Source organism: Lasioglossum baleicum, chromosome 10 (assembly GCF_051020765.1).
Source record: "Lasioglossum baleicum chromosome 10, iyLasBale1, whole genome shotgun sequence".
NCBI lineage: Eukaryota > Metazoa > Arthropoda > Insecta > Hymenoptera > Halictidae > Lasioglossum > Lasioglossum baleicum.
Genome location: NC_134938.1, coordinates 17808774 through 17927230, shown reverse-complemented (window position 1 = coordinate 17927230; position 118457 = coordinate 17808774). Strand labels below are relative to the sequence as shown.

Genomic DNA, 118457 nt, shown 5'->3' with positions numbered 1-118457 from the left:
ATTTAGAAGTAATTAGTAAAATATCGCCAGACTGATACCGAAGATAATAGTGCGGTCAACTAACAGCTGTATAATAACAACGGAAGTACATAAGCACTCCCGCAGCTTTCAATTACGAATAATTTTGGTAAATATGTACATTGTACATACATATATCTGTAGTTGTCAAGAAAAACGCCGCATGTCACAATTTCAAAAAACTTGAGGCTTTAGAGTATAGGATTTACGTATTTACCAGGAAAAAGGGCATGAGAACAAATTTGAAAGGCTAAAAAAATCATGCAATTTAACCGATCTCCTACGTTCAATTCACACATAAGGCAAAAAAACATATTCCTTAATATTTTAAGAAGACAATATTACTCATATCTTTCCGTCGCGATTGCTGTTCTTTTTGTATTTTTATTGTAACAGACCTGTACGGTGCAGGCCTGTTACTAATCGACACACGCCGAACACCGCCGACCGACACCGAGAACCGCCGAACACGCCGTATACACACGCCGCGTCACGAGGTACAGTCCCGCGCTCCGAGACACATTTGGCGGGAAACGGACGTCCAGGTTCGGCCATCTTACCGGACACGGAAACACGACGTCACACGTCCGTTTTCCCCCGCACCAGTTCCCCCACCACCAACCTAGGCCTATAAAAGGCGAGGCAAACGAGGCACGGGCCTCTTTTCCATCCTGGCCAGCCGCTAGGAATCTTCTCCAGAATAGTGGTACGTATCGCTATTCACTCTTCCTAGTTCCCACGCTCTCGACGTCGAGTTGCCGACAGCATCGGTCCTCTCGACATCGGCAGTTCCCACCGGCGGGTACAGCATACTCGCCGAACAGAAAAGACAGCATCTTTTCTGCCGTTCGGCCAGCCGCCGAGCACGATCTCTCAGGGCAGCACCCTGAGAACTCCGTCTCCGAACAGAAAAGACAGCATCTTTTCTGCCATTCGGCCAGCCGCCGAGCACGGTCTCTCAGGGCAGCACCTTGAGAACTCCGTCAGCCATGGGGACGTCTAAATGAAGGGGACAGCATCCTCTTCGTTTATCGTAGAACCACCACGAGGTCGTCCCGACTCGTGGTAGGGTTTCCTAGACCACTATCGCCTGTATCCTGAGTCGTTACCCGCACCAGATTGCCGGGCACGCGTCGCGACGCCCCGATCTCACGACGCCGGTAAATTCACGCACCAGTCACGCGGATGAACAATCACGCGCCGCGATTCGGGATCCGCGTTAGAGTCATGCACCAGTCATACCCGGTTCCGCGAAAGTACGTGTAGTGAGGCCCGAAAATATATATGCACGCCGTCGTTATTTCTCGCCCCGCGCACCTAGTCATTTTCAGCTTCCGTCGATTCTCTCGCCAGTAAACGAACCTGGCTCGGCGAGCTATTCAGCACGAGAGGACACGACCATCATTGGCGACCACATCTCGCCGGAAGCAGAACCGTTACATTATTAATCTGCTTACACTAACTTTGTTTTGTATGAAACAATACGACAAGAATTAAGTATATTCTATATTTTTATTTTACCAAGAATAGCACAGTATTTCGTACAAGTGATTCGACAAAGAAACAAAGAAAAGAGAGAAAATCATTTTTCTTTCTTTATTTGTAACGTTTTCTTAAATCTTTTGGATCCTATTACATACTTCGTTGGCGCTATTTTCATCGATCTTCGATAAATATATGTTGGTAGATTTTTTGCAATTAGTAGGTTGCTGTAATATGATCTAACATCAGGATCAATAAGTAATTTTCTCATATATTCCCCAGATATATATAGTACAAAGACGTCTTAAAGACGTTTTAAAGACGTCTGCAGTTGAACATTCAGACGTCTTAAAGATGCCCCGAATGTCCTACGAACGTCTCCTGAACGTCTGCTGAACGTCTTGTGTTAGAAAACGGTACGTGTCTAAGACGTCTGTTACACGTCTGTTTGACGTCTAGAAGACGTTTATTAGACGGTCTTACGACATTCGGGAGGTCTTCAAGACGTCCCTAAGAAGTCTTAAAGGTCCATAAATGTTAATTAAATTAAAAGAAGGGAAGAGTAAAAATAGATTTCGACAGAAACGAGTTTAAACTTAAACTTTATCAGAAACTAGCTTTATCAGAAGAACGCATGTGGAATTGATATAAAAAGTGTAATAAAAATAACAATTGCAATTAAATCGCTATAAAAGTATTAAAAATTGAAGTTGAAATTGACGAGTTCAAGTTGAAATCGAAGAAGTTGAAATTGGAATTGAAGTTGAAATGCAAATTCAAGTTGGAATTGGAAAAATTGAAGAGTTGAAATTGAAGTTGAAATCGAAGTAGTTGAAATTGAAGTTGAAGTCAAAATGGAAAAATTGAAGTTGAAATCGAAGAGTTGAAATTAAAATTGAAGTCGAAGTTGAAATTCTAGAGTTGAAGTTGAAATAGAAGACTAGAAATTGAACTTGAAATTGATGTTGTAATCGAAATTTGAAAAATTGATGAGTTGAAATTGAAAAATTGAAATTGAAGCAGAAACACTAACTCGAACAAATAATACCAATGCTATTACTGCTAGATTATGGGTATATAAAAACCACACTGTTTATGGTCTTAAAGACGTAAACGTTAAAGAGTCTTCTTAGGACGCAAGACTTTCAGGCTTGAAATGGACGTAAAATGGACATCTTTAAGACGTCGTGTGCTATCTGGGTCTGTGTTATCACTATACAATTGTATAGTATTGGTTATTAAACTTTTGTATAATCAATACTCGTGCACTGTTCGGGTGAATTTATCACAAATCAAACTTCCAGTTGACGCATTATAAAAATTTATAAATAAATGTTACATATGCAGTTCATACATGTTACTATACACTTACCAAATAATATATCTGCTTAATTCAATCTTAACGTTACTTGTAAAATAGATGAGTTAACGAAGCTTCGTTTCATTTCCTTCGTATATGTATGTTAAGGGGGCCGGCGCGGCCGTGCAAGAGTGTGTGGGCACACGCACACATCGCTAAATTCGCATATACGTATATGCAATTACAAGGTTTACGACTTTTCGAAATTACGCTTCAGCATTGCAAGGAGTAGTTCAGAATTGGTCAATTATGATTCCTAAAAGTCAGATACAGGTCGGTACGGTGCCCAAAATGCATATTTTTACGTTATAGAGGAATAATTTGTAATATTCGGCGGAGACAAATAACAATTCGACCTGTCACAAACGACAATACAGCACCTCGAAGTTCCGAAATTTTGCACTAGTAGCATGACAATCTGGTTCCGAAATTTGACGGCTGGACGTTACAAATGTTCCAATAGAATGCAGGTCGATATTATATTGTCCATCGATAATACAGTGTCCATCGTCCATGCAAACACTAAATTTATTGAACAAAAACACTGGTACGCGAAGCGGCTATCTTCTGACGTCTTGCTTACTTCGGTTGCCTCGTGACAGGCCAATACCAGTGGTGTTGGACAGGCAATATATCTGCCGAATATTATAAATTATTCTAATAACGGTATAACGGTATAACGTACGACCTGCATTATCAGCCATATTCTATTGGAACATTTGTATCGTCCAGCCGTCAAATTTCGGAACCAGATTGTCATGCTACTAGTGCAAAATTTCGGAACTTCGAGGTGCTGTATTGTCGTTTGTGACAGGCCGTATTGTTATTTGTCTCCGCCGAATATTACAAATTATTCCTCTATAACGTAAAAATATGCATTTTGGGCACCGTACCGACCTGTATCTGACTTTTAGGAATCATAATTGACCAATTCTGAACTACTCCTTGCAATGCTGAAGCGTAATTTCGAAAAGTCGTAAACCTTGTAATTGCATATACGTATATGCGAATTTAGCGATGTGTGCGTGTGCCCACACACTCTTGCACGGCCGCGCCGCACAGTGGGCTGGATCGAGAAATTTAGTGACATTTCACGAAAGAATCGACTTTCTCATATCGATTTCTAATAAATTCGTATTGCTTCCTAAATGTCCATCCACATCGAAGCGGAAAACATTAATGTTTGTTCACAAAAACTGTAGTTAATATAAATTCACAAAGATAGACATTTGGGATGCAGTATTTTTCAGCGAAAAATTGCTTCTTTTCATCGAGGTGTCCTGATTACCCTATTTAATATTTCTTCTGGGTCTTTTGTGTAAATGAAAAACAATCCTTTGCGGTAACAATTAACGCTGTTAGTTGAGGATGGTTACTCGCAATCTATTAAAAATTAATATTTAATGAAATGAATAAAATCTATATACTTTCTTAGAATTTGCAAGGTGTATCTTTTAGAGGACCTAACGGCACCTAATCGGATAAGTCAGATCATTTTCATTGGACCTTCCTCTACATATCCCCACAAAAATCATATCCGAACCGATCCGATATTGGAAATTATGATTGTTTAAAGTTATCGGGACGTGCCACCTGACGCATAGCAACTCACATATAGTACTTAAATACCATTCAAATATGAATATTTTTGCAATTGCATTCAAAGTTCGTACCTACCTAAAACAAGTATGTAATTTTTAACAATTAATTAAATAAAAAAAAAATTTATTGTTAAAAATATAATGAACGGTAATAATATAACTAGACTAAGAGTTTCTTAGTTTTTCTTAGTGAGTATCACTGTTTTTGGGTAAGTACATCTATCATTGAATCATAGTTAACAATTGAGAAACTCTTTTAGCGAACTGTTTAGATTATCGAGTTGCGAGATGTTTATGCTATGCTGCAGATAAGGTTTTGACTAAGATCCACCGTTCTATCTACGTTTGGTTGAAACAAAATCTTTGGAGAGACCACAGTGATCCATATTGACAAAATAAACAAATTATTATTATTATTATTATTATTATTATTACTACTAAACAAATTGACCAAAAGTTTACCAGTTAACATCAATTTAAAAACGTTTTGGTAAGATAATTGGCTTATCTTTTATATTTGTTATCTTTTTGTTGATATTTTCATCTTTTATAAACACATTACACATACATGAAATAATACGAAATAACAAACGTCGTAATATATAGAATAGACATGATTTTAAAACAATTAAATTGAAAAATTATTTATAATTATTATAAATTATTATAAAAAATATCTTTTTACACGCTTGTGAGACGTTTTTACCTCCTCAGTACATTTTGTATGCGTTGATTATAAAAAGATTTCTTGAATTTATATTTTACGTATTCTATAAAACATTACGTGTATGAAATGTAAATATAAAATACATATTTAGTAAGAGAGAGTAAAAAATAGTTTGGAAGATTCTACTTAAACAATTTTATTTTAATAGAAAAATTCAATGAAAATTAATTAACAATTATTGTTTAACAAAATAGAAAAAAATTTATTTGTTTACAGTTAAAATTCACTATTTTTTAAATGAATTTTAGTGCAAATTTCATCCCGATATCTCTTATGGTTCAAGAGTTATAACAAGATGTCACTAAATTTCTCGATCCAGCCCACTGTGCGCCGGCCCCCTTAAGAAAGGCACACTGAATATATCTGTATAAAAAAGATTGCGTTTCTGATGTTTAACAAACAGAAATTACATTAATTTTAAAGCGTGCTATCTTTTTGTCCCGGAGTGTAGACTGCAGATTTTATGCATTTATAACAAAAATTGGTACGTAAAGTTGAAATCAGTGGACATACTTGAAAAATTTAAGAACGTCGACGTGTTAGTTTCAGTTTAATGAAATAATTAAAAGAAGAAAGAAATTTTTATTTAGCCTCTGCTTCTTGGAATCGTCGCAGACATTTTTTTATTTTTGCATAAAGATCCGCAGTCTAGTTATATCACAAGCGGGCCAGAGTATTGTCGTTTCTTTCTAGACGATTTGCTTTTGCATTGCACCGTCTTTCCGTGGGAATGCTTCTTGCCTTTTTGATCATGCTCGTTCTGACATCCACTAGAGACGAACTCAATGCTGACGCCATGTTCTTTGTCGTTCTCGTTGTCATTCTCGTTGTCGACGATGTTTCGAACGTTCACACTGTACATACACGCCCTTCGAAGATGTATATCGAGATGCGGTGTCTGGAAATAATTGAATAATTCAATTTTATTTTTGCATCGATTTATTGTACTTCGATCAACGTTAAAATACTGCTTTACTATGATACATGTATATTGGTATTAATCGTTTTATCAGTGGTTTATAGGTACAGTAAAGTCCCATTCTAAGTCAACTCCCGGATCTGCGTTGTGACAGATCGAATCGAAATAGGACACTATTTTTTTGTGACTTCATCCATCGCGCCGAATATAAAAAAGCAGACCAAATAGATAGTGTGTTCAATTTTCCGTTTTTTAAATAAATTTCAACCTTTTGCAAGTCAAATTGAACCTTCGCAAATCAATTTCACCCTTTTGCTAATCACTTTCACACTTTTGCAAATCCGATTGAACCTTTTGCATTCAATTTCAATCTTTTTATATGTTCTGCAAATCAATTTCAACCTTTTTCAAATCTCTTTCAACCTTTTGCAAATCCATTTCAATCGTTTAATAGGCTCTGCAAATCGATTTCAACCTTTCATTGTTTTTGTAAATCAATTTCACCCATTTGAGAAACTATTTCAACCTACTGAAGATCAATTTCAACCTATTACAAGGTTTCCACTCGAAATTCTCCCTTTTGCAAAACCTTTTTGTGAAATTGATTTGCAAAAGGTTCAATTTGACTTGCAAAAGGGTCAATTTGATGTGTAAAAGGTACAGTTTGACTTGCAAAAGGTTAAATTTTACTAACAAAATGCTCACTTTGATTTGGAAAAGGATCAATTTCACTTGCATGCGGGTCAATTTGAACTGGAAAGGGTCTGTTTGACTTGGAAAGGTTCACATTGATTCGCAAAAGGGTGAATTTGGAGAGCAAAACTTGAAAAAGGTTGAAATCGATTTGCAAAAGGGTGAAATTGACTTTCAAAAGGGTGAATCTGACTTAGAAAAGGAACAATTTGACTTCCAAAAGGTTGAAATGATCTGCAAAAAGTTCAATTTGATTTGCAAAAAGTTGCAATTGATTTGCAAAAGGGTGAATGGAAGGGTGTGTGTCGTAAAGTTACTCCGTACCGTCAAGTAAACCACTAAACACAGTTGAAATGATATCGTGTTTAGCGTGATTTTAATCAGAAAAATGCCACAAATAAGTTGGTGCAAGTCCCATAAAAAATAATGTAAAATAACGAAGTTTTGTAATTGGATTAGTAGTGGTTTACACCGGTATATCCGACCCGGTATCGGATTACAATGACTATGCCCCCTAGTGGAATGAGTAGGCGAAGAGACTTTACTGTATATCGTGTTTAGTGTCATTTTGATAAGAAAAATGCCACAATCTAGAACAGGCGTGGCCAGACATAGCATGCGTGCTAGGGATTCTCAAGGAATACTCCCACTTCTCCCGGCCGCGCGTGTCAATCCCCTTGGCGGCTGTAGTTGCACCGAGCACTATGGCCGCTACGGGGAGCGAGACGCGCGGCCGGGAGAAGTGGGGGTATTCCTTGAGAATCCCTAGCACGCATGCTATTTCTGGCCATGCCTGATCTAGAATTAGAAACTGAAATTTTGTAATTAATATATTTTTTAGTTTACTTATACATATATTAAGTATATTAATATGCACACTAATAGCATAATATGCTATAGCATATGTATGATATGTACAGTACAACATGTTAATATCATTACCATTAATTATTTAATATCAGTACCATTGTTACCACCACTTTCCAAATACATATTTTTGACGATCTGACAAAAGAATGTTACCAATAAAAGTTGATCGGTATTTACTTTCCTACAAATATCGTTATAGAAACTTAAAAACAAATTTTTTTTCATGTAAAAAATGAAGGTCACGTTAATTTTTTAAATGTTAACATACATCCTTTACTTCCTAATATTCTAACTGGTATCAAAACAAATTCAAGTATCAAAAATTAAGTATTCGTAGTGCGTCCTCGAATGGCTGACCTTTTCCTTGCGTAAACAGTAATTTTTGCTTTTCTCCTATAAATTTTTACCTTTCTTCTATGTTATCCAGTAGATTTGAGCCAGGAGATTATAAGTGTTTAAAGTTCAACGATTTACAACGTTTTTAAGGGTGACGGTCCGAATTTGATCTTGGTCGAGCGAGAGTGTGGTGGCCCCCTTACACACCGCTAGATACATATACAGTGGGTGTACAAAGTGTTCGTACACCTTTTAAAAACTAATAACTTTTTTATAATTGTATCAAACAACCTCATGTTTTATAATCAATTAGGAGCATTGGTTTACGAAGTGATATGCAAAAAAGATTTTCCAAAAATTATAATTTACAAGGTTACATACAAAAATAAAAAAAGCATTTTCTGAAACTCTTTTATTTGGGTCCCTAATGAAAATTTAAAATATATGTTTCGTAGATCTATAATAGTTATACACATGCTGAAAATTTCAACGAAATCGGTTGACGTAGGAAAAAATGACACGCATCGAAAGATGTACGATTCTGTGGATTTGAAGCAGAAATTGATCAAAAGTCGTATAAAACTACGATTTTCACCATTTTTAACCGCTTGTAGCTCACGTGTATGTTAATCGATTTCGATGAAATTTTCAGCATGTGTGTAACTATTTTAGATCTACTAAACATACATTTTAAATTTTTTTTAAGGGCCCCAATAAAAAAGTTTTAAAAATCCATTTTTTATTTTTGCATGTAACCTTGTAAATTAAAAATTTCTGGAAAATTTTTTTTTGCATATCATTTCGTAAACCAATGCTTCTAATTGATTATAAAAAATCAGGTCCTTTGGTACAAGTATAAAAAAGTTATTAGTTTTTAAAAGGTGTACGAATACTTTGTACACCCACTGTACGTACACGAGTTTGCAAGGGTCCCGTACTTTTCAAACCACGTCTGGCTGATGCACATTTGGGGCCCCTACGTAGTCACAATCGCTAGATAAAAGACCCACCAAGTGCGCTTGGTGTCTAAAATGGCCTACTTTTGCCTTTTCGAGGCGTAATTTTCACTATTCGGCAGCATGTAGCGGAGTTCGAGAAGCATTAGGCTTCAGTCACTGTATCGGTAAAATGTCGGTAAAACAGTGACTGAATATTGAGAAACAGACACTGGATCGGTAAAATATCGGTAAAACAGTGACTGAATATTGAGAAACAGACACTAGCGCTACTTGTGCCGAAACCCACCGTTTAGGGGTATACTTCGTACTTTTCAAACTGTGTGTTTAAACACGTATAGTTTAACATAATAGAGGTTGCATTGACATTGTATGTGTCCCTGCAAGCGCGCTTGGTGTATGCATTTTCTATAAAAACTCTAAATCTCTCGAAATTTAAGAAAATGTATGTGTCTTGACAGTGGCAGCACTGTCGCGCCGTCCAATGCTTCTCGAACTCCGCTACATGCTGCCGAATAATGAAAATTACGCCTCGAAAACGCAAAAGTAAGCCATTTTAGACACCAAGCGCACTTGGTGGGTCTTTTATCTAGCGATTGTGACCAGCGTTACCATATTCACCGGCCGCCAGGCCCCTTACGTTTCTGTCCCTCGCCAGGATGCTCCGTCAAGCCAGCCTTTGCTTCCCCCACTCTTACCACTACCGCTGCCGCGTACCGCGTGGAGCATGCTACCGAGTGGCGCAGAAAACACCGTACGCTTATACAAGCTGATTTGCTTCGGAAAGGTAGGCTATACTGCTATAATGAAATAAATTTATTCGTGTATTGTTAAATAAATACAAATTAAGGTTTGAAAAATGTATATTTACGCCCTGGTAATTACAATCACTGCTATTGCTTTCGCTAGTATTCTATTCTACCTAAAGGTAGGCTATACTGCAATAACGAAATAAATTTATTCGTGCATATTGTTAAATAAACACAAATTAAGGTTTGAAAAATGTATATTTAAGCTCTGGTAATTACAATCATCGCTTTCGCTGGTAAATTCGCTTTCGCTTTCTATAATTAAATTTGCAAATTCTTGCGGTATACTTCCTTTTTTGTACATACCGCTATTAAAATTTTGTACAAAATCGTCGCTTATAATATAATCGCTACATTGCATACGAGTATTCCTAAATTCTAATTTAATTCTACCGAGTGCAGCAACCATTTGAGGCTGCAGTCGATTGCGATCTGGCGGTTTCATTTCACTTACTAAAGAGAAAAATCGTTCAATTTCAGCGTTTGAGTGTGATAACGATAAACATGCCAGTGCCAAACTTGAAATATTTCTAAATGGCTTTGTACCGTTGGGCTCACACATCTTATTAATTTCGTCCCAAAATTGAACGATTTCTAATCGCAGTAAACGCTCTGTCATATCATCCTTACGAACAATTAAAAAACCTAGGGCGTGCCATTCATCCCTACATGCTGTTCCATCGAATTTGGATTCAAATTGATTTAGGTAGAATAGAATACTAGCGAAAGCAATAGCAGTGATTGTAATTACCAGGGCGTAAATATACATTTTTCAAACCTTAATTTGTGTTTATTTAACAATACACGAATAAATTTATTTCATTATAGCAGTATAGCCTACCTTTCCGAAGCAAATCAGCTTGTATAAGCGTACGGTGTTTTCTGCGCCACTCGGTAGCATGCTCCACGCGGTACGCGGCAGCGGTAGTGGTAAGAGTGGGGGAAGCGAAGGCTGGCTTGAGGCTTGACGGATCATCTAGGCGAGAGAAGGAAACGTAAGGGGCCTGGCGACCGGTGAATATGGTAACGCTGATTGTGACTACGTAGGGGCCCCAAATGTGCATTAGCCAGACGTGGTTTGAAATGTACGGGACCCTTGCAACCTCGTGTACGTATACAGTATCTAGCGGTGTGTGAGGGCGCCACCATACTCTCGCTCGACCAAGGTCAACTAACGACCCACCCTTAAGGGTGTAGATCCGTTTATGACCTCGAAATTAGTTTGAGCTCCGTCCTGTAGGGGAGCTGGGTACATGTTCTCCCGTTGAATCGTTGAGACTGTCGAGAGCACGGTGCTCCGTGGTCGAGAGGCACAGCAGCGCTAACGAGATACCATCTCGGCGGTGACAGCAGTCACTGCATCAATAAATGTTGCCGGTAAGTCAGGCTTCATCAGCAAGCGTGACGCTTGGGCAGCGTGAATGTGTGCCTAGGCGGATTGCAACTTTGCAAGGGTCCGGCTCCGGACGTTATTTGTCTCGCTAATGCACATTTGAGACCCCTACGTAGTCACAATCGCTAGATAAAAGATCAATCTAGCGCGTGAGCTCGCCCAAGTGGCCTACTTTTGCGTTTTTCGAGGCGTAATTTACATTATTCTGCCTATTATGTCTGCCCGGGAGGCTCTGTAAGCAGGCCTCGCGGGCAGACATTGCGCTGCCGAATAATGTAAATTACGTCTCGAAAACGCAAAAGTAGGCCATTTGGGCGAGCTCACGCACTAGATTGATCTTTTATCTAGCGATTGTGACTACGTAGGGGTCTCAAATGTGCATTAGCGAGACGAATAACGTCGGGAGCTGAACCCTTGCAATCCGCCTAGGCACACGTACACGCTGCCCGAGCGATGAGTGTGAGTGCGCCGCGCGGTTCGGCTTTCACGCCTGCCTACAGTGCTTACAGAGCCTCCCGGGCAGACATCGCGCTGCCGAATAATGTACATTACGCCTCGAAAACGCAAAAGTAGACCACTTGGGCGAGCTCACGCATTAGATTGATCTTTTATCTAGCGATTGTGACTACGTAGGGACCCCAAATGTGCATTAGCGAGACGGATACCATCTAGAGCCGGACCCTTGCAATCTCGTGTACGTATACAGTCTCTAGCGGTGTGTGAGTGTGCCACCACACTCTCGCTCGAGCCGAGTCTATACCCTTAACAGGTTAGCGCCACCATGTTGTGTTGCCACCATGCGGTGGCGGTCGCGCACCGCTTACCGACCGGAGCCGTTAGGTGGCACCATAAGCACGTGCTGATGTCTTTCCTCGGAAAAGGAAAAACTTTATAGGAGAGGGGCAAAAATTTCTGGTTACGCAAGGAAAAGTTTACCTCAATTAATTAACGTTCCAGTGGAATAATACCTGAACAACTTTCCAGAGCGTTTGCTTCTGTTCGAGGCTTTTCTCGTGAGATGATGGACAGGACACCTCGCGCCAAGAAACGTTGTATGCCTTGACCTGGTGGTGCATCGGCCAAACCAATCGTGCTCTGACTTCGCCGCACTGACAAATAATACGTCGCAGCTGAAGGCTGGTCTGATTCGGTTCGCACCTGCGAGAACGTCTCTCTCGGTCGGCTTCAATGAAAGGGCACTTCTTCGTTTGTTATCCTGATTACGAAGCTCGATAGAGATGTTTACCAAAGTATTGGGGAACAATCGCACGAGTTTCCTACTGGGTCATTCCATGCGAAATCGATCAATTTTTCACGTCACCCTGGTTTTGTTTATTCTAAATGAAATATGTTGTAGTCCATGCGAAATTAGGGGGGATTTAAATCATCATTTTGCCGGTTTCGAATTTTTTGTAGAAATGACAGGCTTTCACCCAGATAGCACAAACACATCTCAAAGATATCTGCAAGAAGTCTGTCGCAAGACGTAAGTACATCTGACAGATGTCTTTCACGTCTTCAACACGTCGTTGTCACGTCGCTGTCACATCTTTGTACGTCTTTAACACATCTTTGTTAGTAAACTGGGAGACTTAAAGATATCTCTCACAGGTCTTTCTGACATCTTAAAGATGTCTTGTAAAGAGGTCTAAAAAATCGCCTGAAAGAGGTATCTTTAAGACGTCTTTTTAGGCTTCTTTTATGCATCTTTTCGGAGAACTAAAGCCGATCGCTAAAAAGTCTAAAGAGAAATGTTGTTCAGAATAATGATCTTGACCACATATCCAAAGCTCATTGAAATCGGAGAGCATTCACATAATCGAGAAACTCTTGTTGGTTGCGATGTCACGGCGTACCACCGACACTCGCTTGCCGGCGCGGCGCGGCGCGGCGGCCCAGGGCGCGCTCTGATTGGTCCGTGTTGTTCGTTAATAACTCCTAAACAAAGCCGCAGTTGACATTGGTGCAAAGGAAAATGTCTCTTAGAATGGTCTCAGGAACCACCCCCTTTCGGGATTTTCACGAATTTTGGGACACTCTGTAGAGAATAATGAGGTGGGGATGATTTTATCAGATCAGTATCCAGGGATAAATTCAAAAGAATTTAAAAGATTTTTAGAGGAGAAGAATGTACCGATAATCTTCACTGCAGTAAATTCACCTTTTTCTAATGGACTGAATGAAAGAACAAATCAAACATTAATAAATAAGATAAGATGTGGAGTAAACGAAAGTAAAAAGAAAACAGCGTGGACAACAATAGCTCACAAATGTGTGGAAAAATATAATGAAACAGAACATACAGTGACGGGTGTTGCACCAAAATACTTATTAGACGGTATAGATATCAGCTTAGTACCAAAGGAATTAAAAGAAAGAAAAACAGAAGATGATTTAAAAAAAGATAGAGAAATAGCATTAAAAAATACGAGAAAGTCGCATGATTACAATAAGAAATTATTTGATAAAAATCGAAAGGATTGGGAGTTTAAGGTAGGAGACATGGTATACGTGGAAAATGGAAATAAATTGAATAGAAAAAAATTGGACGAGTTGATGGTAGGACCATACAAAATTACAGAGAAGATGTCTGATTCGATATATAGGATTGACACGGGACATAGAAAGACAGAATCGAATTTATTCCATATTACGAAGCTAGTTCCGATATCTGGCTTGGAAGAGTAAAAGAATAATGAAGATCCCATGATTTTAGGGAACCATTTAATGAATATTCTTTCCCAAAGCGGGGAGATGTAAAGAAGATATATCTCTTTAATTTGAATTTGGCGGCATGACGCCGGGTCTAGTAAGATCGGTATGGTAGAGAACATGCGGACGAACAAATGTAGAATATTCGAGAAGGTGACCACGTGTGCACAACGAATAGAAGAAGATTAGAGAAGACAACAGAGACAGATAAAAAGGGATTATTAAAAGAAGTGATAGTAGGAAATAGACGATTAGAAATAACTTAAATGTCGTTTCTCTTTTGACAGGTGAATAAAACAAAATATAAATAATGTAAATAATGTATATAACTTGTCATAATAAATTTAACCTCTATTGACAGGGCAACGATCAGTGGTTATTTTTTAAAGAGATCTCCTGTAGGATTTAGAAGAATCTTATATATATAAAATACAATATAAAACATATACATATACAATTCCAAATTTGAAGTGCGAAAGGGTGAAATTGATTTGCATGGTTCAATTCAATTCAATTGCATGGTTGCAAATACAAATTACAAATACAGACATTATAAAATCAATTATCGAGGTTGAACAAATTATGGCTGTGTTTTTAGGTCCATCATCTGAATTGGATGAAATTTTGCAAATAGGTTCTTTTTTTATTACAATGATGATTGTCAGAAGGATTTTTGGCGACTCGAAAAAAAATTTGTATCATTTCTATGTCGGTCTCTACCTTACCGACTTACCGACTTTCTTTCTATCTTATGTCCGTCACAGACTTAAGGGGGCCGTCTCCTAGCAGATGACGGTCGCGCGTGAACACTCACACATCGCTAGAGTACACTCACACACCGCTAGACCACGTATACGTACGCGAGAATTGCTAGGATCAGGGAAATGCGTTCTGATTTCTCGATAATGCAAAGACGGGGGTTTTTATTAGTCAAAATCGCTAGATAAAAGATCAATCTAGTGCGCTGTTTGCTTCAAAAGTCGTTCTTTTACGTTTCCGAGCAATGATTTTGCAATATTCGGCTGCATGTTGTCCGTCGCATGTTGCCCGTTAGATGGCGCTGCAGTCACGCCGGCGTACTAGCCTCTCCGACGGGCAACATGCAGCCGAATATTGCAAAATCATTGCTCGGAAACGTAAAAGAACGACTTTTGAAGCAAACAGCGCACTAGATTGATCTTTTATCTAGCGATTTTGACTAATAAAAACCCCCGTCTTTGCATTATCGAGAAATCAGAACGCATTTCCCTGATCCTAGCAATTCTCGCGTACGTATACGTGGTCTAGCGGTGTGTGAGTGTACTCTAGCGGTGTGTGAGTGTTCACGCGCGGCCGTCATCTGCTAGGAGACGGCCCCCTTAAGATTTGTACAGACTGTGCATGCTATTGTTCAATCGCGCCGGGATCCTGTATTACCGACCCTGTAGAAAATGCCCTAGCACGACAGCGGACTCTATCGAAATGGAACGGTCAGCTAGTGAACTACATGACGTTACAACGCGAAAGGTGTTTGGCTCAGGACGCTAGATTTTACAGCGTTGTCAGCTTTAAAAGTGCAATGTTGCCGGATTATATTCGTACAGTAACCATCGATGCCCGCCTGCCCGCATCGAAAGCGTTTCAGCGGTTTCTTGTCTGCTTTCCGGAGCTGTCGAAATTCAGAGTCATATTGCTCCTTAATTTAAAGTATAGAATTTTCATTCGTTAATAATTTTATTAAACGATTATCTAAATATTCGTTGACTTGTTAAAAAATCTTTTTAATGTTTTTAATTGTTTATATAAATATAAAATTTTTTAATGTTTTGATATTTTTAATTCGTAGATTGTTTAATGCATTCACGTAAACCTAATTATATATGTACGACGTTCACTTAAGTAATCTACAGAACAAAAGTATAGTTTTAAAAATTATGTTTTGTTCATATTGGTAACAAATATTAACGTATCAAACTAATTAATTTAAATTTGAATACAAAAGGTATTATTTTCCGATGCGGAAGTATTAAGGAAAGTGTAATCAATCATGCACGGCATGTGTAGGCTGATATTTGTATATTAAAAATGACGCGCTTTCCTTTTTGAACGGATGCAATTTTAGGTTTAGTTATTCCTTTTTTTCGACTTATATTCAAACCGATGCGAGTTTCAGGGTTTTTATATTTTTACTTAAAAAGGTGTCGTTGGCCAAGAGTGGTCACTAATATTGTTCTCGAGGTATAAATAAGATCATTTAGTCGTAAACAGTCTGCTGGTATTTTCTCGAGGTCTGCGGTATAGACAACGGACCATAATAGCGGTGCGCTCGACTCGCCTCTACCTGAAACGGGGGTACACCGCGTACTTTCCCAGCTCATTGTAACACCAATTTTCGAATCGCCATCGTTTCCAAGTGCTCTTTTTGAAGGGGAAACTTCAAGGAATATATTTTTACCATATTTTTTTCAAAATTTAAATCACTCTGGCCCCTCATCTCAAAAACGTAAAAAAAGAAAGTATTTAAATTTTTCGACATTGTAAAGTTGATTATAATTATCGAGGCTAAAAAAATTATTTTATAATAGCTCAATCCTTTCCGAATACAACAAAAAAAATGTAGCTCAATCGGGCCGGATATAAAAATTCGGAAGCGATTTTTGCCCAAAGTGGGCAAAAATCGCAAATTTCGAAGGCATGTCATTTCTAAAAAAAATCGAAACCGGCTAAATATACATATAATGTTTAAAAATGTTGTAAATCAAATAAAATTTATACATGTGAACTTATGCAGAAATAATCAAAGTAAACACCATAAACTTGTGGAAGTTTGTTAAAAAAATTAACAATGCAAGAAACAAACTTGCATAACTATATTGAATAACTGCGTAGAATTATCACATATTATTGCATATATCAAATTTTATTGTAATTTTGTAATTAACAGAAACGGGATCACATTCTTAACAATCATATAAATGTACGCAAAGATATTAATGCTCATGAATCTATTACTTTACATTACTTGTATGTAGTACTTTATAATTATCCTACTACATAATTTTTACCATTCAAATACACGCGCCATATACATTTGTAATCTTCAAATCATATTAAGTATCCGTAGTAGAAATTGGGTATACAGAATATCCGGTACTTGCTAATACGTTGCTATCGGTAACATTGGGCGCGACACCGAAGTGGTATTGGGGCCGCTTTGGCCCCAGCAAATCCGGAGTGACAGAACAATAGCATGAGACGTCTGTACAAATCTTAAGTCTGTGTGTCCGTCCTCCAATTGTTAAACCAATTAATTGAATATTTACAATGGGAAGATTATGCGATCAGAATTAGTTAGGATTAGGTGGCGGGAGGGGGGGGGCGGAGAGGGATACGAAAATCCTGTAGTAGTATTTTATTTTGTAACAGACCTGTACGGTGCAGGCCTGTTACTAAGAGCCACGCGCCGAACACCGCCGACCGACACCGAGAACCGCCGAACACGCCGTATACACACATCGCGTCACGACGTACAGTCCCGCGCTCCGAGACACATTCGGCGGGAAACGGACGTCGAGGTTCGGCCATCTTGGCGGACACGGAAACACGACGTCACACATCCGCTTTCCCCCGCACCAGTTCCCCCACCACCAACCTAGGCCTATAAAAGGCGATGCAAACGAGGCACGGCTCTCTTTTCCATCCTGGCCAGCCGCTAGGAATCTTCTCCAGAATAGTGGTATGTATCGCTATTCACTCTTCCTAGTTCCCACGCTCTCGACGTCGAGTTGCCGACAGGCCCTCTCGACATCGACAGTTCCCACCGGCGAGTACAGCATACTCGCCGAACAGAAAAGACAGCATCTTTTCTGCCGTTCGGCCAGCCGCCGAGCACGGTCTCTCAGGGCAGCACCCTGAGAACTCCGTCAAACCACGGGGACGTCTAAATGAAGGGGACAGCATTCTCTTCGTTTACCGTAGAACCACCACGAGGTCGTCCCGACTCGTGGTAAGGTTTCCTAGACCACTCCCGCCTGTATCCTGAGTCGTTAACCGCACCAGATTGCCGGGCACGCGTCGCGACACCCCGATCTCACGACACCGGTAAATTCACGCACCAGTCATGCGGATGAACAATCACGCGCCGCGATTCAGGACCCGCGTTAGAGTCATGCACCCGTCATACCCAGTTCCGCGAAAGTACGTGTAGTGAGGCCCGAAAATATATATGCACGCCGTCGTTATTTCCCGCCCCGCGCACCTAGTCATTTTCAGCTTCCGTCGATTCTCTCGCCAGTAGACGAACCTGGCTCGGCGAGCTATTCAGCACGAGAGGACACGACCATCATTGGCGACCACATCTCGCCGGAAGCAGAACCGTTACATGGCGTCCGAACAGGGACTCAGTGCGGAAAACACGCGTTGGAATAACGGCCACGTGGCAGAAGTCGAGGTTAACGTGCGGCTACCTCGCCGGTCGGAAATGATGCATCGTGCGTGACATCTAGCGTCGACAAACCGTGACAGTGCCGATAGACAAGAGTGAGAGTGCGCGCCATCTCGGGGAGCACGACGTTACTGCAACCGCGCGGGCAGATTCGAAACGCGCCACGTAACCCGAGGACCAAGTGAGGCCGACAGGGCATGCCAAAGGGCCCTGTACAAATTACCAGAATACAAGTGCGTCGAATCATCGCCGAGCTGCGACGCCTACGCCTATCGACCACTGGGACCCCGGAGGAACTTCGACAGCACTGGGAAAGCTGTATCCGTGCGCAAACGGAAGAATTGTTCTGTCTGCCCGAAAGACTGTTCAGAATGGACGATCCAAAACCAGCCGCCGGCGGGCCACCCGCACAAACCTTCATCACCGTCGAGTCGCCGGATGACCCCGGAAGGAATATGGACCGCATGCGGAAATGGGCATGCACTACTGACGGGAAAGACCCACATGCGTTCTTCGAACGGCTCGCGGAGCTACAGGAGACGTACTGTCTCTCCGACGCGGAACTACTCCGGGGAGTCACCGAGACGCGCAGGTCTGGTACCGTAATAGCAAACACGGGATTGCCACGTGGGCGGACTTCAAGAAGAAGTTCATTGCGAATTTCGCCGCGGAGCAGACACAGTTACAGCGGGAACGGGAGGCCCCCGAACGTGTCCAAAAGCCCGGAGAGCCGTTCCAGAAGTACATGAACGCTCTCATCACCTTGATGAGGAGGGCCGACATACCCACCACGGACTACCTGGAGACGGTATATGAAAACATGCTGCCGGAGCATACCGTCGTGATTAACCCGGCACATGGCAAGGACCTGGACGATTTACTGGGTCAAGTACAACGCATCGAGAGGGCCCTCGAGCGGAAGAACAAAATGCAGAGGCCTCCTACACGGGGCACCGCCTACGAAGCCGGTCCAGAACACTGCACGCCTGACGTGGCGGCCACGCACAACGCAGGTCAGCAACCAGCACACCCAGGGAACGATACATACAGTCCCGTTACGCATTGCTGGCGGTGCAAGCAACGGGGCCATAATCGCTTCGAGTGTCGTAATGTATACCGGCGGTTCTGTGCACGATGCGGCCGAGACGGGGTGCTCACCCGAGAGTGTCACCCGCCAGGTAACCAGTACGCCGGAAACCCGTCGGGAAACGGGCCGAGGGGCGCGGCGCAATCGAACGACCGCAGGCCCCCGCAATAAATTACACGCCCCGGCCGCTGCTATCAATACTGATCCTTGGCCGGCAGGTAGAAGCCCTCCTGGACACGGGAGCACAATTGTCGTGCGTCAACGAGGAAGTACAGGAATGGGCCCGGGAACAGGGCATCGCCCCACGGACCACGAACGGCCTGGTCGGCCTGGCCGACGGATCAAATACACGTCCGAATGGCACGTTACGACTCCCGTTTATCACCATGGGGTACGAGTGGGAACACGAGTTCACCATACTGCCAAAGATGGGACCGCAGGTACTCTTGGGCATCCAGACAATTGCCGCATTGGGAATTCAATTACGCCCACCGGCCGATATTGCCTCGTGGCCCGTGGCGTACCTCGCCGAAACAAGACCAGGTTTGGAAACGGGTTTATGCACCCCCAGTACCGATGACTGCGAACGACTGGACGATTTTATTACCGGCGAAATGGAGCTGTTTAAAACAGTGCCCGGCCGCACCAACCTCGTTCAGCATCGTATCAAGTTAACGGACGAAACGCCGATAAAACAACGGTATCGCCCACGGAATCCAGCGATGCAGGCCGTCATCGACACCGAAGTCGAATCAATGCTACGTGACGGAGTGATCGAGCCCTCCAGCAGCCCTTGGAGCTCGCCCGTGGTCGTGGTGAAAAAAAAGGACGGGAAGCCACGATTCTGCGTCGACTTCAGGAAACTGAATGAACGGTCGGAAAAAGATGCGTATCCACTGCCGCATATCCAAGCGACGCTTGACAAACTACGCGGCGCCAAATTCCTGACAACGCTCGACCTGAAGAACGGATATTGGCAGGTTCCACTGGAAGACAGTAGCCGACCGCTGACGGCGTTCACGGTACCCGGGAAAGGGTTGTTCCAGTTTAAAGTGATGCCGTTCGGTCTGCACTCGGCGCCAGCAACGTTCCAGCGACTGCTCGACCGAGTCATCGGCCCAGAATTAGAGCCCTACGCGTTCGCATATCTGGACGACATTATTACCGTCAGCCCGACGTTCGAAGCCCACCAGCAGCATCTGCGTGAGGTCTTCAAACGCTTGCGAGCCGCCGGACTCAGGCTAAACCCAGATAAGTGTCGTTTCTGCGTGGACAGCCTCCGATACCTGGGACACGTGGTCGACCAACGAGGGATACGCACCGACCCGGAAAAAACGGCCGCGATCGCCAAAATTGCGACGCCGAAAAACATCCGGGACGTACGACGATTTCACGGGATGGCGTCCTGGTATCGTCGGTTCGTGCCCAACTTCGCCGAACTTATGGAGCCACTGACCAAGCTCACGTGCAAAAATGCGAAGTGGAAGTGGTCCGAGGCCGAAGAAACCGCGTTCCAGGAAATGAAGCAGCGACTCGTTGCCGCCCCGATACTGGCGTGCCCAGATTTTTCGGAGCGTTTTACGCTCCAAACGGACGCCAGCGACTACGGACTGGGCGTAGTCCTGACCCAAGGCACAGGGGACGAAGAAAGGGTTATCGCCTACGCGAGCCACACCCTCAGCATGACCGAGCGGAACTACAGTGCGACGGAAAAGGAGTGCCTCGCCGTAGTATGGGGTATACGGAAAATGAAACCGTACATAGAAGGATACCAGTTTACCGTCGTGACAGACCACCAGGCACTCCGTTGGCTGCAGCAGATCGACAACCCAACGGGACGGCTCGCAAGATGGGCCCTCGAGCTGCAGCAGTACGATTTCGATATCGAATATCGACCCGGAAAACTTAACCACGTCGCCGATGCGCTCTCCAGAAACATTCCAGTACCAGATGTAAATCTGCTCCAGTCGAAACAGCGCACCGACACGTGGTACCAGAAAAAGATCGAAACAGTCCGCCGGGACCCGCGTCCGTTCCAGATTATCAGATACGCGAGGGGAAACTGTTTCGACACCTGTTACACCAGCTCGACTACAACGAACCAACGGCCAGCAACGCCTGGAAGATGTGCGTGCCAGCGGGGGAAGGGAGGCCCTCCTCCGCCAACACCATGACGATCCCACCGCCGGGCACCTCGGCATAGCAAAAACAATCGTCCGGCTTGCACAAAGATATTACTGGCCTGGAATGTTTAGGGAAGTAGCCCGCCATGTACTACAACCTGCGACACCGCGAGTGGAAACCCGCCGTCGGCGAGAGCGTCTGGAAAAAAGAACATACCCTCTCGGACAAAGGGGCCGGCATCGCCGCGAAACTCGCACCGAAGTACAGCGGTCCGTACACGGTCGGACGCATTGTGTCCCCGGTCATCATCGACCTTCGGGATAACAAAGGGAAATGGGCACGGCACATCCACGTGCAGGACCTGAAACCCCATACGAGGATTGGCGAGAGGTCCGGAGAGGGCGAGGAGAGCGCGGCGGAGGACGCCGCAGAGGGGACCGCCTCGAGCACCAACTCTGGTGCGGCGCCACCACCACGACGGCGCGGCCGACCACGAAAAATAACAAACATTGCTCATCTTTGTCATAGGTAAGCAGCTCCCGAGTCGCAGCGTCAACCGCAGCAGCATCTGCGACACGCGTGCAGGAGAGGAGATGGACGAGTTTTACGGGGACCTCCGCGACCTGTTCGACGAGCCGTCGAACACCGACCAGAGACCGCCCACGCCGACGATCCCAGAGTGGGCAACAAGGACATCGGTGACCGCAGCTATGGTGACCGGCGCCACCAGGAGAGCACCGACGGAGACCAGCGGACCCGCAACGGCGACGGAATCCTCCGTCCGCCAGGCCGTACGCACACGCACCACCGTCAGCGGAAGGGAGGGCCCCACCACCCGACACGTAGTGCGCACACGCACGGCGGCAGAACGGAAAATGGAGGTCACCGCTCGGAAGGCCACCCGGCCCCAGCCGGTGACCAACTCCGAAACGGTCCTCTACCGCTAACCCCGCAGGAACAGCGAGGGGCACCGAGGCCGGGAAGGAAGCCACCCCGACTCCAGGAACGACGGCCGCCACACAAACAAGGACCGGCACGCCGCGGATACGGGCGGTGACGTGTTCCCCACGCCAATAGAGCTGGTGGCCACACGGCCATCGCCAACTGTGACCAGTGGCCTCGCCCCGGTGGAAACCCTGCCGCCGGTAACAATCGAGGACCACCGTGAACAAGCCGGCCACCTGCCGTCCGTCCAACCGCACTGGGTGGAACCGCCACAACCGGCAAAATGGTGGCCCGACGAACCGCTGACACCCAAGGCCGAGCGGAAGAGCCGGTCAACGTCTAGGGCGCGGCGCCACACGGCCCTATCATCAAGACCCCAACGGGCGCGGACCCCAGCCGGGACCGCCCCGGGGGCAGCCACGGCAGGCCGGCGGAAGGCGTCGGAAATTCCCGAACCGGGGGGTTTCGAAACACCCAGACGCCAGCGTGCCCGGTCGACAGGCGCACCCACCGACACTCAGCGCCCTGGTACCGGCAACACGGGGAACACGGGACGACAGCCTCGACCCACCCGCACACGGCCGGGGCCGGCCACGCCACCACCAGCAGCAGCTCCGACGGAGGTGACCGCCAGGGAGTGGTCTCCGCGGGTGATCCGGCCAATCGTGGCGACGGCAACGGGCCCGGAATTACCAGAAGAGGAACGGCCGGGGAACGGAGGACAGCCGGTAGCACCCTGGCGAAGGGCACCGGGGGCGCCTCGCCCAATCACGTACAACGGGAACTACGCCCCGTGCCCCACAACGTGGTACCAGCTGCCCACCGGCCGGTACGTGGAGGTACCAGACCGCTGCGTCCAGTCAAGGCAGTACCGAGCCTCCCTCGAGGACGAACGCTGGATGCTGTTCTTCGAGCGGGACGGAAGGCTGCGCCGGTGTAAGCGCCAAGATGGCGCCGGTAAGTAGCCGCCCGTACACGGGTGAAACTCGCGCCGTAAGCCCTTCTCCCAGCCGGAGAAGGGCACCGAACACTGAAGCCGCGCAAACGCGGACCCGCGCAAATAGATCGTTCATTTCTTTTCTCTTCCCCTTTTGACCGCGCCAAAGAGATTATTTTTTTTTTCTCCTTCGGGCTGTATGTCGAGCCAACACCGGAGATATGTGTAAGCACGCGCCGCAACCCCTTCTCCCCGCCGGAGAGGGGCACTCGAGGTCAAGCCGTCCAAACGCGGACGCCCCGGGCAAATAGTTGTTTCATTTCGTTTGCCGACCACACCTGCAATCACGGCGCCAAAGAGAGTTTTTTGTTTGTTGTTTCGTCTTCTTTTCTTTTCCGTACGTCGAGCTGAGTCCGGAAACAGTTATAACCGCGCGCCGTAACCCCTTCTCCCTGCCGGAGAGGGGCACTAGATGTAAGCAGTCCAAACGCGGACGCCCCGCGCAAATAGTTTTTTTGTGTTCCATTTTTGACCGCGCCTTCGACCGCGTCACCAAAAACACCATGTATTTTCTTTTCTTTTGCGACATGTCAAACCAAGACTGAGTAGTTGTAATATTTTTTTTTCTTTCTCTTCGCCGAAGTGTGTTACATTAAATATATACGTCTATTGTGTTGTCCAACCCAGTGCCGTTTTATTCGTTACCTACCCCTAGATGTAAGGGACCGATACCACGCCGCCACATGTACACCAGGATGAGACTGTTTTTTTAATTTAATAAATGGGGCCTCGCTCTCTTGCTTTTCGCTGTCCTGAAGGGAGAGGGGGGTGTAACAGACCTGTACGGTGCAGGCCTGTTACTAAGAGCCACGCGCCGAACACCGCCGACCGACACCGAGAACCGCCGAACACGCCGTATACACACATCGCGTCACGACGTACAGTCCCGCGCTCCGAGACACATTCGGCGGGAAACGGACGTCGAGGTTCGGCCATCTTGGCGGACACGGAAACACGACGTCACACATCCGCTTTCCCCCGCACCAGTTCCCCCACCACCAACCTAGGCCTATAAAAGGCGATGCAAACGAGGCACGGCTCTCTTTTCCATCCTGGCCAGCCGCTAGGAATCTTCTCCAGAATAGTGGTACGTATCGCTATTCACTCTTCCTAGTTCCCACGCTCTCGACGTCGCGTCGAGTCGCCGACAGCACCGGCCCTCTCGACATCGACAGTTCCCACCGGCGAGTACAGCATACTCGCCGAACAGAAAAGACAACATCTTTTCTGCCGTTCGGCCAGCCGCCGAGCACGATCTCTCAGGGCAGCACCTTGAGAACTCCGTCTCCGAACAGAAAAGACAACATCTTTTCTGCCGTTCGGCCAGCCGCCGAGCACGGTCTCTCAGGGCAGCACCCTGAGAACTCCGTCAAACCACGGGGACGTCTAAATGAAGGGGACAGCATTCTCTTCGTTTACCGTAGAACCACCACGAGGTCGTCCCGACTCGTGGTAGGGTTTCCTAGACCACTCCCGCCTGTATCCTGAGTCGTTAACCGCACCAGATTGCCGGGCACGCGTCGCGACACCCCGATCTCACGACACCGGTAAATTCACGCACCAGTCATGCGGATGAACAATCACGCGCCGCGATTCGGGACCCGCGTTAGAGTCATGCACTCGTCATACCCAGTTCCGCGAAAGTACGTGTAGTGAGGCCCGAAAATATATATGCACGCCGTCGTTATTTCCCGCCCCGCGCACCTAGTCATTTTCAGCTTCCGTCGATTCTCTCGCCAGTAGACGAACCTGGCTCGGCGAGCTATTCAGCACGAGAGGACACGACCATCATTGGCGACCACATCTCGCCGGAAGCAGAACCGTTACAATTTTATTTTAATTACCTACAAAGTCGGTAAGTTAGGGAGTGACATTGAATGGTAAACTTTTTTTTCGAGTCGCCAAAAATCCTTCTGACAATCATCATTTTAGTCAAAAAAGAACCTATTTCAAAAATTTCATCCAATTCTGATGATGGACCTAAACGGAAACTTCGCCCAAATTATTTTGTAGTAGCCCAATCCTTTCCGAATAAAACATAAAACAAATGTATTATAGCTTAATCGGACAAACTGTTTCCGAGATAGAAATTCCTAAGTGAGGCCCGTTTCCGCCAAAATTGTAGAAAATTGCAAATTTCGGAGGCCTGTAATTTCTAAAAATATTCGAAACCGGCAAAATTATGGCTTACATCCTTCCTAATTTCACATGGACTACAACATATTTTATTTAGAAGAAGATCGTCGAGGGTGACGTCAAAAGGTGATCGATTTCGCATGGAAGACCCTACTGTATCTTACCATACACCAAGTAGTCCGTGCTATTGAACACCTTTGAAGACTTTCGCGACACTAGCCTGCGGCCCCCGTACAACGCGACTGCTTGCACCTGAAGAAAGTACTGATAGTTCAGTTCCAAATCCTTCAGCTCGTAGCAGGTCTTGTCCTGGATTAGGAAAACGAAACGGACAGAGATTAGTAAAACTCAGGACGCCGCGCCGCGCCGTATGTCACATACACTGCTGTGCAAAAGAAAGAAGCACCCGGCCAAATTTAATAGAAAAGCGTAAAAAATCAAGTAAGAACACAGTACCGAGATAGCACAAAGACGTCTTAAGATGGACATTCAGACGTCTTAAAGATGTCCCGAATGTCCTACGAACGTGTTCCGTACTTCTCCTGAACGTCTTGTGTTAGAAAACGGTACGTCTCAAAGCCGTCTTTAAGAAGTCTGTTTGACGTCTAAAAGACGTTCAGGAGATGTTCGTAGGACATTCGGGAGGTCTTTAAGACGTCCCTGAGATGTCTTAAAGGTCCATAATGGTTAATTAAATTAAAAGAAGGGAAGAGTAAAAATAGATTTCGACAAAAACGAGTTTAAAGTTAAACCAATACAGTAATTCTTCAATCGAAGTCCCAACACTCGTGTTTTGAACGGACTTCAGTAGGGTAGAGAGGCTATTTTTTTATGACTGCGTCTACCGCGCCGACCGCGCCGAGACTTCAATCGACGAGCCGAACATAGAGAAGGACAGAATGAAATAGGATCGCATGGCCGAAGCGTGTCGCTGTCGCGCCACCGGCACAGTTTAAAGGCTCGTGCGTCATCAACAAAGTTGCATGTTCCTTATCTTCCATTATTTGTTAATTGCAACTGTATTTAGTGGTTTAATCGACGATGGAAGTTTCGAACGCAACGAAGAACAGCGTCTGGGAAAAAAAGAGACGCGGACAGTCGACGTCGCCGCGCTGCGCCGTGCCGCACAGTGCGTCGGCCAAGAGGGCAAAAATCAAAAAATCAATATTTTTAAAATGTATATCTGTTTACATGAATCTATTTAAAAAATACCATTTATTCATGAACATTTGTCAGAAAAAAACTGAACATCGATTGAAACAGAACAGTTCCTTCCGTCATAATCCGAGAGACACGTCAATTTTTCTTGTGTTATAACCAGGGTTGCCAGATACGGCCCCATACGTTTCCGTCCCTCGCCGCCTTCGCTTCCCCCACTCTTACCACTGCCGCTGCCGCGTACCGCGTGGAGCATGCTACCGAGTGGCGCAGAAAACACCGTACGCTTATACAAGCTGATTTGCTTCGGAAAGGTAGGCTATACTGCTATAATGAAATAAATTTATTCGTGTATTGTTAAATAAACACAAATTAAGGTTTGAAAAATGTATATTTGCGATCTGCTAATTACAATCACTGCTATTGCTTTCGCTAGTATTCTATTCTACCTAACGGTAGGCTATACTGCAATAACGAAATAAATTTATTCGTGTATATAACAATATACAATGTAGCGATTATATTATAAGCGACGATTTTGTACAAAATTTTAATAGCGATATGTACAAAAAAGAAAGTATATCACAAGAATTTGAAAATTTAACTAGAGGGTTATTGTTGCTCGCTCGCTTCGCTCGCTCGCAAATAGGGTTGTTTTTGCCCGCTCGCTTCGCCAGCTCGCGGATAGGACTGCTCTTGCGAAAGGGTTAGTGGTACGCATGGCTAGTAGTACCTATAGCTATTAATGTTTTTTTTTTATTTGGTGTGTGACTCTCCACGAGCCACACAAAGAATTATTATTATTATCATTATTAAGTGTACGTTTTAAGAAGATTATACGTTTTCAGGGAAATTCAATAGTTTTCTACTTATCAAAATGTTTACTATATGGCGTCGCATTAAACGAACATCGCAGGCTCGTTGCTCGCTTGGTTCCTTGTTATAGCATACTAATGTTGCAAAATAAATTGTCTTAATTAGTTTTTCGCAAACGATACAACTCATCATTATCCGGGTTTGCAGTATTGATCTTGGTTTTCTTCGATACTGTTAATTTAAATTATCCCAAAATATATAAACCGCGCTCAATTTTGAAACTCTGCTCAGTGCTACATACAACATTTGTAAAGTTCGCCTTTCTCATTTTTGAAAATCCAAACATACTTTCTCGTATGTTTGTCCCTGACTTTTATGAATCGTAATCGCTTCAGCAGGAACCACTGGAAATTGACTACGTGTGATTTGATATTTTTCCTCACTCGACATATTTACTTGATTCGATATTTTTATTATTGGTGTAAAATTTTTATCAATATTTGCATTTTTCATATAATCACGATAACGAGTTCTTACTTTCACTCCTACTCTGGCCAATTGAAAATCTAACCACAATATAGACGGAATTTTAGTATTTTCTTGAAAAGTAATAAATTTTAATATTCCGCATGTGTGTGTGCTCCATTAACCAATCCGTTTTCAACATCAATGTTATTAATAATTATCATATAGTTTGCATTAATTTTTAATTTAATCTCAGTTAATAATTCGTTTTGAACTGATTGTTTTTTTAAAGACGTAATATAAATTTGTTTTTGTACTTTCATCGATATTCTTTGAAAATGTATTCTCGGGAGTAGAGATGATTAACTCACTCTTGCTTTGGGATAATTTTCGATTATTGTAAGCGGAAACATCATCGTAAGGTACAAAAAAAATGTTAAAAAAAATTTTTTTTTTTAATTAAAAAAAAATCTAAAAAGAATTTTTGTGTAATTACGTTTGCTTCTTCGGTGGAAAATGTCCGTTCTCTCGTATAAATTGGATTGTTGAATGAACTTCTTTCGAAAAAAACCTTAAAAAACTAAAAAACTACTTGACCAAAATGGACCAAAATCTAATCAGCTCTAAGTTACAGCGGGGCACATCGATTGCATAATTCATCATCCTGATCGCGTTGTTACTTTTTCTGAAAACGTTAACGAAAAATTTGATTACATAGAAACGGCCATACGCACACACACACACACACACACACACACACACACACGAACATTTTGCTGAAAATAGTCTAAAATGACTGCAATGACCATGAAACGTGAAGATCTGCTAAAAAATCGATTTTCGATTTTCGGGGTCATTACAATAACTTCCCTATAACATCGGGAAGTTAATTATAGAAAGCGAAAGCGAATTTACCAGCGAAAGCGATGATTGTAATTAGCAGGTCGCAAATATACATTTTTCAAACCTTAATTTGTGGTTATTTAACAATACACGAATAAATTTATTTCATTATAGCAGTATTCTGCGGTGTTTTCTGCGCCACTCGGTAGCATGCTCCACGCGGTACACGGCAGCGGTAGTGGTAAGAGTGGGGCAAGCGAAGGCAGGCTTAATGCAGTTTGGTGGCGGGGGATGGAAACGTAAGGGGCAGGGTACGCCGTACGTCTGGCAACCCTGGTTATAACCTCAAGTACGCGCATAAAGGGAAAACATTATACAACGTATTGTAAAGCGAAAAATTGAATAATTTGCGATGGATGCATTTAGTTCAAGGTGTGTACTAGTTATTTTGGCTCCCTGCGGTTTTTACTTATTTAATTATTATTTATCGTATTTTATTGATTCAAAGTGATCCGTTTGTTAAAACGCGAAATCGAAAAGTCTTATAACTTTAACTAAGTTTTTCGTAAAAAAGGTAAAACATGACTTGTGATTTTTGCTAGAAAATATTCTTAGAACTATTCTTTGCCGAATTCTATAAAAATTTTCTGCCCAAGGTTGCCCCCCTAATTTAAAAAAATATTTATTTAGGAAGACACCCAGAAACCACGTACGCGCAGATTTTCGTGAAATGGTTATTATTATCATTATTATTTATTGTAAAATCGTACGAAAATAAACACGTTACTAAACAGTCGATTTTGACTTTTGACTTTTGTTTCACTCGTAGTAATACGTATAATCAATACCACTATAGACGGTACGTCAACTTTGGATGCTTATATCTTGACAACGGTTTATGCAAAAATAATGTTTTTGTAGTGTTTTGAAAATGTCTTCACCTCACCTATTAGAATACATAATCAAAAATGTACTGTGACGTTGCCTCTTTTCGCTCGGCTTTCTGACCGGCGAAAGGGGTCAACCCCGAGAATTTACAGTCGCTGAGGACGGGCCGTGCGCTGCCGCGCGGACACGGTCCTCTCGGGACAAATGCGATTGACGAGAATACTCGAAGGGAACACTAACTGAACAATTGTTCGGGCGCCAGGTACTCGGAAGTACCGCACTAAAGAACACCAAAGTCTCGTGTTCGCGGAAGTCGAACACGAGCTTCGACTCTTCTCGCAATCGCCGACAGAATTCTACGACACGACCGGCCAGGAGTTCGGACACAGTGGATAACGGGGACAGCCCTCGCGGCAGGACGTTTCTCGCAGGTCGGAAATAAACTCGAAACGATTATGGCTCGAACTAATTTATTCGGTGTCAAATGATAAATTACAGGTGGGCGGCCACGTGGCCGCAACCCGGGAGCCCGCGCTCCTAATACACTTTTGCGATGGATCTTCGATCGCGGAGCGCGTTAGTCGAGATTTCGCGATTCTAGAAAGTACGGTACGACGGTGCCACGCACGTCTCACCGGAGACGGGAATTTGCGGAACGCAGATGTTCGGCGCAATTTCGACGGACTGTCGCGAGATTGACGAGCGCACTGAACGGTGCTTTACCGAAGTCGTTAATATCGAGAGTATCCTTTTCCGACGCGGCTCCTTAAGGAAGACTTCCGACGAATCGAAGGGGAGACTGCTCGAAAAGGCTCACAGCGTTCTCCGGGAGAACGCGAGCACCAAGCACGAGGCCAAAGGCCTCGGCTATCACCAATGGTTCGAGGACGATACGCACTCGCCTCGTCCTCGCACTAAATATCGAGCCAACACGAAATTACGACCGAGGATCACTTGTCGACTTACCGTGGTAGACGTAGGCTCGCCGGATTCCTACTTCAGGCCGGTAATTCTGCCTTCGGTTCCTACGCTCGCTCGGAAATAACCACCCCCGTCGCGTGTCCGTTGTACTACGGAATTCGGACCCCGGAAGTTCGATGGATCTATGGAAACGACTCGTCTACTCGATAACCAGCGCGACAGTGATCCTGCGTCGCATCGACGGAGCGCTTCGATTCTCGATCTCCCCACTCCTTTCGTCTTGCCGAAATTCCCTATGGGCGCACCCGCAACGCAACTACACTAGTCGCAGGATCGACCTATCAGAACGGGTCGTTGGACCCACGACCTTTCAAATCGCCAATGGCCGATCGTCGAAGACGATCGGCGAGGATTAGTCCTCTCAGGCGCTCCTCCGCACCACCCTTGCCGGGGCCGACTGTAGGAGGGTGAGACGCCGGCTGGACCACCAAAATGCCGATGTTATGTCATTGCAGCCCCATCGTCCTGGCACGTCGTCTCCGAGTTTACGGGCTCGTGTGCAGCGGTGCCTTTTGCCACTTCGCCGGATCCGGTATGGTTTTTGTTGGCGGCCAATATTTTGTCGTCGGGCGATCCTCTGGTGCGGGGCGCCTTGTCGGTATTTGTTGCTTCCTAGGCACACTCCCGAGAGTAGTTGCTCTCGGGGCGTGCAACAGATGGCATTAGAAGCGATCTTCGATTTTGATCTCTTCCTCAAGGAGTGTTCTAAGCTGCGGGTGGTTCTTGCATTCACTAACGGTCGGTCCGGTCCACTCCCGATACGGTTATTGACCGTTTCTCAAACGGAGAAGTGACGTCGCAGGCTTGCAACGTCACAGTACATTACAAATTTTAAAAGTGACCTTCATAGAGCTTCTCAAGGTTACAACAATACCAAACAAATACACAATCATCATATGCTCCTCCTTATACCCTATAACTATTATTTGAAACATTTTTTTTATGACTTATAGTTTTTAAGATATAGAATTTTGTCCAAAAAACGAGCATTCCGACGCACTGTGCGCCGGCACAGTTCAAAGGCCCGCGTTGTCGCTGTCCTTCCTTGCTCCCGAAACTTTCACCGTCGATTAAACCACTAAATACAGGTGAAATTATATCGTGTTTGGTGTCATTTTGATCAGAGAAATTCCAGGAATAAGCTAGTCAAAGTCCCATAAAACAATCATGAAAATTAAGAAGTTTGAGAATTCAATTCACTCGAATCAATGTTATGGTGTTCACACCGATATACCCGAGCCGAGAGCAATCATTGTCGCCCTACGGCGGAGCGGCGCAGCGTTGCACAGTGGGGTATTTGGCCCGAAAAAGTGGAAAAAATTCGATTTCTGAATTTTTGCGTATGGCATAAAATTTTTGCTGTTCGTTGTAGTTAAAGGTCTGAAGAATAAGGCTGCAATATTATTTTTTCTATTTGTACATCCGTGAAGTAGTAAACTTCATCGAAAGTCGAGAGATTTTAAGGCGCGCTGGGCGTTCTTAAACAGTCTCTAAGACAGCGTCTGTTCATTGGCGATTTTCAAGTGTTTGAAGGAAAATTCTGTAAATTCTTGTATTACAAAAGTTGTTCAGGTAGGTATACAGAGCACTTTCGCATAGATGTTATTTTGTGTGTTATCATCTAAATTAGTATAGTTATTAATATTTGAATATTACCAATCATTCTGTAAGCTTTTTAAAAATTACAAAACTTTATTGACAATTTTGTTATAGTATCAAGCGATATTGAGTGCTCTTTTTGGTGTCATTACATTCGGTAAAGATTTGTGATTATAAGCCAACAAAGTTTGATTCCGGATATGTCCGGATTCAAATTTTATAGCTAATTTAGTATTAAGCGTTTAGCAGCGTTTCGCGTACGCCTGCATGTTCGGCTACGCTTGACCTCAAATGAAGAAGAAATATTATCCGAGGTAGAAATGTCTGATGTGTTTTCGGATGAAAATTAATGGTAATAATTTTAAAATATTCTTATAATATATACAGGGTGTCCCAAAATTCGTGAAAATCCCGAAAGGGGGTGGTTCCTGAGACCATTTCAAGCGACATTTTCCTTTGCAAAAATGTTATCCGCGGCCTTGTTTAGGAGTTATTAACGAAAAACACAAACCAATTAGAGCGCGACCTAGACGCGAGTTGCCACAGTCGGCCAATAGAGATTTGGCGCGCTGGGTCGACTGTGGCAACTCGCGTCTAGGTCGCGCTCTAATTGGTTTGTGTTTTTCGTTAATAACTCCTAAACAAGGCCGCGGATAACATTTTTGCAAAGGAAAATGTCGCTTGAAATGGTCTCAGGAACCACCCCCTTTCGGGATTTTCACGAATTTTGGGACACCCTGTATACAGGGTGTCCCAAACTAAGTGTAAGTCCCGGAAATGGGAGGTTCCTGAGACCATTCTAAGAGACATTTTCCTTTGCACCAATGTCAACTGCGGCTTTGTTTAGGAGTTATTAACGAAAAACACGGACCAATCAGAGCGCGCCCTGGCCCGCCGCGCCGCGCCGCGCGGGCAAGCGAGTGTCGGTGGTACGCCGTGACATCGCAACGAACAAGAGTTTCTCGATTATGTGAATGCTCTCCGATTTCAATGAGCTTTGGATATGTGGTCAAGATCATTATTCTGAACAACATTTCTCTTTAGACTTTTTGGCGATCGGCTTTAGTTTACGAGATTATCGCGAGAAACTTTGCTTGTAAATCATGGGATCGATGTACTACTAGCTTCTATCCGATTTCAATGAGCTTTAGATATGTGGTCAAGACCATTATTCTGAACAACATTTCTCTTTAGACTTTTTGGCGATCGGCTTTAGTTTACGAGGTTATCGTAAAAAAAGAGAAGAAGCAGAAACTGATTGTATTAAAAACTCACGTATTCAACCGTAAATCCATTTGCTGCTTCGAAATGTGTGTCTTGAAATTTCTCCACACTCACAGTCATTGTTCACATTTGTCAACACATAGTTATGCACTAATAATAATTGCCATATCCCTTGTACTGCTGCACAAATCACAACAATCAGGTAATGCAATCACTAGACCGCGGATTTCATGCATTTGTAGCAAACATGAGTAGGTGCATTTTAATACAGTAGAGAGATTAAAATAATTTCAAAACACCATAGTATTATTTTCAATTTCTTAAACTGATCACAGTGAGAATCAAATATCTGTCTGGCTCCTGTCCCTTGTAATAGCGGCAGCCAACATTAATTTTGCATAAAGATCCGCAGTCTAGTGATTAGTTTAAATATCACTATCAAAAACACAGCTAATAGCAACCGTTAGCTTTGAATTGACAAGTCTTTGGAGATGTTTTCTCTACCGCGGCTCGAACGACACTGATTTTCCGCAAGATTTTTCTAAAGAATTTAGGAAGGGCATTCAGAGTGTCGAAATTCGAAATGCACGCTGTAGCACGTTTACGAAAACGAAGGGACGGTTAGACGAAAAATAGGATACGAGAAGGACAGCTTAAAGATTTATGGCAATCACATGTTTAGTTTTTCCTGCAGATTGGTACGCAGAGTCGATGGGTAACCGTTCGAAAACGTCGTCTGTCCTTCTTTTAGAAAGTTTCTTAAGGAAGGTATAGGACAATAGGGATGGTACGCTGACCTGACATTTTTACCCCTTGCTGGGTAAAAGGACGGATGACGTTTTCGAACGCGCGGTTACCCATCGACTCTGCGTACCAACCTGCAGGAAAAACTAAACATGTGTTTGCCACAAAGCTTACAGCGGTCCTTCTCGCATTCTGTTTTTCGTCTAACCGTCCCGTCGTTCTCGTGCTACAGCGTGCATTTCGAATTTCGACACTCTAAATGCCCTTCCTAAATTCTTTAGAAAAATCTTGAGGAAAATCAGTGTCGTTCGAGCCGCGGTAGAGAGAACATCTCCAAAGACTTGTAAATTCAAAGCTAACGGTTGCTATGTATTAGCTGTTTTTTTGACTGTGATATTTAAACTAGAGATCACGAATCTGAACGTGTATTGAAAATTCACGTGTACACGTGTTTGAGTTCGCGTAAAGTTTACTCCACGTGTACACGTGTACTTCGATACACGTGTACACGTGTATTTAGGTACACGTGTACACGTGGATTGAAATACACGAATACACGTATCGAAATGTATAATTTCACATGTATTAACCCATCTTTCTATTATACAGGGTGTCCCAAATGTGGTGTACTTAATTGAAATGGGAGGTTCCTGAGACCATTCTAAGAGACATTTTCCTTTGCACCAATGTCAACTGCGGCTTTGTTTAGGAGTTATTAACGAAAAACACGGACCAATCAGAGCGCGCCCTGGGCGGCCGCGCCACACCGCACCGACAAGCGAGTGTCGGTGGTACGCCGTGACATCGCAACGAACAAGAGTTTCTCGATTATGTGAATGCTCTCCGATTTCAATGAGCTTTGGATATGTGGTCAAGATCATTATTCTGAACAACATTTCTCTTTAGACTTTTTGGCGATCGGCTTTAGTTTACGAGATTATCGCGAGAAACTTTACTTGTAAATCCATGGGATCGATGTACTACTAGCTCCTATCCGATTTCAATGAGCTTTGGATATGTGGTCAAGACCATTATTCTGAATAACATTTCTCTTTAGACTATTTGGCGGTTGGCTTTAGTTTACGAGATTATCGTAAAAAAAGAGAAGAAGCACAGAAACTGATTGTATTAAAAACTCACGTATTCAGCCGTAAATCCATTTGCTGCTTCGAAATGTGTGTCTTGAAATTTCTCCACACTCACAGTCATTGTTCAAATTTGTCAAAACATAGTTATGCACTAATAATAATTGCCATATCCCTTGTACTGCTGCACAAATCACAACAATCAGGTAATGCAATCACTAGACCGCGGATTTCATGTATTTGTAGCAAACATGAGTAGTTGCATTTTAATACAGTAGAGAGATTAAAATAATTTCAAAACACCATAGTATTATTTTCAACTTCTTAAAATGATCACAGTGAGAATCAAATATCTGTCTGGCTCCTGTCCCTTGTAATAGCGGCAGCCAACATTAATGTTGCATAAAGATCCGTAGTCTAGTGATTAGTTTAAATATTACTATCAAAAACACAGCTAATAGCAACCGTTAGCTTTGAATTGACAAGTCTTTGGAGATGTTCTCTCTACCGCGGCTCGAACGACACTGATTTTCCGCAAGATTTTTCTAAAGAATTTAGGGAGGGCATTTAGAGTGTCGAAATTCGAAATGCACGCTGTAGCACGAGAACGACGGGACGGTTGGACGAAAAACAGGATACGAGAAGGACCGCTGGCAATCACATGTTTAGTTTCTCCTGTAGATTGGTACGCAGAGTCGATGGGTAACCGTTCGAAAACGTCGTCTGTCCTTCTTTTAGAAAGTTTCTTAAGGAAGGTATAGGACAATAGGGATGCTACGCTGACCTGACATTTTTACCCCTTGCTGGGTAAAAGGACGGATGACGTTTTCGAACAGTTACCCATCGACTCTGCGTACCAACCTGCAGGAAAAACTAAACATGTGTTTGCCACAAAGCTTACAGCGGTCCTTCTCGCATTCTGTTTTTCGTATAACCGTCCCGTCGTTCTCGTGCTACAGCGTGCACATTCCGAATTTCGACACTCTAAATGCCCTTCCTAAATTCTTTAGAAAAATCTTGCGGAAAATCAGTGTCGTTCGAGCCGCGATAGAGAGAACATCTCCAAAGACTTGTCAATTCAAAGATAACGGTTGCTATTAGCTGTGTTTTTGATAGTAATATTTAAACTAATCACTAGACTACGGATCTTTATGCAACATTAATGTTGGCTGCCGCTATTACAAGGGACAGGAGCCAGACAGATATTTGATTCTCACTGTGATCATTTTAAGAAGTTGAAAATAATACTATGGTGTTTTGAAATTATTTTAATCTCTCTACTGTCTTAAAATGCACCTACTCATGTTTGCTGCAAATGCATGAAATCCGCAGTCTAGTGATTGCATTACCTGATTGTTGTGATTTGTGCAGCAGTACAAGGGATATGGCAATTACTATTAGTGCATAACTATGTGTTGACAAATGTGAACAGTGATTGTGAGTGTGGAAAAATTTCAAGGCATCTGTGTGAAATAAACATACGAATTATTTATCGATTCGAAAGTGAAAGTGAAATTCTGGATCGTCGACTTGACCGCGCATCCCTTAGGCCTTTTACCACCGGCTGTGCAGTTCGTCGACCTGGCCGTACGTCCCTTAGCTTTCGGTACTGTCGTATACCTGAAGACATCTGTGCAGTTCGTCACCGAGTGACCCAGTGACACACATTTCGAAGCAGCAAATGGATTTACGGCTGAATAAGTGAGGTTTTAATACAATCAGTTTCTGCTTTTTCCCTCGTTCGGGTAAAGTTGCCGTAAGTCGGGTAAAGAGATCCACCCATATGAATTGACAAGTAAAGTTCTTCCGACCGACAAAAACTGTAAAGGGTAATGTTGTTCAGAATCATGGTCTTGACAACATATCCAAGGCTCATCGAAATCGGAGAGGAGATAGTTCAGATAGTACATCGATCGATTTACAATTACAAGTTACTTATCGCGTAAACTAAAGCCGGCCGACAAAAACTGTAAAGGGAAATGTTGTTCAGAATCATGATCTTGACAACATATCCAAAGCTCATCCAAATCGGGGAAGATTCACATAATCTCGAGAAACTCTTGTTCGTTACGGCATCGCGGCGTTACACCGCGCTCGTCTCCCGGCGCGCCGGGCCGAACGTGCCATCGCGCGTCTAGGGCGCGCTCTGATTGGTCCGTGTTTTTCGTTAATAACTCCTAAACAAAGCCGCAGTTGACATTGGTGCAAAGGAAAATGTCTCTTAGAATGGTCTCAGGAACCTCCCATTTCAATTAAGTACACCACATTTGGGACACCCTGTATAAAATAGTTCTGTAGTTCTGTCACGCAAAAACTCCGACCGGCGAAGCTTTCTGATGGGAACCCTAAATTGAGCGACGTGACAATGTGTATTTTTCAGAGAGAGAGAGAGAGAGAGAGAGAGAGAGAGAGAGAGAAAGAGAGAGAGAGAGTGTGTACGAGAGAAATAGAGCGCGATATTGTATAGCGATAGAGAGAGCAAGATGGTATGAGAGAGGCGCCGCGGGGGTTGGTGAGCGAAGCGAACAGGGGGCGGAGCCCCCTAGTATCCCATATTTTATTTCGTCATTAATATCAGAATATTTAGATATGTAAATTGTTCATGAGACTTATTTACTGAGTTGCAGGTGAAAATAAGAAGCATTATGGTTTTGGTTAATAAAGTTTAATTTATTAATCTTTTGTTCTGAGATAAGAAACCTAAAGTATTAACATTTTGTGGAAGTAAACGGTTTCGTTTTTTTGTTACAATATTTCCAGCACATTAAATTAAAATTTAAATCCATTTGAATGGTGGAAGGCTAGGGCAAACAAATATCCAGCAATTTCGGAATTTGCCAAAAAATATTTAACAATTCCAGCAACTTCGGCGATGTCGGAACGGTGTTTTTCATGTGCTGGAAATATTGTAACAAAAAAACGAAACCGTTTACTTCCACAAAATGTTAATAGTTTAGGTTTCTTATCTCACAATCAGAACAAAAGATTAATAAATTAAATTTTATTAACCAAAACCATAATGCTTCTTATTTTCACCTGCAACTCAGTAAATAAGTCTCATGAACAATTTACATATCTAAATATTCTGATATTAATGACGAAATAACATATGGGATACTAGGGGGCTCTGCCCCCTGTTCGCTTCGCTCACCAACCCCCGCGGCGCCTCTCTCTTACCATCTTGCTCTCTCTATCGCTATACAATATCGCGCTCTATTTCTCTCGTACACACTCTCTCTCTCTCTCTGAAAAATACACATTGTCACGTCGCTCAATTTAGGATTCCCATCAGAAACCTTCGCCGGTCGGAGTTTTTGCGTGACAAAACTACAGAACTATTTTATATAATAGAAAGATGGGTTAATACATGTGAAATTATACATTTCGATACGTGTATTCGTGTATTTCAATCCACGTGTACACGTGTAGCTAAATACACGTGTACACGTGGAGTAAACTTTACACGAACTTCAACACGAACATCCGAACTACACGTGTACACGTGTATTTCAGATACACGTGAAATCAAGATCTCTAATTTAAACTAATCACTAGACTGCGAATCTTTATGCAAAATGAATGTTGGCTGCCGCTATTACAAGGGACAGGAGCCAGACAGATATTTGATTTTTACTGTGATCATTTTAAGAAGTTGAAAATAATACTATGGTGCTTTGAAATTATTTTAATCTCTCTACTGTATTAAAATGCACCTACTCATATTTGCTACAAATGCATGAAATCCGCAGTCTAGTGATTGCTTTACCTGATTGTTGTGATTTGTGCAGCAGTACAAGGGATATGGCAATTATTATTAGTGCATAACTATGTGTTGACAAATGTGAACAGTGATTGTGAGTGTGGAAAAATTTCAAGGCATCTGTGTAAAATAAACATACGAATTATTTATCGATTCGAAAGTGAAAGTTAAATTCTGGATCGTCGACTTGATCGCGCATCCCTTAGGCCTTCTACCACCGGCTGTGCAGCTCGTCGACCTGGCCGTACGTCCCTTGGCTTTCGGTACTGCCGTGTACCTGAAGACATCTGTGCAGTTCGTCACCGAGTGACCCAGTGACACAAATTTCGAAGCAGCAAATGGATTTACGGCTGAATACGTGAGTTTTTAATTCAATCAGTTTCTGCTTCTTCTCTTTTTTTACGATTATCTCGTAAACTAAAGCCGATTGCCAAAAAGTCTAAAGAGAAATGTTGTTCAGAATCATGGTCTTGACAACGTATCCAAAGCGCATCAAAATCGGAGAGGAGATAGTTCAGATAGTACATCGATCGATTTACAATTACAAGTTACTTATCTCGTAAACTAAAGCCGATCGCCAAAAAGTCTACAGAGAAATGTTGTTCAGAATCATGGTCTTGACAACATATCCAAAGCTCATCAAAATCGGAGAGGGTTCACATTATCGAGAAACTCTTGCTCGTTGCGATGTCGCGGCGTACCACCGACACTCGCTTGCCGGCGCGGCGTGGCGCGCCGGGCCAGGGCGCGCTCTGATTGGTCCGTGTTTTTCGTTAATAACTCCTAAACAAAGCCGCAGTTGACATTGGTGCAAAGGAAAATGTCTCTTAGAATGGTCTCAGGAACCACCCCCTTTCGGGATTTTCACGAATTTTGGGACACCCTGTATATGTATATACAGTATTATACAGTGAGTCATTCAAAGTGAGACAGACGTATATCTTCGAAATTAAGCATTTTGGTTAAAAAATGTTTCTGACAAAAGTTGTATGGTTTCGAGGGGGCCATAAAATGGCGTCATTGATTTGACCTTAGATAGTCGTTTGAAAATCACGCGAAGGTCATCTTCACTTTCTTAAATAGAAAACCCTATTTTTTATTGCATATTCTTGTAACTTGTTTTCAGAGCTTTCCAAAACGCTATAATAAAATATTTTTTTCTTAAATACTTTTAAAGTTATAATAGTGTAAATATTCCACTATCGCCTCGCTTTTTCAGGGGTTTTCGATAATCTGAGAAAAAAATGTTTCGAACAAAAAAGGAACAGTATTCAGTCGTCTACAAATTTCAATATATAAAAGTTAAAAAAAAATTTTTTTTTCAAAAAATTGAGGTAAATTTGATTTTTCAAATACTAAAATGTATTTTGGATTTCATAATGTTGTAGCTGATCTTAAGGCGAATCCAACGATATATAATATTATAACCTTGAGCCTATAAATAACGCTACAATAGCTTTTTCCACTTTTTCAGGCCAAATACCCCACTGTGCGTTGCGTTGGCCGGCAGTGGAGTGAGTAGGGACTGGACTTCGATTAGATAGGCGACTCAGGACTTCGATTGAAGAATTACTGTATGTATACAGGGTGTCTCAAAATTCCTTCAACATCTGAAAATGGGAGGTTCCTGAGATCATTGAGGCGACATTTTTCTTTGCAAAAATGGCGTCCGCAGCTTTGTTTAGGAGTTATTAACGACAAACACGGACCAATCAGAGCGCGGCTATAGCGGATTGATTCGGGCACGGCCAACGGCGACGCCACGCTAAGCGGGATCTATCGCCGAGTCGGACTCCGTTCACTGTAGCCGCACTCTGATTGGTTCGTGGTTTTTCGTAAATAATTCCTTAACAAAACCGCGAACGCCATTTTTGCAAAGGAAAATGTCGCTTCAAATGATCTCAGGAACTTCCCATTTCCGGATATTGAAGGAATTTTGAGACACTCTGTATATGTACAGTAAGGAGCGAAACTGAACCAATAACCACAAGTTTGGTATAAATCATTATTTATTGCCAGGAATATAGAAGAATAACAAAAAATCAACATTATAATTATTTTTACCATAGTTAGAAGTAACTTAAGAAGTTTTTTTCAATACTTAATGTCTCCTCGTTTAGCAATGACAACGAAAATAGATTGACTCGGTTTTGCACCGGTCCCTACAAGAAATGTTTACGTGGAATGTTCTCGTAGTATGTTTACATCTAGCACTTTGGTATGTTTACAAACTACTAGTCTACGTCTTAACACTCAGTTCTTCGCAATCAGTCGAACGGAAAAGCACGCAAGTGAAGTAAGAATAAATATGAAGTCAATTGCTCCAAATTGTGTAAAAAAAGTCATTTCTCTTTTGAATGACGGCTTGTCAACACGTAAGACAGCGAAAACTTGCAGTGTTAGTCAATCGACAGTGCAGAGAATAAGAAAAAAATACTGTAAAAGTACATTATTAAATGTTGGAGGAAGACCAAAAATATTATCACCGCAGGATGAACGAAGGATTATACGGTTTGTCACATCTGGTGAAGCTTCAAGTTCCATTATGGCTGCAAAATTATTAAAAGAAGATACGAATATACAAATAAGTCAGTGGACAGCACGAAGAACCCTCAAAGGAGCTGAGTTTAGAAGCATTAAGAAAATAAAGAAGCCAATGTTATCGAAAAAAAATATTAAACGTCGTTTGGAATTTGCTACAAAATATCAAAACTGGACAACTACTGACTGGGAACGGGTTATTTGGTCAGACGAGACCAAAATTAACAGAATTTGTTCAGATGGCATGTCTTGGTGCTGGATTCGTAAAAATGAAAGGCTTAAACCACGACATGTGTAACAAACGTTAAAGCATGGAGGCGGATCCTTAATGTTCTGGGGGTGCCTAACAGCATTTGGTGTTGGATCACTGCACCGAATTAATGGCATCATGAATCAGTACATATACAAGGATATTTTACAAGATCATCTCATAGATGCTGTTGAAAATATGCCTTTTGAAGAAAAAAATGTAATTTTCATGCATGATCGAGACCCTAAGCACACTGCTAAAAGTGTAAAAAATTGGCTCAGTACTAAAAAATTTTCTGTTCTGGATTGGCCTGCACAGAGCCCTGACCTCAACCCCATAGAGAATCTATGGGGTTTACTAAAAAGACGACTTCGGGATTCATATGACTCCCAACCAACTTCAATCACAGATTTGTATGATAGAATTCAAGAACAGTGGGAACAAATATCTCCGGATTATTGCAAAAAATTAGTAGAAAGTATGCCAAAGCGAATTAGTGCACTTTTACAAGCACAAGGGTTGTGGACGAAATATTAAAAATAAATAATATATTAAATACTGCCAAGTATTGGACGTGGTGCAAAACCGAGTCAATCTATTTTTGTTGTCATTGCTAAACGAGGAGACATTAATTATTGAAAAAAATTTTTTAAGTTACTTCTAACTATGATAAAAATAATTATAATGTTGACTTTTTGTTATTCTTCTATATTCCTAGCAATAAATAATGATTTATACAAAACTTTTTGTTATTGGTTCAGTTTCGCTCCTTACTGTATATACAAAAAAAATTTTGTCTTTATGTAATTTTTTTGAGATATTAAGGTCAAATTAATTTTTTAAAATGAAACCACCCTTTTTTAAACATTTACAATCATAGTTAGCGTAGACCAGGTAGCTTAGATTCGATTTAATATGTCCAAGTATAGGCTAGAATTATTCTTCTTAATACAATTAAAATATTAATTTAAACAATGCGATTTTGGGATTTTAAATTATTTTACAAAATCTGAATTATATGTTAAAACTATTGAAATATTATTTTAAATGAAGATCTAAACTGATCAAATTAAAGGTATCAAAAAATGCTGTCCAAGCTTAGCGCATTTCACCTTACCAAGTAAAGTTTAATAATCAATATTATACAATTGTATAGTGATAACACAGAGAATACAGAGAATATATGTAAAAATTACTTATTGATCCAGATGTTAGATCATTTTATAATAACCTACTATGTACCAGCAAAAAATTTACCAAACATTGATTCTGATTTTCGATTTATCGGATCGATAAAAATAGCACCAACGAAGTATGTAATAGGATCCAAAAGACTTAAAAAAGCGTTACAAATAAAGGAAGAAAAATGATTTTCTGTCTTTTCTCTGTTTCTTTGTCGAATCACTTGTATGAAATACTGTGCTATTTTCGGTAAAATAAAAATATAGAATATACTTACTTCTTGTCGTATTGTTTCATACAAAACAAAGTTAGTATCAGCAGATTAATAAAAATACAAAAAACAGCAATCGCGACGGAAAGATATGAGTAATTGTCGTATTCTTAAAATATTAAGGACTTATGTTTTTTTGCCTTATGCGTGAGAATTGAACGCAGGACATCGGTTAAATTGCATGGTTTTTTCAGCCTTTCGAATTTGTTCTCATGCCCTTTTTTCTGGTAAATACGTAAATCCAATACTCTAAAGCCTCAAGTTTTTTGAAATTGTGACTTTTAAATTAAAATAAAATTTTACTTTGTTGATGCAGATGTGCTAGCTTTGTATTTAATCATCAATTGTGCACGGAAGAAAACGATGATTCTCATACATCGCGTCAAAACCGAATAAGACTCAATGTATATTACATACATACTTCTCCCGCCATGCCAGGCGTGTCCCATAGAGGTGCGAACGCTTCCGACTCGGAATTGTCAACGCGATGTTTAGCCGTTATTAGAGCGCGCCGATGAAAACTTACTTTCAATATGGTCCGGTGATAAACGAGAAGGGAGTTGTTGGTCGGGCCATGGACGAGGCGGCTCCAAAATACTTTGTAGAAGGTGATCGGCACGTCGGAGGCTGGCTTTCCCCATCTGAGCATCACTCGCAACTTCCCTCCGACTAGACGCGCGCCGGATAACGTCAAGTTCTGCGGTTCTTTGGGAGTTCGGGGCTCTGAAAATAATAAACTGTCTTCGACCTTCCGAGTCGCTAACAAATAATAAAGAGAGTCCGCGCGGTCAAACGGAATGCGGAATGACGCGATTGCGCCGCATTGTTTCCTTCGTCCGACTTTCGTTTGAATAGAGAAATATTTATTCTCGACTTCGGAGACCCAATAACGATAATTTGTTGTCGTTCGAGGTTCCCCCGTGTCTCATCAGGCCACGATCAAAGGGAACACACAGGGACCGGTAATTGCAGGACAAATGATCGATAATTGCGGTGCAAAAAACTATAATGGCCTTTGCGCGCGCACTCGATATAACGGAGAACGGCCATCGGTGGTGGAAGCCCGGTTGATAAAGGAACGAGGATCGTCGAACAAATGATAATGTCGGCGATAGTGATGGAATGCTTTCGACACGTGGTGCAACGTTCCAGCAAAGGATGATCTAATTACGGCTCAGTTGTCCCTCGACACCTATTTACGATGGTGAGAGCACGAGATTCCGGAAAAATCGCACGTTTTAAGTGAACGTTTTAAGCGAACAAACACTCACGACAGAACACTCTGCTTCGCGATTAACCCTTCGAGGACGAACACTTCTAATTCCTGAAGTCGCAAACGTGTAATTTAATTATGAACATAACGGAAGATCAGCACATATTATTCACATGCTTCCTATTATTTATCACTCTGACACGTAATTTAGTTTTCTGAGGAAAATATTTATTTAACGGGCTAACAATAAGAAAGTGGACGATTCCAGTGAATTTTAATTCAGCCTGAAATTGAAAGTGTACATACATTTTTTAAGATTCGCAGTAAAACCTGGTCTTAAATCATGGGGAAAATGAACAATACGTAGCGACTGATCTTCTGTTATGCACACAATTGAATGGTAAGTTCGCAGCTTCGTAGGAGCGACAATGGCGACGTTCGAATTCAAGAAAACGTCAGCGAAAAGTTCATTTAGAATAATCGATTTCAGCAAGTGCTAACGGATCGGATTATCGAAAAGTTCGCGGAAGGCGAGCCTGAGATGAAGACGAACTTCCAAAGTGTGAACCATTGGAACGTTCTCATGAATATGTTATCGGGTAACTTTCTACCGGTGACGAGCGAGGAAACGAAAATGCCTGTTATTTTGAAACTATACGTGGCGATGATTTGGGCGATCGAGCTGACGTACCTAAGTGCCTGTATCGGCGGCATATTCTACGTGCCAAAGGAGAAAGCATTGAGGGACAGCACGGTGAACTTGGTGGTTACGTTCGACATCTTTTTCTTCCTGCCAATCTTGTACAGCAATAGAGACTCGCTGAAAAGATTGATCGGGACTCTGAACAAGATTTTCGCCTCAAACGATCCGATGCTCAGACCAATTGTAACCGAATTGCTGGCACCGATTATGGGAGTTCAGCAAATTTATATAATTGGTAGCACAGCTGCGCTCTTCGCATGGACGATGCTACCACTGATTGCGATATTCCAGAAAAACCAGTTCTATTGCACAGATTATCAAGTACCGATGATATTGACGAAGGAACCGTTTTCTGTGACCATCTTTGTTGCTGGTACGGCGCTTCAGATTGTCGGCGGTGTTATCACCTTCATCCGAAAAGCCAGCTTGGACGTGTACACTATACATTGGATCCGCTTAATGACCGCTCAGTACAAGTATATGGAGTTGAAATTTATATCGATACTAGAAAAGGACTCCACTTCCATGGCGACGGATACTGTCGCTCAGGAAGTCAGATCGCTCACTCGGCATCATAAAACAGTAGTAAAGTATGCTACTATTCAATTAATGCACCAGTCTCTTCGTTTATGGTTCGAGCGTAATTTTTGTACTCGAAAGGAAGTTTTGGTATACATTCAGTCGGGGAAGTCTCTATGCACCGATTCAATTGGAGCAGCTTTTCATAAAGTAGATCGGACGACTTGAGCTTTCTTCGTGATGCTATTGGGTTCGAACAAAAGTTCGCAGTGTTTTTAAATAAAAATTCAAAGATGAAGTTCACATTCATAGGTTTATTCAATAACGCGATAAGTTATCTCAAAAATGCGAAAAAGATCGGAATGGATGTTATGGAATAAATCTTTGAATAAATATTTTAATTTGATCTCCGAATTTTTATTTAAAAACGCAACGAACGGTTCGTTCCGACCCAATAGAAGAATTAGTTTATTAAGTGATATGTAACAGAAATTTTTTAGAAAATAATGGTCGACAGAAATTGCGAGAAAATAATAGTCAATATTGATTTGGCAGTTTATATCTCGGCTTCCAATGAAAATTTGGAAAATATGCGTTATGCATTTATGGAAATTGTTCATATATAATCCCAAATAGCATCGAGTCGTGTTAAAGACGTCTGTTACGAGACGTTTCCGAGTCTTTTTTCAATAAACTACGAACGTCATCCGGACGTGTTGTGAACGTCTTGTGTTACGAAACTATACTTCTTAAAGACGTCTTTCTAGACGTCCAACAGATGTCCCGTTTTGTAACAAAAGACGTTTCGAAGATGTCCGGAAGACGTTCGTAGGATTTTCAAGATTTATTTAGGACGTCTTATTGCTTTACGACATCCAGTTAGGGACGTCTTTAAGACGTTTTAGCGATGTCCACTTGGGGATGTCTTTAAGTCGTCTTGTGCTATCTGGGATATTATCTCAGTCATTCTCATATAGTATTATTATGTCAGTTATTCAAAGGGTAACTGTACCGATTACTGCGGTATCATCCTTCGATCGTAATATATTTTAATATTATTTCTAATTTATCATGAAATAATAGTATATGTAAGCATTTCATAGAAGAATAATGTGTTCCGAATACAGAAAAAAATGGTGGCCCTCGAAACCTAATACAACGTATGAAAATATCACAAATTGAATTCAATAGCATTTTGTACGTATTACTGCGTAGCCATTACAGCGGATTGGAATCCCAAATACAACGAACATACGGAAATAAACTACATATCTAGGCAATAATTTAAATAAATCCTGAGTGCAGTAACAAATAATATTTTTATTTATGACATTTTCAATGAATAAACTTTTTATTCATCTTAACACTGTAGTAAATGAAACGGTTAAGTTCGCAACATTTCACCATTGCATTTACAATGTAAACTCCATTGTCTTGCTCAGTTCTTCTTCCGTTTTGTTTCATCAAATCTCCATTCTTTCTTTGTTTCTCAAGTTTTCAGTTCCATCAGCAGATCTTTTCGTGCACTTCATTTCAATTTGTTTTTAAATTTTGTTACTGTTTTTTTTTTATTACTTTACGATTCAATTTTTGCCGTATCGTGTGAACAAAGGTCCTTTGGTGATCGAGGTGGAAGAAAAATGGACTTATTTTAACATTGTATAAGGAATGCTTTTTCAAATTCTGAAATTACAAAAATATGAGAATGATTGACAATTTTGTTTGAATACATTTTCATTGAATTGTACAAATTTATTCAGAGCAAAATATATATTTTTACGTATTTTAATCTGATTGGGAAAAAATACCGCAGTAAAACGTACACCCGCAGTAATAGGTACATTTACCCTATTCATGTATAAAATTATGTCAGTTATTCATACATGATCTGTCAGTTAGTCACACCCAGCAAGCATTCTGCTGTGAATTTGCCAGCAGATCATGCCTAGAAATTCTGACCCATCTGTATCCGCATTAGGCTCGATATTTGCCTGCAAAGTTGGGAGTCAAAATTCCATGCCAAATCGAGAACAAAACGATGGCAGACTCTGCTCTCGTTATACATAGAGGGCAGGTTGGTCGCACTAAGAATGAACCTAACCTAGCTTTTACGGTAAATATCGGGCCAAATCGTTAGTGCCATTACTTTAAGATTTTGTAAATATTTAAATTATTGAAGATGCATAAAACCTGAAATTAGATAATTTTGAAATTAAAATAAAATTCGATTTTCCCTCCTACTGCAAGCTTTACTTGATTATTCTCGAGAATTACTCTCAGAGCAAGATTAGGTCCGCTCTCAATGCGACCGACCTGCCCTCTGTACGAGAGCAGGGTCTACCCTCGTTCTGCTCTGGATTTGGCATGGAATTTTTCCTCCAAACTTTGCAGACAAATACCGAACCATCTGTTTTCACATTAGGCTCGGAATTTGCCGACAGATTTTGGTCGGGAGATTCAGAGCAAATAAGGACCAAATCCTGCTCCAAGCGTGGTTTCACACCAAAACGACAAAGTGCGATTGCAAACATTTGGTTATAATTTGCTCGAAGCAGATTTTCCTGACTGGGAATACATATAATGTTATGTCATTTATTCATAAATATATGAACGCATTCAACAATTCCACCGCACATGTCCCATTTAAATAATTCATTTAGATACCACGTTTCATTATTTTGATATAATTCTCCAAGAAATTATATCTGCCCTGTCTAAATCGTTTATGCACGTGTTACAGGATGGCTGCGGTATTGAAACAAATATTTTCTCCGAACATTGCAGCTTTGTACATAAACAATGTTTTCCGGTTCTGTTTCTTAAGTATTATGATTATAACGGTATGTACCACGATATAATTTTACATTTCTGTGTTTCCGGTTGTTTATTTCTGTTGGATTTACACGTATTATTTCTAGAGTGCCGATGCTGTGTTAAGAGGTTTTATTCTATTATACACGTGCGGCGCACTGATGCAATTGTATATGATGTGCTTCTGCATTCAACATTTATTGGAAGCGGTATAGTTTTCAGTTTTATATAGTAAGAACACGAACTCTTGTTTGCTACTACATTGTAATATAGTAGAAAGCATAGTCAAGTAAACAATATATACGTATACATTGTTAATTTTGAATCACTGTTAAGGTCTCCATAATATACAGGGTGGTCCACCTAAATACGGCCACCTAAATATCTCCTCCAATTGTGGGGGTATAAAAAATATTTTGTGTACTATTTGAATGATTTGAAGGTTTATACATATCTGAATGTATTTTTCGATCAGTTACCCGATGCAATAAAATAAAAATGTAGTTATGTATCAAAAAACATCGATGACCTTGATAATTCCGAAAAAAATGACCTCCAGAAAAATATATTGTTTGCAATATAATGGTTCCTTAAAACCATTCAAATAGTACACAAAATAGTTTTATACCCCCACAATTGGAGGAGATATTGAGATGGCCGTATTTAGGTGGACCACCCTGTAGATCTCGTTATAATAAAATCACGAGACTTCTGTATTCACAAGCGCGGTGAAAACTTACTTTCTAGATACAGGAAGGTCAACTACATTGCAAATAATCTTCATTTTCGTGTTTTTTATCGCTATGTGCAATGCTATTCAACGAGAAAAGAATTTTGTGCAATTTTTAAAGCGACATTTTACGTACAATTACATATCGGCTGCTGTTTTCTTTGCGTAACCATATATTTTTGCCGTTTTCCTATGTTATCCAGTAGATTTGGACGAGAAGATGCGAGAAATCCAAGTTTAGATCCTGGAGGGGATCAATGGTTTAAAAGTCACAAGTGGCTAAAGTTGAGCGATTTACAGTGTTTGTAGTGACGTTCGCGCTGCTTACGGAGCGGAGCCGCTAGGGGGCAGTACGAGCACGCGGTTGTGGGCTCGGCGCTGCACTCGCCCAATGGCGAGGCTCCGCGCCTGCGCACAAGCTGCTTCGGAGAGAAACGCTGGTCGTCGTGAGATCTCGTTGTATCAACACGTATTGTTCTTCGCTCCTGCGTTATCTTCAAAGAGTATACTTGTTCACCACGTTGTGGTTTCTCTTTTGTGATCTTTAGTAATCCATCGGGTTATAGTATTTATGTGCACGTTGGTGACTTCACCACGAATAAATCGAGGTGATCGGTGATAGCTGTGAACATTTACTTTCCTCCACGATATTCCTTCTCATAGAGTCATATTACGTGAGTGTGTAGGCTCACGATAATTCCCCTACACTGGTGACCCTGAGTTAATTATCGGTACAGCACGTGTGAAGAGACGGTGGATGATCCAGTCACTCCACATGGGTGACCTCTTCACCCTCTCATTTCCACACGGTAATGCCGATAATGACTTAAACTCTGTCTCATGAGAGAAGGGACTCGTTCCGCGCAGCTCGACTGAGGCAGCGGCTTGCTGCGAACCTGCGAGCTCTCCCATTCCACTACCCACTCCCCACTTTACTCGACGCGAGTATTCATGTACGCCAGGCATGCACAGCTCTTTGCTCTCAGAGCATCTCCCGTGCTCCCAAGTTGCTCCCCGTATGCTCTCAGAGCAGATCGGACGTATGGAAGGGGAACCCACTAAGCGTGACTTGTAAACAGAGCACGAGAGAAGAAGAGTGGGAGGGGCGTGGGGAAGTGGAGAGCGCGCCGGAGTGGTCAGACTACAACAACGTAGACGCCGCCCCCACTCTCATACGCTCTTCTTCTCGTCTTCTCTCGTGCTCCGTTTACAATTGGTGGGTTCCCCTTCCATACGTCCGAGCAAGGTCACTGCTCCGACCCTGCTCAGGAGCAGGGTGGATTGCTCCTGCTCCCAAATCGTCCACATGTGCATGCCTGATGTACGCGGTGTACCGGAATGAAACGGGTTAGCATGAAATGATTCGGAATGGGAAATCGGGACTATTTGCACGCGTAATAAATAATATATTTAATTTATTTGTATAATTTGTACATTTTTTGTAGATATGTGTTATTATATTAACACTTATCTACAAAAAATGTACAAATTACGATTTACACACAAAGAATATGATTGAATTATGTAAAGACTTAATATATTTTATTTAATTTTATATATAATTTGTACATTTTTTGTAGATGTGTGTTAATATATTGTATCTACATAATTTTGATACTTCAAAAACACTGTGCAAAGAGAAGACAAAGAAAACTGTGGAAGCGTGCGTAATGCAGTACACCTGAGGCAGCAGTGCTTCGATTGAGCCCAACTTTTTTGATACGATGGATGGCCGCTAGAGGCGCTGCGCGGAAAAACAGTAACGTATCTACTATTGGGTAGCAGAGCAGCCAGAGCCCTGAGGCAGTTATATTGGCGGGAATGTATCGAAATAATCTTACCGGACAAAAAGACTCCAGGATGTGTCCTACGAGTTACAAAATATACACAAATACACTGGTTATACATTCATTTTTCAGAATCAGATCATATACATTTTTTTAAATTATGCGGGGTGCTCAAGGAACCCCATTTCATCTACCCAATAGTAGATACGTTACTGTTTTTCCGCGCAGCGCCTCTAGCGGTCATCCATCGTATCAAAAAAGTTGGGCTCAATCGAAGCACTGTGAGGCAGTCTGCAGCGCTGCAGCGAGTGGCGTCGCTTCAGTGCCACTGCGCGCATGCGTTGTGCATTGGGAGTACTACCAATCAGGGCGAACCTGCGCAGCGAACGACACAAACTGGTCGTTACCCAAGTCCCTTCTCTCATGAGACAGAGTTTAGTTGATTGATGGCTCGGTTGGGTGGAGGGGGGCGGAGAGGGCCGGCTTGGAAAGCTACGTGATCGACATCAGCGCGTGCTTGTGGTGCCACCTAGCGTCTCCGCTCGGTAAGTGGCGCGCGACTGTCACTACACACAACATGGTGGCGCTAACCTGCCAAAAACACTGTAAATCGCACAACTTTAAACACTTATAACTTCTAAATCATTGATCCTCCAGGACCGAAACTTGGATTTCTTGCTTCTTCTCGTCCAAATGTGCTGGATCACATAGGAAAAATGCAAAAATTTATAGGAGAAAACCAAAATTTTCTGGTTACACAAGGAAAAGTTTACCCTACATTTCTTTTATTTGTTGTTAAGAAAATAGAGGTCGATTATAATGCAGGGCGTGCCAAACATGTCGGAAAGCCTTGGAAGGGGTGGTTCCTGTGAAGTGATTCTAAGTCACTTTTTCCTCAGCGAAAATGTCCGCCTTGACGATGTTAAGAAGTTATTAACGAAAAACGTGAACCAATCCGGCTCGACGACAGATCCCTCCGAGCGTTGTCGTTGGTCGAGCCACAATCCGTCCGCTGTGGCCACGTTCGGATTGGTCCGTGTTTTTCTTTTTTGAAAAAGCGACTTCAAATCACCTCAGGATTCATAGCCTTCAAGGTTTTCCGACAGTTTAGGAACAGCTTGTATAATAGTGCGATCATGCTCTGGTCAGTGTATCTTGGCAAGTGAAGCGGGCTAATAAGAACTGGATGAGACCAGTCAAACTGCTATTGTTATTACGCGAGAATTTATCTTTCACGCGAATATACAATAGCCTAAAATCCTCGGCCGAAACAAAAAATGTTTGAAGAGCTTTCTCTAATAACAATATACATCTGTATCATTGAGTAGCACCGTACAAACTTAACATTGCTGGGCTATTCGGCAATATTTTTAATAACGACTTGCATTTCGTTCAATTAGAGTACAACGATGATGGACAGCGTGTTTCATAAAAAATGGTACGACCACGATATCTCCGTGCAACGTTCCGTTATGTCAATGAGCCTGGCTACCAAATTGAAATGCCAATTGTCTCGATTTCGGAGTATAGACTTGACGCTGCCATCTTTCATGTCGGTGAGACTGAGTCAACCGTTTCAACGTTTTCAACTTTTAATGAATCCTATGTACCGGATGTTCTCGATATTTCAGATTCTGAACCAAGCGTACTCGGTGTGTTTGTTGTTTTTAAAGTCCAGACGAGATTAAACTCCACCGCGGAATGGCAAGCCAGTAACTTTAGTTTCATCAGAGCAATTTCGATAACGCATTTGTAGCGATACGGTGTCGATAAAATAAAAATATGTGAATATACTAATCTCTACTAGTGGATTTATTGCTTTCGTCATTTATAACTAGACTGCAGGTTTCATGCGTTTATGAGAAAAGTGAGTAAGCGGAACATGAAACACTAGGATGATAAATGGGATTTAAGAGTATCGACATACAGTGACGCACATAATTGATCACACACATTTTTCATGATTTTCGGCCTACAACTGCCATTTTACTCTATCAATTATACTCAATCATATTCTGAAAATTTCGTCAAAATCGATCGACGCGGAAAGAAATGACAACCATCGAAAGATGTAAGAACTTTTAGTTAAATTGATTATAGTTAGAGGCCGAAGATCGTAACTTAAAAAAATTGCGACAGGCAAGATAGCACGAATTAGCAGCTGAGTCTTGTCAGAATTCCTTCTATATAGTTTGAACTTGATGCAGTAAAAATTTCAAGATGGTATTCTTGGAGACTTTTTGTTCTGCATTGTTAATGTCAACTAAATGGCACACACAGAAAAGAAGAATATATTAAAGTTATTTTGTATTTATTAATAGACTGCGGATCTTTATGAAATTATGGCTTTTGAAAATTTTCCAAAAATGCTGGGATATACATATAATACAACACAAATTAATACTATTTTCATTTATTTCAGAACTACCAAGACTTAAAATTCGTCTGGAAAAAATGTGAATTGCATAAAAGCATCCGCAGTCTATTTATTAGATATATTCGGTACACTGTGGGTCGGTGAAGTCACAACGAAATAGTAGAGCAGGATCTAAGAAACAGCACGGACCGGAGGGTTTTTCTTAGATCGAGGATTTACTGTACTACTAGTTCCGGCATCTTTTAACAAACGGCAGAAACTGATAAGAGTCCCTAATAATTCTATATGAGCTGCCATTTAACATTCTAAATAATTATACTATATAATGACATCATATATAATATTCAGGGAGTCTATATGACTGCATTTAATAAAACAAATTTTAATTATGAAGATAGGCAGCGAAGGAAATTGTGGTAGCCAACGTGTTCAGCAAATAATCATTTTTCACTCGCACTGATTTTATGCAAAAAGACAACGAAAATCTCATTTAAAGGGAAATGAGCAGCATTTATTGATAAATATTAAAATAAAATTGGATCTGTCGGATCCAACTGGTGGAATGTTGGAAGCGGCGCACAGTGGGACAAACCAATAGCCCAGTCAATGATTGCTCATAAGGGGGGCGTAGAGGGAAATGGAAGGAACAAAACTTTTAACTTTGGGACTTTGTTTGGACTAGTTAGGAGGTAAACATACTAAAAGTCCCTACTCCTAGGAGGTGAGCAGCCTACAGGGGGGCACGTAGAAGTCACCCTTTTCGGTTTTCCGCTTACTTGTATATCTCGGAAACTATGTGTCCTAGCGATAATAGCATTCCATACAAAATTAAAGCTGACAAAATGTGCTATAAGATTCAATCAATTCAGTTTTTCGTTATCTCGCATAGTTTCCGAGATATCCGCGCTCAAAGTTCACTAATTGTGCTGAAGCTAGTCAAGTAAGGCGTAACGTAAACGTATGGACGTAAATTGGACAAAAACTGGACGTCCAGTGTACGTCCGGTGCTACCTGGGACAAGATTGATTCCATTCAGTTTTTCGCTATCTCGCATAGCTACCGAGATATCGACGCTCAAAGTTCACTAATTGTGGAAAAGAATTTTTGCCTTATTTGGCTAGCTAACTCTTCAGCACAATTAGTGAACTTTGAGCGCCGATATCTCGGTAACTATGCGAGATAGCGAAAACCTGAATCAAATCAATCTTGTGGCACATTTTATCAACTTTAATTTTGTATAGAATGATCTTATCGCTAGGACGCATAGTTTCCGAGATATCCGCGCTCAAAGTTGACTAATTGTGAAAAAGAAATTTTTGCCTTATTTGACTAGCTAATTCTTCAGCACAATTAGTGAAATTAGAGCGCGGATATCTCGGAAACTATGCAAGATATTGAATCAATCTTGTGGCACATTTTGTCAGCTTTAATTTGGTATAGAATGGTCTTATCGCTAGGACACATAGTTTCCGAGATATAAGCGGAAATCCGAAAAAGGGGACCTTCTACGTGCTCCCCTGCACCCCGCTCACCTTCTATGAGTAGGGACACTAGGAGTATGTTTACCTCCTCACTGGCCCAAACAAAGACCGAAAGTTAAAAATTGTGTTCCTTCCATTTCCCTCTACAACTTTTCGTTGACTGGACTACAATAAATTCTGTGTCAATCGATTTTTCTGAACGAAACTAATGAAATGATTTTTTCGTTGAAATGATTTGATAACCCACTAGTTTGAAGGTATATTGTATATTGTATTCTCATATATAGAACACAATAAAAATAAACATAATGCAGTATTTGAACGTTTACCAATTGACGTTCGACTTGACGAACGATCACTTGACGTATCGCTGCCTTTGTCGCTGGCACTCCTTGTAGGCTCAGTGTCACTGTAATGTAATTTCAATTTTAGATATCTATTTTCCATAATTATGTTTTAATTTAAACAGGAAGTGAGGTAAGTATTTAATCTTTGTAACTTACTTCACATCAACGAATTTTTTAACTTCTGGCGATACCTTACTTCTACTTTTATCAAAAATAGTGCAAAAAGGCAGAATTTTATTTGCAGAAGGGTGAAATTGATTTGCTACAGGTAAACTAATTTGCAAGGATTCAATTTGAATTGAAAAAGGTTGAACTGGGTTTTCAAAAGGTTAAAATTGATTGTAAAAGGGTGCTATTGATTTTCCTAAGGTAAAATTGATTTGCATATGGTCCAATTTGAATTGTACAAGGTACTATCGGGTTTTCAAAAATTGCAAAACGTTCAATATGATTTACAAATGGTTCATTTGTGTTTTCAAAAGGGCCAAATTGATTGCAAAAGGTTGAATTTGATTGGAAAAGGGTGCTATTGATTTGCCGAAGGTAAAATTGATTTTCAAAAGGTTCAAGTTGATTTGCAAAATGTTGAATATGATTCGCAGAAGATGCAATTGAGATTGCAAAGGGTTCAACTGGGTTTTCTACAGGGTGGAATTGATTGCAACAGGCTGAATTTGATTTGCAAAAGGGCGGAATTTGTTTGCAATAGGTTCCATTGAATTTGCACAAGGTTCAATTGGGTTTTCAAAAGGGTGAAATTGATTCCATAGCTGGAATTTGATTTGCAAAAGGGAGAAATTAATTTGCAAAAGGTTGAATTAGATTTGCAAAATGTAGAAATTGATTTGTAGAAGGTAGAGGATTCTTTGCAAAACGTTGGAATTTACAGAGGATGTAAGGTAAATATTTAATCTTTTTAACTTACTTCTCATCAACCAATTTTTTAACTTCTGCTGATACCTTACTGTTATTCTTATCACCGGACCTGAAACAATTTGTTGATGAGAAGTAAGTTTTGCAAATCAAACCCAAACTTTTGCATATCAATTGCAACCTTTTATAGGTTTTGGAAATCAATTTGAATCTTTTATAGGTTTTACAAATCAATTTCAATCTTCTATAGGTTTTGAAAATGAATTTCATCCTCTTGTAGGTTTTGCAAATCAATTCCACCCTTTTGCAAATCAATTTCACTCTTTTGAAAACCCAATTGTACCATTTCAAATCAAATTGAACCTTTTGCAAATCAATTTCAATCTTCTCCCAATCAAATTCAATCTTTTGGAATCAATTTTACCCTTTTGAAAACCCTATTGAACCTTTTGCGAATCAATTTCACCCTTCTGCAAATCAAATTCGACCTTTTGGAATTTCTGCGATAAAAATAAGAATAAGGTATCAGCAGACGTTAAAAAATTCGTTGATGTGAAGTAAGTTAAAAAGATTAAATACTTACCTCACTTCCTGTTTAAATGAAAACATAATTATGGAAAATAGATATCTAATTGAAATTACATTATAGTGACACTGAGCCTACAATAAGGAGTGCCAGCAGCGACAATGGCAGTGATACGTCAAGTGATCGTCCGTCAAATAATATGTCAAGTAAACGTTCAAATACTTCATTATGTTTATTTTTATTGTGTTCTATATATGAGAATACAATATACAATATACCTTCAAACTAGTGGGTTATCAAATCATTTCAATGAAAAAATCATTTCATTAGTTTTGTTCAGAAAAATCGATTTTTTGCAAAATTCTCAGGTGGTAGACAAATTTTATGGCCAGATTTGAAATCAGTGTGACGAAATCTATAAGAAACGATGTACAATGTACAGCATATCAAGAAAAAATCTATCCGGACAGTGTTCTTGAAACTCTGCAAGTTTAACACAGATTTTCAAGGTTAAAAAACGTTCGTACCATAATCTCTCTCTATTTTTCCCATATTCTATAATATTTCAGCTTTAATTTTTTTGATTGTCACACAGAATTTGTTGGATTGTTGGTAACACTCCGGCAGTCCAAATGCAAAAACGAATTTAGTTTCGTGTGAGAATCACTGGCTTTAACAGTAACCAGATGTCAGCGGATCCATTGATCCATGGGCCTGTGATTTCTCTGCATACCTAACCGTCTGGGAAAAAGACAGAACGCAGACCTGGTCCTTTATTTCAAGTGGACAAGGGACTTTTCCACGTTGCCTTTTTCGCCTCTCCTCACTTCGAGTATAGCTTTCAACGCGATACGACGTCCTTCCAAGCTCGGTTAAATAAAAGTGTTTTAACAGTATACGCTGTTTTCGTTTAATCCATAACCCATTTCCAATAGAATTCTCGGTTTGTCCCACTGTGCGGCGTTTCCTGGAACCACTGTTACGTTCTAGAATTGATCGTTTTCGTAGCTACAGCAGCCCAATGAGACACGCAGAGGTAGAACTTGAAAATCCATAACAGGTTTGAGAATTTGTAGGACACATAATTCGTGGAACGCGGGTCACAATGCCCATTGTGAGGACTTACCTTTCGTTTTGAAAGGTCTGGACGGTTGAGAATATCCTCGAGAACCGTTCCCGTTGATGGCTGCCACGCGAAACTGATACCAATGTCCAGTTTTCAGGCGAGCGCGAAGGGTAGCGTGCGATTTCGTCGAAACATGCCGCACCGTCCAAGAACTCAATCTGGACTCCAAGTATCTCGGACCGAGCAAATGTCGTTCCTCCACTAGATATCTGACGTCGTTGTCCGGTGCTTCAGACTCTCGCCAAGTGAGAATAACTAGATTGCTCTTTTGTTGCCGGATTTGTAGGTTTTCTGGAACTTCGGGTAAGTCTGAAATGATTACAGGAAAGATGTAAGGACGGTAAAGTAACATTCTAAAGCAGTTGTCTTTGCTAATCAATTTTATCAGTTTGCAAATCAAATTGAACGTCTTGCAAATCAAATTGAACCTTTTGCATTCAATTTCAATCTTTTTATAGGTTCTGCAAATCAATTTCAACCTTCTTCAAATCAATTCCAGCCTTTTGCAAATCAATTTCAACCTTTCGCAAATAAATTTTAACCTTTTGCAAATCAAATTGAACCTTCTGCTTTCCATTTCAATCGTTTAATAGGCTCTGCAAATCAATTTCAACCTATTACAAAGTTTCCACTCGAAATTCTCCCGTTTGCAAAACTTTTTTGTGAAATTCATTTGCAAAAGGGTAAAGTTGAAATGCGAAACCTGTAAAAGGTTGAAATTGATATGCAAAGGGATAACATTGCTTTTTAAAATGGTGAAACTGACTTGCCAAAGGGTGAATTTGGGGTGAAGAACCTATAACAGGTTGACATTGATTTCCAAAAGGTTGAAATTGATTTGCAAATAGTTAAATTTGACTCGCAAAAGGTTGTCTTTGGAGTGTAAGACCTGAAGTACAAATAGATCTTACTTTCAAAATTCTACCAAGCCTCCCAAAAGAAGATTCTCTGGAGCAGCAAAACAGCTATTCTGTTGTATTACTGGATTAAAAACGCTCGGTAGATGCTCTGGAAGGTATAGTGACAATTGAATCGGTCGCCAGAGATGATGAGAACCCCATAAGTACAAGATGGTTTAAGTTTGATATTAAGCCAAAGTGGAGCGTAAACTTTCATTAAGGTGGAGTGGGGTAGATGCGCCCTAGTTTTTACAAAGTTGGACTTTGAGCGAGGAAAACACCTTTATTCTTGGGCGACATCTATGTCGAATAGTTCATACTAACTTATACTGTAGTATAAGTATTAATAAATACAAGCTAGAGAAATTTCGTTCATATTATAATAAAAATAACCAATTAACGCACTTGCCCCGTTGACCCACTTATCCTACTCCACCTTATATTATAATTTAGTTAAAATGTATCACATGTTCGAAGGATTTTCACTGGCAATGTACAATCGAAGAATGCGATTCCCATTTGCGAGCCACCGTGAATGAGGAAGTTTACCTGGGATCCTCTGTGCTAAACGAGGAAAACATGTGCCGCTAGAAATTGCTCGACACATTTCTAAAAGCTACTTTTGATCGGTACTTGAATTTTTTAATACATTCAGCATCTCAGGTCAGCATCCTTGAATCGATTTCAAATTAACGACCGGAAGTTCTCCAGAATTATTAAGTTTCACAACCGAAACTCCATCTGCTATCTGCGGAAGAACTGCAAGATGTGGATTCATAATGACTAGAATCGAATCGCGTAAATCTATGTGTTCTTTCGAAACTAAAAAGCAATTCAAAGTAAACTCATAGATTTGAATAAATATCGTACACGTACAATTAGAATTCCAAGTGGTTGTAAGAAAACATGGAATTCAAATTTCAAAACTTTCGCGGCAGCTTAAAAATTGATTCGACACAACTCAATTTGTGCAAAGTTATTATAATTTTGCTTTTTTCATTCTACCCTAGTGTATGATAAGTTAATTGCGTGCGTACCAGTTCCATTGTCCAAGCAGGTGGGATTCACGCAAGTCACACCGCAGTCGTGTTTGCAGCACTTGGCTAAATCCGGGCAACGAGAATCATCGATGCAGGCTATTAAACAAGCAGCCTCGAACGGTGACAGAGATGCCTGGTCAGGGCAGTAACCAGGTTTCGTGTAATTGGACTCCAAGCAATTTTCCATACACTGCAATATAAAATAAGTATTGAGATTATAAGCAGAGATTAAGATTATATCTGCATGTTTACGCTTTGTTGTTTCGTAGAAGCAGCTTGATTCAATTTATAGAACAGTGAATTTTCTTCGAAAACGAGTTTAGTGAACTAAAAGTAAACGAGTTTGTATTGCATACGCGGTGGATGCGTCTACTTCCGTGATGTACTAGTACAGGTTTTTTGCACTCCTTTAAATTGACCTTTTGTAAGTCAAATTCAACATTATGCAAATCAATTTAACTTCCTTGCAAATCAAATTGAACCTTTTACAAATTGATTTCACCCTTTTGCAAATCAAATTGATCCTTTGTAAAGTCAATTTCAACCTTCTAGATTCAATTTCGACCTTTTATAGGATTTCCAAATCAATTTAATTTTTTTGCAAATCAAATTAAACATATTTGAAATCAAATTGAACCTTTTACAAATCCATTTCACCCTTTTGCAAATCAAATTGAACCTTTGTAAAGATAATTTCAACCTCCCGGATTCAATTTCGACCTTTTATAGGATTTGCAAATCAATTTCAATCATATAGTGAAATTGAGCCTTTTGCCATCCAGTTGAACATTTTCAAATTCGATTTTACCGTTTACCAAATCAATTTCAACCTTTTATAGGCTTTGAAAATCAATTTCCCTCTTTTGCAAATCAATATCCCCTTGTTGGAAATCAAGTTGAACTTTTTTCAAATCAAATTGAACCTTTTACAAATCCATTTCACCCTTTTACAAATCAAATTGAACCTTTGTAAAGATAATTTCAACCTCCTGGATTCAATTTCGACCTTTTATAGGATTTGCAAATCAATTTCAACCTTTTACAGTGAAATTGAACCTTTTGCCATCCAGTCGAACATTTTCAAAATCGATTTTACCGTTTACCAAATCAATTTCAACCTTTCATAGGCTTTGAAAATCAATTTTCCTCTTTTGCAAATCAATATCCCCCTGTTGCAAATCAAGTTGAACTTTTTGCAAATCAAATTGAACATTTTGCTAATCAATTGCTCCCTTTTGCAAATCACATTACACCCTTGGAAATCAATTTCACCCTCTTGCAAATCAACTTTACCCTTTTGCAAATCTATTCCCCCTTTTGCTAATCATAGTTAATCGTCAATTTTAGTAAAATTGCAAAATTATAAAATTATAAAATTTCAAAATTGTACAATCGTAAAATTGCGAAATTGTAAAATTGTAAAATTGTGAAATCGTAAAATTGTAAAATTGTAAATTGTAAATTGTAAACTTGCAAAATTGCAAATTGTAAAATTGCTTTAAAACATTATGGCAGACAGGATAGCACATATTAGCACCTGATTTCCGTCAGATTTTCAAATTTCAGATTCATATTCAAAAACTTTATTATTTTTATTTTTATTGTGTTCCATATCATATCGAAGAAAAAATCATTTCATTAGTTTTGTTCAGAAAAGTCGATTTTTGCAAAATCCTCATGTGGTAGACAAATCTTACGGGCAGATTTGAAAATCAGCATGACGAAATTTACAGGAAATGTATAGCACGTCAAGAAAAAATCTATCCGGACATGGCATTGGATAAACGATAAATCACGATTATTTTGAAATTCTGCAAATTTGACACAGATTTTGGAGGTTAAAAGACGTTCGTACCATAATTTCTCTATTTTTCCCATATTCTGCAGTATTTCAGGTTTAATTAAAAATTAAATTAATTAAAAAAGGAATCATCACTCTATCTCATTTCTATCAAAAATTCTTTGATTTTTACACAGAATTCATCGGTGTGTCCCACTGTGCGGTGGTAATTGTTAACGATATCAAAAATATCGGACAAGTTTGATGAAGTTAATTGGAATGGGTGTAGCACTGACATAATCGCGGGAGAGCAGGATTTTTGTAATGTTTTACCTGCGGTGATTTCAGTCCGATGTGCCTGTAACCTTATTAAATGGTAAATGTTTGGCAGTCCGAACGACGCCAATTATTTTTTGCTACATGGTGAATCGTCATAAAGAAGGGAAGTCGCGCAGTAAATGCCAACGTAATTTCAAGCCGCGGCCCGGCCGCACAACATTTAAGATTCAAGTCGGCAATTTTACGACATAACTTAACAACCCGGTTGCATGATATGTGCGTATACGTGTATATTTATATATGTATACATATGTACTCGAGGGGGATCACATCTCGGCCTATTACTTATGAAAATTACCAAATTAATTGGGCCGCAGTCCGTTCAAGAAACAACTCGATGGGCTCTCCTACGGACAAAGAAAAACCTTACAAGGCAACAGGCGAACACCTTGGTTTATTTATTTATTTTAGTTATGTATGTATTTTGTATTTTGTATATCGTATATCGTATATTCCATGTATATTGTATATTCTACATTGTATATTTTATATGGTACTAGCCTCCGGGCGGATTGCCCTGGCGGGCGACGCGACGCACAGTGGACAATTTCGATAAAAAATTTCGCTTATACGCAATTTTCTGAGTTATTTTCTCTATGTTAGCGATTTTTGTTTTTTTTTTGTGATCAATATCCTTGTGTCCGTGCCACCATCTAGCGGCTCTGCTCGGTAACCGGTCGGAACATACAGACATACTTTTCTACTTTATATATAAGACTACATATTCCTGAGACCATTTCAAGCGACATTTTCTTTGGCACCAATCTCAGCCGCGGCTTTGTTTAGGAGTTATTAACGAAAAACACGGACCAATTAGAGCGCGACCTAGACGCGAGTTGCCACAGTCGGCCAATACAATGTGGCCGAAATTTCTATAAAGTCATCTTCTTTTTCATAGATATTTTAAAAATATCACCATTTTTGTTGATTTATCGTATCTGGTCTTGTGCCTTGTAGACACTCGGATAGAGGGACTGCGTACTCTAGACTGCTATGTGTTTACTATGTTTACTATTTACGTTTGTTTTGATTTTTTTCTGTGTGGTGCAGAACTCAAGTGCGAAGTTTCTATAAAGTCACTTAGTGTTTCTCTGTATTCTGAGCAGAGAACTACGGAAAACTGCGAATATCCTAAAAGTATTAGTTTTAGAACTCACAGAAATCCTGTTTGTTATAATTTGATTCACGTGTATGAGAATGCCGAGAGGAAAGGTACTAACAAGTGAAGAAAAAGCATCAATCGATGCTTATAAAGATATGGGCTGCTCTAATCGCGCAATTACTAAGAAAACTAATCGGTCATATACTGTGATTAATAATTATATCAATGTACGTGAAAATTACGGATAAAATCATCTTAAAGGTAGTAATAAAAAATAGTCAAAGAGACAACATTCAATATTAATGAGGTCAAGGAGCAGCTAAGGAAAGGAAAAATGCAGCACAATTTCGAGCTGAATTGGAGCTCCCAGTAACAAAAAGACGAGCGTGTGCAACAACTTTTAAATTCTTCTGGACAAAAATACAACGTAAACCAGGCCTTAAAAAAGTACATAAACCGGCCCGTATTGATTTCGCACGGGCACAAAACACAGTGACTTTATAGAAATTTCGGCCACTATAGACAGTTGACGCGCAGGACCGACTGTGCCAACTCGCGTCTATTAGGTCGCGCTCTAATTGGTCCGTGTTTTTCGTTAATAACTCCTAAACAAAGCCGCGGATAACATTTTTGCACAGGAAAATGTCGCTCGAAATGGTCTAAGGAACTACCCCTTTTCAGGAAGTTCACAAATTTTGGGACGCCCAGTATATTCTGTATGTTCTATACATATATTCTATATTCTATAATCTCTACATTCTATATATTCTACATATATTATATATTGCATATTGTATATATATATATATATATATATATTGTATATGTATATGCATATTGTATATGTATATGTATTGTAAATGTATATCGTATATTGTATAGTATATTTATTTTAAATCGATATTCATAGCCCATAGATTTTCTAATAGTAAGACTGTTAAGTGAAAGTGACACGCTACATGAGAATCGCCTGTCTAAAAATATAATATTCAGGTTCTATTAAAAGCAATGAGCAAAAGTCCGCTGCTTTACTATCTCAATAAGCGGCAAAGCTCACTGGAGCATTTACAGTGGATCCAAAAAGTGTTCAGACATTACTAGACTGCGGATCCCTGGTAGCACAAAATATTGTATACAAATTCATATGATATTAAAAAGAGATTCAATCTGTTTTTAATATTCAAATATACACATACAATATTTATTTTACATTAATAGCAAATATTTTTTTTAATATGCATGAAATATCTATTTCAAATAACGAGAAAAATATTTTTTTCTAAATATAAAATGAATCTTTATTACAGATTAGAAATAAAATATTTTTTAATAATATACAGATAATATTTATTTCATATTAAGGAAAAATATTTTTTTCTAAATATAAAATGAATCTTTATGTAATATTAGAAATAGAATTTTTTTTCTAATATGCAGGAAATATTTTAGGTTTAACGTTTCATATTACGAATGAAATATTGGTTTCAAATATAATATAAATCTGTAGGGTCCCTGCGGTCGCGAATTCAAAAGACAACGGCCGTTTGCGCGAACGGTTATAAGTAAACATCGCGATGTGTTGCGAAAGACAAGAGCGCCGTGTTTGTATGTAAGAATGCGAAGAGTGTGCGTGAGAGAAAGAGAGAGAGAGTGTGTATGTATGTGTGTGTGTGTAAGGCCGTAATAACATCAGAGAACGCGAGGCAGTGACAAAAGGACGAGAAGAGTTAGACGGTTGTGAGACGCACACGAGCGAAAGACGATACGAGCGAGACGAGCGAGACGATTTTCGAAAAGACGATTGAGACGTTTCGAGTACGCGAAGATCGTTACGGAAGTATCCTCAGACGGAGGCGAACTTCCTAAATCCGAGCGCGGACTCAGTCATCGTGGTTTTTGTATTTGTTTTGTAAAGTGGATCATTAAAATTCTTTGTTTTTCCGTTTCCGTAAGTCACCGGTATTTCTTAAAACCTCTGATCCCACAAATCTTTATTTAATATTGGAAGTAAAATGTTTACTTTTAATGTACTTCGAATTCGTGTGTGTCACTTAATCGACATACATTTATATTATAAGAACATAAATTAAGTAATGTTCTTATTATGTGCGACAAAATTGTTGCACGAAAAATAATCGTAGCTCCTACGTCTTACGCAATGTGATTGAACTGTAAGATTAAAACGTTCGTAACAATTGTAAGGAGGCTCGGAGGCTCGACACGACACGTTGTGATCCGTTGCTCGCTCGCAGGGAACTGTTTATTTATAATAACAAAATCTGAACGTACAGCTTGACAAATATAGCTGTGCGGCTGAATGTCCCCCGCAAGGGGAAATGTTCCCCGCTGCGCAGTGGCAAATAGGCGAACTTCACAACGATACGTCACCTGTCAAACGATTCACGTTGCGACAGTTCAGTTTACAAGTATAGTGACACAAGTGTATTCACACAAACATATAAACAGTTGTTTTGTATGTTTACTGCTGTAAGAAATAATGGACAGTACGCACTTTTGACGAGGTGTGTACTTTGCCGTTCAAATGTTGCATCCTTCTCTCGTCGAGTGCGGTCTTTGTTTTCTTATGCGCATCCCCCTGAATTTAGTCACCCGCACAGCTACATTTGTCAAGCTGTAACATACATTTGTTAACAAAAGCGCTAACGCAACGCATAAATCAATAAAATTATATATAACAGATAAACATATGAGTGAAACACTCAGTCATCCACACGGTGGTATAAACACTCTTACACAACCATGGATATAGGACCTAGCAACACTCCTTATAGCGTTCCTGGAACATGCAGAGTTTGGAGATTAGACTCGCAGCGCTAGAAAATACAGGGTGTTTCACGCAATTGTTTCAAGCCATAACTCCGTTATTAATGCATTTACGAAAAAATATCAAAAGAGGAAAATAAATGGTTCGAAGAGCGTAGGCCCTTAGATTTTTTTTAGGTACAACTGTGCATGTGCAATTAACAATTGCATCATTTCTTTAAATAGAAATGCATATTTTTTTGTTACACTAATCGATTCCTTTGTTTGTTCTACGTAAAAAATTATTAGGGTATCATAGCAAAACAAATTGTAGTGAGGAATCAGTGATACTTGTTAGAATCAGAGGAATCGATTGTGTATATAACGACATATTGTGTATATAATAATGAAGACAAAGTATTCGGGAGAGGCCCTGGCCCTGTTGCAGCGGAGAACATTATTCATTCGTTAGCTATCTAGAATAAAAACTTTACTTGTAAATAATTATTTAGAACATTATATATGTATATTATAACAATATATATGTTTTTCACAATAAAATGTTTTTGTTTATTTAGCAAATATATTGTATGTGTTTCTATGCTTAAGTACGATTGAAGTACTTAAGAAAATATACATACATATACACATGTATATCTCTTTGTCGTTAATATACTAATAGAATGCTTCATTAAAAAAAAGTAGTTTGATTTTTACCTAAAAAATTTTTTTAATAGAAGTTTATCTCTTCTAATAATTATATGATTTGGTATGAAGGCTCAAAAAAAGAAAGAAGCCTTTATAAGAGTAAAAAGTGAATATCACAATGTAAGTTCACATGGCTCAGCGAGAAAGCACATCATCACGTAAACGGTAGTCCCGAGTTCGAATGCCGCCAATGCATAAAAATTTCTGGATTTTAATAAGCTCCTTTCGAAGACAAATTAAGTTGAATATTTCCTGAAGCAGAGTGCACAGAAAGTAGTATTATATATAGTTTCTAATTTTTCTTGTAACTTTTTCTTAAATTTGAATATTCAATTGAATGTTGTTTAAATATTGGTTTCACATTTTTTAAATATTTACTTTGTATTTTTTAAATATCTAATTTATATTCTCTGTATATTTAGCTTATATTTCCTAAACATTCAATATACATTTCTTGTATATGTATGTATACAAATATTTAGATCCAATATTTTTCTCATATGGAAAAGTGTGGCTTAAAAAATATTTTTCCAATATTCGAAAAACATATTTATCCAATATTTTTGTGCTACTAGCGGTAAAGTATTATACATAATACTAGTTTTTAGCTGTTACATTATTGTCGACCTATTAAATATTGTATATTCAGAAAGAAAATAAATTTGTATTTCACTCCAGTTTGTTGCAAATCAGGTAGAAAAAATTTTATTTTGTATAATAAATCTAGCTTTAAACTTGGGCCACGTTTATTATCAAACGATTATTGTTTACGAAATTCTTGGGTTTGCAAGAAAGTAATTTCGGTATTTTTTAAGGTGAAATAGAACCCAAGTTTTTGATTCAAGCAATTATCTTTAATGAATAAGATATTTTGCATTTAGTTCGATGATCTTCTGCCAAAAAGAATAAATAAGAAAATATTTTATTGATGAAAGTTCATCGCTTGATTAAAGAAATTCGGTATTATTTCACCTTAAAATTCCGAAATTATTTTCTTGCCAACCCAATATCACAGTTTGAGCATGGGCAATTTACTATTTACGGTTTAAAGGGGAAACTAAACAGCATCTATCTCGATGAAAAACTACTAAGGTGTCTTTGTAAAGCTTCAATCTTGAAAACTTTGTCTTCCTGATTTTTTAAAAATTGTCAAATGTTTTAACTTTGATAATTTAATTTAATAAAAAACAATACAGCAACAAACCTAGACTCATTTTAAAGCTTAATCACTCCACGTTTGCAACGCGCTATTCATTTTCAGCTGAGATTTTTCGTATGTTAAGGTGGAGTGGGGTAAGTCCGCCCTAGTTTTTGTAAAGTTGGACTATAAACTGATGTATTAGGTTGTCCCAAAAGTTTCTTCCGGAAGGTGTTCCTTTAATGTCGCTAAATAAATACAAACAATACGATAATGTTTATGTTAATATTTTAGTACTTCTTAATATGAATTTCCATTATGTGCATGCATCGAAAACCAACTTTTGGGTATTGTATATATATATATATATATTCTGATAATATATTATATTTATTAAACAAAACAGGTTTACTTGTACATTAATCTATTGGTGATATAACATTTCTATCGAGCCTCTATTGCACACGCACGTTCTCCCTATAGTCGGTAAGCGACGATCTGTTCCGCGCAGCGGCGCATGCGCAATCATCCAACACACATACATCATAGAAACGCGCCTCAGTCTCACACAGTCTCACATTGGGACAACCTAATATTTATTTAGCAATATTAAAGGATCACATTCCGGAAGAAACTTTTGGGACAACCTAATATTTTCAGTCTGGTACGTAAAAAGTTAACGTCCTTGGTATCAAACTCTTGCCACAGTTATTACTGATGAATTAGCTTTATGTAGGATCCTAATTCTGCTTGAAAATGATCATTTTGATTGGATATTGCACAAAGTATCAACTAGGCCGCAGTTGCCCCGAAAATGGGACACGTCCGTCTCTTAGAGTTAAAAATACTTTCGAACCTTGTTTCAAGTGCTACGGGGCAAGAAAAGAGTAATTAACATGCCTGTTATAAAATGCTTCGTATTGCATTAAATTATGTTGTTTAGTTTTATATGTAGTTATCCATTTTTAAACAAACATGTACTTTTATGCTGAAACATGAAAGGAGATACAGTGATATTAATTTGCATAAGGTTCATTTAGATTGGCAAAAGGGTGTAATTGATTTGCAAAAGGTACAATTTGATTTGCAATGGGATCAATTTGACTTGCAAAGGTTGGAATTGATTTGCAAAAGGTTCAATTTGACTTGGGAAGAATCAATTTGGAGTGCAAAACCTATATGTATAAGGTTGAAATTGATTTGCAAGATGTTCAGTTTGACTTGCAAAACGTTGAAATTGATTTGCAAAAACGGCGAATTTGGCGTACAAAACCTACAAAAGGTTGAAATTGATATGCAAAAAGGGTGAATTTGGAGTGTAAAACCAGTAATATGTCCTAACTTCCTACGACCTTATGTGGATGCACAGATGCGCACGGCAGCTGCAATTGCACTTTATTCTTAAACTTTTAATTACTCCCATACAGTACTTACAATCTCAAAACATTAAATTTAGTATTTCAAGCATAAACTTAGGTACCTACGCTAGCAAATATTTATTTTCGATTCAAGTTGTTATTTCACCGAACAAAAATTGATTTATACTGGACTGGAGTCATATAAAGTTTCATGTACATAAATAGGAAAGAACTAATTCTGGGGATTCATTGTAAAGCTTCAATCTTCAAATCTACGGTGGTAGGTACGGTTGTATAAAAACGTACAGTTGCCTAACGATTTTCTAGAACTTCGAATTTGAAATAGAAACGACTTTTTGAAAAAACTATCATTTTGTTCTATTTTTACTGAAAAAAGAGCAACAACTTGTCCCGGAATTCCCGGAATCACCCCGCAGATCGCGTGTCCGAGACGGATAGGAAAGTAATCGGCAGTGGAAGGGGCAAGAGTAAATTAACATTTCCGAAGTTCCTTGTACTGTCGTGACGAACCTCGTAAATCGTTGAGAGCGTGAGGACGATTCAAGTGGATGCGAATTCAGGGACACTCGTATAATTAATCAGTGGCGGACGCGAGAGTGCACAAAACCTCGCCACTCCAGTGAAGCACAGCACCGGTACGCTCTGGCTCTGTGATCTGAAACGACGTCAGAGGCTCTCCGGAGATTATGGTGTCCATCGGAGAAAACCAGTTTCTACGGCGACGTTAACGAGTGCCAAATTGCCAATCAATATTTTATATTTTTCTATGCAAGACAAACTGAACCTTTTCTATACGTCTTGCACTCCAAATTCACCCTTTCGCGAATCAAATCGAACCTTTTGCAAATCAATTTCAACCTTTGCAAACCAATTTTACACTTTTCAAAATCAATTTTACCCTTTTGCAAATTAAATTGAACCTTTAGCAAATCAATTTCCACCTTTTGCAAATCATTTTCAACCTTTTATAGGTTTTGCAATTCAATTTCAACCTTTCATAGTTTTTTTTTAAAATCGATTTCTACTTTTTGCAAATCAAATTCAACATTTTACAAATTAATTTCACCCTTTTGCAAAATTATTAGTCCCTTTTGTAAATCAATTTCACCCTTTTGCAAATCGAATTCCCTGATTCAACAATTACAGGTACTTATTTAAAGTTCAGCGAGCCAGAAATTTTTACCTTTTTCTTGCGTAGTTCTGTAGATTTTGACGGAAGAATGCGCGAAAATCTAAGTTTCAATGTTAGGAATTCACTGGTTCGAAAGTTATGAGTGTAAAGTTGAACAATTTCGACAGACAAGGGCGCCTCTAAATTGTCTGTACTCGGATATCGTCCAACGAACGATTCACGTGGACTACCAACCAACACGGTGACACTCTTACCTGTCGAAAACGCTGAAAATGGCACGACTTGAAAATCGTAGCTATATGTAGTTCTGCTCCACAGTATACATATGTATGTATAGTCCAGTTGACGAATAGTTCTAGAGGGAAATGGAAGGAACACAATTTTTAACTTTGGGTCTTTATTTGGACTAGTGAGGAGATAAACATACTAAAAGTCCCCACTCCTAGAAGGTGAGCAGGGTGCAGGGGGCACGTAGATGGTCCCCTTTTTCGGTTTTCGGCGTATATCTCGGAAACTATGCGTCCTAGCGATAAGACTATTCCATACAAAATTAAAGCTGACAAAATGTGCTATAAGATTGATTTAATTCAGTTTTTCGCTATCTCGCATAGTTTCTGAGATATCCGGGCTCAAAGTTCACTAATCGTGCTGAAGAGTTAGCTAGTCAAATAAGGCAAAAATTTCTTTTTCACAATTAGTGAACTTTGAGCGCGGATATCTCTGAAACTGTGCGAGATAGCGAAAAACTGGATTCAATCAATCTTGTGGCACATTTCGTGAGCTTTAATTTTGTATTAAATGGTCTTATCGCTAGGACGCATAGTTTCCGAGATATCCGCGCTCAAAGTTCACGAATTGTGCTGAAGAGTTAGCTAGTCAAATAAAGCAAAATTTCTTTTTTACAATTCGTGAACTTTGAGCGCGGCTATCTCGGGAACAATGCGTCCTAGCGATAAGACCATTCGATACAAAATTAAAGCTGAGAAAACGTGCCACAAGATAGATTGGATTCAGTTTTTCGCTATCTCGCATAGTTACCGAGATATCTTCGCTCAAAGTTCACTAATTGTGCTGAAGCTAGTCAAGTAAGGCAAAAATTTCTATTTCACAATTATTGAAATTTGAGCTCGGATATCTCGGAAACTATGCGAGATAGAGAGAAACTGAATCTAATCAATCTTATAGCACATTTTGTCAGCTTTAATTTTGTATGGAGTGGTATTATCGCTAGGACACATAGTTTCCGAGATATACGCGGAAGACCGAAAAAGGGTACCTTCTACGTTCCCTCCTGCACCCCGCTCACCTTCTAGGCGTGCGGACTTTTAGTATGTTTACTTCCTAACTAGTCCAAACAAAGTCCCAAAGTTAAAAATTGTGTTCCTTCCATTTCCCTCTACGCCCTTTTATGAGCATTCATTGACTGGACTAATAGTATCATACCCAACAGAAAGCTGCCTTCTTAAACATTGTAGGAAACAAATTATTGAAATAATAAAATAAGGTAAAAAGAAGGTGTACTTTTAAACATTAAAAATATTAGAAGAATTTATAAATACTGTTAGATTATTTTCCACCTATCAAACGTATTAAGAAACAAAATAAGTTTCTGTTTCACTGCAGTTTGTTGCAATTCAGGCAGAACATTTTTATCTTGAAGAAAGATCCGCTGTCTAGTTATTATCTAGCATGATTAATATAGTTTATTAGTCGTGCGATGCATATAGTTACCTCGTCGGTGTAATTTCTTCCGCAACGGGCATCGCATCTGGCCACTCTGATGGCGTCATACTCCTCGATGTATCTCGTCCAGGATGCCAGGCATCCTGGCAAAAGTAACCACCAAGGCCACCATTCTACACAAGAATTTAATGAGATTAACATGTGTTTTACAACCGGACGAGCAGCGCGCTCTCTTTCTCGTTCGCTTTTTCGATTTGATTTGGGTAAATGTGCCTATTACAACTGCGAGCGAACGTTCTCCTACCGTTTATTCTTTCCCAATCAGATTAAAATACGTAGAAATAAGTATTTCTGCCTGAATACGTTTGTAGAATTCAAAGTGAGTGTATTCAAACAATATTGTCAATTACACTGTCCAACAGCCAAAAAGTATTTCGATTCCCACTATGCGATTCTTATAGAGTTTCCCGCGCTGATTCCGAATCTGTTTTTCATTTTTTTCCTATACGTCCAGTTTTTGAGACAATGGAGTTTAAAAAAAAGACATATTTTTCAACTTTAAACAAATATTGTGATGTTATTATAAAAGATATTGAATTGTTCTTTACAGCAAAAGATTCTGTAGACTTTCCCGAATACAGTGATATCCAATATTAATACATTATGATTGTTTAAACATGTTTAAACAATGATTAAAGACGGAAAGACACCACTTTTTTGCAGCAATTTTTGCGGATATTTTCGAATTTATCTAAAAAAATTAGGGTCTAGCGGAAAATCGAACTATACCACGCGATAGAGCAGACTTTTATCTTGAAAAACCCCCGTTTGAAATTTGCGATATCGACGTTTTTTTCGAACCAGAAAGTAAAATATCTTCGCCCGACATGAGTTTCCGCCAGTGGCGCTTGGGACGGGATACGGAGCGGCGAACGACCGTTCTGGTGGTGAGCGCCACTGGTGAAAACTCATGTCGGGCGAAGATATTTTGCTTTCTGGTTCGAAAAAAACGTCGACCATGCAAACTTTACAGGGGGGTTTCTCAAGATAAAAGTCTGCTCTTTCGCGTGGTATAGTTCAATTTTTCGCTGGACCCTTATTTTTTGAGATAAACTCGAAAATATCCACAAAAATTGGTGCAAAAGTGGTGTCTCTCCGTCTTTAATCATTGTTTAAACATGTTTAAACAATCATAATGTATTAATATTGGATATCACTGTATTCGGGAAAGTCTACAGAATCTTTTGCTGTAAAGAACAATTCAATATCTTTTATAATAACATCACGATATTTGTTTAAAGTTGAAAAATATGTCTTTTTTTTAAACTCCATTTTCTCAAAAACTGGACGTATAGGAAAAAAATGAAAAATAGATTCGAAATCAGCGCGGAAAACTCTATATGAATCGCATAGTGTGAATCTAAATACTTTTAAAAAGTTGAAATTTGTTGGACAGTGTTATACATATGTAGAAACATTGATAAAATTTGCAATATACAGGGTGTCCCGAATTTAAATGGCAAAACTTCAGGAGCGTGTAGGGGACCGAAAGACTAAGACAAAAAGTCTTTTAGAGATTTGCTCGTTTTTTGCTTCGTTTTGGAGAAAATCGCAAAAGAAGAAACAAAACAAGTTTTCATTTTTGTACTTATTTACTTACATTTTATTTACGTTATCATCTATTTAATGTAGATATTGTTCAAAATATTGCCCTCTTGCAGCAATGCAAGCATTACATGTAGCACTGACTTGATAAATGACAGGACTTGATATTTGGTGCACACTGCATCTATGATTCGGTCTCTTAATTGCTCTCTTGAATTGATTGGCACCGAATAAACTTTCTGCTTCAAGGTTCCCCATACGAAGATAGATAGATGAAAACGTAAATAAAATGTAAATAAATAAGTACAAAAATGAAAACTTGTTTTGTTTCTTTTTTTGCGATTTTCTCCAAAACGAAGCAAAAACGAGCAAATCTCTAAAAGGCGTTTTGTCTTAGTTTTTCGGTCCCCTACATGCTCCTCAACTTTTGCCATTTAAATACGGGACACCCTGTACATATGGTATAGCTACTCTTCTAATATCGAAATTTTTATGAAATTATTTCAATTCATAACTAACCCTTCTAATATTAAAATTTTCTATGAAATTATTTAGATTCATAATTAACCCCTAATTCTTTCCCAAATGAGACTAAAATACGTAAACATGAATATTTTCACCTGAATAAATTTGTACAATTCAATGAGAATGCATTCAAACAAAATTGTCAATCGTTCTCATATTTTTATAAGTTCAGGTTTTGAAAAAACATTGTTCACTCTTTAACAACTCTAAATTCACTCTTCCAAATTCTAAATTTACACTTAACCCTTCTATATTCACCCTTCAACAAAGTCAATTTCACCCTTTTGCAAGTCAAATTCAATCTTTCCGAAATAGGGTACTATTAACAGTTCTAAATAAGTTTTTGTAAGACATAAAAAATTTTATTTATTGCAAAGGTGTACATCAAATACTCATTTAAAATTAATGACCAATTCATTAACATTGTAATGTATGAAAACTGTGTTGATATGTGTATTCATTGTAGTCATTTTCTGGTTAATAAATTTTTAAAATGAAAGTAATCAGTTTAAATTGAGAATGAAATGTTTAATATGAGTATTAATATGAGTCATATATTTCCCCCGCAGTAATGACATCGTTCACGTGTGTCTAAATAAATATATAATTTAATCTAAATAAAAATCTATGTAGTTAAATATTAAATATTCTCAATGAGTGAAATTGTTTTGCAAAAGGTACAATTTGATTTGGAAAAGGGTAAAATTGATTTGCGAAGGGTGAAATTGATTTTCAAAAGGGTGAAATTCATTTACAAACCCTATAAAAGGGTGAAAGTGATTTGCAAAACCTGTAAAAGGTTGAAATTGATTTGCAAAACCTATAAAAGATTGAAATTAGTTTGCAAAAGGGTAAAATTGATTTTCAAAAGTGTAAAATTGATTTGCATAACGTTGAACTTTACTTGCAAAAGGGTGAAATTAATTAACAAATTTGTTATCAGAAATTTCTTGTGTCCGGTAAATAAGACCAAAACGGATTAAAACTTGGTTAAAAATTTGACGATACAGAAAAAAAGGTTGATAATTATAATCGATCGTTTATCACAAATAATTCAAAATAAATTACAGAATGCCTTCAAAATTAATGAAAAATCTTTCAAGCCGTCACTAAACTACATATTATTATGTCATGACTAGTCTGCAGATCTTCATCCAAAATAAAAACTGTCTGCATCGATTGCAAGAAATACAATAGAAACTAAATTGAATGTTATGTCTTTCCGTAATAAATTTTAAGGGGATATTACACTATATCGGGTCGGAAAAATTGACTTTTTAGAAAGTATCCTATTGGAAAGTATCATATTGTATTTCAATAATATTCTCGGGAAATTTTAGAGGAAAATTCGAAATACTTTCGAAGTTATGGACCAGGCCTGGCCAATCCAAATGGTTCCACGGGCCACTTTGATGACGTGTAACGTTACTGCGGGCCGCACTTTAGGTATACATGCTTTTAAAAAAGGTAATACAAATACAAAATGAATAAAACTTTATTGCTATACTATGATTCAATATGTATAATTAACTCTCGAGTCCTCGAGTCTTAATTAATGAGATATTTGTTTACCCTTTCTTTCACTTAATTTTTGTAAATCTATATTTATGTTCGACTTTGCACATCTTCTGTTAGCTGGTTTTCTAAATTGACATCAGTTAATAAAGTGATGAACTCTTTGTAAATTTCATCTTCGAAAAAAATGTTTCACAAACATATGTGGATCCAAAAGCACTTACAACTCGTTGTGCAAAATATCTTAAATTGTGCAATATCTCTTGGATGTAATATAAGTATTGTAAAAATTAATTTTTGATGTGGACGCAAAAATTTGTTTCATTTCTTTGTTGCACTGTAACTCAATTATATCAAAGAAAAACAAAAGTTTCAATAGAAATATAAAATCGCGTGTTGGCCAGGCCTCTTATAGACGATTATAGCAGGCATAGCTGATTGAACGATTCATCACTTTATCAGTCCCATATAAATTATTTAAGTTTTCGACCGAGAAAGTGTAATGTCCGCCTAATAGAGGAGGAATTATATGGACCGTTTATTTTCATAGTGGTGTAAGTCCTTCTTTTGAGATATCACATAATTTGCAGGCTTGTGCGAGAACCCGAAATCTCGGGTTCGGGTCGGGTCGGGAATTTTCGGGCGAGAACTGTCGGGCTCCCGAACGTATGATACGCTTCGGGTTCTCGAAAGTATCCGGCTACCTATGTCCTTTTCGGGTTCCCGAAAGTATCCTGCTTCCTCTGTCTGTTCGGGACCCCGAAGCTATCCGACTACATCATACGAACGTATCGAGATTATCAACAAAAAGAGACGGTAGATTGATTGATTGTATATCGATATCGATGTAGATCAGGATTGTGCGAGAACCCGAAATCTCGGGAAACCCGACGCTCGGGTCGGGTCGGGAATTTTCGGGCGAGAACTGTCAGGCTCCCGAACGTATGATACGCTTCGGGTTCTCGAAAGTATCCGGCTACCTATGTCCTTTTCGGGTTCCCGAAAGTATCCTGCTTCCTCTGTCTGTTCGGGACCCCGAAGCTATCCGACTACATCATACGAACGTATCGAGATTATCAACAAAAAGAGACGGTAGACGGCGCGGCGCGCGGCACAGCGTCTTTGACTTTGACACGTCGAAACGATCTAACCATTCTAACCTAACTACCTACATAATATCTACATCGATATCGATATACAATCAATCAATCTACCGTCTCTTTTTGTTGATAATCTCGATACGTTCGTATGATGTAGTCGGATAGCTTCGGGGTCCCGAACAGACAGAGGAAGCAGGATACTTTCGGGAACCCGAAAAGGACATAGGTAGCCGGATACTTTCGAGAACCCGAAGCGTATCATACGTTCGGGAGCCCGACAGTTCTCGCCCGAAAATTCCCGACCCGACCCGAACCCGAGATTTCGGGTTCTCGCACAAGCCTGATGTAGATATTATGTAGGTAGTTAGGTTAGAATGGTTAGATCGTTTCGACGTGTCAAAGTCAAAGACGCTGTGCCGCGCGCCGCGCCGTCTACCGTCTCTTTTTGTTGATAATCTCGATACGTTCGTATGATGTAGTCGGATAGCTTCGGGGTCCCGAACAGACAGAGGAAGCAGGATACTTTCGGGAACCCGAAAAGGACATAGGTAGCCGGATACTTTCGAGAACCCGAAGCGTATCATACGTTCGGGAGCCTGACAGTTCTCGCCCGAAAATTCCCGACCCGACCCGAGCGTCGGGTTTCCCGAGATTTCGGGTTCTCGCACAATCCTGATAATTTGTGATTAATTTAGTGTAAACTTTTTATTTATAACTAGTTAATATTTAATAACTTAAAAAATGCCAATGCTTTGTTCAATTTAAAATTGGCCAATAAAAGAAATTGCGTAGCGATTCATTATGGAAGTGGTGCAAGTCCAATTTCCATAGGTACAGGTTTCCATAGTCACGTGGTTACATTTGCTTTATTTCACGTGTCGAAGGAAACCTTACTTACTTTATTTTCTTCCAAAAATGTGGATAATTTCATATTAACATCAGATAGTGATACAGGTAAGAAGAAATAATAAATCAATATTATTTTACAACTATTGAAAATATTTATTTTATTTAATTATAAATAAATTCACACAGAAATAAAGCCCATGAATATAAACAAAAGAAGAATCTTGGAATCGGAGGATAAAGACAATTCCACTAATTGTAAGAAAAACACGTATTTAATGAAACATAAAAAGAAAAGAAGAATTATAGAGGTAGAATCTTCATCAGATAAGGATATTGTTAATGAAAGGGTTTGCTCGTCCCCGCTCCAGCGCCATCTGTGTGTGCCGCGCGTTTGAGATCGTGTCGCTCGCTTTGTTCACTTGTCGTCACACGGCTGTGCCGATACCACGTACTCGCACTCGTATTGTAATCGCATACTTTTAGTTCTATAAGCCAGTTGGCTGCATATATATATGTAATTGTTTAACCAAATATATTATATTATGTGTGAGAACGCATCATCGATTTACCCCCAACAAAGGTTATGGGCCCAGGCAACGTAAGTAAATAACATAACCTATAATTTGCCACGTGCGCACAAGCACCACGCGTCCAATCTAGTAAGATAGTTAACAGAAATAAAACAAAAATGGCTGATAACACAAGATTTGACTTGAAAATTACAAAGTTGTCAGACAATAACTATCGGACGTGGAAAATTGAAATGAAATGGTATTTACGTGGAAAAGGTTTATTAGACCACGTGCTGGGTCTGTGCTGGGTGCTGTAATATCGTATTACAGTAAATTCTCTATAAACGCGAAAATCTTCCAACGATAAACGCGACAGAAATATCCCCTCCAAACTAATACACTGACTCGGCTCGGTATATCGGTCTGAACCACTACTAACGCAACGCGGAGAGTCGCAGTCGTCGGCACAGTTCAAACGCGCCCGTGAGTCATCATAACGTTACACCACAGTCAAACTTCTTCATTTTCCATGATTCTGTTATGGGATTTTCACTACCTTATTTCTGGCATTTTTCTGATTAAAATGATACCAAACACGATATAATTTAAGCAGAATTTAGTGGTTTAATTGACGATGAAAATTTCGAGCGTAAGGAAGGACAGCATATGTGAAAGAAAGAGACGCTTAGTCGCAGCGCGCCGGCACAGTTCAAACTGTTCAAAGGCCCGTGAGTCATCATAACGTTATACCAACAGTCAAACTTCTTCATTTTCCATGATTCTGTTATGGGACTTTCACTACCTTATTTCTGGCATTTTTTTGATTAAAATGATACCAAACACGGTATAATTTGAAAGAATTTAGTGGTTTAATTGACGGTATGTACATATGAAGTGACTTTAGAACATGAAAAAGAAAGAGAAATTGCGATCTCGACGCTAGGCAAAGATTAAAAAACGAGAAAAATTACTTTATAAAATATGCTGAACTGTTTTATATTTTTATTATTTAATGTTAGGTTTCGCAAATATAAAGACGCGATGAACTATGACCGGTCATGTCGCAAAACCGAACACCGTGTCAAGTCACGCGCGTCGCTCGCTCCATTACAATTTTTTTATAAGAAACAAAATTAAATAAATCTTAAATAAATCTTAAGTACATTACTTAAAACAGTTAAAAAACTACAAAAAGTGTGTCTTTTCCTGACGGATGTAAACGCTCCGATTCGATAGTATTCCTTCGATGGTATTAAACTGTAGAGGTTTAAATGACGATGGACGTTTCGGGCGCAAGGAAGGATAGCGCGTATAGAAAAGAAAGAGACGCGGAGAGTCGAAGTCGCCGGCACAGTTCAAAGGCCCGCGCGTGGTCTCGCTTTACACGCGCTGTCCTTCTCTACGTTCGGCTCGGCCTTTGAAGCTCGAAAAAAGTAGGACCACGATCGAAAAATGCGACAAAATCCCCCCGGTGCGTTCGCGTTTATAGAGAATTTACTGTAGATGCTGCAGCTACGGCAGAACAGAAAAAACTACACAAAGCAAATGACGATAGGGCTATTGCATCAATAGGGTTAAATATTGAGTCGAATCAACAAGTGCACATACAGGATTGTGTTACTTCTCATGAAGCATGGTTGGCATTAGTACAAGTTCACCAACCAAAATCGAGAGTGAGGATAATGCAACTTAAAAAACAACTTTATCAATCAAAAATGATAGAAGATGAAACCATGTCAGCATATATATCTAAAATAATAGTATTGGCTAATAATTTAAGGGAAGCTGGTTCAGAGCCGAGAGATGAAGATCTAGCGTATATTATATTAGCAGGACTTCCAGATTCATACGAGAATCTCAATATGTCACTAGCAGGGTTACCAGACGATAAGTTTACATCAGCGGAAGTAAGCAAAGTACTGCTGACCGAGTTTGACAGGCGTAAGACCAGGAACACAGAAGAGGATGTGGACCGCAAAGAGGCATTACATTCGAGAGGAGTCAAACAGGTACCATATAGAAACACAACAGCGTTCAATAGACCAAAGACATTCTGCTCACATTGCAAGAAACAAGGGCATGAAGTAAAGAATTGCTGGTTGAAAAATAAAGGTAAGAACTACAGTTATCAACCTAACCCAAATTATAAAACAAACTAGAGGGTTATCAGGGGGAGAAAACTCTTATGTATGGCCTTGGACCGCCTAGTACAGTTCGAGGGAACTAGACTAGATGGCACCACGATCACAGCACTGTTTCAATCCCTGTCGCTATTGGGCAGAGAATTTGGCGCTAATATTTGACTACTGGTACCTACTACCGCCAAAATCAACTTTCAATTGTCAATCACGTGCCCCGTGCTGTGATTGTGTGGACTTTGCAAAAACGACGAATTCACAGGATTTTTTTATAATATTTTATATTTTATCATCACAAAACAACATTAATAACGTCGAAAAAGGAAGTTTGCTCAGTGTTAAATCAATTTTACAAATAATTTTGCAAAATTGAACGATACTCAGGAAACTTATTTTCGAGCTTATTTTTGGAATTTTGTGCATAAATTACAAAATTTTTTAAAGTTTTTTTTAAGATAGTGGACAGTGAGGTGCAAAGGAGTGCAGCAGTTAGAAGAAAAAGTGCATGAAAAAATAATATTAGTGCAGAAGACACATCTGCAAAGTAAGAAGACGGAATATGCAGATGAAAATATAGAAGCAGAAGAATATCCAGCATCTGCTACACCGCTGAGAAATGAAGACACTAATCATGAAGAACTGATTACGCCAAGTATAGATATGGTTTACGAAGAAACAGCGTGGGATATTGATGGACACAACGAAGCTGGTCCAAGTACATCATCAGGACAGTTACAGCGGTGTTCAACCCCACGGAAGAGCCAAAATGTACTGCTGCGGGGCATGAAAAAGTGCCAATTGACCCCAACTGTAGCCAGATTGTACAGCGTTGCGAAGAAATTACTGAAACGCAACCGTTATGCAAACAGGAAGAGAGAAGATTTAAAGACACGACTGGAACGAGCAAGAGCCTTATCAGAATCTAGTCTGATAAGAATGCTGTATTTTCATTGCGTTATTTAATTGTAACTTATTTATAACTTTATGAAATATGTTTTCAGGGAAGGCGCTACACGACGGATGAGAGGTTATTGGCCTTAGCACTTCTGAAGCAGTCAGCAAAATCGTACAAGCTACTGAGGAAGCTGTGTAATTTACCCAGCGAAACAACACTGAAGAAGATGCTAAGGAAAATTCCAGTCGAGACTGGAGTATCACAAGTTGTGATGGAGCATCTTCACCGTCAAGCGGATACCATGAGTGCTCAAGACAAATTATGTATATTTTCTTATGTTTATTATTATTTTATTATGTATTATTATATTATTTCATTATGTATTATTATATTACATTAAAATAAAAAATTGTTAAATTAAACTATGTTTATACAAAATTATTGTATCCTTGTACAGTAAGCGGTATACTAGATATATCTATAGCTATACAGGGTGTCTCAAAATTAGGTCCGGAGCCGAAAATGGGAGGTTCCTGAGATCATTTCAAGCGACATTTTCCTTTGAAAAAATGTCGTCCGCGGCTTCGTTAACGAGTTATTAACGAAAAACACGGACCAATCAGAGCGCGAGCTAGACGCGTGCAGCCCGGCGCGCCGGCAGCCGAGTGTCGGTGGCACGCCGCGATGTCATAACGAACAAGAGTTTCTCGATTATGTGAATGCTCTCCGATTTCAATGAGCTTTGGATATGTGGTCAAGATCATTATTCTGAACAACATTTCTCTTTAGACTTTTTGGCGATCGGCTTTGGTTTACGATATTATTGTAAAAATTTGTAATTGTAAATCGATCGATGTACTATTTCCTATCCGATTTCGATAATCTTTGGATATGTTGTCAATACCATGATTCTGAACAACATTTCCCTTTACAGTTTCTGTCGATCGGCTTTGGTTTACGATATTATTGTAAAAATTTGTAATTGTAAATCGATCGATGTACTATTTCCTGTCCGATTTCGATAATATTTGGATATATTGTCAAGACCATGATTCTGAACAACATTTCCCTTGACGGTTTTTGTCGGTCGGCTTTAGTTTACGATATTATTGTAAAAATTTGTAATTGTAAATCGATCGATGTACATTCTATCTCCTCGCCGATGTCGATGAGCTTCATTTCAAAGGAAAAAGATATTTAAAACATCGAATTTATAACATATTTCAAAGTCATCGAAATCGGTGAGGACCCACATCATCGGCAACTTTACCCGAACGATAGAAGAAGCACAAACTTATTGAATTAAAAACTCACTTATTCAGCCGTAAATCCATTTGACTACCACATACAACCACCACACTTTTACATAATCTTCGAATCGGTGTTTGTGAGAATCATATGATTCTCGAAAAATCAATGCCATATGATTCTCGAAAAATCAATATCTCCTTGGGAACGATTTCATTTGTTTTAAACGACGCCTTCATCGAATACATTGTACGCTGGGAGAGCACAGTTTCGCGCGGCATTGCGAAGAGCATCGAACTCTTTCTGCGTCGGAGTAAGTAATTTCGTTCGATATCGATACGAGTTATAAAAGTGTGCTACGAGTTCAACAATTATGTAAAAGTGTGGTGGTTGTATGTGGTAGTCAAATGGATTTACGGCTGAATAAGTGAGTTTTTAATTCAATAAGTTTGTGCTTCTTCTATCGTTCGGGTAAAGTTGCCGATGATGTGGGTCCTCACCGATTTCGATGACTTTGAAATATGTTATAAATTCGATGTTTTAAATATCTTTTTCCTTTGAAATAAAGCTCATCGAAATCGGCGAGGAGATAGTATGTACATCGATCGAATTACAATTACAAATTTTTACAATAATATCGTAAACTAAAGCCGACCGACAAAAACCGTCAAGGGAAATGTTGTTCAGAATCATGGTCTTGACAACATATCCAAAGCTTATCGAAATCGGACAGGAAATAGTACATCGATCGATTTACAATTACAAATTTTTACAACAATATCGTAAACCAAAGCCGATCGACAGAAACTGTAAAGGGAAATGTTGTTCAGAATCATGGTATTGACAACATATCCAAAGATTATCGAAATCGGATAGGAAATAGTACATCGATCGATTTACAATTACAAATTTTTACAATAATATCGTAAACCAAAGCCGATCGCCAAAAAGTCTAAAGAGAAATGTTGTTCAGAATAATGATCTTGACCACATATCCAAAGCTCATTGAAATCGGAGAGCATTCACATAATCGAGAAACTCTTGTTCGTTATGACATCGCGGCGTGCCACCGACACTCGGCTGCCGGCGCGCCGGGCTGCACGCGTCTAGCTCGCGCTCTGATTGGTCCGTGTTTTTCGTTAATAACTCGTTAACGAAGCCGCGGACGACATTTTTTCAAAGGAAAATGTCGCTTGAAATGATCCCAGGAACCTCCCATTTTCGGCTCCGGACCTAATTTTGAGACACCCTGTATATCTATAGCTATATATCTATATATAGCTATAGAATCGTATAGCTATATATATAGGTTTTAGTTGAGGGTAGTAGGATAGATGGCGGTGCTAAGGTCCATACCACGGTGCATTATACAGGTGTGCCGACTTCCCTCAAAAAACTGAGGCAGATGAGTCGTAATTCTCTGGCCGCCGCCAGACGGCGCATGGTCCCAGGTACTGTACATGTGCGAATGAGATAATACACACAATCACACTCATTCGCACGCGTACGGTACCTGGAACCATGCGCCGTCTGGCGGCGGCCAGAGAATTACGACTCATCTGCCTCCAAATTTCAGCATTACAGAGATGCTAAGTCGGCACACCTGTATAATGCACCGTGGTCCATACATTATACATGGGAGATTTCCCTCCCTGAGGGTTATTGTTGCTCGCTCGCGAGTAGGGTTGTTCTTGCGAGCTCGCTTTGCGAGCTCGCGGATAGGACTGCTCTTGCGAAAGGGTTAGTGGTACGCATGGCTAGTAGTACCTATAGCTATTAATGTTTTTTTTTTATTTGGTGTGTGACTCTCCACGAGCCAAACAAAGAACTTCCCGATTCGTTAGTTGCAGTATGTTATTATCATTATGAAGTGTACGTTTTAAGAAGATTATACGTTTACAGGGAAATTCAATAGTTTTCTACTTATCAAAATGTTTGCTATATGGCGTCGCATTAAACCAACATCGTATGCTCGTTGCTCGCTTGGTTCCTTGTTATAGCATACTAATGTTGCAAAATAAATTGTCTTAATTAGTTTTTCGCAAACGATACAACTCCTCATTATCCGGGTTTGCAGTATTGATCTTGGTTTTCTTCGATACTGTTAATTTAAATTGTCCCAAAATATATAAACCGCGCTCAATTTTGAAACTCTGCTCAGTGCTACATGCAACATTTGTAAAGTTCGCCTTTCTGATTTTTTAAAATCCAAACATACTTTCTCGTATGTTTGTCCCTGACTTTTATGAATCGTAATCGCTTCAGCAGGAACCACTGGAAATTGACTACGTGTGATTTGATATTTTTCCTCACTCGACATATTTACTTGATTCGAGATTTTTATTATTGGTGTAATATTTTGATGAATATTTGCATTTTTCATATAATCACGATAACGAGTTCTTACTTTCACTCCTACTCTGGCCAATTGAAAATCTAACCACAATATAGACGGAATTTTAGTATTTTCTTGAAAAGTAATAAATTTTAATATTCCGCATGTGTGTGTGGTCCATTAACCAATCCGTTTTCAACATCAATGTTATTAATAATTATCATATAGTTTATATTAATTTTCAATTTAATCTCAGTTAATAATTCGTTTTGAACTGATTGTTTTTTTAAAGATTGTAATATAAATTTTTTTTTGTACTTTCATCGATATTCATTAAAAATGTATTCTCGGGAGTAGAGATGATTAACTCCCTCTTGCATTGGGATAATTTTCGATTATTGTAAGCGGAAACATCATCGTAAGGTACAAAAAAATATTTTTAAAAAATTTTCTTTTTTAAATTTTAAAAAAATGAAAAAGAAAATTTTTTGTGTAATTACGTTTGTTCTTCGGTGGAAACTTTCCGTTCTCTCGTATAAATTGCATTGTTGAATGAACTTCTTTCGAAAAAACTAAAAAAACTAAAAAACTACTTGACAAAATGGACCAAAATCTAATCATCTCTAAGTTACAGCGGGGCACATCGATTGCATCATTCATCATCCTGATCGCGTTGTTACTTTTTCTGAAAACGTTAACGAAAAATTTGATTACATAGAAACGGCCATACGCGCGCGCGCACACACACACACACACACACACACGAACATTTTGCTGAAAATAGTCTAAAATGACTGCAATGACCATGAAACGTGAAGATCTGCTAAAAAATCGATTTTCGATTTCGGGGTCATTACAATAACTTCCCTATAAAAGCGGGAAGTTAAATATAGCAATAATGAGGGATTCTTAGTCTCGCTAAACAATATTGACATAGAAGACACTTGGTTATTAGACAGTGGGTGTACGCACCATGTCTGCAAACATAGAGATTGGTTTCAGACATTCAAAGAGATTTATCCTGAACCAGTCAACACCGCTGCAGAAACTGGTGAAGAAAAAGCTACGCTAAAAGCCAAAGGGATTGGAAATATCGTAATCAAAACTGTGTTGGCGGACAAACAAAATTCATAACTGTTGGAGTAAGTATACACCGAAATGCACGGAACATGCGGAGGAGGAAAGGTCTCTTTTGACCTGTCGTTTATTACACCTTAGGCGTAGCCATATTTTCCGTACTACAGGGCCTAGGAAGGAATGGTCCACTCAGTCCGAGCCAGCCTACCGAGCTAGTAACAGCTCTCACAGTATTCAAAGTTTTCTAACCATCAATGGTTCCAGTGTCAATGTAAAAGTCAGAAAACATTATATTATGTTATATGCGAGTAGTACACATATTGTAACACAACACTGATAGACGGTTATTTCATTGTGTCGTGGAGTTTCAATAAATACTAAATATATAGTAATATTTGATCTCCCAACCTCGTTTTCCCAACAATAACATTGCATAACGTTTATTTTATCCCACATATTAGGAAAAACTTAATGTCTGTTTCACAGATACAGAGAAGAGCCAAAGAGGTAATAATCAGAAATGGCAGAGCTGAAATTCGTGACATGGAAAATAGACAGATCATGTGCTTAGCAGACAGGAAAAATGATTTATATATTGTTCGCCCCAGAACAATCGTAAGCACACAAGAACAACCAGAATCAAACAATGTGACTGTAAAGGACAGTGCTCTGTGGCATCGCAGATTTTGTCACATTAATAGCAAGACAATTCAGAAAACAGCTAAGTCGAACCAAGTCCATGGATTTTAAAATGTAAAAATAGATGACAATATATGTGAAGACTGCATCGGTAAATCCACGAAAGCTCCCTGCCGGAAACTGCAAGATCGTCAGTCACGAGAGGTTTGTGAGCTTATCCATTCAGATGTTTGTGGACCCATGCAGGTAGGTTCATTGAGTGAGAAACGATATTTCATCACATTCGTTGATGACTACGCTCAAGACATACAACTGTAACATTTATCAAGACCAAAGATGAGGTAAAGCATGAAATTAAGAAATACATAGCTAATGTAGAATTACAGGCAGGAAGAAAAATTAGAAGGTTTCGATCCGATAACGGAACCGAGTACTGCAACAAGGATTTGAAGGCTTATTTCGAAGAAAAGGGAATAAAACACGAGAAATCAAATGTGGAAACCCCACAAATGAATGGAATAGCCGAACGAACGAATAGAACCTTACTCGATCTGGCAAGATCAATGATGAAATCAGCGCAGTTGCCTCAAAAATTTTGGGCAGAAGCCATAGCAACAGCTGCCTATGTAAGAAATCGTGTTTGTCATTCCTCATTAAAAGATCAAGTTCCTCTAGCTATCTGGGCAAACAAGACACTGAGCATTCGTCACCTAAAGGGATATGGATCACTCGCGTATGCACATCTAGTCAAGCAAGGACAGAAGAAACTAGACGACAGAGCTGTTCCTTGCGTGTGGTCGGATACGCAAACCAAACTAAAGGTTATCGACTATGGTGTCCGAAGAAACAAGATGTAATTGTCACAAAACATGTACGGTTTTTAGAAGAAAAAATGGGCTACGAATGGTTACATAACGAACGTGATACATAACATCAGAGCCCTGGATAATAATCACAATCAGACGTACATCGATATTGAGTCAGACGAGGAAGCCGAAATACCAACTAACGCGATAGTGGGGGTACCAGGTGTTCAACCCAAGAGAAAACCTGGCAGACCAAAAAAAAGAGTAAACAACCCGTATGGCAGAAAAGGAAAACCAAGTACGATCCTTGTAGAAGAACAGGAAGAAGAACAGGTAGAAGAACAGGCAGAAGAACAGGCAGAAGAACAGGAAGATGAACTCGAAGAAGATGAAGAAAATGAATCCAGCGTAGAATTAAATTTTCTGGAAATTATTGAGCCAGACACACTAGACGAAGCCATGTCTTCGCCACAAGCGCAAGAATGGGAACAGGCCATACATGAAGAGATGACAAGTCTGAAACAACGTGGAACATGGGAAACCGTAAGTCATGTATCACCGGGACGAAAAAGTATTGGTGGCAAGTGGGTTTTTAAATTAAAGCGAGATTGCGAAGGTAAGGTGTTAAGGTACAAAGCTCGATTAGTAGCACAGGGTTTTTCCCAACAAAAGGGAATCGATTATAACGAAACCTACTCACCTGTCGCAAGTTTTTCGATAATTAGATTGTTAATTGCTATCTCAGTCATTTTCAGATGGTTCACTAGACATTTAAATATCAAGTGCGCATATCTTTATGGACATCTTGAAGAAGAAATTTATATGAGGCTGACTCCAGTATACAAAGACGGCAAAGAGGCTATAGTAAGGCTAAGACGACCGATTTATGGACTGAGACAATCCGGAAGAAACTAGAACGCCGAGCTTAACAACTTTCTACAAAAATACGGATTCAAAAGATTACAGTCATCTAATTGTATTTACAGAAAAGGTTATTGGATGATAGCGATAATATATGTAGATGATATTTTTCTATTCGCGAGCAATTTAGAATCTATTAATAATTTTTCGTTAAATCTATAAGCAAAAAGTACGAGGCGAAAGATTTAGGCGAGATAAGTAATGTATTAGGTGTCAAAGTAGAAAGACATGACAAAATGATCAGTTTAAATCAGCAATCAATCATACATAGAATCTTTAACACGAAAATATAACACATGTGTGAATGTAGAGGTACAACGACACCATTAGAACCAGGGTTGAAATTATCAAAAGACATAGATCAGATTTGTTAAATGAGGACAGGAAAAGTTTATATCGAGAAATTATTGGTTTAATGTTGTAGCGTTACGTACAAGACCAGATATATTGTTTGCAGTAACAAAGTTATCTCAATTTAATTCAAGTCCGAAAGAGGTACATTGGATACAGGCTAAACACATTGTGCGATATTTGAGTAAAACCAAAGATTATAGCATACCCAGACAGCCAAAATCCTTGATTGTGTCCAGGCCACAAATGCGCGTGTGGGCTCGTAGTGTTCCCCTGGACACAATCTTGGCACATGATGTCGTTGCCACAATCCGGGATATCGTGCCCAGATTAACGATCGGGCCGTTGTAAGATGGCAGCACATAGCCGCACTAACTCTTCCTTTTTACTTATTTTGTACGCATTCGAGGCGGGAAAATTAAATGATAGATTTTGTTTATTGTAGTATTTGTAGTAGTTTTCCTAGACTGCGGATCTTTATGCAAAATAAAAATTGTCTGCATCGATTGCAAGAGATAGAAACTAAATTGAATGTGACTCAGGGGAACGACCCACGGCCCACGAATATACCATCACTGGTCCCAAGTCCCAAACAGTCCCAAACCTTCGCGGAAAAAACCGTTACGTTTATTACTCAGGTATAGATCGTGGGGGAGAAGTAAAAGAACGACTGGCGACGAGAGCCCTTGACGAAGGCTAAATAGGCATAGTGGCTCTGGAAGTCAATGCGAGCAGATCGAACTGCACAGCGTAGAACAGCTTAGTACCGAGTGGACTTTTCTTTTCGATATAGTTTGTTTAGGTTAGCTTAGTATCGTTAGATCTTAAATAAAGTATATTTAATTTTACGTTATCTTACCCTTGCAATCCTGGAAAAAGGAGATACTGGAACTGCAGTTACTCGAATTAATATTCGGACGTTCTAAAACAGACGAGAACTTTTTTAATATTGTACTAAACGATTTGAACTTTTTGGGGAGCTAGAGCAATTAGTTTACTACAGGATGTGAAAAGAAATTTTTTCAAAAATTGCAATTGATCGGAATTGTATGGAAAAATACTAAGAGTTGCATTTTACAACTTTTTTATGTGGGCCCATATTGAAAAATTGAAAAATACGCTTTGTAGATCTGTGTCGACTAAACATATTTTGAAAATTTCGTCAAAATCGGTTAACGTTGCAATGAGCTACGTTTAAAACGTTTAAAAATGGTAAAAATCGCAGATTTTCAGCCTATATCGAAGAATTCTTACATCTTTCAAGGCCTGTCGTGTTTTTCCCGCATCAACCGATTTCGATGAAACTTTCACAGTGCATATTATTTACGCAGGCCTAGAAAACGTACTTTTTAAATTTTCAATATAGGCCCGCACGAAAAAGTTGTAAAATGTAAGATTTAGTATTTTCTCTGCAATTCCGACCAAATGCAATTTTTGAAAAAATTTCTTTCCACATGATGTAGTAAACTAATTGCTCTAGCTCCCCAAAAAGTTCGAATCGTATAGTACAATATTAAAAAAGTTATCATCTTTTTTAGATCGTCCGAATATTAATTCGTGTAACTGTACGTATTAGGGGATAATTAATGTATTACTAGTTTATTGATTTATGTGTAGGTTTACTCTTAATGTAACTGTAAAGATAATGGAACGGCGAGGGGGGAAGAAGTAACATAAGGAAGAGATAACAAAAAGGAAGAGAGTGCCCTGTATAACTCACGGCATTCGGCACATTAGTGCGACTGTGCTGTGCTAACAAATAAGATTGTCACGCCTTCCTTTTTAAATGAAATAAAATTTGATTCGTTTCTAATGAATATTTATGTGAGCATTATAAAACTAGAGGGTTATTGTTGCTCGCTCGCTTCGCTCGCTCGCGAGTAGGGTTGTTTTTGCTCGCTCGCTTCGCGAGCTCGCGGATAGGACTGCTCTTGCGAAAGGGTTAGTGGTACGCATGGCTAGTAGTACCTATAGCTATTAATGTTTTTTTGATTTGGTGTGTGACTCTCCACGAGCCACACAAAGAACTTCCCGATTCGTTAGTTGCAGTATATTATTATCATTATTTTTAGTACGTTTTAAGAAGATTATACGTTTTCAGGGAAATTCAATAGTTTTCTACTTATCAAGATGTTTGCTATATGGCGTCGCCTTAAACGAACATCGTAGACTCGTTGCTCGCTTGGTTCCTTGTTATAGCGTACTGATGTTGCAAAATAAATTGTCTTAATTATTATAGTTTTTCGCAAACGATACGACTCCTCATTATCCGGGTTAGCAGTATTGACCTTGGTTTTCTTCGATACTGTTAATTTAAATTGTCCCAAAATATATAAACCGCTCAATTTTGAAACTCTGCTCAGTGCTACATACAACATGTGTAAAGTTCGTTTTTCTGATGTTTTAAAATTCAAACATACTTTTCTCGTATGTTTGTCCCTGACTTTTATGAATCGTAATCGCTTCAGCAGGAACCACTGGAAATTGACTACGTGTGATTTGATATTTTTCCTCACTCGACATATTTACTTGATTCGATATTTTTATTATTGGTGGCAAATTTTGATGAATATTTGCATTTTTCATATAATCACGATAACGAGTTCTTACTTTCACTCCTACTCTGGCCAATTGAAAATCTAACCACAATATAGACGGAATTTTAGTATTTTCTTGAAAAGTAATAAATTTTAATATTCCGCATGTGTGCTCCATTAACCAATCCGTTTTCAACATTAATGTTATTAATAATTATCATATTGTTTATATTAATTTTCAATTTAATCTCAGTTAATAATTCGTTTTGAACTGATTGTTTTTTTAAAGATTGTAATATAAATTTTTTTTGTACTTTCATCGATATTCTTTGAAAATGTATTCTCGGGAGTAGAGATGATTAACTCACTCTTGCATTGGGATAATTTTCGATTATTGTAAGCGGAAACATTAGCGTAAGGTACAAAAAAAAAATTTTTTTTTAAATTAAAAAAATTTTTTTTAATTTAAGAAAAATGAAAAAAAAATTTTTTTGTGTAATTACGTTTGTTTCTTCGGTGGAAACTTTCCATTCTCTCGTATAAATTGCATTGTAGAATCAACTCCGTTCGAAAAAAACTAAAAATCTAAAAAACTACTTGACCAATATGGACCAAAATCTAATCAGCTCTAAGTTACGACGGGGCACATCGATTGCATCATTCATCATTCTGATCGCGTTGTTACTTTTTCAGAAAACGTTAACGAAAAATTTGATACCATAGAAACAGACATACGCACACACACACACACACACACACACACACACATACGAACATTTTGCTTAAAATAGTCTAGAATGACTGCAATGACCATGAAACGTGAAGATCTGCTAAAAAATCGATTTTCGATTTTCGGGGTCATTACAATAACTTCCCTATAAAATCGGGAAGTTAATAAATGTAGCTTTTATATGACGAGAATTTTTTTTTTTGCATAAAAAAGTAACATTCAATTTAGTTTCTATCTCTTGCAATCGATGCAGACAATTTTTATTTTGCATAAAGATCCGCAGTCTAGGAAAACTACTACAAATACTACAATAAATAAAATCTATCATTTAATTTTCCCGCCTCGAATGCGTACAAAATAAGTAAAAAGGAAGAGTTAGTGCGGCTATGTGCTGCCATCTTACAACGGCCCGATCGTTAATCTGGGCACGATATCCCGGATTGTGGTGTTACGGATGACGAACAGGTGTTCAATATCATCTCTGGCAGAAACCGTCCTAGATAAACGAACAGAGCTACCCTAGATAAATCTACATAATTGTTTAGGTTAGTTTAGGGCCCAAACGTACGCACGACCAACTGGTCGTTGACAAAATACGAATGTTCACTTGAAGGGTACTGACAAGTACCACCCGTCATTGCAGGGCTATATAAGCCCTTACATTTCTACTCTCGTGGGCTAGTACTGTCGTAATCACGAATAGTGTCGCGTCGTGCTGCATCTCGGAAGTCAACTACCAGTGAGATCGGACGTTCGTTCCTTTTGAATCAAAGTTTAACCGTACAGATTCCGCGAGTTCGGTCTAAAATCTGTTAGGCAGTGACAAGGTTGCTCCGAGTCCCCCGCATTGCCAGTGCGTCAACACCGTGCGTCTTAGCTTAGGTAATATCACCTTTCAATTTCTTTCCTATTCTAAATTCAGTTCATTCGCGACACAAATACACTTGTAGAACGAAACTCTATAGTAAGAATATATTTGTCTTCTTTGATAATTAACTCAAATTCATTAAACCCATAATTATCGTCCAATATCCTAACCAAGTAATTGAACGTCCCCACATGATACAATCTTACCGCTCGGATTGTATCAATTAAATTATACTAGTTACGAGGCTTACTAATTATCCTAGCAATTCCCTGATTAACCATCAGGTTCTTTCGCGACATTCCAATTGTCCGAACAGAGATTTATCCAATCTAGCGGCTCCCCAGTTTCGCATTGGGTTCGTCCGCATCCTAACAGCTCCCTGATTTCGCATCAGGTTCGTCTGTGCTATTATACAACCTCCTAGCAGCTCCCCGGTTTTGCATCGGGTTCGTCTGCGTTTGACTCCATTCCTAGAGGCTCCCTGACTTCGCGTCAGGTTCGTCCTCGTTGTCAATAATCCTAGCGGCTCCCCAATTTCGCATTGGGTTCGTCCGCGTTCCTTAACTAACAAATTTATATCATATTCCTAGGGTAATAACCCTTCGCCGGCCACTCGTGCTGCTCGCGGCCCTGGCTCGTAACAGTGGCAACGACATCATGTGCCAAGATTGTGTCCAGGGGAACACTACGAGCCCACACGCGCATTTGTGGCTTCGACCCGCTTGGTTGTCTGGGTAGTTTACAAGCCAAAGCAGATACCAAAGATAGAGATTTTTTGTGACGCAGATTGGGCCGGAGATGTCGATGATAGACATTCGTTCAGCGGATTAGTTGTAATGGTAGGCTCAAATGTTGTGCAATGGGTATCCTGCAAACAGAGAGGAATATCCACCTCGACAATGGAGGCTGAATACATATATTGCTCTATCGTATGGCATAAAAGAGGCCATATGGTTACGGATGTTGTTAACGGAATTAGATTTATACGAATTTTTCTCAGGAAATTGTAACATGTATTGCGACAACAGAGCAGCGATAGATTTTTAAAAGAGTAGAGTAGAAAATTCTCGTTCTAAGCATATCGACATTGCGTATCACATTCTTAGAGAGGAGATAGAAAAGAAATTAGTAGATTTGTCATATATAGCGTAAAACGAAAATGTAGCGGATGTAATGACGAAATCGTTAAAGACTGTAGCTCATCAGGAATGTATCAGCAAAATGATAATGGAACTCGCAAAAGTGGGGGATTGAAAGGGTTTACTCGTCCCCGCTCCAGCGCCATCTGTGTGTGCCGCGCGTTTGAGATCGTGTCGCTCGCTTTGTTCACTTGTCGTCACACGGCTGTGCCGGTACCATGTGCTCTCGCACTCGTATTGTAATCGCATACTTTTAGTTCTATAAGCCAGTTGGCTGCATATATATATGTAATTGTTTAACCAAATATATTATATTATGTGTGAGAACGCATCATCGATTTACCCCCAACAGTTAATAAAAACTTCGATTCTGCATAAAAGAAAATAAAGAAAAATATCAAGCGAAATGCCGTACAAGAGTATTATACAAGAAAAAATTGAATCTAAAAATTGTAACGGCTCGAAGAAATGTATAGAACGTGTTAATGAAGCAGAACGTAACACAATTTTTTTGATCAATTCTGGAATATATATAGGTGATTTTAATAAGCAAAACGTATTTCTCTATGGTAATGTTCAGCGTGAAACTGTAAATAGAAGAAGGCCAAGAAATTATTCGGGCACTTTGAGAACTTGTGCTTATAAATTTTACTTGATTTTTACAATTGACTAATTATGAAAATGGTGTAAGTTCATTTACAGCCCGTAAATACACTCCTCAAAAGAATTAAGGGATCACTTCTGCGAACTCGAAAAATTGCTCCCACTTTACGTGATCATAACTCCGTCAAAAATTGCCGTATCGATATCGTTAAACAATGGTTCGAAAGCCTGAAACCTCTAGTTTCAGATGCTCTCTATCAAATTGTTGCCATGTTGACTTTTTACAAAGTTACAGCGAGATGAAGACAACATTGACGGTTAACAATAATTTTGTGCAACTTTGAAACATCACACGGGGAGAAACAAATTTTTTTGATAAATCGCGTTAATATCATTCGGAAGGGCTATCTCTCCTGTCTAAATTGTGTGGTTTTTGAATAATGCCCGATTTTTTGTATTCGAGTTATTCAACATTGAAGTAAATGTTGGCTTTTTAACTTTAACTGGCTCCAGAAAGCGAAAAACTATCGTAGAATCTTGTGCAAAAAAGCAATAGAAAGAGCGTTTCTTTCTCTTCAAGCCACTTCTTTTGTTCTCTCAATTTCATTAACATTTCGATATACCAGGTGTTCATGAAAATATGCTTAAAAAATGCACAATTTCCATTCTTCCTTTAACTCGCTGTATCTCGGCGAGAAATGATCGTAATACCATGAACCGAATGTCAGATTGAAGCAGAGATTCTGCCGATTCGATTGAGTACCCCATGAATTCGCTGCAACAATTTTTTACCTATGGCAACTGTGTTTGAAGTTAGTGCTTCGCAGAAATAAGCGCGGCACGTACAACGCAGCGGCTTTATTTATATAAATAAATTACATATTGATAAATTAGTAGACACATTGCCAGACTTGACATAATTAATGTATATTTTTGAATTGACTAATATGCTAACCTTTAATTTTCTCGAAACAACAACGAATGGACTTGCACCTTTGTCAACGAAAACGGTCCGTATACAGCAGGCGTGGGCAATTTTGCCTCAATTGAGGCAAAACTGTCCCCACCGTAGCGCCCACTGTCCCCCACCAGCATCCGTCGTTACTATGTAGGAAGGACGCGTTTCGTATGTCGCAAGCAGTGCGCAGGCCTCGCGCATCGGAGCCACGAGGAGCGCCATCGAAAGGAAGCTTGGTGGGGGAAGCAGGCGTTTGAGGGGCTCCACCCGTGCCCACGCCTGATATACAGAGTGTCCCAAAATTTCTGTTACACGGGATATCTCTATCCATCGTGTTTAGAAAACTAGAGGGTTATTGTTGCTCGCTCGCTTCGCTCGCTCGCGAGTAGGGTTGTTTTTGCTCGCTCGCTTTGCGAGCTCGCGGATAGGACTGCTCTTGCGAAAGGGTTAGTGGCACGCATGGCTAGTAGTACCTATAGCTATTAATGTTTTTTTTTTATTTGGTGTGTGACTCTCCACGAGCCACACAAAGAACTTCCCGATTCGTTAGTTGCAGTATATTATTATCATTATTAAGTGTACGTTTTAAGAAGATTATACGTTTTCAGGGAAATTCAATAGTTTTCTACTTATCAAAATGTTTGCTATATGGCGTCGCATTAAACCAACATCGTATGCTCGTTGCTCGCTTGGTTCCTTGTTATAGCATACTAATGTTGCAAAATAAATTGTCTTAATTAGTTTTTCGCAAACGATACAACTCCTCATTATCCGGATTTGCAGTATTGATCTTGGTTTTCTTCGATACTGTTAATTTAAATTGTCCCAAAATATATAAACCGCGCTCAATTTTGAAACTCTGCTCAGTGCTACATGCAACATTTGTAAAGTTCGCCTTTCTGATTTTTTAAAATCCAAACATACTTTCTCGTATGTTTGTCCCTGACTTTTATGAATCGTAATCGCTTCAGCAGGAACCACTGGAAATTGACTACGTGTGATTTGATATTTTTCCTCACTCGACATATTTACTTGATTCGAGATTTTTATTATTGGTGTAAAATTTTGATGAATATTTGCATTTTTCATATAATCACGATAACGAGTTCTTACTTTCACTCCTACTCTGGCCAATTGAAAATCTAACCACAATATAGACGGAATTTCAGTATTCTCTTGAAAAGTAATAAATTTTAATATTCCGCATGTGTGTGTGCTCCATTAACCAATCCGTTTTCAACATTAATGTTATTAATAATTATCATATTGTTTATATTAATTTTCAATTTAATCTCAGTTAATAATTAGTTTTGAACTGATTGTTTTTTTAAAGATTGTAATATAAATTTTTTTTGTACTTTCATCGATATTCTTTGAAAATGTACTCTTGGAAGTAGAGATGATTAACTCACTCTTGCATTGGGATAATTTTCGATTATTGTAAGCGGAAACATCGTCGTAAGGTACAAAAAAAATTTTTTTTTAATTTTTTTTTTAATTTTAAAAAAATCGAAAAAAAAATTTTTTGTGTAATTACGTTTGTTTCTTCGGTGGAAACTTTCCGTTCTCTCGTATAAATTGCATTGTTGAATGAACTTCTTTCGAAAAAACTAAAAAAAACTAAAAAACTGTTTCACCAGAATGGACCAAAATCTAATCAGCTCTAAGTTACAGCGGGGCACATCGATTGCATCATTCATCATCCTGATCGCGTTGTTACTTTTTCTGAAAACGTTAACGAAAAATTTGATTACATAGAAACGGCCATACGCACACACACACACACACACACATACGAACATTTTGCTGAAAATAGTCTAAAATGACTGCAATGACCATGAAACGTGAAGATCTGCTAAAAAATCGATTTTCGATTTTCGGGGTCATTACAATAACTTCCCTATAAAATCGGGAAGTTAAAAAACAATATATTGACATCTTCAATTAAAAAAATTTTTCAACAATATTGAATTGTATATACTCAATTTTGCTATAAGTGCATAAAGATCCGCAGTCTAGTCATGATAAATTGTGAATAATATTCAAATAAAGTATGATGGAAGCACGAGTTACAGTGCAGTCAACGAAAAAGTTGAAGAGGGAAATAGAAGGAACACAATTTTAAACTTTGGGTCTTTGTTTGGACTAGTGAGGAGGTAAACATACTAAAATTCCCCACTCCTAGGAGGTGAGAGGGCTACAGGGGGGCACGTAGTAGTCACCTTTTTCGGTTTTCTGCTTATATCTCGGAAACTATGTGTCCTAGCGATAATACCATTCCATACAAAATTAAAGCTGACAAAATGTGCCACAAGATGGATTCGTTTCAGTTTTTCGCTATCTCGCATAGTTCCCGAGATATCCGCGCTCAAACTTCACTAATTGTGCTGAAGATAGTCAAGTAAGGCAAAAAACGTGAGGCAAAAATTTCTTTTTCACAATTAGTGAAGTTTGAGCTCAGATATCTCGGAAACTATGCAAGATAGCGAAAAACTGTATGGAATCAATCTTATAGCACATTTTGTCAGCTTTAATTTTGCATGGAATGGTATTATCGCTAGGACACATAGTTTCCGCGAGATAAGCGTAAAACCGAAAAAGGTGACTTCTACGTGCTCCCCTGTAGCCCGCTCACCTCCTAGGAGTAGGGACTTTTAGTATGTTTACCTCCTAACTAGTCCAAACAAAGTCCCAAAGTTAAAAATTGTGTTCCTTCCATTTTCCTCTACGCCTCCTTATGAGCATTCATTGACTGGACTATTACCCCTATTTCCCTAATCTGGAATCGCTTTCCATAGCGCGCGCGGCTTTGTCGAAGGAAGTCGCTTCGGAAATGAATTGAGTGATTATCGTACATATTGTACATGAAAATCCACGTCGAAAATTGCTCCCAAGCAGCGATTCGTTGAATGCAGGATAAAAATCGGTGATTTCCTCCGCGATGTGAATCGAACCAAAAGATTCTTTCATCGATGGTTAAATGTCACAGCCGGGCAATAGATCTGGTTCTGGAACACGCACTCGACCGGCGTGCTTGAACAGTATGCGTGATTAATGCGCTAAACTTTAGTGGCACGGTTCTTGCGTTGCGTTCGATTCTCAGCGCGCGAGTCGAAACATTGGCCCGATTGTTTACTACTACGCAAATACCGTCCGATTCTGTCGAAATAGTTGGGAAAATCGTGCGTGACACACTTTCAAAATAATCCGCGGCGCACAGTGGGGTAAACCGGTGAATTTTGTGTGAAAATCAAAGAACTTCTTATTTTGCATTTGTGACAAAAATGATTAGACTACATTCAAAGTGATACAAATATTTGAAGAATTTGGAAACACATTTCTAGTGTTTTGAACGGTATAAAGTTATTAATAGACTGTGGATGTTTATGCAAAATAAAAATCGTCCGTTTTGATTGCAAGAAATAGAAACTAAATTGCATGTCATTTCTTCCCTTAATTATTTTAATAGATTTTAAATTTTCCAAACAATTGTACAAGTTTACTATTTTACATTACAACTTTAGAATTTTACAATTGTAAAGTTGAAAAGTTGTAAAATTGTGATGTTCTAAAACTCTAAAGTTGTAAAGGTGTGAAATTGTAATATAGTAAAATTGTAAAATTGTGAAATTGTGAAGTTGTAAAATTCTGAAGTTGTAAAGTTGTACAATTGTGAAATTATGATATAGAAAATTGTAAAATTGTAATATTGCAAAATTGTAAAATTGTACAATTGTGAAATGGTAATTAAATGGAATTTTGCGTGAAAATCAAAGAGCGTTCGATAGAAATGAGATAGAGCAATGATTGCTTTTTGAATTAAAGCTGAAATATATTGCAGAATATGGGAAAAATAGAGTGATTATAGTACGAACATTTTTTAACTTTGAAAATATTAATTAACCTTGCATAATTACAAGAAAAAATTGTGGTTTATCCAATACCATGTGCCGAAATTTTTTCCTTGACATGCTATACATCATTTCCCGTAAATTTTGTCACTCTGATTACAAATCTGATCGTAAAATTTATCTACCACCTCTGAATTCTGCAAAAAATCGATTTTTGTGAACAAAGAGTAATGAAATAATTTTTTCGTTGAAATGGTTTGGTGACCCACTAGTTCGGAGGTATATGTATTGTATTCTTGTATATGGGACACAATAAAAATAAAAATATTGAAGTATTTGAATATGAAATTTGAAATTGAAAGTAAAAATAATGAAGTTTATATTTGGATCTGAATTTAAAACTTTGAATTCGATAGTACAATTTTTGAATCTGAATTTGATATTTGAAATATCGAAGTTGAAAATTTGAATTTGAAAGTAAAAATAATAAAGCATTTGTCAAAGTATTTTTATTAAAGCCTGCAATGAGAGGGTTCGTGAAATACACACCGAAACAATTATTGCAAATCGGCTGAAAAATTCTTTATGCATTTTTATGGCTTCTAAAAGTTCTAAAAAAATTCGATAGAATTTAGTACGACTTTTCTGTATTTTCATGTGATTCCATGCCCTTAAAATTCGTCTACGAAAATTGCAATTTGCATAAACATCCGCAGTCTAGTTATCAAGTGTCAAGAAGTATAAACCGTTTCAATATTCAGAAATAAAATTATGTTTCATGTAGAAATGCTGAGATGTATTTAACTTTAAATTAATTTTAAATGTTTTAGCTTACAAGAATGACAAGGCTCTATTTATTAAGGGTACCTATGATCTCTACAAAGTACAAGAATTCTAAAAGATTGTTAAAACAAAGACCTAACAGTGTTCACAATTGTACCGAAGTCTCACAAATTTTATAATTCACCCTCAATTTAATATCGCACCCTCTACGAAGTACAAAAGTTTTGAAGATTTTTAAAACGAAGGCCTAACTGTTTTTACAGTTGTACCGAAATCTCACAAATAAATCGCACATAACTTCTGAAATATATACGTATGTAATATTTTAAATTGTTCGCAGCAATAAAAGAATACTACACTTTTTAAAAAATGAGGTTTAATCCAATCAAGAGCACTAGAAGCCATTAAAACGCGTTTCAGCTTATAAAATTGACAAGGCTCTATTTATTTAGATTTTGTGAAATCTTTATTACAATATGTGCTTGAATAAAGAAATTTATCGAATCAATTTCCATGCAAGCAGCTTCATAATTTCAATAATTGTCAAATGAAAAATACAAAACTGGTCATTTCACTGCCAATGGTAAGTTTAGTGTTAATTGGGACCTACCTATGCTCTCCAAGAAGCACAAGAATTCTAGAGATTGTTAAAACAAAGGCCTAACAATGTTCACAATTATCCCGAAGTGTCGCAAATTTTATAATTCACACTCAATTGAATATTTACACTGATAAATTATTAAAGATATTAAAATGTACGATACAGCTATCTTGACATTTTCAGGTCCTTCGTATAATTACACTGTCCAACAAATTTCAACTTTTTTCATGTTCCCTAATTACTGCTGGGTCCTTCGTATAGAGTTTTTTGCGCTGATTCCGAAACTGTTTTTCATTTTTTTCCTATACGCACAGTTTTTGAGGAACATGGCTTTGAAAAAAAACATATTTTTCAACTTTAAACAAATATTGTGATGTTATTATAAAAGATATTGAATTGTTCTTTGCAGCAAAAGATTCTGTAAACTTTCCCGAATACAGTGATATCCAATATTAATACATTATGATTGTTTAAACATGTTTAAACAATCACTAAAGGCGGAGAGACACCACTTTTGCACCAATTTTTGGGGATATTTTTTAATTTATCTAAAAAAATAAGGGTCCAGCGGAAAATCGAACTATACCTCGCGATAAAGCAGACTTTTATCTTGAGAAACCACGATGTCGACGTTTTTTTCGAAGCAGAAAGCAAAATATCTTCGCCCGACATGAGTTGTCGCCAGTGGCGCTCACGACTACAACGGGCGTTCGCTGCGCCGCGTCGCGCCGTATGCAGTGGAACGCTTTTGTTTAAACATGTTTAAACAATCATAATGTATTAATATTGGATATCCCTGTATTCGGGAAAGTCTACAGAATTTTTTGCTGCAAAGAACAATTCAATATCTTTTATAATAACATCACAATATTTGTTTAAAGTTGAAAAATATGTTTTTTTCAAAGCCATGTTCCTCAAAAACTGGACGTACAGGAAAAAAATGAAAAACAGATTCGGAATCAGCACAAAAAACTCTATAAAAAGGACCCAACAGTAATTAGGGAACAAATTTGGTATTGGACAGTGTTATTAGTTTCAATATAATTAAGAATAAAGAAATTTATCAAATGAATTTTCACGCAAGCAAGTTCGCGATTTCAAGAATTGTAAAATGAAAAATATAAAACCGGTCATTCGATTGGCAATGGTAGCTTTAGTGTTAAGGGGCGATAAGACGCTATAGAACTTTATAGGTTTATTAATAATTATTTAAGTTAATCATGTGTCGCGATATAAATTCAATGTGAAATCAACTTTCCTCGATTTTATATATAATCATCGTTCGCTACTTAAATTTATTCGAATTTAAATATGAGTTTTTTCGCAGTAATCGAGTGATATTGGCTTACAATTAGCTAAATTGACACCGAAATATCAATTGATACGTTAGAATCGCGTTTACGTAGAATTGCTCAAAAGTAATTCAAGCACCGAAGATCAAATTCAATCACGAATTTACAAATTTCAGAGATTAGAAGAATTACTTTACCTTTTTATATTTATATTTATATTTATATTTTATATTTAATATTTTAAATTGTTCGCAAAAATAAGAGAATACTAGAATTTTGAATAATGTTTAACCAATCAAGAACACTAGAAGGCATTCAAATGTTTTACCTTATAAGAATGATAAGGCTCTATTTATTTAGACCTCATACAATTTTTATTACGTTATGTGCAACTTCGTACTTTGAATAATTATGAAATGAAAAATAAAAAACCTTAGATTTACCTATGGAATTTTATAGGTTTATCAGTAATTATTTAAATTAATCATGTCGATGTAAAGCTACGGTCCACAGTGTGCAATATCGCCCAAAACGCGGACAAAATGCAAGCGAATGCTATTTTTCAAAGTAACAGATATTGTTTATACGAGTTGTAATATCGTTAGTTAATAATTCAAAGTATAAGAAGTCATGAAAGAGTTAATGAGGAAAACCGACAACATTATGGAATCATAGTTGTATGTCGATTTTTATTAGTTCAAATGATTTGAAAGATAATGAGAACATATTGTACCTGTCTCGAATGTGTACGCTTGGATGAATTCTGTTTATTGAAAATGGTACTTCCGTGATTAAATAATGATATTATAACGTTAGTATGACATTCCTGATTCAGTATAAGAGCGTGCAGAGCTTAAACATTACGATTTTGCGTAGAAAAGTCACATTGACCAAACCTTACTTTATTAAAACATTTTTTCCACCAATTAAAGATAAACTACCACTTTGTAAAAACTGCAATGTGGTATATTTAATTCCATGTAAGGGATGTAGTCAGGTTTACATAGGACAGACATCTAGGTTATTAGAGACAAGAATAAAAGAACATAAACGTAACATTTTTTTGAACCCAACACAACATACGGCACTAACTAAACACTCTATGGAGTATGACCACGCCTTTGACTTTGAAAATGTTAAGGCAATTGAGAAAGAAAGTAATTTGAATAATAGGATTTTACTGGAAACGATTCATATGATTAAACATCATAGCGTTAATCTTAGGTATGAAACTCCTACGATTCAAGAATATTACGCAACACTACTGAACCAGTAGTGTGTTATGATGAATCACTTCCTAATAACAACTATTTTCCTATTACATACTATATAAATTACATCTTTTTCATATATTTAATAAAAGTTTTTCATCATATGGTCACGAACATGTGGCAAGTTTGGGTTTTTGACGTTTCTCACGGTTTGAAATAACCGCCAAACATCGATCGACGATTGACTTTGTTTTGATCGATCGACCAGTTACGTTCTGTGTCTAATGACTTTGATGGTCTATGATCCAGTATCCTGTCTGACGACATGAAAGCAGCATGTGCTAAGACAATTTCAATTCCGTATTTATAATCTTTATAAAGCAATGTAAGTAAATTATTGCAGTATCTTGTTACATTGTTACATTCTGGTTACGCAGATATTTTAAAGTTTCTGGTTTTACATTGTGAAAATATATTTTTCAGACGCAGTTTTTTCTACTTTCTTGAAAATGATCTGAATGAAGATCGAAACGTTGAAAGTTCTTAACTAACGTGCAAATTTTGCTTTTTTCCTATTAACTGATCGAACCGTTGCGCCGAGAACATTTGAATATTATACATTTAAAACCTTACTTTCATTTAATAAGTGAGAAACACGAGATAACACGGCGGTTTTGCATGGAAATTATTACTGAATATGTCTATAATAATACGCAAAAAGAAAATTTTGCCGAAGTTTTGCCAAACAAAAGATACTCGTGTTTTAAGTGTGAGAGACTTGTCCTGGATTTATTACACTAACGTTTGTATATGGCATAGATGCAATAAATCCAGTCAATAAGTATACTTAAAATATTATTTAAAAATTTCTACTAACAAGAGAGTATTCTTAATCTGATCAGCAATGAGAGAGAGAGAGAGAGAGAGAGAGAGAGAAATGTATATGCTATTAATAAATTATTCATGTTTGTAATGTAAATGTAATGTTATTAGATGCATCCTGTTACTGATTTGTGTTGCCGTTCGAGAATCCAAAGTTTTAACCTACGATTTATAAATAAAGTTTGTATAAGCAATAGAAACCTATGTTTTTCTAACGATAAGATAAGATCAGTAGATATCGTGTGACACGGGTCCTAATTGCCTTTTTCGGTCCAGAGCAGATCACAGTCGTGAGTCTGCGGGTTGCAGTCGCTAGTATGTATATCTTTTTGTTTTATTGTTACATAAAGTGTATTGAATATATTTCATATATGTTGTAATTATATAATGTATTTTATATTATATGTTATACAGGGTGTCCCAAATGTGGTGTACTTAATTGAAATGGGAGGTTCCTGAGACCATTCTAAGAGACATTTTCCTTTGCACCAATGTCAACTGCGGCTTTGTTTAGGAGTTATTAACGAAAAACACGGACCAATCAGAGCGCGCCCTGGGCGGCCGCGCCACACCGCGCCGACAAGCGAGTGTCGGTGGTACGCCGTGACATCGCAACGAACAAGAGTTTCTCGATTATGTGAATGCTCTCCGATTTCAATGAGCTTTGGATATGTGGTCAAGATCATTATTCTGAACAACATTTCTCTTTAGACTTTTTGGCGATCGGCTTTAGTTTACGAGATTATCGCGAGAAACTTTACTTGTAAATCCATGGGATCGATGTACTACTAGCTCCTATCCGATTTCAATGAGCTTTGGATATGTGGTCAAGACCATTATTCTGAATAACGTTTCTCTTTAGACTATTTGGCGGTTGGCTTTAGTTTACGAGATTATCGTAAAAAAAGAGAAGAAGCACAGAAACTGATTGTATTAAAAACTCACGTATTCAGCCGTAAATCCATTTGCTGCTTCGAAATGTGTGTCTTGAAATTTCTCCACACTCACAATCATTGTTCACATTTGTCAACACATAGTTATGCACTAATAATAATTGCCATATCCCTTGTACTGCTGCACAAATCACAACAATCAGGTAATGCAATCACTAGACCGCGGATTTCATGTATTTGTAGCAAACATGAGTAGTTGCATTTTAATACAGTAGAGAGATTAAAATAATTTCAAAACACCATAGTATTATTTTCAACTTCTTAAAATGATCACAGTGAGAATCAAATATCTGTCTGGCTCCTGTCCCTTGTAATAGCGGCAGCCAACATTAATGTTGCATAAAGATCCGTAGTCTAGTGATTAGTTTAAATATTACTATCAAAAACACAGCTAATAGCAACCGTTAGCTTTGAATTGACAAGTCTTTGGAGATGTTCTCTCTACCGCGGCTCGAACGACACTGATTTTCCGCAAGATTTTTCTAAAGAATTTAGGAAGGGCATTTAGAGTGTCGAAATTCGAAATTCACGCTGTAGCACGAGAACGACGGGACGGTTGGACGAAAAACAGGATACGAGAAGGACCGCTGGCAATCACATGTTTAGTTTCTCCTGTAGATTGGTACGCAGAGTCGATGGGTAACCGTTCGAAAACGTCGTCTGTCCTTCTTTTAGAAAGTTTCTTAAGGAAGGTATAGGACAATAGGGATGCTACGCTGACCTGACATTTTTACCCCTTGCTGGGTAAAAGGACGGATGACGTTTTCGAACAGTTACCCATCGACTCTGCGTACCAACCTGCAGGAAAAACTAAACATGTGTTTGCCACAAAGCTTACAGCGGTCCTTCTCGCATTCTGTTTTTCGTATAACCATCCCGTCGTTCTCGTGCTACAGCGTGCACATTTCGAATTTCGACACTCTAAATGCCCTTCCTAAATTCTTTAGAAAAATCTTGCGGAAAATCAGTGTCGTTCGAGTCGCGATAGAGAGAACATCTCCAAAGACTTGTCAATTCAAAGCTAACGGTTGCTATTAGCTGTGTTTTTGATAGTAATATTTAAACTAATCACTAGACTACGGATTTTTATGCAACATTAATGTTGGCTGCCGCTATTACAAGGGACAGGAGCCAGACAGATATTTGATTCTCACTGTGATCATTTTAAGAAGTTGAAAATAATACTATGGTGTTTTGAAATTATTTTAATCTCTCTACTGTATTAAAATGCAACTACTCATGTTTGCTACAAATACATGAAATCCGCAGTCTAGTGATTGCATTACCTGATTGTTGTGATTTGTGCAGCAGTACAAGGGATATGGCAATTACTATTAGTGCATAACTATGTGTTGACAAATGTGAACAGTGATTGTGAGTGTGGAAAAATTTCAAGGCATCTGTGTGAAATAAACATACGAATTATTTATCGATTCGAAAGTGAAAGTAAAATTCTGGATCGTCGACTTGACCGCGCATCCCTTAGGCCTTTTATCACCGGCTGTGCAGTTCGTCGACCTGGCCGGACGTCCCTTAGCTTTCGGTACTGTCGTATACCTGAAGACATCTGTGCAGTTCGTCACCGAGTGACCCAGTGACACACATTTCGAAGCAGCAAATGGATTTACGGCTGAATAAGTGAGGTTTTAATACAATCAGTTTCTGCTTTTTCCCTCGTTCGGGTAAAGTTGCCGTAAGTCGGGTAAAGAGATCCACCCATATGAATTGACAAGTAAAGTTCTTCCGACCGACAAAAACTGTAAAGGGTAATGTTGTTCAGAATCATGGTCTTGACAACATATCCAAGGCTCATTGAAATCGGAGAGGAGATAGTTCAGATAGTACATCGATCGATTTACAATTACAAGTTACTTATCGCGTAAACTAAAGCCAGCCGACAAAAACTGTAAAGGGAAATGTTGTTCAGAATCATGGTCTTGACAACATATCCAAAGCTCATCCAAATCGGGGAAGATTCACATAATCTCGAGAAACTCTTGTTCGTTACGGCATCGCGGCGTTACACCGCGCTCGTCTCCCGGCGCGCCGGGCTGAACGTGCCATCGCGCGTCTAGGGCGCGCTCTGATTGGTCCGTGTTTTTCGTTAATAACTCCTAAACAAAGCCGCAGTTGATATTGGTGCAAAGGAAAATGTCTCTTAGAATGGTCTCAGGAACCTCCCATTTCAATTAAGTACACCACATTTGGGACACCCTGTATACTGTATTTTTATAAAAGATATCTATACACATAAAGGTGTTTATTCGATATCTCTTATATCAAATGATATTCTTGGATTGGCAAGAAAGTAATTTCGGTATTTTAAGGTGGAATAAAAATTTCTTTAAGCAATGGACTTTAATCGAACAAATATTTTCCATTTCGTTCGATGATGTTTTGCCATCTTTCTGGTAGCTTAATAAAGTTATTGGCTATTTTCACGAAACTGCGACAGCTACATGTTTTATAACAAAATTGGGTTTCATTTCACCTTAAAATACCGAAATTACTTTCTTACCAACCCAATAATTCTACATAGTTCTGCTTCAAAGAAATAAGCTATGAATATTACTGTTTGAATTTATTAATATCCTACCACTTGTTCTTCAATTGTCTTGTATTATGTGATAATATGTTAAAATTTTAATACAGAATCCAAAACTTCATTATTTTATTAATTAAAATTAATAAACGGTTAAGTTAAACATTAATCTGGTATTAGATTCTTAATCAGCAGCACAAAAAACCTTAGTATACCAAGTCTCGTGAAAATCAAACAACAATTTCATATTTTGTCCGCGTTTTGGGCGATATTGCACACTGTGCGATCGAGACGAATATAATTAAAATTTATTCGAATTGAAATTTGAGTTTCGAAGGAATCGTGTCCAATGTTGGGTTGGAACGAAAGTTCGTAGCGTTTGTAAACTAAAATTGAAAGCTAAAATTCAAATATTTATTCATAGATTTATTCAGTAAGGTAACCTGTCGTGTTATTGAATAAACACATACGAATAAATACGTTAATTTTATTTTCGATTCTTAATTTGGAAACGCTACGAACTTTCTTTCCAACCCAATATCTACATATATCTACATATATCGTGTCAAGTATCAATCAATACGTTGGAATCGCGTTTACGTAGAAATGCTCGAAAGTAATTCAAGCACCGAGGATATCGAATTCAATCATGAATTTAAATATCAGAGGTAAAAGGAATTGATTTACGGACTATATCTGCCAATAGGAAGAGAAAGGAATGTCTACTATCGTAGAACTAGTGTCCTATTAGATATATGTATGTAGCTACAATAAATCACTGCACTTTACGATTCTGTAAAATACTTCTTTGATTCTATTGCTCAAACCTGTTAATTATAGAAACGGTTTCTATGGGAACGATTAATCATAGAAATGATTATGTCACTATACATATAGTTACAGAGTGGTGCTATACATATGTATAGTTAAGTAATGCAACGATGTTCTTGAATGCTTCATATTCATGAATGCATAAAACCCGCAGGCTATTTATTAGGATATTGCGAATGAGCGATTTTTAACAGTAACGTTAAACAAACATGATTTTCTTCTAAATAAAATTTAGCAAGTAAGATGAAAGTAAATTCTATTGTCATCGACATACAGTGAGAGTCAAAAGTGAATATACACCTCGAGAACACGGCATTTATTTAACAATTATTAGATATATGTTACATTAATGGAAAAATTACTTCAAAACATAAAGTGTAGATTGATGGTAATTCAATGTAGAAAACGTAATTCAATCTAATAAATAATACATAAAATAGTTGAGGATCTGTAAAAATATGAATCAAAAGTGAGTATACACAACGAATTAAGACTGATTTATCTTCATTTATTAATAAAATTACGTAGATTTAATACTTTTTTCGTCCACCATTAGCGTTAATCACGCCAGCTAATCGTCTTGACATGGATTCAACCAACTTACGTGTTGTTGAAACAGAGATATCATTCCTTACTTTTAGTAGTTCGATTTTAAGGTTCTCCTTGTTCGTAATTTTTATTTTGCGTACTTTCAAATCTAATATTTCCCACAAATTCTCTATTACACTAAGATCTGGGGATTGTGATGGAGAATTCAGTTGATTTGGAGCATTTTGTTGCAACCAATCCTTAAAAATACTTGCTGTATGTTAGGATGTCGATCTTGCTGAAAGATCCACGAATCTGGCAACTGAACACTCTTCTAGTACTTGCAACTGAATTTGTTCTTAAAATATTTCGATATTGAAATCTATCCATCGTATTGTTAATAAAAACTAATTCCCGGACTCCAGAGGCCGCCATGCTACCCCAAACCATAATATTTCCACCAACGTGCTTGACGGTACTAACAAGATTTTTCGGTTCTAATTCCGTATTTTTTTGCCTCCAAATTTTTGGTTCTCTTTTTCTTCAACGAAAAGTTGTAGAAGGAAATGGAAGGAACACAATTTTTAACTTTGGGTCTTTGTTTGGACTAGTGAGGAGGTAAACATACTAAAAGTCCCCACTCCTAGAAGGTGAGCGGGGTGCAGGGGGCCATGTAGAAGGACCCCTTTTTCAGTTTTCCGCATATATATCGGAAACTATGCGTCCCAGCGATCAGACCATTCCATACAAAATTAAAGCTGACAAAATGTGCCACAACATAGATTCGATTCAGTTTTTCACTATCTCGTATAATTTCCGAGATATCCGAGCTCAAAGTTCACTAATTGTGTTGAAGAGTTAGCTAGTCAAATAAGGCAAAACACGTGTGGCAAAAATTTCTTTTTCACAATTCGTGAACTTTAAGCGCGGATATCTCGGAAACTATGCGTCCTAGCGATAAGACCATTCCATACAAAATTAAAGCTGACAAAATGTGCCACAAGATTGATTCAATTCAGTTTCTCGCTATCTCGAATAGTTTCGGAGATATCCGCGCTCAAAGTTCACTAATTGTGCTAAGGAGTTAGCTAGTCAAATAAGGCAAAAATTTCTTTTTCACAATTCGTGAACTTTGAGCGCCAATATCTCGGAAACAATGCGAGATAGCGAAAAACTGAATCGAATCAATCTTATAGCACATTTTGTCAGCTTTAATTTTATATGGAATGGTATTATCGCTAAGACACATAGTTTCCGTGATATAAGCAGAAAACCGAAAAAGGTGACTTCTACGTACCCCCCTGTAGCCCGCTCACCTCCTAGGAATAGGGACTTTTAGTATGTTTACCTCCTAACTAGTCCAAACAAAGTCCCAAAGTTAAAAAAAATTGTGTTTCTTCCATTTCCCTCTACGCCCCCCTTATGAGCATTCATTGACTGGACTAAATCGCAAACCGCGATTCTTTGCATTTATCGCTGGTTTCTTGCGTGATACACGGCCGTACATACCTTGAGAATTTAATAATCTACGAATTGTACTCGCACTTGTAGATTTTGTTGTATTTCAGATATTTCTTGAGCTGAAACTGCACTCGTAGTGGGATTTTTTTCACTATTCGTGTAATTAATCGGTTTTCTACTTCATTTGACTTTCTCGGACGACCGAAACGAGGAAAATTTCTTACACTTTTTGTATCTTAATACGTGTCTATGAACTATGAATTTTTTATAGTTGCATGACAACGATTTCCCCTATTTCTCGAAATGATTTGCCTTCGTTTCTTAATTTAACAATAAGTTTCCTCATGTCTCCTGCAGTTTCTGTACGTTTTTCACTCATCATAATTCTATGTATGCACTATGAATTTCAAAGTAATCCACACTGATGAAAATTTACACGAATTCACGTTCATTCAGAAATTACTGCTTCTAGAAAACCACTTTACTGGACTATCTTTCATGACAGACTTTTACTTTTGCTGCGTATATTCACTTTTGACGCGTTCGTACATAAGAAACCTGCTTCAGATACATGAATAAACATTTCATAACAGAAATTGTAATTTTTATTTGATTTTGAAAGTGGCTCATGATTCCCCGAGATTTTCCAAATTCAAGAAAATGCAAATTTTTTGAAATAGTCTTAAAATCATCTAATTTGCAGATATTCGATTAAACTATTGTGTCTAAAAGAAAGGTAAATCTTCATACTACAACATTTAGCGTTGAAATTTGATGAAAAACTTAATTTAATAGCAATTTTTTGACAATAAAAAAAAGTGGCTCACAATACCCCGACTTCCCCTACAGTTTTTCGGTCCCCTACACGCTCGCTCCTGAAGTTTTGCCATTTAAATTCGGGACACCTTGTATAACAATTTGTACTTTATGTACATTATTGTACATGCACAAAGTGATTTACATGTACAAAATAGATGTTTTAAATTTTAATTACAGGCACCGATATAAAAAGTTTAAAAATCGTCACCTTCACGTTTCCCTTGGCAATTGCGACCAATAACAATAAAAAAAAAAATTATTTACACATTAGCTAGTAAACTAATCCTTCTGCGACGTCTCAAGAAGATGTCTTTACTTTTTATGACGACACAAAATTTTGTTTAATTACGTTCAAGTAAGACATTCTCAAAAAAGTTTGATAGTATTATAGTTTCTAATTAATACTATTTTGTTGTTGTCCATATATAGAAATGAGTTTTCTTCTTCTAGGAAATTCTGCACAACAAAGAAGTTCTAATCACTGTACACTGTACAACTATTATACAATGGAAAAATACATCGTGGTGCATTAAAACAAAGATCCGTTCAAAACGAAAATACGTGCAAATAGAAACAGTTATTGAATAACAAGGAATTATGCGAATGTTCTATAAAACAATAATTCCAGATGTTACACGTCTGCCTTATGCAAAAGCACGCTAAAAATTACTTTATCTAATGACTAGACTAGAAACTTTCAAAAAATTTTAAACAATCCATTATATCATTTGAAAAGAGATAAAATTACAATCGATGCACACACTTATTTTTATTTTGCATAAATCCCGATTAAACCTTCGAGACGTCATATTAAACGAAACAGACAAACATTGACCCGCACCACTTTTGCATGAAATTCCCCTCAATTCAAATTTTAAATTAATCTATTATTAAAATTACTCTAGGATTACTTTTATTATAGGAATTCCTTTAAACTTTTAAAAATTAATTGAAATTCCCTTCAATTTAAATTTGTAATTAATCTATTATTAAAATTACTCTAGGATTACTGTTATTATAGTAATTCCTTTAAAACTTTAAAAATTGATTGAAATTCCCCTTAATTTAAATATTAAGTTAATCTATTATTAAAACTACTCTAGGATTACTTTTATTATAGGAACTTCTTTCAACCTTTAAAAATTAATTGAAATTCCCCTCAATTTAAATTTGTAATTAATTTATTATAAGAAGTCCTATAGGATTAATTCTATCATAGGAATTCCTATATGGCTTTAAAAATCAATATTACAATTTATACTTGCTTACAATTAGTATTGATCTCCTTAGTAGTGAAATAGTAAAAATTTCAAGTGGACTTTGAAATGTTCTTGAAAAATGCAATGATTCAATTCGATGGTATATAATTTGTATTTATTATTTATCTGGGCAGTAGTAAAATAGTAATTTCAAGTGGACATTGAAAATGTTCTTGAAAAATGCAATGCTTCAATTACATGGTATATAACAATTTGTATTTATTATTTATCTGTGTAGTAGTAAAATAGTAATTTCAAGTGGACATTGAAAATGTACTTGAAAAATGGAACGACTCGATTTAATTGTATATAACAATTTGTATTTATTAGTGATCTGTTCATATACTAAAAATATCAAGTGGACCTTGAAAGTGTACTTGGAAAATTCAATAATTCGATTAAACAATTTATAAAATGATTTTTAACAAATTAAAAAGGTCGAGTGGATTTTGAAAATGTATTTGAATAATGCAATGATTCGATTAAATGATATACATATGTATAACAATTTGTACTTATTATTTATTGATCTGTTTAGATATTAAAAATGTGAAGTGAATCTTGAAAGTATACTTGAGAAATACGAAGATTCGATTAAATGAAATATATCAATTTGTATTTTTAGAATTTATCTGTTTCGTAGTGAGATATTAAAAATGTCAAGTGAACCTTGAAAATGTACTTGAGAAATACGATAACAAATTCCATTTATTATTGATCTGTCCAGATATTAAACATTACAAGTGGATCTTGAAAATGTATTTGAAAATCGCAATGATTCGATTAAATGATATACATATGTATAACAATTTGTACTTATTATGTATTGATGTGTTTAGTTATTAAAAATGTGAAGTGAACCTTGAAAGTGTACTTGAGAAATACGACGCATCGATTAAATGAAATATATCAATTTATATTTAGAATTGATCTGTTTCGTAGTGATATATTAAAAATGTCAAGTGGACCTTCAAAATGTACTTGAGAAATACGACGATTCGATTAAATGATATACATATGTATAACAATTTGTACTTATTATATATTGATCTGTTTAGATATTAAAAATTTCAAGTGGACCTTGAAAATGCAATTTTAAAACGCAACGACTCGATTCAAATCTACATAACTAGAAAAAAATTCTAAATTCTACTAACTATTTAGGTTTAACCTCTTCAGTGACGCGAGATACTAAAAATTTCTTCAAAAGCCAGAAGTAATCTGAACATATTAAAGAATAATTGACTAGTTCCACTTAAGGGTTAATCCCCTTATCGTTTAAAACAGCCCGTATGACAATAAACCAATAGAGCAGTACGTACTTTTCAAGATATCAGATGTTGGAGGACGAACGCACGATTTGACAGCGCGCAGCCGCCGGTGTGCACTAATCAGAGACATGATGCCAGGGGGTAGTAAAAGACTTCCGCGTGTCTGTGCGTGTGAGGTTCGATGACAAAGAGGAAACGGGAATCGGAAGAGCGCCGGAAGCGGGCCTGTCCTCACAGACGTGATTCCCCTCGGCTGTTCGTGGTCGTCTAAGAAGCGGAGTACAGTGTTTCCTCGCGCGCGCGCGATCCAATTGCACGCGAAACGGCTAAATCAGAGACGGAACGATCGGATCGCGGCGAACCGTTCGAACTGGGATCGAGCTTACTTTTCTGCACGGACCGCTCTTCTCCTCTCTCCTTGGTAGGCTGGCACTTCTCCTACTACTCCGACCCACGCCATTCGTTTCCACCACCCTGCTGCTGGCTCCTCTGGCTGTTACCCATCTCAATGATCGAATCATTAGCTTCGGAAAGGGTCCTGTCCTGTCCTGTCTGCGCACACCCTCGCGATCGGGATAACTTTTGCGGTCTACCTACGGAAATACGCCTAAACGCGGCTGTCATATTGGCAAACACTCATCTCCATTGTATTGGGTTGTGTAATAAATTCCCGCGTTTCTTCTATTTTATTTTTCTCCCACAATTTTGTGTTTTCCATAGAAATTAGTTTATGTTATCGGCGCACAGGCTCGATCCAAAATCAAAACAAAGCAATTTTGCAATTTAAAAGATTTTTCTCAACGTTTCGATCCAAGTATGGATCATCTTCAAGAGAATTTTGCGACTGAAAAATACCGAATATTATACCGAGTGCTTCACACGTTTCCTTTCATATAACAAATTCTAAGATTTTTTCTCATCGACCAAATAAACACTCAGTGTTTTAGAATTGTTGGGTCAAATATTTTGAACAACAAATGATATACAGGGTGAGTCCGAAGAAACAGAACACTTCAATGTCTCCGTTACTTTTCGTCGTACAAAAAAAAATTCTTAGGACAATATTACACTGTTTGAAGGGCCACATGTAACGGTGTAAAGGAAACAATTTTCGAGGTCATTTTTTTATGAGATTTCAAGGTCATCGATACTTTTTTATATGGAATGAGGTATTTTTTAATACATCAATCGATGCAACTGGACATTCGTTATAAAAAAAGTGCTAACGTAAGTATGACGAAAAGTTAGTAGTTCACGAGATATTTCAATTTAAATAACTCTAAAACACCATTACTGTCGTACTAAGACGTTACACAAGCAAGTAAACGTTAACATCAATTTCAATTTCAATGTCAATTTTTCAATTTCAACTTCAATTTCAAAATCAACTCTTCAACTTCGCTTTTCCCATCAAAACTTTAATTTCACCTCTTCCATTTTAACTTCAATTTCAACTCTTCAATTTCAATTTTTCAATTTCAATTTCAATTTTTCAATTTCAACGTACATTTTTCAATTTCAACTTCAATTTTTCAGTTTCAATTCGTTAATTTCATCTCTTCAATTTCAATATCAAATTTTCCATTTCAACTTCAATTTCAATATCAACTCTTCAACTTCATTTTCAACTTCAATTTTTCTATTTCAACTTTTATTTCAACTTCAATTTTAACTCCCCCATTTCAACTCTTCCATTTCAACTTCATTTTCTACTCTCGCATTTCAACTTCAGTTTCTACTCTTCCATTTCAACTTCAATTTTTCAATTTCAACTCTTCAACTTCAATTTTTCAATTTCACTTCGTTAATTTCAACTCTTCAATTTCAACGGCAATTTTTCAATTTCAACTTCAATTGCAATATCAACCCTACAACTTCAATTTTTCAATTTCAACGTCAATTTCAATATCAACCCTTCAACTTCAACTCTTCAATTTCAATTTTTCAATTTCAATTCGTTAATTTCAAATCTTCAATTTCATTTTCAACGTCAATTTTTCAATTTCAACTTTAACTCTTCAATTTACACTAGCAAGTAAGCGCTAACGTCTTCGTACGACAGTAATGGTGTTTTAGAGTTATTTAAATTGAAATATCTCGTGAACTATACTAACTTTTCGTCATACTTACGTTAGCATTTTTTTTATAACGAATGTCCAGTTGCATCGATTGATGTATTAAAAAATACCTCATTCCATATAAAAAAGTATCGATGACCTTGAAATCTCATAAAAAAATGACCTCGAAAATTGTTTCCTTTACACCGTTACATGTGGCACTTCAAATAGTGTAACTTTGTCCTAAGTAGTTTTTCTGTACAACGAAAAGTAACGGAGATATTTAGGTGTTCTGTTTCTTCGGACTCACCCTGTATAAGCAAATGTATCTGGGTTAGGAAAAGCAGTTTTTCAATTTGTATTTACCGCCAATGATCGATTTAAGAACTTTTCGATCACCGTGTCTGATTGGCTGGTTGTCAATATACGTCGTTCCTTTGTTTTTGCACTGGTTCTCTGTTAACGTTCACATTGTTCAGTTTAGTTCGTGTCAGCATGGAATACAGTTGCAAATTTACACACTTATAAACAATTTACACATAGCAAGTACGGTGAAAAAAAATTATGTTGTGGTTATTATTGATCCTGTGAAACACTCAGTATAATATTCAGTATTTTTCAGACGCAAAATTCTCTTGAAGGTGATCCATACTTAGATCGAAACGTTGAGAAAAATCTTTTAAATTGCAAAATTGCTTTGTTTTGATTTTGGATCGAACCTGTGCGCCGATAGCATAAACTAATTTCTATTAATTCGTTACGATCGCCAAACGGAATACTTGTGTTTTCCAATGGAAGTTCCAGAAGGCAGAGAAATATTACATACATCTTCGACATAGCGATGGTAAGTGATAGACCATCGCTAACCATCTTCACTCCATGGGCTTTATTCAAAAACTTGGAGCTTGGGTGGCGCACAACTTGTGAGATTAGTATTCCTGATTTCTCAACATTTTTCATTTCTCGAGAAATGAAAAATAAGACTATATTTCTCGAGAATCCTCGAGAATTTTCTAGAATTTTTAATAAAATACGAAAATATTGGAAAACTTATGATATTTGGAATATCGTTGATAATATTTATCGAAAGCGCAAAAAACATTAACTCAATGTATATTCCTGTCCAATATGTACATTAGAGTGGACCTAAGCTATGCTTGGAGAAAAATTTTTATCGAGATACAATGCCAGCAACTATCCAGTATTGTTCCTTTAGGTGAGAAAAAAATTTGTGCAAAGTTTTAGATCGATTAGATAAAAAGATGACGTGCGCACTTAAATTGAAAATTTTGAAAATTGTAAAATTCACACCTTAACTATGGAACATGGCACTTCGTTGGATATGTCTTTTTTCTGAATAGCAATATAAAATAATTATATGACCTCCTTTAAATAGAAATAACGATGACTGAAATTTCGAAACATGATTTCCAAAAAATTTTTTTATTTTGCCATTATATTCAGCTTATTAAACAGTGCAAATTACTCCTCTGACATTTTTTCGTATAATCACAAGTAACAGAGATATTTAAATCCCTACATTAAAATGTAGCATATTTTGACTGATGGTAGGATACAGTCGGTGTACAAAGTATTCGTACATCTTTTAAAAACGAATAAATTTTTCAAAATTGGATTCAGCAGCTTGAGTTTTTTTTTGAGACATTAGAAGGGTTAGTTTACCAGTTAATGTGTGAATAATTAACTTCCCGATTTTATTGGGAAGTTATTGTAATGACCCCGAAAATCGAAAATCGATTTCTTAGCAGATCTTCACGTTTCATGGTCATTGCAGTCATTTTAGACTATTTTCAGCAAAATGTTCGTGTGTGTGTGCGTGTGTACGCGCGCGTGCGTATGTCCGTTTGTATGTTATCAAATTTTTCGTTAACGTTTTCAGAAAAAGAAACAACGCGATCAGGATGATGAATGATGCAATCGATGTGCCCCGCTGTAACTTAGAGCTGATTAGATTTTGGTCCATTTTGGTCAAGTAGTTTTTTAGTTTTTTTAGTTTTTTTCGAAAGAAGTTCATTCAACAATGCAATTTATACGAGAGAACGGAAAGTTTCAACCGAAGAAACAAACGTAATTACACAAAAAATTTTTTTTTCAATTTTTAAAAAATTTGAAAAAAATTAAAAAAAATTTTTTTTTGTACCTTATGATGATGTTTCCGCTTACAATAACCGAAAATTATCCCAATGCAAGAGGGAGTTAATCATCTCTACTCCCGAGAATACATTTTTAATGAATATCGATGAAAGTACAAAAAAAAATTTATATTACAATCTTTAAAAAAACAATCAGTTCAAAACGAATTATTAACTGAGATTAAATTGAAAATTAATATAAACTATATGATAATTATTAATAACATTGATGTTGAAAACGGATTGGTTAATGGAGCACACACACATGCGGAATATTAAAATTTATTACTTTTCAAGAAAATACTAAAATTCCGTCTATATTGTGGTTAGATTTTCAATTGGCCAGAGTAGGAGTGAAAGTAAGAACTCGTTATCGTGATTATATGAAAAATGCAAATATTGATCAAAATTTAACACCAATAATAAAAATATCGAATCAAGTAAATATATCGAGTGAGGAAAAATATCAAATCACACGTAGTCAATTTCCAGTGGTTCCTGCTGAAGCGATTACGATTCATAAAAGTCAGGGACAAACATACGAGAAAGTATGTTTGCATTTTAAAAAATCAGAAAGGCGAACTTTACAAATGTTGTATGTAGTACTGAGCAGAGTTTCAAAATTGAGCGCGGTTTATATATTTTGGGACAATTTAAATTAACAGTATCGAAGAAAACCAAGATCAATACTGCAAACCCGGATAATGAGGAGTTGTATCGTTTGCGAAAAACTAATTAAGACAATTTATTTTGCAACATTA

At 38.4% G+C, this 118457-nt stretch overlaps 2 protein-coding genes across 2 annotated transcripts; one reads left to right on the top strand and one right to left on the bottom strand.

The window, feature by feature from the left end:
• Positions 1 to 3092: 3092 nt before the first annotated feature.
• Kal1 (anosmin-1 Kallmann syndrome 1) lies at positions 3093 to 115677 on the bottom strand. Its single transcript, XM_076431504.1, has 9 exons — positions 113873 to 115677; positions 113538 to 113812; positions 71900 to 72024; positions 59825 to 60017; positions 57889 to 58197; positions 43922 to 44118; positions 25753 to 25897; positions 12133 to 12347; positions 3093 to 6086 (listed from the first exon to the last, which is right to left on the bottom strand). The coding sequence occupies exons 1-9, from the start codon at positions 113944 to 113946 to the stop codon at positions 5841 to 5843; spliced, it is 1779 nt and encodes a 592-aa protein (XP_076287619.1). The 5' UTR covers positions 113947 to 115677; the 3' UTR covers positions 3093 to 5840.
• Positions 44078 to 54602, top strand: LOC143212583 (uncharacterized). Its single transcript, XM_076431505.1, has 6 exons — positions 44078 to 45008; positions 45099 to 45787; positions 48571 to 48670; positions 48749 to 48850; positions 52559 to 52714; positions 52790 to 54602. The coding sequence occupies exons 1-6, from the start codon at positions 45006 to 45008 to the stop codon at positions 52844 to 52846; spliced, it is 1107 nt and encodes a 368-aa protein (XP_076287620.1). The 5' UTR covers positions 44078 to 45005; the 3' UTR covers positions 52847 to 54602.
• Positions 115678 to 118457: the final 2780 nt, after the last annotated feature.

What these genes read in the sequence shown, in the direction of transcription:
- LOC143212583 (XM_076431505.1), top strand. An exon ending in TAAGTATTATGATTATAACG is followed by an intron (nt 48,671 to 48,748) that starts GTATGTACCACG and finishes TATTATTTCTAG; the next exon opens with AGTGCCGATGCTGTGTTAAG. An exon ending in CGCTGCCATCTTTCATGTCG is followed by an intron (nt 52,715 to 52,789) that starts GTGAGACTGAGT and finishes TCGATATTTCAG; the next exon opens with ATTCTGAACCAAGCGTACTC.
- Kal1 (XM_076431504.1), bottom strand. Translation starts at nt 113,946, where the DNA reads ATGGCGTGGGTCGGAGTAGTAGGAGAAGTGCCAGCCTACCAAGGAGAG. An exon ending in GAAGAAATTACACCGACGAG is followed by an intron (nt 60,018 to 71,899) that starts GTAACTATATGC and finishes TTTATATTGCAG; the next exon opens with TGTATGGAAAATTGCTTGGA. An exon ending in CTGCTTGGACAATGGAACTG is followed by an intron (nt 58,198 to 59,824) that starts GTACGCACGCAA and finishes TAATCATTTCAG; the next exon opens with ACTTACCCGAAGTTCCAGAA.